The sequence below is a fragment of the Drosophila suzukii genome, chromosome 2R (assembly GCF_043229965.1).
Source record: "Drosophila suzukii chromosome 2R, CBGP_Dsuzu_IsoJpt1.0, whole genome shotgun sequence".
NCBI lineage: Eukaryota > Metazoa > Arthropoda > Insecta > Diptera > Drosophilidae > Drosophila > Drosophila suzukii.
In genome coordinates this window covers 4,425,958-4,570,136 of record NC_092081.1, presented here as the reverse complement: position 1 = coordinate 4,570,136, position 144,179 = coordinate 4,425,958, and the positions used below count along the sequence as shown (strand labels likewise).

At 40.9% G+C, this 144,179-nt stretch overlaps 8 protein-coding genes across 12 annotated transcripts in view; 4 read left to right on the top strand and 4 right to left on the bottom strand.

Annotated features, from left to right (window-relative positions):
* LOC108019932 (uncharacterized) overlaps window positions 1–3,793 on the top strand; it is a 16,238-nt gene extending 12,445 nt beyond the window's left edge. For all 3 annotated transcript variants that reach the window (XM_070994953.1, XM_017088043.4, XM_017088044.4), the window contains 6 exons: window positions 286–639; window positions 1,419–1,736; window positions 1,796–1,943; window positions 2,001–2,206; window positions 2,527–2,710; window positions 3,153–3,793. In XM_070994953.1, the coding sequence (XP_070851054.1) occupies window positions 286–639; window positions 1,419–1,736; window positions 1,796–1,943; window positions 2,001–2,206; window positions 2,527–2,710; window positions 3,153–3,483 (1,541 nt within the window). In that variant the 3' untranslated portion in view covers window positions 3,484–3,793. The remainder of the gene's footprint in view (window positions 1–285; window positions 640–1,418; window positions 1,737–1,795; window positions 1,944–2,000; window positions 2,207–2,526; window positions 2,711–3,152) is intronic.
* A 1,678-nt stretch (window positions 3,794–5,471) lies between these two features.
* Cyp6a13 (Cytochrome P450 6a13) lies at window positions 5,472–7,106 on the bottom strand. Its single transcript, XM_017087434.4, has one exon. It carries the CDS (start codon window positions 7,068–7,070, stop codon window positions 5,589–5,591), a length of 1,482 nt encoding a protein of 493 aa, XP_016942923.3. The 5' UTR covers window positions 7,071–7,106; the 3' UTR covers window positions 5,472–5,588.
* A 205-nt stretch (window positions 7,107–7,311) lies between these two features.
* LOC108019594 (probable cytochrome P450 6a14) lies at window positions 7,312–9,251 on the bottom strand. The gene is made up of 2 exons (XM_017087435.4): window positions 8,080–9,251; window positions 7,312–8,020 (listed from the first exon to the last, which is right to left on the bottom strand). The coding sequence occupies exons 1-2, from the start codon at window positions 9,182–9,184 to the stop codon at window positions 7,605–7,607; spliced, it is 1,521 nt and encodes a 506-aa protein (XP_016942924.3). The 5' UTR covers window positions 9,185–9,251; the 3' UTR covers window positions 7,312–7,604.
* A 3,174-nt stretch (window positions 9,252–12,425) lies between these two features.
* On the top strand, window positions 12,426–14,563 carry Cyp6a14 (Cytochrome P450 6a14). Its single transcript, XM_017087432.4, has 2 exons — window positions 12,426–13,895; window positions 13,953–14,563. The coding sequence occupies exons 1-2, from the start codon at window positions 12,782–12,784 to the stop codon at window positions 14,366–14,368; spliced, it is 1,530 nt and encodes a 509-aa protein (XP_016942921.3). The 5' UTR covers window positions 12,426–12,781; the 3' UTR covers window positions 14,369–14,563.
* Window positions 14,564–27,244: 12,681 nt separating this feature from the next.
* mtt (mangetout) lies at window positions 27,245–126,751 on the top strand. Of its 3 annotated transcripts, none has more exons than XM_065863332.2 (18): window positions 27,245–27,513; window positions 67,638–69,205; window positions 109,848–109,990; window positions 112,492–112,662; window positions 113,286–113,430; window positions 115,867–116,009; window positions 116,367–116,475; window positions 116,674–116,845; window positions 117,468–117,574; window positions 118,066–118,215; window positions 118,970–119,103; window positions 119,350–119,540; window positions 120,209–120,343; window positions 120,428–120,590; window positions 120,695–120,908; window positions 121,403–121,554; window positions 124,137–124,320; window positions 124,899–126,751. In XM_065863332.2, exons 2-18 carry the CDS (start codon window positions 67,942–67,944, stop codon window positions 125,441–125,443), a joined length of 4,122 nt encoding a protein of 1,373 aa, XP_065719404.2. In that variant the 5' UTR covers window positions 27,245–27,513; window positions 67,638–67,941; the 3' UTR covers window positions 125,444–126,751. The 3 variants fall into 3 exon arrangements, with proteins under 3 accessions (XP_065719404.2, XP_016942906.3, XP_016942907.3); XM_017087417.4 differs by lacking the exon at window positions 27,245–27,513 and adding an exon at window positions 58,152–58,419; XM_017087418.4 differs by lacking the exons at window positions 27,245–27,513; window positions 67,638–69,205 and adding exons at window positions 75,449–75,555; window positions 100,390–101,592.
* Window positions 126,752–126,890: 139 nt separating this feature from the next.
* LOC108019583 (uncharacterized) lies at window positions 126,891–136,700 on the bottom strand. The gene is made up of 12 exons (XM_070994611.1): window positions 135,548–136,700; window positions 134,327–134,922; window positions 131,563–131,719; window positions 131,298–131,417; window positions 130,339–130,764; window positions 130,114–130,275; window positions 129,844–130,062; window positions 129,397–129,600; window positions 127,827–129,095; window positions 127,312–127,766; window positions 127,105–127,248; window positions 126,891–127,040 (listed from the first exon to the last, which is right to left on the bottom strand). The coding sequence occupies exons 1-12, from the start codon at window positions 136,688–136,690 to the stop codon at window positions 126,974–126,976; spliced, it is 4,962 nt and encodes a 1,653-aa protein (XP_070850712.1). The 5' UTR covers window positions 136,691–136,700; the 3' UTR covers window positions 126,891–126,973.
* Mal-A7 (Maltase A7) lies at window positions 129,238–131,883 on the top strand. The gene is made up of 3 exons (XM_017087423.4): window positions 129,238–130,823; window positions 131,463–131,606; window positions 131,668–131,883. The coding sequence occupies exons 1-3, from the start codon at window positions 129,253–129,255 to the stop codon at window positions 131,750–131,752; spliced, it is 1,800 nt and encodes a 599-aa protein (XP_016942912.3). The 5' UTR covers window positions 129,238–129,252; the 3' UTR covers window positions 131,753–131,883.
* Window positions 136,701–136,766: 66 nt separating the features above from the next.
* On the bottom strand, window positions 136,767–143,456 carry LOC108019580 (uncharacterized). The gene is made up of 12 exons (XM_017087419.4): window positions 142,627–143,456; window positions 142,511–142,567; window positions 142,256–142,454; window positions 141,694–142,145; window positions 141,399–141,617; window positions 141,285–141,327; window positions 139,167–139,386; window positions 138,642–139,102; window positions 137,773–138,225; window positions 137,259–137,713; window positions 137,061–137,204; window positions 136,767–137,000 (listed from the first exon to the last, which is right to left on the bottom strand). The coding sequence occupies exons 1-12, from the start codon at window positions 143,439–143,441 to the stop codon at window positions 136,832–136,834; spliced, it is 3,687 nt and encodes a 1,228-aa protein (XP_016942908.3). The 5' UTR covers window positions 143,442–143,456; the 3' UTR covers window positions 136,767–136,831.
* Window positions 143,457–144,179: the final 723 nt, after the last annotated feature.

Here is a 144,179-nt window from a genome sequence, read left to right as displayed (position 1 = left end):
CTCCGCTGGAATCTTTGCATCAAACTGTATGCTCAATAGATGTCAGCAACTTTCTGCTTTTAAATATTGCATTTTGTAAAGTGGTATTCAAAAAACGAATGGTTTGTCACTATACCCTACTGACCTCTGATTCAGGGGATAATTAATAATTTTTAATAATCGAATATCAAAAGCTTTTACACTGAATAAAATAATTAAAGTAGTATACTTGGATATTCTAAGTTAAGTTCCAACAATAAATTAGAAAAGAAATTAGAATTTTATAGAAATATTTCTGTATTTCAGAATGCTCGGCCAAGACCAGCGAGGGATTCCGGCTGCACAAGACGGCAGTAAAGCACGCCTACAACGTGCCCACCTTGACGGAGTGCGAGCGCCTGTGCTCGGATCAACGGCCCAGCTTCATCTGCCACACGTACAGCTACCGGTACAACCAGGCGGGCAGGGACAACTGCATGCTCTGCGACCGACCCATCAACATGCTCGACTACTACGTCGACATCGAGCCGGATCGGGACTACGACATCTACTCCATGGCGGACGACATGGACGTGTGCCGGCAGCCACCGCCCCGACGACACGACACCGCCGGTCCCAATCCCGGACCTAGCACAGCCCTCTCGGATCCGAGAAATGCACGTAAGTCAACTAATACTTACTAGCACTTCTCATCTACCTCTATTAGCTTATAAAATATGCGCAGAGAAAATATGACGGTAAGTGCGACAATTGAGGTGCAAATATAGGGCTAAAACAATATGAAAGGTTTAAAAAAGCATGAGTTAAGTTCACTTTTATGAAGCATTTTACTTGTGAAAAAACATTGCTTTAAAAAAACAAAAATTGCCTAAATAAAAGGTCAAATAATATTTAAAAAAAATAATTTTTTGCACCAAAAAAGTTTTAGGCAATAAAAACTAAGAACTTTTTAAAAGGGTTTGGTAAGACGTAAATGATTAGAGCCATCAAATATTGAGTAGATAGTGTGGTCGTGGGTTCAGTCGCGGAATCACTCGGCACTTTAATTTAGTTATTTTTTGCTAGATTATGTTTGATTCTTTTAAAAGCTTTAGCTTTTTTATATAATTTGAAAGATACATACATTACAAAACAATTTAGTAGAAATACTTTAAATAATATACATAAAAGTTAAATTACATTTTTCTATTTTTGGAAAGGAATTTTTTAAAAATGTATTAAAAGGATAAAAATAACAGACACAACCAGTTTAAAAAAACATAATTTTGGTATATTATCTCAAAGTTACACCCACGATTTTAAAAAGTGTTTGACTATGGTTCCTAGGGTAATAAATCTTTTTTCTGTGTAATTGTTTCACCGGTAAGTATCACTCCTTTTTATTTATTTATTTATGAAATGTTTGGCCTAATCCTTTTAAATTAAATCTGCATTTCCAGAGTGCTTCTTCCGAGCAATCGATGCCACGCGCTTTTTCAAATCGATCGTGCGCGACTCGCTGACCGTGCGATCTGTGGGCGAATGTGAGATGGAGTGCATCCGCTCCACGAAGTTTACCTGCCGGGCCTTTGCCTTCCGTTATGGTCAGCAGCGACACGCTGGGGTCATCGACAACTGCCAGCTGAGTGATTGGCCGGTGAGGGACATGGACAAGGAGCGCCATCTCATCCTGGACGCAGCCTTCGACATTTTCGAGCGAGCGAGCTATGGACATGGATGCGAAATTCAGCCGATTGTGGATGAAAAGCACAAAAAACGTGGGTTGTTTAGGATTGTTTTGCTCTGCAAGAAGTAATGTTGAAATTTCTTATCTAAGTATGCTACTTGGGTTATGGATCGCCGGCTAGATTGCTTCCTCCGGCCATCAAGAAGGTGATTTCTGTGCCATCTGAGATGGCCTGCAAGAAGGAGTGCATCCGCTTCCGGGAGACGACTCCTTTCAAGTGTTTCGCTTTCAGCTATGGGTGAGTTTTACGAATTTTGTAGTCCCTAGTGTAACCGAGATATCTTCCACATACCAGCTCCCATGCCAGCTCCTTCAACTGCGAACTATCCGATTTGGATCAGACCGAATTGAAGCAGGATGTTCACTATGCACACACCAAGGATCGAGACTTCTGGCTCTTCGCCTGGAATCCCTTCGACTGGACCTGCCGGGACAAGGTCAACACCATTGGGGGATCGCGGGTCAACAATGACCGGCGCATGGACATCTTCCGGGAACCGGGTAAACTGAACCTACTAACATGTTGCACCTCGATCCAAGTGTAAATAACCGGTTCCGGCTGCTCTAACCGGGCAGCGGATTAGCATTAGTCATGTATTACTAGCATTAGAATTTGTGTAATTAGTTTGTAGCGGAGAATGTTGTGTAAATAACGTTTACTAGCATGTACAGCGGCCCCAGTCCCAGAATAACCGAAAGACGAATCCCCAAAAAGCTACTAACCGATCGTTTGCATGCCACCGTTTCCGAACTCGATCCCGATTTCCACCCCTAAACCCCGTGCTCTTGACCTCACTAAACCCGATTCTTGTCCGCTAAAGGCGACGTGGCCTGGCGCCACTACACCGTGTCCGGAAAACCCTGCCGCCGGAGCAGCCCCTGTGCGAAGAACCTGATCACGGGCTTCTACTCCTGCGAGACGGACGCCTCCGAGGTGGGCTCCTGGGACTACTGCTGCAAGGCGGACCACCCATGCGGCTACAGCAAGGGCTTCGATTATCCCTGGTAAGTGAAAGGAGTCCGTCTTCCATCTTTATGATATAAATATCAACACCCTATGTAGTCGATTTTGGTATTCATATGGTATTATATGTTTTAAGTTTTTTGTCCTGATGTTAATCTAAAAATAGGTTTTAAAACCTAAGCGTATGGACTTAGTGCTTAAACCTCAATTTTAGCTTATCATGCGGACTGGAAAAGTGCCCCAAGTCAACTAGTTCCATTCTAAAATCCATAATAATTCTTAAAATTACAAATATCAATAAAATTTATTTTATAAGCTTTAATTAATTCAGATTTGTTTCTAAAATATTTGTATGATACGGATAAAAAAGTTGAGTTATACGAAACTCTGGACTAGACTAATACATCTTTAAACAAAGATGATTTTAAGAAGTAATGTTACATCTTTTTTTCGATGCTATGATGTTTTCACGCAATTTTTTAGGTGCTTTGTGGGCGACGAATCGGACCAGTGGCGCAAGTGCAGCGATCGGTACTTCCCCGGCAAGAACGGCACCCAGCCGACGCACTCCCACCTGGGCTTGCCCAGTGGCAAGGAGAAACAGAAGCATCCACTCCCACATCCTCATCACTCGCAGCCGGCGACGGCGGCCAGCAGCGAATACAGCCAGCATCCACCTCGACCGGGCGGATTGCAGAGCCTCAGTGACTTTGCCGCCGCCCGTCTGTGGCCCGTGACCTACCTGTACAGTGAGGGCCCGCCCAATGCCACCGAGTTCAGCAACTTCGTCGACTGCAACAAGGAGTCGTGCTAGTGGTGCGAAAATCTAGATTATGAATAGCTTACTAAGACATACTTGTGTACAATAGATACCCCTCACACTCAAAACACCACATACCCCAAGAATCCCAGGCAGATCTACTCCAACCGCGTGGACGTTGTCGTTGTGATCATCATTGAGATTGGATACCATTGTCGTCAGAATCAAGCGAAACCAATTAACTTATTAACTTAACTCCCCTGAATGCATCCATAATGACAGCTTGCGTGCAGGCATTCTTTGTACCTATAAGCTGAATTGTATGTATTATTAATAAAATTAGTTTTTACGAAGAAAAAATGAACATGATTATTTTGGGATAATTATTGTATATTAAGCGGTAAAATTAAAAAAGAGGAAAGTACAACTGTATGAATCAAATTCAAATTTATAGAAGTCTTGGAATTTTTCAACTCAACAGGGACGTAAACTAAGAATGTTCTTTGCCTTCCCTTCTTATAGTAATATAGCTTCTGTCAAAAATATCATCTAGTTCCATCATGCGCGGATCCACGGGGGGATATGGGGAATAGAACCCCATTCTGTAAAAAAGTATATGTAAATGCATTTTAGTCCAAATTTTTTAATTCTTCTCAACAAATTTTTTTATATCCTCCCACTGAGTTCCATTAGGAAAACGTTAATCTCTTAGATTTTTATTCCTGCCCTTGTGGGGAGTAAGCAAACTTGGTTTACCTAGGCCTTATTTTAAGGACGAGGGAATTGTAGCAGAATCCTCTTAATGGTATTTGTTCAGCTAAGACATCTATAAGTTTTTTTCATGAATGCCAAACCTAAAGTAAAAGTAAAAATCGAATTATTTAATATTTTTACAAATTGGAAGATACTAGATTAATATATCATTCTTGCATTTTGAAATTTGCAGATACTTGGATAATTAATTATTGCTGAAATTTAATTTAGTGATAGTACTAGTGAGCTTTTGCTCGTTTTATTTTAACCGATAGCTTTTATCCATTTCAACAACCATCTGAGTTTTGTAGCAGTGAACTTTTTTTGAAATAATAACTGACAGATAAATCAAAGAAATTCCTTTTCCTGGTTTACATTTCAAAATTCAATTTTGAAGTTAATTTTAAAATCACAAAAGGTGTTCTATCCTTAATTTAATAACTAATAATAACTACTAGTTTACCAACAGGAATGTGTAATTTAACATTTCTTAATTTTCAGTTTCGGGCTTGCCTTTATTTTAAATCCTAAGTCCTAAGTCCTAGGATTCAAATTCTAAATCCTAGTCCTGACGAATTAGTTCATGGCTCTTAAATGTACAGAAATAAAAAAAGATTTAATTTAACCATTAAAAGTGTTCGTTTTAATTTCATTCTTATTTTTTTTTTAAATGGTCAACCAAAATATAAGTTATATTTCTAAAGCATATTCACTTAGAATTTAAATTTTTATTATTGTTACTGGTATCCTTTTTACGCAGGTCGCCAAAAACCAAACTTATTTTGCCCCAACACTAAATGATGACTGTACTGGTAGTTACTTTCTACCCCAAACCTTAAATTAAAAAGTACGAAATTTACTACATTTAATTTTTTTTTTAATTACCCTAAAACGTCCGTATAAACGCTGAGATCTTGAAAACTATGGAAGCTACATAGGATTAAGCATACAGATTCTGCAGATTCTTGCGCTGTGCTGTCCAAAGCGTTCTTTTTTGATTTAACTAAAGAAGCAGGTGTTCCACATAAATGGTTTTATTTCTCTGTTGACTAAGAGGGGATTAGTTCTAATAAAGTCTTAAAAAGTACTTTGGCTTAGTTTCACAAAACTGTGAAGTTATGCAAAGTTTGGCGTCCGTAAGCTACTGGTAAAATCCTTTAAGACTACGTTTATATTATTCATGGTCTTTTTTGTGTACCGGTGCTATCAATTTGGCTTCGGTTATAAAGCTTTTGAGAGAGGCATTCTCAATGAGAGTGCATTTTAAGCTTTTCCTGAAAGACCATATCTTTGTGTTCATATGTATATTATAGGAATTAATGCAATCTAGAACCGCAACAATTAGTAGATTACAATTTCTTACATTTTTCATTTTATGACTAATACATGTCTTTTAATGACCATTTCTAGGGTGAGGCAAGTCTATCCATTTGCAGATGAACTCCCTCCTGTGTGGATATCAGGAATGTACGACTCGAAAACTTCAGCGGCACCTGTGTTTTCTTTGATCTGCTGAACTTAAAGTCCTTAAGGAGGTAGACAAGGGCCACCTTTACTTGTAATTTTCCGAAACGGTCGCCTATACAATTGCGTGGGCCATCGCCAAAGGGCAAATAAGCAAAGGGAGGACGGGCCTTGACCTCTTCGGGCTCAAAGCGACTGGGATCGAACTTCTCTGGATCTGGATATAGCTCGGGGTCGTGGTGAATACTATGCACAGGTATTATTATCTTAGTTCCCGACTCTAGAACTAAGTCACTATCCGGTACTAAATATTCCTTCGTGGAGCGTCTCAATAAATGAGGCAGTATGGGATACTTTCGTAGGGTCTCAGCCACCACTTGATCCAAATAGGGCATTTCCTGAACGGACTCATATGTGAGTTTTTGATTGTTGCGTCCCAAAACTTCCAGGACCTCAACCCGTAGTTTATCCTGAACATCATGGTTTAAGGCCAGTTCAAACAGACAGAAGGACATGGTGGTGGATGAGGTGTCAAACCCGGCTAGGAAAAAGACCATTGCCTGAGCTGCAATCTGCTCGAAGGACAATGCATCCTTGGCCCCCTCTTCGCCTAGTTCCATGAGCAACTGGATCAGGTCATTGCGTGGGATGTTCTCCCGCCGTCTGTAGTCCAATGTCTGGCGAACGGTGTCCAGGAAGAACTCACTGACCTCCGGACGAAACAGTTTGAAGCGCAGCTTCCTAGCCAGATCCGGCTGGGCGAACATTAATCCTTGTACGAGCGTGGAGTGGAGGGGATTCGTGGTTACCGATCGACCCATGCGACGGAACTCCGACTCCGGATCCTGGAGGCTATTGCACTCTAGTCCGAAGGCGCAGCTCCCGATCACATCCGTGCTGAAGCGGGCACACAGGTCCTTGGCCTCGATCGCGCCGACCTGCAGGTGACACGCCTGCGTCAGCTTCTCGCCCACCTCCACCATGGTGGGGAACATGAACTTCATCTTGCCCGAGGTGAACACCTGCGTCAGGTTGTGGCGCAACCAGCGCCACTCGGGTCCGTCCAGGAACAGGAGATTCCCTGTCAGCGGATCGTCTTTTACATTGTGGAAGAGTCCGCGGTCGGCGAAGCTGCCAAAGTCACTGACCATTATCTTCCTGATCAGCTCCAAGTCCATGACGAACAGGGCCTTGCTGAGGAAGGTGAAGTAGCCGCAGTAGCGCTCCTTCCCCCGGAATTTCCCGTAGATCCGCAGGTTGATGTCCGTCCAGTGGAGTTCCTTGCCCAGTCCACTCATATTTCCGCGGAAGAACACGGGTGTCTCGCCAGCCACGCCCCTGCGCTTCCAGTAGGCGTAGTGCCAGCTTAGCTTGACATATAGCAAAAGTACAGCGGTCAGCACGAGAATCAGGAACGTCAGCATGGTGCCCGCAGTTCGATTGAATAGCAACTGAATGGAAAAGTGGGGCACACATGATTTTGCCGGCGGAAAAGCTTTCTGTGCACTCTCTTTTTATGCCTCGCTCTCTTTCTGGCGTTATTATATAGTCAAAACTGCAACTATCCAAGCACACATACAATATCTTGATTGCGTCATTTTATAAGACTCTCCAAAACACTTGAATATTATAGTTGATGAAAAATACAAAATACATCACGATAAGTCGAATTATTAAAATAAATGATTATTTATAAACATATCAAAAATGTATTATTATTATATTAAATTATTGACAACATATAAAACAGCTTACACAGTATTCCATAGTTAGTAAAAAAGGGAGGAAACGTCAATAAAAATTAGGGCTCCAGAAGCACAAACACTCCAGATAAAACATATTAGTTTTTTAATGGTACCACATTTGTAGATAAGAGGAATCCAACAATAATTGGAAAAATTTTGACCTTTGGGAGTTATATTTGAAGGATAGAAATGTCCTATTTCCAAGTTCAGTCCTTAGATGCGCTCCACTTTCAGATGAATGCCATGTTTGGTAGACAAAGTAGGGCTGCGGGTGTCCAGAGTTAAGGGGACTTCGGTTAATTTTGAAATGCCGAACCTGAAGCGTTGCAGCAGGGATACAAGACCAATCTTGGCTTGCATTTTTCCGAATCGAAGGCCAATGCAACTACGTGGACCATCGCCAAAGGGCAAATAAGAAAATGGGTGACGGGACCTCGATTCCTCCGGATCAAAGCGACTGGGATTGAAACGCTCCGGTTCAGGATATAAGTCAGCATCATGGTGAATGTTGTGTACGGGTATCAAAACTGAAGTTCCCTTCTCGATAACCAAATCTGTATTGGGAACTTTATAGCTCTCATTAGTTTCGCGCAAAAGTTGCGCAATAATGGGATATTTTCGAAGCGTTTCTGCAAGTAATATTAATTAGGAAATATATATATTTTACTTACTTAAATATTTATCTTACCTGCCAACACCTGTTCCAAATAGGTCATTTCGGATAAAGCGTCGTAGGATATCTCCTTCCCATCCAAAACACTATGAATCTCCTCCCTTACCTTTTGTTGAATCTCGGGTTGCAGAGCCAGCTCGTATAAACAGAACGCCATCGTACTGGAGGATGTTTCGAATCCAGCTACAAAGAACACGAAGGCCTGGGCAGCCATTTGCTCCAGGGACAATCCATTGGACAGATCGATACCCTGACCCTTTTTAGCCTCTTCTTGGTCCTCGGCTCTGAGCTCTATGAGCTGATCCATAAAATCGTTTCGCTTTATGCCATTTTTGATGCGGTATTCGACTGTGTTTTTTACGGCTGACAGGAAGAAATCGGTCAGATCGTCGCGTAGAGCCTTCATACGCAACTGTTTGGCCAGCTTGGCATTGGTGAATATAAAAGCCTGCACCAGCATAGAGTGGCGGGGTTTCTCGAAGACCATGCGACCCTTTTCGCGGAACTCGGCATTGGGGTCCTGGAGACTGTAGCACTCCAGGCCAAAGGCGCACGACCCAATGACATCCGTGGTGAACCGGGCACAGAGATCCTTGATCTCCACATCGCCGTACTCCACTCTGGTCTCCTCTACGGCCTTATCCATTGCATCGGCCAGGCGATGACCCACCTCCACAACCACTCCCGACATGTGCTTTATCTTCCCGGAGGTGAAAACAGGTGTGAGCTTCTGCCTCATTGATTTCCACTCGTCGCCCTCTAGAGTCAGGAGGTGTCCTGTCAAGGGATCGTCTCGAGGATTGTTGAAAAGGCCGCGATCTTGAAAGTGATGGAAGTCTTTGATTAGCACCTGCTTGATGAGGTCCAGATCGGTGATCATGGCGGTACGCTTGAAGAACATGAACATTCCTGCGATGGGAGCCTTGCCCTTGAATTTATCGTAGATCCTCTGGTTGATGTCCCGGAAATGGTACTTTGACCCAATTCCCTTCAAGTTTCCAATCAGCGGCAGGGGGCGCTCATAAGGAACTCCCTTCCGGGCCCAATAGGTGTAGGAATTATGGTAGAAACTATAGGCCAAAAATATGGCCACGCCCAGTAATGCTAGTGTTAACAGCATGGCAATTGGTATGTCTCTACATTTAGTTATTCCCCGTTATTATAAAATTATATACCGTTGGAATATATAACTTCGCATAAGCAGATATAAAAAAGAATATAATAATTGCGTCTTGAATTCTATTAGGTATATTAGCTCTGTTGAATTTGATTTGTTTAACGCACAAATAGCACTGAGAAATGTTTGCAAAGCATGCGGTATATAAAAATGCAAAAAGCTAAAGTCTCTCTATTTCGTCTTTGAACCATCAAAACAAAACTGATAGATAAACATTTGCAAAGCTCTTTTTGAGTGCTCTCTGATGTCAAAGCTTTTTTCATGCGACGATCAAAACAGAAGCGATAGATTAAACAATAAACAAATATAATATATAATAATATTTATGCCGGGAAAGTGCTCTGTAACGCTGAGCTGGGCAGGAGAGAAATGGTTTTGTTTTTACTTGGAGCACTTCTAATCGATCAAAACAGCTTACAAAAAGAAAACGGAACCAGAATTTTAATACTCTTTCAAACGTTATATGAATGAAACAAAAATTATAAAATTTTCGACACTGAAATATAGACAAATGTCTTGAAGTACGAGTATTAGGGTATTATGACCCTACAAAGGTATACATTTCCATAGTTCTTACATTGCGCAACATTTCTTTAGGAACTCACTAATTTTTAAAGTTTTAATTTATCTTTCTTATGGGAACTATCAAGTACTATCTCATTTATAAGCTTCATTTATTATAAGCTTCTGACCAAAACAAAAATCCCCTTTGCTAGGATATAAAAAAAACCAATAGAAAGGAAAAATCCTTTTTGGAGACGAAAGCTCTAGCTTCTAGGCTACATAGAGCTGTTACAATTTATGAATCAAGCTACAACTTAATTCCCCTATTGGGGGAGGGGGGGGTCTAATGAGTATTTTTCACTGAATGAAACCTCCTATTATATTATGAACTTTAATTCACTTTAGAAAATCGGATAAAAGTAATCACAAAAGCTATCAAATATAACTCATTGTTGTTGAATCGCTTTTATTATCAAGAAATGTATTCTTCACTGCGACACGACTACAACAATAGAACTTATAGATAAAGCGTCAAACAAATGTTTTGTTCACGTTCTTAATGCTTTGTCATGGTAAAGAGAGTGGGAATATCAGTTGGCGCTGCGACTGTACTTGTAATCACAAATAAACATTGGACGAATAAACTTGATAAAAGGCAGCATACAATTCTATTTAAATTTGAATTTTCTCCTTATTGGCTATTGTGGTTCGGCTCTATTTCAAATATTTTCTTTAAACTGATTGAACTTTTCTAAAACTGATTGCTTTTGAATGCTCAATTTAAGATCCTTCGGAAGACACTTGTCCAATCGACTCCTTGAGTGTTTGTCCTCTTAATTGAAATGTGAGCCTGGGTGTAAACAGGAAACTCAAAACAGGCTTTTATTGACAGACAGTTGATGATTTGTTAGACGACTTGTTTGTTGCCTTTTGGCCTTTGCATCCCACCTTTAATTAAACTGGGCTCGTTGCAGAAATCAAATCAAGCGTAAACTCAATGAAACTGACATAAAACCGGGTCGCTGGCGTCACTGAATTCCCAGGTTTATTACAAAATCGCGGGAAAATTTATGCGAAAGCGATTAAAGGCCCATTAAACGCCGTTCCAGATGGACAGCGTGTTGGTTTGGTGGCGGCAGTGAAGTGGTTGAAACGCCCAACTTCCTCTCCGCAGGACCTCTATCTGCTACTCCTCAGTAAATAATAAAACGGAGTCGCGCCTAAAAGCATTTTGGGCCTGTGGGCGGCCGTGTGTGCTGTTGTCGGTGCTTAAAGGATTTGGCCCTAATGCTTACGGGCCGTTTTATGCCGCTAATGCGCCATCTTCCAATCGACATAAAAATCGTAATGCCGCCGTTAAAGGCAGCTCGACCGATAAAACTCGCTGCGTGACAAACAAAAACCAAAACAAAAGCTGGTATTAAATAATCAACCTGGGCCTATGGATTATGCTTATTATACATGGATGGCTTTTTCTGATTTTGATGGATTTGTGGTTTTCAGTGGAATTATTTCACGGCAAAATTATAAATAATAGATTGTCTTTTCCATGAATCAAACTATACAAATGCATATATTATAGCACAGCGAAAACAAATATAACAAACAAATATAAATCTGCTAGAAGAATTGGTAAATTTCATTCAAAACCTGAACAAACTGTTCTAATGTGCTCCATTCGTTTGTTCTTATTTATGATTTAAAAGTGTTTAAATTTACATACCTAAGTACAGGGTTAAAAATAAACAAAATATAGTCCCAGTGCGTCTTAATTTAAAAGATAGATAATGCTTGTTAGGAAACTACCTTTAAGTATGACTAACCCATGTTTTATTAAGTACAATTGTTAAGATTAATTTAGCTTTAATGTCGATGCATTCTTACATTTGTTCATTTCAGAGCTAACAACCCATAAAACATGTGGTTCATAAATAGAAATTGGTACACTCAGACAAAATATGGACACAAAAACCAAAAATTTACTTAAATCAGGGTTATGTGGACTGCATTTGAGTTTAATTAATGATAGACTTAATTTAAGTCCATTGTGGGTTCTTGGTTCCTTTAACACGTATTTATGAATTATGGTGGGTGACAAAATTTTAAATTTTATTTATTATTTTTGTGTACATGCTTCGTAGTAGAATGACATTTTTATTTTTTTATTTTTATTTTATTTTTTACAAATTAAATCTAGTATGTAATACGAAAATAAATATTAGAACAAGAAGGGGCGCTGGAAGCTAAAGTCCTTCGGCCCGGGAAAGATATGTTTTAAAAGGTTATTGTCTTTTATCCCTTAAGTTGTTCTTTCTTAAGATGTAAGCCACTATTGCTTTGAAGCAATAAATGCATAGTTTGTATTTAATAATTTTTTTTACTTAATAAATTAATACAAATGTTGAAATAAGACATTGATGGAAAACTTCATATCAAGATGTTACATTTTTCAGGTAACTTAACAAGTTTTTAGACTGAATTTCTTATTGTATGGCCTTGAAGTCCACAACGAAGTTCAGACTCTATTTTAGGTAATGTAGTCCATGCTTCCTTAAACCTTTAAATTTTTTTCTGAGTGTATTTGAGAGGGTTGAAGCTCTCTGAAGTGTTAAAAAGCTCTACAGAAATCTATAATCATCGTGCTTCGATGCAAATTTACCAGTTCTCTCAGAATGCTGATCCAGTGAAGTCGGGGATACGATAACATTTACCCATTCGGTGAAATTGCCATGCTGATTTTCAAAGTTGGCGACTTTTGGTTGTAATTGTTTAACTAACAAAATAATTATTTATCAATGGCTTTTGGAACTCGTTTTTACCGATCTATTTATATTTAAAAGCTTAAACCTTGCTTGCTGTGTATCCGAGATTGTTTGTCGTTTTAAAAAGTCACCATTAGTGCAATCTTTTATGTTTTCAGATAGATAAGGCCTCGTTAAAAGCTCGATTAAGGTATAAAAAGGTGAAATAAGCTGCTAAACGAGCAGTGCCACTAGAGATTTTATCGAGAACTAAGTGAAAAAGTAACTGCTCGCAATGCTGTTCACTATTGCTCTACTGGGCCTACTTTTGGCCTTGGCCTACCATTTTTACATGAAAACCTTCACCTATTGGGAACGAAAAGGAGTTCCTTACGAGAAACCTTTGCCGCTAATTGGTAATATGAAGGGAATCGGTTCCAAGTACCATTTCCGGGATATCAACCAGAGGATTTACGATCAGTTCAAGGGAAAGGCCCCTTTCGCTGGAATGTACACGTTCATTAGGCGCACCGCCCTGATCACTGATCTAGACCTCATTAAGCAGGTTATGATTAAGGACTTCAACTACTTTCAAGACCGTGGCGGATTCAGTAATCCCCGAGACGATCCCTTGACGGGTCACCTCTTCTCCCTCGAGGGTGACGAGTGGCGATCGATGAGGCACAAGCTTTCTCCGGTTTTCACTTCCGGAAAGATGAAGCTCATGACGGAAGTGATTGTGGAGGTGGGTCAACGCCTGGGCGATGCCATGGACAAGGCAGTGAAGGAGGCCAAAGTGGACGATGGCAATGTGGAGATCAAGGACCTCTGTGCACGATTCACCACGGATGTCATTGGATCGTGTGCCTTTGGGCTGGAGTGTCACAGTCTTCAGGATCCTAACGCAGAGTTCCGGCAGAAGGGTCGTGATATTTTCACAAAACGTCGTCATTCCCAGATAGTGGAAGCATTTCTCACTACCAACGCCAAGTTAGCTAAGCTGTTAAGGATGAAGGTACTTCCTAATGATATAACCGACTTCTTCTTGTCGGCGGTAAAGAACACCGTCGATTATCGCCTCAAAAATGGCATAAAACGGAACGACTTCATTGATCAGTTGATAGAGATTCGCGCCGAGGACCCAGAAGCGGCTAGAAAGGGTAAGGGTATCGATCTTTCCAAAGGACTGACCCTGGAGCAAATGGCTGCCCAGGCCTTCGTGTTCTTCGTGGCTGGATTCGAGACCTCTTCCAGCACTATGTCCTATTGCCTGTACGAACTGGCCTTGCAGCCGGAGATTCAGCAGAGGGTGAGGGATGAGATAGAAAGTGTGCTCGCCAATGAGGAAGGAGGGAAGCTTAACTACGACGCCCTGGGCCGAATGTCTTACTTAGATCAGGTGGTGGCCGGTAAGTACGAAATTTCGGATCTAATATAAATGAGTCTAAGCAGATTATTTATTTCAGAAACCCTTCGCAAACACCCCCTTCTCCCCCATCTCATCAGAGAGTGCAATAGGGAGTACAAAGTTCCCAACACAGATATTGTGCTCGACAAGGGCGTCAGTGCCTTGATCCCCGTTCACAATATTCACCACGACCCTGAGATATATCCCGAGCCGGAAAGGTTCGATCCCAGTCGCTTTGATCCGGAGGAAGTCAAGTCCCGTCACCCGATGGCTTATTTGCCCTTTGGCGATGGACCCCGCAATTGCATTGGTCTTCGGTTTGGAAAGGTTCAGGCGAAGGTTGGCCTCGTATCGCTGCTTCGTCGTTTCAAATTTTCCGCTTCAAATCGCACTGAAGTTCCTTTGATTTTCACAAAGAAATCTTTTCTTTTGGGCACGGAAAATGGCATTTACCTGAAAGTGGAAAGCATTTGAATTTTAATTAATGTATACAACATAATGGGAAAGTTTAGTCATAAAAGCAAAGGCTGGGTAAAATAAGTTAAACATAGATTAAGTCGATACTTACAGGGAATTTATAAGGGCGTATTAATTAATTACAAATTTTATCAAAGATTTTACCGTGAACGAAACTTTTGTAAATCAGATTAAAAACCAATTAAATTTGTATTTGCGAAATTTATTAGTTTGGTCTACAGCCAGTTCTTAACTGATGAAAACTTTTTAGCTAGCATAACCGTCCCAACTGTATTGGCGATTGTTTATAGAGTTGCCTCTGGCAGCTAGTATAAAATACAACAAATTAAATCAGTTCTACTGCGAAAAGCTTTCCACCACATATATATCGGATTGGGAGACGATGCTTTCGCGGAGTTGGTCTTACCATTACTTTGAAAACAAACGGCTAAAAGAATAACAAAGTATTCTCCCGCTAATCTGGAGGCAAAATCCGGCTAAAACTTTTCCGTGACTCGCCCACTAATTTGCTCATTTCTCATGCGTTACTTGCCAGCTGCTAACCAAGTACGACTGTTTTGACAGAATTGCATGTGCTATGCAATATGTTCGCCATTCGCGGTGGGAGTTCCCCATATCCCAGAATCCTTTCTCCATTCTCCAGCCAAGCAGAAGTTTTTGCCACGGCACTTTTTGATAGTGCAGTCACGCCACGGAATCCTTGGGGCAATGGAACGGAGCAAGACAAAAAACTTGGAGCTGCAAAACAAATGGAATAATTAGCCGGAATAAGATGAACTTGCTCACGGCAACAGGAAAACTCACCGACCGAAGACAGGTGCAGTGGAATAACTGGTTTTCGTATTCCCCAGATAAACCAATACCCAGCCATTTGTATCTGTTTCCAGCTCTCTGTTTTTGTAGCTTTAAGGAGGGAAATGGTATCGAATGCCTTCGGAATCCCCACTGAATGACCGCCGGGCGAAACTAAAAACAAAAACAGAATTGGTTACAGTAAAGAAGTGTAAAGTAAGACAAAGACCACGGGCTCTCAGTGTCCAGTATCCAGTATCCACTATCCAGTGTCCAGTATCGCCTGATTGGATCGGGGGGTGTTTCTGGGCGGCTGTATCTTGGCGTCTTTGTGTTTATAGGACCCTGGCCAACTGACTGGATTGCCATTGATTTTCGCTCAATTGGCGGCGTTGTCTATTCGGAAAACAGCTGCCGTGATGAGGCGGAAAAAACAATATCGCATGCCTCCATGGCCGCTTTTCGCACTTCTTTTTTGTGCCAGCCATAATTCATTTAGGCCAAATTCCTCTTACTTTCGCATAGACAATTTGAGTCAATGCCCTGTCGATGCCATGATGCCTCATCATCTTCGGCGGACGAGGCCACGCATCTCGCCCATGCCTGTGTTCCTATTATTATGTTATTTACATTTATTATTGATTGATAACAAATTGGTAAGCATTGACTAACGAGCGCACATTGTGGCCAAAAGGTCAAAGTGTCGGGATCCACCTTCGCACCTTCCTGGCAGCTCGAAAGTCCGGCTGGTGCACGTAATTATGTGAACTTTTCCGGAAGGTGAGGTGTATCTGCAAATCCATTCGTTTCGGGTCGCTGGGTCACGTCTTTTTGTGGTGCCAGGTTAAAAGGTTAGGAAGACTCGATATGAGATAAAAAAGCTATTTCAATATAATAAAAGTAGGACAAAAATGTTATGTGAATATTACATGTAATATGCTTTAGGTGTTTTGCCACTTCTTTAATACAAATTGAATTATATAACATGAACTAACAGGAACTGAAGTTTACAAGTATTCCCTTTAAAAATCATATGCCAAGCTAATGGCGAAGTGATATTGATATTTATTTATATTTAAGCGTCGACACTTCGATTGCCACAGATTTGTAGTCCGATCAGCCGTATAAAGGGTATTCAGCTTTTGCCTGCCGCCTCAGCCTTTGGCCATTTCCTGCTGACCCAGAGATTTATGAGCTGCGTAGTGATATAAATCATGCTTAGGTAACATTCATTATGCTTAGGTGGAGCCGGTTAGCCGGCCTGCGGAGAAATTCTGGCGTAGCACACTTTTGCGGGCAGCGCCGAGGTGTCCAAGCGGTGTTGAACTTTTATGGCCAGTCGGGCGTTTTGTAAGCGCTTTGCGTAATAAATGGCCCCGACCAAAAGCCATACAAATTGCTAATTACTTGAGCTGCAAGGTGTCAGAGTCACTTGAGTGGGTTTTGGCCACTTTGAGAGCCGACGACACGGCACTTTACAATTTCATTGGTCGCTTTATTTATGTTGTTTACCCGGCGTTTTCCCAGGGCGGTCATATAAATTACGGGCGAATTATTAGTTGGCCGATGCGGAAAAACATTCAGTGCAAAGGCATTTTTAGATTGCCTCTGCCAACGGAAGCATTCGACTGGATTATAGTGGTTGTGTGGCTTTGTTTTTCCATCTGCATTATCTGTCGATTGCTGCAAGTAAAATCCACTTTTGTGGCTTGGTATTTGCTGTGGGCAAAAAAAGATTAAATTATTTTCCCATGTTTCTTGTCCATAGTTTTCGGCATACACTCCCAAACGGAACCCAAAACACTTTCAATTCCGAGCGAAGCTGTGGAATTGTTTATTGCCTGGCCATTCGGCTGCCGAATTTCCTATTGGCAATTGAATGTAAGTGTGGACACAATCAATTTTTCCAAATCGTTTGGCAGACGACACGCATTAAGCTGTCAGAGGACCCCAGCAGCCAGACAATAATTTATCATCCCGTGCGGGGGCCTAATCAAATCAATTCCTGATTTGATAAAAAGCCAACGCGAAACTGGATGTCAACTAGCGCTGTCTGCTTTACAGTCTTTTTTGGCAAATCCCCGAACAAATCCTTTGGCATAGTTCTCGCCGAGCAGTTTGATTAATGGCATTACTACCTGCCACTTACCCGGGCACACACGGCGTATGCTCATTTTGCGGAGCATCTGCAGCGATGAAGGCAACGTCATCGGATTGTCAACGGCAAAAGTGCCCTTACCCGTTCTCCACCTCCTTCAATACCTCCTGGCATTTGCTGCTCGGCAATTTTCTGGCTCGGCAGGTGCTATTAGTCTACTAACACCTTGATGCCTTTGGTTGGGACAGCTCAATTGCTCCTGGCTTTCTCGATCGAATGCACTCCATTGAGGGCGAACGAGGATTTTCGGAATCAGACTGCTCACCCAAAGTGGTAATGGGTTGTCGTCTCATTATGCGATTGCCACAATGTGTTTCTTTTTGGCCAGGTTCCTAGTTTGAGAACAAGCGTGATTATAAGAGTGGCCCGCTAAATTGAAATTGGCCTATTATTCCTCAGCTCGGCTTTAAAAAAACCCATTCTGTTGCACCAATTCTTTTGAAATTCCAAATATGTGGCCCATTATTTATGACATTTATTTCCCATAATCCCCCATCTTCTCATCCTTGAGCAAGCTGTGGGCACAAAATGCAGCTCAATAAATATTCTGCAAAAGGAATCTTTCGTGTTAGGCTGCATAGTGATTCAATATTCAGCATTTTTTACAAAATCATACGAATATTTTCCTTTTCCCCATTCAATTACCAGTTTGCAGCTGGCAAATCGTGCGTGAAAAATTCTGGTAGCAAAAAGTTCCTCAATGCAGTTGAATAAATCTTCCTGCATTTGTTTTTACTGACATCATGCTTTCATAACCTTGGTTGGCTGAATGTTGATTAACTTTGCGTAGCCCTGAAGAAAACCATGAAAGAATGTTGAAATCGAAACAATGTTGCAAAGGAAAATATGCAATAAAACAACAGTGAACAAAAAGTACAGGCTCAGAAACTTACATAGAAATAAGACTGTAGCTGGCGGCTTGTGTAATATGATAAATCCGTTGAAAAAGAACAATAAAATAAAACAAGGTAAAATTCATAATAAAATACTTTTTCTAATACGTTGATATTTAAATGGTATTGTATTGGTAGGTACTTATATAACAAGTTCAATTAATACGTTAAAATGGAGTGACAATGTGTCACTTTAAATTCCTTTAACTAGTATTGACAGTTGCCATTAACGAGTCAAGTAATTCTGTAATTAAATTTGATTTACATTTAGCAAACTGTAGGTGAAGGAAAATGTTAGAAAATGTTTAAATTGATACAAAGTGCATTTAAACTATATGTGCCTAAATAGGTCAACAGGAAAGTATAATTATTAGCATACAACGAGCTAAGGTGGTGTCTTTGAATTGCCTGTAACAATTGAACAACCATATATGTGGTTGACATATGCTCTGTATTACAAAGAACGTCTAATTAAATTAGTTAATTAATATTTACTGTTGAGCTCCACACGAGGACCTCGGGGGTCAATTGCAGTCTTAACTTTCTTGGCGAGGCATTAACCTTACGATGATTAACCTGATCCTGACTTGGCCTCTGCCACTTGTCAACTCAAACTAAGTTGTCGTTTTATTTGGCCAATCGCAATGTGTGTGTGCAATTATCGTATATTTGCGCCGTCTATCTATGTCCCAGAAAAAGTTATTTGGCTTTGACTCCGATATTGTGTTCGACTTTTGGGTCATATATGGTTAACACGTTCGTTGGCCCGTAATAACCGAATTATCTCGAGTTATGCTCGAACGCTGAACTGCTGGCGAGTCGTTGACACGCTCGTTCGTCTAGAATGCCATAATTTAAGCGGATTAAGACAATGGTCAGCGCTTTCTCCACTTTCTCCGAGAGGCAGCTGCTGGTCCTGGTAATTTATGCGAGTTTCTTGTTTGGCTTCGTGTTATTTTTTATTTTCTCGTGGCTGCCAAACTCATTTGCTGTAATGACAAACGGAGTTGGCAACAATTGTAAAATACATGACATGGGTCGTACACATTATATTTTGTGTGAGGCGGCAACTTTTCAGAGGAGTCGAGGGGGGGGGGGGGGGGAGGGGGGCTAGGACACATCTAGAACACATATAGCTGGGGCAATTTCCTTGACGGCGATGTCTTGGAGCTGTGAGTTATATGTGCAACTTAATTTGCTGCTGTCACACCTGTGGCTTCCGCCCGAGGAAGTGGCAACCTTGGCCCCGTTTGACATGAATTTATGAGAGACTGCACACGGGTGCTGGGTCCTTTTGGGGGCCGCAAAAACGGTTAGCAGATTTAATAAAATATATTCTTCTTAATAAATTCGCACAACATATCAGCGGACTTAAGAGAGTCTGCTGGCCAAGAGACCGAATGCGAAGGTTGAAAGTAACTGCTGTTAGCGCAGCACGTGTTGCTTGGCTTTCGCTTTCATCTGCGCAGCATCTCTGCTAAAATATCCCTCTGTTTTGGCCAACATGTTAGCGGCTTCGGGTCCTCGGCTCCTGGCTCAGTGTGCAAATCCCGCCCGCTGCCCAAGGACGTGTCCCAGCCAGTTTGCCGGAAAAACTGTTACGACCAAAAAGACGAGTCCATTCAGGAAAAAGTGAATATTTAAAGTACTGTTTGCACTCCTGCGGCCGGTTGTCATCAATAAAGAGAATTTTATGCGCACGAAAAAAACAGATTTAAAATTAAACACCGCACCTGGATGGTTGATTAAAACATTACGGAAAAATATGAAAAAGTGAGCAAACAAATATTGGACAGTGAGTGACTAAAGACAAAAAATTGATATATTGCATAAGCACGAAAAACGTGTTATTAATTGGATAAAGGGTTTTAAAGGCTTGCATAATTTAAAACCATTTTGAAAATTGAATGTTATAAATTATATAAAGTAAGAGCTCCCTTTTCATAACGTCAACAGGGCCCCAAAAAAAGTAAGTAACTATAAAGTCTTTTGGCAAACAACAGCTCATCTCCTAAAACTACGCATTCGAACTTTTTGCCATGTTCAATATCCAACCCACGCTTTGTTTGCATCGTTGTGTAACTTCCGCTTAAAACTAAACGAACTTCGCTGTCAGCCTTTCGGCCAAACAATTAGACGAGCGCACAAAAGGTCAACAAAAAATATACTGGAAATCAATTTTTTCCCTTCATCTGCCAGCCAAAGAACACATGTCCCTCTGATAGACCACTTAATAAAGCGTCAAAAAAAGGCGACCACAGCGAGATTTATGGTCAACACGTGTGTGTGTGCTGGCTGATAATATTGCCGGGGAAAAAGAATATCCAATTCTATACATACTGTAGCCAGAAATTTATGGGCGCTAGCCAGAATTATTGCTATTGATTTAGTAGTAAAGAGATGCCAAGTCCCCATCCGCAGGACCTATTGCCCGACCATAAAAGTCGGCCAATAAAGCGTTTTGGGCCCAAGTTACTACCGGAATACTGTATCAACGGAACCCTGCCATTAAAATCTAATTAAAATTGTATTATCGGGCGACTAAATGGTCTGCATTTTCCAATTATTGCGGTATTAGCTGCATTTCACCCCATTTGTCGTTATTGAAATGCACATATTCCCGGCTAAAAGCGCTTTTAGGAAACATCGGTTGAATGGGGAGGCCGCCAGAGCAGCGGCGTCCATCAATTCATTAGAGCCATCATTAGGTGGTAAATAATATCTAAGCTCCTGTTTCGGACAGCGAACAATGAGCCCCAATCGCCATTGGTGGGCAAACAATTATTCGAACTATTTCGAAATTCAGCGGTCGTTCTCTGGCAAAAATTGCATCCGGCGCAGTTCAAGGAAGGGGAAAATTGTTTGCTTGTACGTGCGTGATTAAATTTCATTCCGCAAACCGAACAGTAAATGACACAGCAGTAGCATCATGATATTACACAGACTTTGTCTTTGTTCCCTAATTGTCATGTAAGCCGAGCTTGCTCTGCATTCGAGTTGACCCCCGTCCCTGGGGAAAATTGGGTTAAAAATGCATACGCCAGGGAGGACAGAAATGTATGAGAAAATTTAAATTTAAAATTGCATGGTCCTTTATGTCCATTACATGCACTTGCAACTACGAGGGTTTTCGCTCTATGTTTGCCGCATAAAATTCACATAAAAGCTAGCTCATTACAAATATTTTATGAAACTTTTCGCACTCGAGGTGCAGCTGGTCGCCGTTCTCCCATTAATTCAATGCAATCCAAACAAAGCAGAGCCATCGGCACGCTGCAGGATCCCACTCACGCTTTCCCGGCCATATTTCCAGCTTTCCGCCCCTTCTGCCAGTGCTGCAACTTTCGGCACCAGCGCATTTGCATCGAGTGCTGAAACAAACTTGCAGCTGCTGCTCGGGAAACTTACAAAGGATCCGGCAGAAACTTTTCCAGGCTGCGGCCTGTCCTTATCCCTGCCTCGGTTCACGGGGTTCCCCTTTATTCCCTTTACGTGTAAAATGGCGACCAGCAGGACTGCACATCATTGTCAGCCAATGATTCCGCCTGCAAAAGTCAAGCCATTTCCGGATGCCTCCACGTGTGCTCATGACTAGCGGGAAACTTTCACGGGAACATTGCTTTCACTTACATTTGCATAAGCCGTTTGGCTATGCTCTGCAATTTGCTGGATAGTACGAGCTAGCTTGGCCGGTTGGGGTCACTTAAATAAGATCTTGAGAGGTCTTCATATTATTGGTATTTCTTTAACATTGTGTGACCTGGCTACCCTTTTAGATAAGCTATAAATTATAAATAAACAACTTTTCTTAAAAAAATTGTATTAAATTTTCGAACAGAACATTTGGTTTATGGTTTTTGAAATTTTCCTATTAAAACATTTTGTGATTAATTCGCCCTTTTTGATGGTAAGGTAGAAATATATTCTCGTAAAATTTAAGTAAATTATAAAATTGTAAATTTGTAAAAATGTTTATAATGGTACTTCTCTTCTTTAATGTATTGTTCTAACATACAAGCCATAGTTACTAAAGATAAATGTAAGCAAAATACGTTTTTAATTATAACTCTTATATTATATTACAATATTTTTTTGGTAAAGTTTTAAAGGACTTGAGGTAATATTTTACTGCATTGCTAGTATTTTACCCATAGACACAAATATCATTTTAGCCATATGCCCTACTATCACCTACTTAACAAATACACGTTTTCTGAGTTCCAAAGCAGAGTACTTGCAAACAAACTTATCTTGTTTGCATCCGCTCATCGCTGATTCCATGATTTTTAATAAATTCGAGATTATGTGCAAACTTTTTTGTCCGCCAAATTGTGCGAGTTCCCGAGAGCTGCTAATTCTGGGATCCAGCCATGCGATGCGCACTTCTGCTGAGTGTCTCTGCCATTACGGTTTATTAGATGCAGGCGTAGTGCCGGAGCTGGGACCCGTAGAACAGCCCGCGGCATTCCGGTAAAATTTTTATAAGCTGTGGATGTGCAGGCGGCGCCAACGACCGTGACAACGACGCGCACACGTCACCAATTATGCCAGCGAGGAGGGGGCAAGGTCCGGGCCAAGGGGCGGCTCCTGGCCCTGTTTCGACCAGCTCGCTCTGCACTTTCTTATAAACATGTCATTGTCTGCGCCAACTTGGTCCCGGGATCTTCATTTGAAATTCAATGGCGTACGCGAACTGCGTGATTTCAGCCCTCCGCCGCATTCCCAGCCTCCATGCCGCGAATTCCAATCACGGGTGATTCCCGAGTGCCCCGCCCAGCGCGTTGGCGAAACATCGCAAATATTTGCATTTGCCGTGGCAGGAGCAAATTTGGCGTGGTAAATTCAAAAGAGATCTCCTGTCGATTTCACTGCGATAGCAAATCTCGCAATTAGTGACATTGTGGGTGCCAGGTACTCGCGGGGGACTTGATATTGCTTTTCTCCCCCGGCTCCTGGAATTTCAATCCTGGCAGCAGCACGTACAGGTGGCTTTCGAATACCAGGTGTGTCGGCATCCCGCCGGAGCACACAACTCATTTTGCTGGAATTTTGCTAGCTTGCTGTTCAGTTATTTCCACCAAATATTAATAAAAGCCAGTCTTGCATTGTTCTATGGACAGATGCATTCTGAGAATCCACACAGACATGTTTGTAATCAAGTGTTTCTGGCTAATTCTCTGGAATTTGTGGCTTAAAATTAATAAAAACTTGCACAAATAAATTCCATGAATATGTAAAAATATTCAGAAAACTATGCCAACGGCAATCCGTTTTTATTTTTTGTCTTTTTAGACTCAGCGCAATTTAAATCATCCAATTCTGGCATTTTTCTTTTCCATGCAAACTGCTGAGCCAGGTATTACTACCCTCTGCAAGGGTATGAAAACCAACCCACTCATATATATAAGGCACTTCATACAAGTTCTTATCATTTCGTTTAGGGTTCGAGGGCTCTTTCTTTCGTTAGTCGTGTGTGGAATAGCACTTCAAGAAATATCCATCTCCTGAATAAACGTCCTTTCTTGATAAATGCCCACCTGCTCGGAAAAACCTGGAAAAACTTGCGCTCTGGTGGTGAGGGGAAGTCTTGAGCTTTTCCAGCGCACATTTTTTATGCCTCGATTGACTTCAAATGTTCTTCAGGTTCTTCGCTGCCCCACCTGCCCCACCAACCCACCTGCCTGCTGATGTTGCAGTTTTCCCGGCCGTGCCCACTTGGCCACTTGGCCGGACCTGAAGTGCCTGCTCCTGGCCATTGTTGTCTGGCGTTTTAACTGTTGCATTGTGGCCAGGCCATTTAATTTGATGATGTCTGTCTGCTGTGTGCCATATCCCGGCTTATTCGGCGACGGGCTGGCTCTTCTGCGACCGCGCCTGATTCAATAACTGCGAGATTATAAAGCGATTTAATTTAATTGTTCCAGTTTGCATTGGGCGTTACCCGAATGTTTTGTTTTAATTTGCAAAATTAATTAAATGCCCCGTCTGTTTATGCGCGATGGAGATAATGGAATAATTTACAGTCCGAATTGTTTTCGTGGTAAATTACTAAATTTGGCATTTCGCACGGAACTAAATCACGCAAGCGCACACATTGCGCTAAACGATTTAATGATTTCCCCCATAAAATTTACGCCCTTTGTTATTAAACTTTAAGCTGGCCGAAAGCCAATCAAAAGTGTGTAAAACTTCTAAGGCCCACACACTCGAGCACTCCGCTCGCAATTTGCACGCACAAAAGTATGCAATAAATTGGGGAGCGTTTTACGATGCTCATCGATTGCAGCAGGGCTCGAAAAAAAAGGGGTCGAAAGTGGGAGAAAAATGGGGGCTAAAACACCAACCGCAGTTACCTTTTCCAGCCAAGGAAAATGAAAAAGAAAGGCTTAGGGCGCCGCACAAAACAACTTTAATTTTATTGCATTTGCCATCGGCGAAGCCAGCAGTGTTGGTTTGGGTTTACGTTTGGGTTCGGGTTTGAGTGGAATTGAAGAGTGGAAAACAGCAAACAAGACAGACACAACGGGACGCTTTGCTTGCTCAGCTTTCTCCGATGATGTCTTGGCAGGGAAAGTCTGGCAACAGTGTTGCCATTCGAAAAGAATTGGCTTTCAGTGGTCAATAAAGGGGCAAGATTCAACATCTGAAATGCCGAAATGGCCCAAAGTAATGTTTATTGAGGGTTTCACTTAATTCATATTCGTCTGCCATGGTATGTTAGCTTTAGTGTTGTGAAGTTTACTTTGTAACAAGCTAGGGGAACAGCAATTTACCTGAGTGTCATTTGATTCTTTATTTCAAGTTTAAAGCTCTCTGTGTACCTTATATTATTTATACAGATAAACAAAATAAATGTAATATTTATGTAGCCCTCCGTATACCTTATATTATTTATATGGATAAAAAACAACGGATGTTTTCGTTCCCAATGAAATATATTTTTTAACGTGCTTGAACTACCTTTAGTTTTCCTTATGGAATTGATAAAGCCGTGACATATATTTTTTAAATGACCTCTCTAAACCATTGGGTTTTAAAAGGAGCCAATCCATTGAATTGCCCTATTTGATTAATCCCTACTTGGCAGCACTGTTCGCTCCAGCAAAAGCTCCTTATGGAATTGATACTGGGGTGACATGCAATAAAAACATCTATATTTTTTTAAATTGAACTTTTGGTTTTAAAAGGAGCCAATCCATTGTTTTGCCCTCTTTGATTAATCCTTACTTGGCAGCACTGTTGGCTCCAGCGAAATCGTTTGGCCATCAGAGGGCGTTAAATGTAGCACATAATAAGATTCTGGCAGCAGAACCGAGGAGCTCTACATGTGCGGACTCACAGTCCCGTGGACGGGGGCTGGGTTCAATTCCGGGCTTGCCTTTTAGCGCAATGCAATAAAACAGCATAAAAATGTTGAGCATGTGGCGCTTATTTATAGTGTACGCCCGGCAAATGTAGTTTGTCCTGGCAGGAGCGTGGACCGGTCGCCAGGGGGATGGGGACTGGGGACTGGGAACTGGGGACTGGGGGATCCGGATCTGGTAAGTCTCCGGATTGAACCTCAGCCACGCCCCTGGAACGGCTGGCTGTTCAAACATTTTTTTATGTGCTTTATACAAATGCCTTGTCTTTGTTGCCCATAGAGAGCATACGGGGCGCATACGCAACATTTGAGTGGCGCCACACAACAAGAGATTCCAATAAAAACAACAGCAGGAATGGCCATAATGAAGACTATCAGATGGGCATAAGCATCGGGGGAGGCGGGGATTGAAGCCATTGTGGCTTTTGTTCGGCCTTCAACGGGAGTTGGTCGCTGTTTGTTTTTCCGCTTTCATTCTTCTCAGTTCGAGCGGTTTGCCGGCGGATTCCGCTTTAAAGCCAAATGAAGTCAGCCGCCATTAGCCAAGTCAAAGACGACACATGCACTAAAGAAAATTAATTAACAGATCCGGTTTCTTGACCCAGATCTTCGTTCTTCGCTTGATTTGCTTTACTTAATTAATCAGCAGTCAAGTGTGGGAAACCGGATGGCCCGGGATGAGATGGTCCAGGGCGGATGCTGTCCACAGCAACCGAATGGCCTGACAATATTTTCCAATTAGACAGGAGGCCCATTTAGTTGGCTCTTTCGGGTGCATTCGGGTGTGAAATTATCGCTTGCAGTAAACAAGCTCTGGCAAACAATGAAATTCCTGTGAAAAAACCAAGGAAATGTCTTGAGCCCCTCAGCGTGCAAATAACGCCGTCAGAAACTATTAGTCATCTAAAAAGAGCTACCCCTAAAGCAAAGAAACTGAAGTGCTAGAACAAACAACATGTCTTATCCCATCACTTGTATGATACGCGTGAAATGACTTTTGTTGGGTGGTATATAGTAAACAATTTCAGAAATATTTAATATTAAAGGGGTCTCTATTTTCTAAGTGTATTTAATCAATATGCTGAAAAATTAACCGCGATAAATGGTTTTTAAAAAAAAGTTCCAAGTTTTTAGATTACTTTTAGATGGTCTTGGTGGAAAATGAATTGATATTAATTATATCAAATAAGTTTTGTTGATAGCTTCCAGCCAGAATTATAAAAAGAAATTCAGCTAGTTTCACTTAAAGCAGTTTAAAGCGTTTATTCCCGTAAAATGCTCATATGATATATTTTTTTTAGTAAATAAAAAAACACTCCTTTTCTGCAGGCACGACTGTGGAAAGGTGTATAAGATTTTGTATTTTAAGAAACTTGAACAACAAGCAATACATTTAAAACGTTTTAACAAAAGAACTTCACCAAACTCTATGGGATACAATTTTAAAAGACGTATTCAATAATGGGAACTATTTTTTCAATATCATAACTTTTCCAAAGAAATAAATGTTTGTATAGTCGGCTTGCCAAAGTACATTCTGTGTCTTTCTGTCATATCTCTTAAAAAAAGGTCGACAACCTTTTGATTTTACATGCGTAAATTGTACACTGATAATGCTGCTCATATAGATTAGACTGTGGTCGATCAGTTGGAGGCATAATGTCGGGCTATTAAGTACCAAAAGCGTGTTTCACTTTTACTCGGAGTCGAGACTTTAAAGTTTGTATAGTCATGGCGGACATAACGAACCAATAATAAGTCTGGGCAGTGAAAAATATTCACATAAATATTATTGATGTTAAGCTGAATGAAAAATACGTATTCCACTATTGGACTATACTGCGGTTTAACGGAGTAGATTGTCAGCAGATGAATCAGCGGTTCTATTCTATTTCGTAAAATAAACCGGACTAAGCGGCTTGCATATACTCCAGAGGTACTTTTCTTTATTTACTGGGATTTGTTGTTTCGCGGAAGTGGCAAAAAATGTGAATATGCACTGCTGACAGTTTCTCTGCAGTTTTGAGTCTTTTGTATTTACATAAAAATCACAAAAACCTAGGAAAAGATTTATGTCCCGGCTAAAGTCCAAATGGAAGTACGAAAAAAAGACAAATGAAAATTCCATAAACAAACAACCACTTGAGAAAAACGGACAAAAGAAAAAGGAAAATAAGCGGCAAGAAAAAGTTATATTTTTACGGTAAATAACTTTGCCCAGAGCTGGAAATAAAGAAAAATCGCAGCAGCAAAGGGGACAAAGACATTGCGCATACGCCATGTGGGATTGCAGGGTGCATGGCTTGAAAAATATGAGAGTGACAGGCGGAGGCGGGCTTTTCCGAATGGAAAGGATGAAAGGAGTGAAAGCCAGTTGCTAGCACAGTTTTATCCGAGCAAATAAGCCAGTGAAAAAATATGTAAATGAAGACATCGGCAGGCGAGTTTTTCCTTAATTATATATTTATTCTGACCTGACTCTAAAATTAACACAAAATTCATGTGCTGCACTAAGTTTTCCCACAACTTTTCCCCGCCTGACCGCCTTTGGTTAGCCCGGGGAAACACAATTTACAAATTGAATATCATTTTCGGGCGACAGATTCTTGGTAAAATAAACAAGCGTAAATAAGCTGATTACACGCATATTTGCATTTTTACAGCTCCATTCCGGCCACCTATAATCGTACCGAAATGTATTCAAATTTTTATCATATTTTAGTTCAAGTTTTCCTTCGCACTTTGACTCTTGTGATTGCTTTTTTATTTCCTCCCGTGCCCGAAGTATACTTTTGATATCAGCTCGATATTGGGCCGAAAATGAAATTCTCGCCGCAGGTGTAATATTTTTTCATTGTATGATTTAAATTCGGTTCTTTGGAAGTGCAAAGTCGGGGAGCAGTTATGTTGCGAGGTGGGTGCAGGTTGGCCCCTAATACGATTTCATTGTCGTTTGCCAGACCTTGGATATTTGCATATGGCGGGGGTTCGTTTGATTCCTATTTAAATACCGAGTGGGCTTTTAAGCATCTGCATGTTAGCGAAAACCCAATCACAGAAAACAAAATCGCAGTAAAAATATGCATTTAATAAATATTATACGTGGGATAGTTATAGTAAAAGGAATATTTAAAATATATTTCGAGTTTTTCATAGAACTATAATTTTTTGGTGTCAAACTCTAGGCTTTTAGATAAGAAAAGTTTCCAAATTTATTGCTTTGGGACGCTTCCGAAGTGATATTGGATGCGATATTAATGACGAAAGTTTTTAACGAAGACTTTTGCCCAATAAATATCCTTGGCACAGAGTTCGTTACTTGGGTCATATTTCTCGGAGTGTGCAATGTGAACTGCTCTCCCTTGATTACTCTTACCATTTTAAAACACAATCTTGGCTGAGTTTATAACCGGGCCTAAAGCATTTGCATAATATGCTTGTGTACTGGACAAAAACGGTCAAAGACTCGAGCTTATTACCATTTATTTTGACCAACGGAATCGCACAAACAAATTCGATCTGAAGAGCAGCTCCTTTGGAGGACAAGGTTAAAGAAACTATGTCGGCAGACAAACTTGGTTCAAAAGTTAAACGAGGCGACAGAGTCACAGACGTCTATGGAGAAAAAGAAAAATAAAGAAAATGCCGAAAGTCGTGCATGGCATGAAAAAAAACTTTCACTATGAACTCTGCAGCAGACAAAGAAGACATTTTCTGAAAGTCCCGGAATTGGGAGGGAGAATTATTTGCGAGCCCTGTGAAGCATGTAAATTTCCTTTAAGCTGGATTTTATTAAATTGTTTGTGTCGCTCTTAGCATTACGAGAATTTTATTCGCGTGATGATTTGCATGATCTATGAGCCGGCTGATGGCTGCTGCTAAAAAGTGTTTAAGCATCTTATTCCCCGCCCCTGTGACTTCTCTTCAATTGCTTTCCGGGGAATGGCAAAGGCGTCCTTAATTTCGCCAAAATGTACTGCGTCAGATGGGGCCACGTACTGAACTCGAACTGAAAGTGTGCCGCATCAACATGTCATCTGGGCCGAGTCTCACGTTTGAGCCAAGTGCGTGATGAGCTTTTCCCCTTTGGGTTCCGAAAGGTTTTAGTTTCCGTTTGGCCTCCGTTTCCTCGTTTTGCAGCACACTGCCAGCGGGGGCCATAAATCTCGGCCGAATTGCATTTGAGAGTAGGCCGCCTCTTTTGTGGTCAGCGAGCTGGATCCGAGGTCTCTGATTCAAAGTCCACCTTTGTCATGTGTCAACCGGAGTTAGTCCGTCACATCTTTACAACAAGTTGGTCTGAAATCTACGAGCACTATGTGCTCCATCGTGGCGGCTCGAACGGCCCTCAGCGATCCCAAAGGGTTAAGCCTTTAAAGACGGCAAAACATTTTATTTGTCGTTTCTTGGAATTAAAGAGCTTAAGGCGATTAGAAAAGCCAGCTATGCACAAAGAGAAATACATCGAAATTGTTATTTATTTTGGGACCTTTACACTATAACATAATCTAGGGATGAATTCCTTAAAATTTTTTTTTTTTTTTTTTCTAATACTACAATTTTTTTTTCAAGATAGTGAAACTCAGTTCTCTTTTTTGTATAGGGTTGTAGAGTAAAAAGGTATTTCGTCGAAAAGTACGAAAGTACATAGCGGAGTCGAACTAGCCTTGTCCTTCTGTCCATCCGTCTGTATGAACGCTGAGGTCTCGGAAGCTGTAAAAGCTAGAAAGTTTACATTGCATGCAGGTTCTAGAGAATCTTGCGCAGTCGGCAGTGAGCAGCACTCTAACGCCCACAAGCCGCACCCACATTTTCAGAGATAAAATTTTTAATAAATATTATTTTTTTTTAATTTTCCTACAGGCATGCCGAAAATTTTTGAAATCTGATTATTAGTTAGTAGTTATGAACTTACTCCCGTGTCTTGCAAGAGATAGATAAAATGAAAAGTGTACAATGTAAAAAATTAAAGTAGATAAAAATGTAAACATCGATGACTTTTCTCCTCTACTCAGAGGTGCATATATTTATTCTGAAGTTGGTTAGCTGAGTAAAGGGTATTTGTTAGTCGAGGTATTTCACTCGATTAAAGCGTTTTCTCTTCTTGAAGGCTAAAATGTTCAATATGTTAAATAAAGTATAAAATTCAATTACATTTCTGCAAGGAAATTTTCAATGTAACACATCAACATTTCTCTCTGTGAAGTATTTGGGTTGGATATTATTTCCCGCATTCACATGCAAATCATATGCCTGCCAAGCTCAGACATAAATTAAATGCATACGCGCCGAGCCAGGCAGGCATGGGAGAACAAATTAGATGATTATTTGCCAAAAATCACATTAGCCACAAATAAACAACTTATGGGTAAGCACAGGAAAATAGCCCACATAGTCGGGAGTAAAATGCTTGTGCGTAAATTACGTAGATTTCCTGCAACTTAATTTATGTTTGCATGGCGACAGGCAGACAAACATTTCCCAATAGCATTTACTTGGGCGCACACGAGCTTCGCAAATATCGAGCCTGCCACACTTATCGGGCGCATAAATTTCGCCATGCTGACAAATTAAAGGTCATGTTTGCATTTCAGGTATGTAAGTACAGGGCCACTCAGGATAGCAGGCTTGAATTCTTTTAAGAAATGTAAAAAATCGATGGTTCCTAACAAAATATACACAAAAACAAATGAGATCGTTTATTTAGTCAAATACGTTTTTATTTAATCATATTCGTGTTAAATTAGTTTCCATTGAGTTTTTTAAATAAATGAATGCATTTTTCCATCAGTTTTAAGGCATCTTCTTCTTTCTGTTCAAAATGTATACACCTGCAAGTAAACCTACAATCAGAAGGGGAATTCTGGAGGAGGAAGAAGAAACAACTACATCTTCAACAACTACATCTGCAACAACTACATTAAAAAGAGAAATTCTGGAAGAAGAATCAACTACAACAACATCTTCAACAACTACATCTGAAACAACTACAAACCCACCTAATCTTTTTGATTTTAATAGCGAAAATTCAAATGTTGATTAAATAGAAAATAAAAACATAGGAGATGAAAAATCGCAAAAAATATTTATGGGTATAAATGACAGTGAGGCAGCATTTGAAAACGTAAGTCGAGCACCTATAATTAGTAATACATCACAAGAATTAGTGTTGGGGATCAGTGATAGTGATACAGAATTTGAAAGTGTAAGTCGGGTTCCAATAAAAAGAAACACTACTCAAAAATGAAAAAGCACTGAAAACATACACAACTCACAAATCGAATTCACAAAGAGAGGTATAATAGAGAAGTTTAGGCAAAAATTAGTTGAAAATGAAAGGAGAATAGGAGGGCATATGGATTTAGGAAGAAGGGGTCTAAACAGATTCTTTACCGTCCAATACAAAACTGCTACAGTAGGAGTTAAATGTCATTACAATAATATATATAGAAGAACACATTCTAGGCGAAGTTTAAGTAAATCTAAGCGTATGAATTTAAAATATTTATCTAATCGCCACCGCCACCAAAAATCTAAACGCAATACTAATACCCCCTTAGCAACTTTAAGAATAAATTGTTTTGAATTTGCAGAAGTTTTATCCCAAACAGTAATTAATGCAGAGAGACGAAAAGATAGGATTGTCTATGAAAAAATATCAAAGGATGCTGATCTTCTCTCCAAACAAGAGAGTAAAAGAGAAGAGATAGAAGAAGAAGAAACAGGTTATCTTAGTGATGGTCCACAAATCCATGAAATTGAAATCGATGAAGCAGAAAGAATGAATGGAGTATATTTAAGAAAGAGAAATTTAGCAGCTCAAATGATGGTTGAATATTTAAATAAAAAAGAAAGTCAGATTAGCACAGATAAAATACCAATTAACGATATTAACGATTTCAAAATAACTAATAGTGATATTATATCATAATCTGATTGAGTAGGGAAATATGTTTGTTTTTACAGAATATAAAAATAGAAGATGAAAATAATAATTCGAGTAAATTAAAAAAAGGTGAGTTTAATATATATATAATAATATTTTTATATACTAAAATATTAATATTTTCAGAATTTCAAAGCATTTATAATAAAGTTTAAAATAATATTTCGGGTGGGTTACGAAACGTTAGTTGAATACATATATAATAATATTTTTATATACTAATAATATTTATATTTTGAACTTTTTTATAAAAGTTTTGAAATTCTGAAAATATAAATATTTTAGTATATAAAAACATTATTATATATGTATTCAACTCACCTTTTTGTGCTCCATCCGAAATATTATTTCATTTTTTTTATTAATGTTTTGGATCTCTGAAAATATAAATATTTTTAGTATATATAAAAATATTATTTTGTATATATATATTAAACTCACCTTTTTTTAGTTTACTCGAACTATTATTTTCATCTTCTTTTTTTATATTCTGAAAAAACAAACATATTTCCCTACTCAATCAGATTATGATATAATATCACTATTAGTTATTTTGAAGTCGTTAATATCGTTAATTGGTATTATATCTGGGCTAATCTGACTTTCTTTTTTATTTAAATATTCAATCATCATTTGAGCTGCTAAATTTCTCTTCCTTAAGTAGAACCCATTAATTCTTTCTGCTTCATCGATTTCAATTTCATGGATTTGTGGACCATCACTAAGATAACCTGTTTCTTCTTCTTCTATCTCTTCTCTTTTACTCTCTTGTTTGGAGAGAAGATCAGCATCCTTTGATATTTTTTCATAGACAATCCTATCTTTTCGTCTCTCTGCATTAATTACTGTTTGGGATAAAACTTCTGCAAATTCAAAACAATTTATTCTTAAAGTTGCTAAGGGGGTATTAGTATTGCGTTTAGATTTTTGGTGGCGGTGGCGATTAGATAAATATTTTAAATTCATACGCTTAGATTTACTTAAACTTCGCCTAGAATGTGTTCTTCTATATATATTATTGTAATGACATTTAACTCCTACTGTAGCAGTTTTGTATTGGACGGTAAAGAATCTGTTTAGACCCCTTCTTCCTAAATCCATATGCCCTCCTATTCTCCTTTCATTTTCAACTAATTTTTGCCTAAACTTCTCTATTATACCTCTCTTTGTGAATTCGATTTGTGAGTTGTGTATGTTTTCAGTGCTTTTTCATTTTTGAGTAGTGTTTCTTTTTATTGGAACCCGACTTACACTTTCAAATTCTGTATCACTATCACTGATCCCCAACACTAATTCTTGTGATGTATTACTAATTATAGGTGCTCGACTTACGTTTTCAAATGCTGCCTCACTGTCATTTATACCCATAAATATTTTTTGCGATTTTTCATCTCCTATGTTTTTATTTTCTATTTGATTAACATTTGTATTTTCGCTGTTAAAATCAAAAAGATTGGGTGGGTTTGTAGTTGTTGCAGATGTGGTTGTTGAAGATGTTGTTGTTGTTGTTTCTTCTTCCAGAATTTATCTTTTTAATGTAGTTGTTGCAGATGTAGTTGTTGAAGGTGTAGTTGTTTCTTCTTCCTCCTCCAGGATTCCCCTTATCATTGTAGGTGTACTTGCAGTTGCTGTAGTTGTTGCAGATGTAGTTGTAGTTCATGTTGTTGTTGTTGTTGCTGTAGTTGTTTCTTCTTCAACTGTGCTTGCACTTGTACTTGTTGTTAAGTCTTTTTCATTAATGCTACTATTAATAGCATTACATATTTTAATATCGAGTTCACTTTTTAAGTTTGTTTTCTCAGTTTCATCACTTGTCTTGTTTATGAGATCCATTAAAATATGGCTATCCTCTAGGATCTCAAATTTTAAGTTAATTTTAATGATTTTTTTTATATTTTGGAACATTGAGATATTACCCGATCGAATTATTGGAAGTCGACGGGTTTTCCATAAAAGTCAGTTTATTGGGGAGTGGTATCATTTTCACAATCGAATTAAAGAGGTAAAGTATTAAGAAAAAAATGTATAAAAACCGTCATTTTTTTTGTTTTTTCACAAGCGAACAAACGAACGAATGAGCAAACGATACCGAAATTGAGTTGCGTGAACGAATAGATGAAGACTGAATACTTTTTGAAAATCTTCCCCCCTTTATAGCCACCAGATGTGTATATATAAATATATATATACATGAGTTGATTTCTATGCTTCCACATGTTGTTTTTGTGAATCCCACTATCTTTTGATTTGAAAAAGTCTACAGTCTTATCTGTACATGCCCTTTTAGTCTAGCGATACGCACAAGCTCATAATGAAGTTCCGTTCAAATTCTTATCTGTACATGTTCTTTTAGACTAGCCACACACACAAGATCATAATGAAGTTCCGTTCAAATTCTTATCTGTACATGCTTTTCTTCAGACTTTATAAATAGAAATTGTGCGTGTGAAGAAACATAGTTTGATTTCACGCATTGGCGTCAATGCCTACATTTTAGTTGTTCTATGCTTCCACTTGTTTTTTATAGAATTTCGTTTTTATGAATCCAACTTTCTTCTGATTTTGAAAAGCCTAGCCAACGCAGAAGCACATAATCATCTTTTTGTTTCATAATCTTTTCAACAAGATAAGTATTAGGGAATTTTGTTTTTTTAATTTCTTGTTTATAGAAACCATATTGAACTGGATCACCCTTCAAGTCCTCAAGTAAATATGTGGTGGGTGATGTATTTTGTACTTTCCGAATTCGAAAAATTTCCGTTGTCCAGTTTTGGGATATAGCCTTTTTCAAAGACATGTTTAAATTTACTTATTCGTACATGATGCCCCTCTTTAAAGTCCCCATTTGTAAATATTTTTAGATGATTGTATGATCTCATCAAAATCTGTTTGTCATTTTTAGCATTAACATCAATGGGCTTCATTTTAATCGTTCTATGCTTCCTGTTATTATAATTATTAACCAACTCTTTATATATTTGAAGCCAAGTATATTTTCCATTAAAACTAGACTCACGCCACATAAGTTCTTTTAATGTTCTATTAAAACGTTCCACAATAGATGCTTTAAGAGTACTAAATATTGAGTAATGATTATTTTCATATCTTTTCATCAATTCTCTAAATTGTTTATTATAGAATTCATTTCCATTATCTGTTTGTAAATTCTTTGGTACTCCACGACCAGATATTATTATTTTTATACCCTTGCAGAGGGTATATTGATTTCAGTCAGAAGTTTGCAACGCAGTGTAGGAGACGTTTCCGACCCCATAAAGTATATATATTCTTGATCAGCATGACTAGACGAGTCGATCTAGCCATGTCCGTCTGTCCGTCCGTTTCTACGGAAACTAGTCTCTCAGTTTTAAGTCTTATATCTTTTGCAAATAGTATATAAGTCGGAACCAGCCGGGTCGGACAACTATATCTTATAGCCCCCATAGGAATAATCGTGAAAAAAATTTTTAAAAACTATATCTTGTGTGTTTTTTAACATATAACCTCCTATGCTTGGAAATATCATTTTTTAATTAGTTTGGAATTTCGAAATAAATTTTATCAAAATCGGAAGACTATATCATATAGCTGCCATAGGAACGATCGGAAAATTGGTTGGAAAATAATATGAAACAAATTATAGCTTCTGTGTTTTTTAACATAAAACCTCCTACGCTTGGAAATAACATTTTTTAATTAGTTCTGAAATTTGAATTTAATTTTATCATAATCGGACGACTATATCATATAGCTGCCATAGGAACGATCGAAAAAGTGGTGGGAAAATAATATGAAACAAATTATAGCTTCGGTGTTTTCTGGCATATATACTATTGGAAATACCATTTTTTGTATTTTTAAAATTAATAAATATAACTGCAAGGGTATAAAAGCTTCAGCTTGCCGAAGTTAACTTCCTTTCTTGTTTCCATTGCTTTTGTAACTTCTCCTGCATTTTTTGATTTTATTACTTCACCCCATCCATATTTAGAAAACGTATCTATTACTGTTAACAAATACCTATAGCCTTTATCTGATGATGCATATGCCCCCATTTCAACCGAATCAGCCTGCCAGCTCTGATACTCTTTTATTTCGTAGTTGAAATGATTTAGTTATAGTTTCCATTTGTTGTGATTTCGCTTGATTAATTTTATCATCTAATCATTTCCATTTACTGGTTTTGAAGAGTTTTTAATTTTTTTTTTCTGAACATTTATGTGACGATCAGTGTCTAGATATATAACTGTTACTGTGTTTATGCGATGCCGAATTCACGCTTTCATTTCGCGATTTCAGCAGATTCGTGGATGCATAAACACCATTTCGTGAATTCGGCAGCACACGAAAGTTGACTATGAATTCAACCTGAAAGCGTGAAATGGTCACAATTAAACTACGGTAACTCTATACAATTACCGGAGTTGCCAGATCGATATAAATATATAAATACACCTTACATTTAACCAATTTATTTTTCATTCAGTGCCAATAAAAACTAGTTTTCATCTTTTATTTGACGGTAGAAAAAATGTTATACTGGCTTGCACACACTTTATCTTTAATACTAGCAAGATTCATTCATGTGAATTGAAAAAAATTATCGGTTTAATAATCGCTAACTCCTTTTTCTACCGGTCCGGCATCTCTGTCAGCTGAGATTTATAAAATGCATGAATTCGGCCGCGTCGCATAAACAGGAGCAAATTTTATTTCACGCTTTCAAGAAATCATGAAACCCTTAGCATAAACATAGTATGTAAGACTCTCAACTTCTTTTTTGAAAAGCGAGGAAAAATCTCTATTATTTGAAAAGCGACCAAACTTGTCAATAGACTTTTCACTATTAAACAAAATGAGAAAATGTTTTCTATTTTATTAATATATTATTTTTCCTTCCTGCAATTCTTCTATTATTGAAAGAATTTCATCAGTATGGTTATTATTACCAGCAGCTCTTGATGCCATTAAGAGTTGCAATCTTTCAACAAGTTCATTAACATTATCCCAATATACATAGTTCGGTGGTATTTTCTCATATACCCAGAACCAGTATATTCTTCATTTACTGAAGATAATATTAATGGTTTAATAATTGAAGAATATTTTTTAGAACGATTTCCTTTATTTGACCATCTGGTTGATAGTTTCTTTTGTGAGCACTTATTTCAATTAAAATTTTTTTATATGATTCTAAATCATTCTTAGTTTAATCCTTAAAGAGTATAGACCTGGTGGTAGAGTCCATAAATTTTCACTTCCTAATTACCCAACATTAAAATATTATTTTCTTCTCTTGGTCCATAACTATTGTCTAAAATCTTTTCTTGATTTAACTGATTAATGCTGAGATTGTACTTCACCCCGGTTTCTTCATATACACTTTCATTTAAATCATCTGTGTGAGACTGTTGTGAAACATCGGATTCATCTATAAGAGACTGTTGTGAAAAAGCATCAACATAAGCATCACTCTCACTATCACTTTCGATTACTCTCTCGTGTACCCTTTTTTTACTTTTAGGTACTCTTATTTTCTCTTTCTTGAACTTAGTCTTAATACCATGTGTATCATTAATATATTCTTTTTTATTTAATTATTTTATTTTTAGTGAGTAATTCATGTAAAGGTTCTATAATAGGTTTAAAAGTTTTCTCCAAATTTGATACGTTCTCATTTTGTATTTGTTTTAATTCATCAAATTTTCTTTTTAATGAATTTCTACTTTTCGTCAACTGATCTAAAAGTTTACGCTTCGTTGTTGTTGTTTTCTCTGATACTCATGTGCTACTGGGAAAAATGTAGTATAATTTAAATATTTATAACAAAGGGTTTGAGTTTGATAAAATTTTATTTTTATTTTTATTTATCAAAATAGATACATTAATAATTTTAAAAATGAATACATTTCAAGCTTTTTTTAATTCTAAATAGAGGTTGTTCCTTTTAATAACACAAATAAGGAGGAACGCTATAGTCGAGAACCTCGACTATCAGATACCCGTTACTCAGCTAAAGGAACCAAAGGGAAATGGAGATAGTCAAGCAGCAAAGCGAGGTTGAAATGCGCCACCTACCGACGGTAGACAGATTTAAGCGTTATGGGCGTTAGAGTGGGCGTGGCAAACTTTTTTTTGTATCAATGACGAGAACAAAACGTTTCAGTTACTATTTTTATTCTAACACCAAAACTGTATAAGCCACAGTTGTGGGTGGTTTGTGGGCGTTAGAGTAACGGGTATAATACAATTCTAGGGCGTTGGCGCGGCACACACTAACGATCCCAGCGCCACCTAGCGAAGTGTAGCTATACCACTGACCATGCCAAAGATGATTGACTTAATTAGTCATAACTTTTAATATAATATGTAATTGATACGATTCTCAGCATTTATAAAGGTATTGATTAATAAGATTAATTTAAATTCACATTGAAACAAAATCTAGAAAAAGGTGGGAGCCAGCTTAGTCCCAACTATCTAACTTTTAAAGTTTTCGAGATCTCATCGTTTATACGGACAGACGGACATGGCTAGATCGACTCGTCTAGTCATCCTGATCAAGAATATGTATTCTTTATAGGGTCGAAACGCTTTAATATAGGTAATAGATTTACATAACACATTTCCCTAAGATATGAAAACCAATGCATGCTAATTTTGAAATAGGCCGGAAACCCGGCTAAGACCTCGGATAAAACCGGTTTTGCACCTTAGCTATTATGCTCAAATGTTAATTAGAGGTTTGGCTCAGAGCTAATGGCCTATATCTCAGAATCTCGGTCGGCATGGGAGAGACGAACACCTTGTAACTAATTATATGTTGTGGTTGTGGGAGGACTGTAATTAGCCAATAGTTTGAACTTGTTGTTAAGTATGAAAATGTGGAAACTCTCACCTCCGGAAGTTGCTAATAAAAAATGTAAAAGTAGGGTCTAGCATTGTTTTATGTCCGTAGAAGGCAGCATACAAAGTACGAACAAGAGTAATTGCGGCAACTAAGCAAAGACATTGTAGCTTTTGCCCCTTGGCATTGCATTAAAAAGGAGTGAAAAGTTTTTCCTTATTTGCGACTTTATCATAGTTAGGGCAAAAAGTGACAATTGACTGCCGTTGAGCGGATTACAGTCGCATATAACGCACAAATGGCATTCGCAATGCCAACAAAATGTCAGACAAAAGTCAAGAGAGTTGAGAAAATAGAAGAATAAATAAATCAGTTTGCAGGAGCAAAAACTTCACGAACTACAAATATTTTTCAATGGTAGAGCTTCTACACACAAAAAAATGTTGTTGGTAAAATTACCCCATGCGGAGAACGTTGTACTAAAGAAAATAGTACTTATCTGTTACAATTAGTTGTAAATGTCTTAGTGTAGTTAAAAGACTATGAACATAGTTACGTTTTCGTGATAAGTGTTGTTAATTAATATAAAAGTATGGAACAATGACTTTAAAAATGTATCCAATGTGTTGCTTATAATTGCAACCTATACTTGACTTAAAAATATATTTTCAGTGTAAAGTCTTTTTTATACTTTTAAACTAGCTGGAAATCAAGTGCAACCCATACCCTTAAAATTGTAGAATGAACTTGCTTTAATAAATGAACATTCTATAATCACCTTTTTAATATTTTGTTTATATAATAATTTTACAGTGACTCATAGTGACTATGTTCCATGTATTGAACCCATTTACTATAAAAAATAGTTTGTAAACAACTACTTTCTGCAGCAACCCTATCGCTTAAGTATAAAGTAAGAGGAACTATTTCATTGGTCAAATTGGCAATTCTATGGGCTTAACCATTATATTGGTCAATCGAAAGAATTGGACTTTTTGTGTGCATAGTCGTTTAAATTGAAATGAAAGTTTTATAAACCACTTGACTTGTCCCCCTTTAAATGAGGCCAAGTCGTAAATTTATGCAGTTTTTCAGATTAAAATTCCCCTTACAATGTTGAGTTTAATTTCCCGGCAAGTGAGCCGTTAATTGGATAACATTATGGGCTTCTAGGACTGGCCATTGTAATAACCACCAACCGATTTCCAGCTTTAATTAATTCATTTTATTGCCGGCTTTCCTTTCACCTGAAAATTAATGGATCCTGAGACGACAGAAAGATCCAACGAAATGGGTAAGGTCGACAGGGAACGTATTTTTACCATTTTATGCCGCACAATTAAAATACAATTCATTTGAAGGCTTTCTCGTGGCTCTTTTCCGCTTACTTATGTCGTTTGCTGGCCACCATCCCCCAAAATTCTGGCTGTTTTCAATGAAGTTGCGTTCTCTGCTGTTTGTCCTTTGGTTTATTGCTATGACAACGCGGCGGCTACTTGATCTCCATAAATTGGCCCGCCCCACGACTTTAATTAGTTTGTCAGGGCCTGGGCTCTGATTTAAAAGCAATTAAACAACGGAGCCCATTAACCGGACGCCTCCTCTTAAAGTTGCCCAAGACCTTTATTTAAGATTCAAAATTTGGCACTTTTAAATTGTCATCAATAATTTAGATTAGCTTTTTTTGGTCGTAATAGCTTTTTTCATAATTTCTTAAAGTAAAGTTAAGAGACTAACATCTACCTTTGAGTAAGAAATCATGTTTTTACCTTTCTTACACTTTTATTTGCAGTCTTTTTTCCTTTGATCAGTTTTTCCTTGTTTTTGTGGTGGTGATGTCCGTATTTGCGTTGTATTGGAATTCTGCAATCTGTTTGGCTCAAAAGAACTTGTGTCATATTCAGAACCGAAAAGTCAGAAAGGCGCAAAAAGTCCAGAGAAAAGTTTATGAAACAATTTTTTAGCAGAGCACAGAGAGAAAAAGGGCAATTTTAATTGTGAATTAAAAACAAAATTAAATAGTTGAACGAAAAAGAAGCAACAAAAAATAAATCTTTAAGAAAAACTTAGTTTAAATGTACATTTAACACAAAAAAATATACCCTTAATAGTTGTAAAATTTTCAAAACACTGTTTAACCATTTGATAACATAAACAAATATTGCTACAAAAAAATTGATTAAGGCGTACTGCCTGTCACACAAAGATGTATGTTGTTGCAGGAATGCAGGAGAATCTACACGTCGCTTGCTTCTAATTAAACCCCTTTTCCTAGGTATTCCCCATTGCATATTTAAAATTGCCATAGAAAAACGCACAGACTGAATGCCTTCTTGTTGCCGCTAACATTTTGTTCCGACGTCAGGGAAAACAACAGCTTTCGACAATATGTTGACACACATTTTTGTACCCAGCCCGCCGTCGGCAGAAATGCTCTGGGATCCAGCCGATGTGGCATTGTGTTTGGAGCAAACGAAAGCAGGGGCGGGGAATGGGGGCTGCAGTGGGGTTTTAGTGGGGTCAGCCCCCGGTGCCGACAACCCCCTCAGAACATCTCGGCACTTGTTAGTGGCCATGCAGTGCGGCTTATGCAGTCAACCATTGCGAGCTTGCTCCCGAATTGCATGCCATATTTGCCTTCCACTTTGACATATGCAAATATTTCCTTTGCCTTCGGTTTTACTTTTGCTTTTACTTTCACTTCTGCTTTCTCCTCGCTCCGTTGGCTCTTGGACGAGTGCGAATTGTCAGCTGGCTCCCCGATTTGCAGCTTGTCTCATTTCCATCAGGCCGCCCCAGCATCCCCATATCTCAAGTCCACACCATCGTATCTCGCGCTTTAAGATGGCCGTTAAAGCCGTGGGACTGTTGGAACCCACTGAGCACTCTGTTTATGGGACGCAATAAATCCCTGGCTCATTGCCATCGCTTTGCCTGTCTTGCTGCAACACCAGCAGTCACATTATGACTGCCAGCCAATACAGTGGCCACTCCCAAGCTCAAACTCCTTTCAAATAAATTATATTGTTTTTAACCGAAGGAGAACAATGGTGGTCTTCCAAAAACGTGTTCAGCTCATTTCATCTTAAAAGTATGCACTTCACATATTTTTATAAGGACTATTCGAAATAAATATTGGAATTACTTAAATTGAGTACTTCGCCAAGCAACAAATATACCTAACTCAGTATTTCAATGAAAAAATCTTTATAATGTTATTATGATTTTAGAAATGGCTTTAATATCCTTCGATTAAAACGTTATATCTCCAGTTGTAGCGAACTGGTTGCCTTAATATGATTATGTGATTCAGGTCCCCTTACTGAACATAACTGAAAATATTAATAAACAAAGTGAAACGTGTAAAACACTTAAAGATCGGATTGAAAAGCATACCATTTTGTAACAAGCAAAAAACATACATTATGCCTTAGAAACTTTTCGCACTGGAAGTTTCTTTCACATTTTTGCCAGGTGTGTTCTGCGCCCGAAGTCTTTGTAAATGGAACTTTAAATGTGTCAGCAGCTACAGAAGTTTGACTGCTTTTAAACGGCACGGCAAGTTTTTGTGGTTTCAATTTGTACTCTGGCCACAAGCCACGGGGCAGCCCAGAAGTGTGAAGCAGAATGATTTCCTCGGTGTTGCAGGAACTTAATTGAATACTTCGGTCGGCAAGATTCTTCCGAGATTACGCTGCAGTTTACCGAAACCTAAGTGTTGTCCTTCGTGGGAAGTTCGATTATTAGTTTTCTTGCTTCGAGCTGCAGCATAAAAATAAATGGCAACAATAGCCCGGAAAAGCATGAGGCCAATAAAAGTTGAAGTATGAAACATAAATATTTCATTTCTTCATAGAGGAGTTGGGATACTCCCATGGAAAATATGTTGGCCATATAAGCTCGATTCTGTGGCTGTGTGTCGCTGCCATGAAAGGAAAGTGGCCAATGGTCCGACGTTTAGCTCATTTATCACGATTTAGTTTAAAGAAGTGCTGCCAGCTGCAAGCCGAAATCAATTGATGCTTGTTTCCCATTTCTTGTGGTATCTTTTTATACCAAATGATGAATTTGCGCTGCGGGAGCAATAAAAACGTAGCCGATTGGAACTCGAAAAAAATTCGCTAAACTGATAAATGACAAAGTTGCAAACAATCTTCGAGTGACAAATGAAAGTAAAATATCCAAAGCCCTTGAGCGATTCTGCTTAGTTTGTACATATTTTACGGCTGCCGAGCAAACCAATTAAAGGAATGTAGAACAATTTTTCGCGCATTTGTGCAACTTTAAATCGTTTTGCTTTGTTAACCCTGGAAACTATGTTGCCAGTACGTAAAGCCTTTTCATGTTAGCACTGTGCAACACGATTGCCCCCAGCGGAGAAAAGTCAAGCAGTCACAAAATGAAAATGACTGCACTTTCCCCCTAATTTCCCCGCCAGCCATCCAATATAGTCCAACACCCGGCACAATGGACAACAGTCGGAAAGCCATTGGCAGGATTGCTTTGGATCTTAACGGGCCAAAAACACAGCTCGACGGTTGGCAGTTTGGTTTTTTAAAGCCAAGAATAATGCATTGTAGTGAACTTGGCACGGTTTTTTCGGAGAAGGTTGCATTTGTTCACCGACCTTGACATTACGGGGAGGATGGAATTTCCCGCTGCTAATTATATTAATTGTAAAATTTTTTAGTTTCCTTTTGCATACGAAAACTTTTTCATTCGCGCATCCGCAAAGTTGGAACTTTACAAATGGTAATTTCCTTTGTAGCATATTTTCTATTCTGACTTGTTAAAACAATAAAACACTTGTCTTTATTAAAAAAGTGAGCAAAATAAGTGAGTGCAAACTTTTATTGCCTGGGATTATGAGGGACTGCACACTTAATCCCAATTCGTACAGACGACTCGTGGTCGGACAAGGAATATACATATGAGGTTCTGAACGAATTTGCCACATTTTTGTTTGCCGTTTTAGTTGATGGAGAAAGAACTGAACCTGTCATCCTCTAACCGCAATGTGTATGGGTTAATACCGCAGTTTTTATGGGGAAAAAGCTAGTTTCATCGCATGAAATTCCCTGAAATGACAGTTTTGTCATTTTTTAATGCTAGCCAAAAGTCTAGTTGGCATCCGAAAACGACCAACTTTGTGGATTGAATCCAGGATTTTGGGACGGGGGACTCGCATACCCGTACAGTGCCTGACAAAGCATTCGGCCAGCAGTTCAAAAGTCAGCCATTATTTTCGCTTTTTACAGCTCGCAACAGCTCAGCAATTTGTCAGGCTAACGCGTCGCCAATTGACGCCATTTTTTTATGATGCCCCGTTTTTATGCTGGCCCTTCGGGTGTGGATCCTGGCCTGGATATGGATATGGATGCGGATGGGCATGGGGATGTGCCGGGTGGAGGAGCAGCTGGTGCCGGAATGGAATGCCAGCGTGGCAGAATGTAATCGGACAATGGCAACTTGCCAGCAGCGGAAAAGGGAGAATATGGATCAAGGGTTCGCTTCAGTCAATCAGCAGGGCCGACAAAGCGGAAGCTTATCTCGGAAACACTAAGCAGCCAGCAGTAAGCAGTAAGCAGTAAGCAGTGTGGAATGCCTTCTGAGGGCCCATTTGCATGCCAACCTATTGGAGGGCAGGCTACCATGAAAATAATTTCCCCGGCGTGTCAGTGGGTGTGCCGATAAATGTCAAAACATGCCAATATGCGAATTTATATTTCCATATTATACATCCTTATCTTATCCTATTTTCCCCGCCCCATTCTTTTTCATTTTTTGTCTGGAAGTGCGAGAGCGCTGCACACAAAAGAGTCACACATGAGTGCTCGACAGCCGACTGCAGTCGACAGTTGGAAGCTGAATGGCACTATTCATGCTCGTTATATATGCCAGTTTATGTCTACACTCGAGGGAAAAACGTATATAATTCCACACCAGAATGACTAGAATTCTTGATTCAAGAATGGTTTTGTCCTGAACTGGCTGTCCTGAAAGTGGTACATATGTTCTTGAATCAAGAAAATCTTGTTCTTGTCTAAAATCAATGAGGGTGGTTCGATTTGTAGTTATAAATATTTACTTGGGAATGCGCAGTCTTAGATTCGATATCAAAAAATACAGTTCATGGCCCCTTACTTATCAGAAGGGTTGTTGTTGCCTTGCGTAAATATAGAAAATATTCAGAGCCAATCTATAAGAATTATTAACAAGCTAAATATCAAGAGTTTCCTTTTTGTTTTAAATGGCTTAAATTAAGTTGAATTTTTTTTGAATTAAGAATGTACTTTATTGAGCATGGTCCAAATAAATTTTGAGATTATATTTTGTTGTTCCGCTCACAGATTTTCCTTTGCGAATTTTGTATAACATAATACTACAAATATGATCTTTTTCATTGTCCATCCTCAATGCGTCTTTAAGCAACACACAAAATGGGTTGGGTTTATACCTGATTGACAGATTGATTGATTGGCACATCTCCCAATCGGAATAGGGCAGGAACTCTTGCCCTCAACCAATAGAATGTCTTTATTCAAGAAAACTTAACTTCTTGACTTATTTTTACGGCAATTTTTTTTGTGAAATTTTTTTGTTGATTCTAGAATTTTCTCTGTGTGTAGCTTCTCGACAGCCCGGCAAACAAGCACCTAGCTCATAAAGGCCATTCAAACACTTCGGGGGACTACGCGCATGCAGAGCTTAAGGCCCGGAAACGCAATTTACAATTCTTAAATCCTGTTAATGGCCGGCAAAAATATCGCCCCTAAGGCTTTTAATTTAATTAGCTTTGCAGCGACGATGCAATTATTTTTTGCACAATTTGGCTGAGCATTTCGGTGTTTGTGTCAGCTCACTAATTGAAACAAGAATGCCAACATGTGGGAGGTTAGCGGAGGCGGAACAACCTTTTACCCGCCATAAATTATAAATCAATGGGAAAAGATAATGCCATTCGAAAGCCCGCACATGTCGTCTATGCTGCATACTTGATGAGAGTACATTTTGACAATTGTTCACTTTTTACGACTGCACAAGGTGATGTGAGGCACTTCTGGCCGACTCGGGGTCTTTTTATGCTAATGCATTTCCCACAACGGGGACTTCGTTAATATTTATGAAGTGGATTCGTTCTTTAGACGCAAAGCCGATTAACGGCTAGCAAGTAAAGATGATTTGGCAAGGCAAAAGTAATTATTTTGGAAAGAGATGGCCATCTCCCAAAGGCCCCGACGACATTTGCAGACTTAATTAAACGTGATCTCCCAGCTAATAAAAATCATTCTTGGTTTTGCGTTGTCTTGAAGCTTTTGTTCAATTTTACTGGCATTTTAATAAAAACCAATTTCAAACGAGCGCAGAGTGTGCAAAATATTGGTTGTTCAATTCACAAGGCAACTATGTTTTGCCAAGACAAAACAAATCAAATCAAATAAAATGAAGTGTAAAATGTGATTTAATTATTCAGACCACGCCAAACGAAAGTTCTTCTCAACCGAACACAAATGTTTTTTGAGCCGAGAAACTTGAGTACCATTTTGCTAAATTGATAAATGAATTTCTGTAACAGCAGTCTTTTTCAAGCATTCTTTTCAACAAATTGCTTGTCTGCTCCTCGAAAAGGGATTTATTGGGATTCCTTGACATGTTTTACATGCTGCCAGTCAACGGCCAGCAGCAAACTTAAACCCAGAACCAATAGGCCATCCATTCAAGTCCATCCATCCGTTGAGTCGTCGATTTGCGGCCTGTCAGCCGATTGCCAAAACAAATGTATTTCGCTGCGAGGCTCCATGAATTTCAATCGCAAACTCAGCTCAATATTTTATTATTAATCTGCCGGAATTTACGATTCTGTTAAATGTTGCTTTAGTTGATTACTATTGTTTCCCAATCACTAATCAATTGCACTAGCAAACATTTCATTTATCAATTACAGTCGCAAACAAAAAATGTCCTATTTGATTGCAAATCGATGCAAGTAAAAAATCAGAGTTCCACAAAAACACGACACAGCATCGTTTACTATAATTAAATGATAAATTGCAAGCAAGTCGTTCTATGTTTTGCTGAATCCTTACAATTATGTATGCAAATCAAATGTAAATTGGACGCATGCTGTCGTTTTTGCACTCATAAATGCAGAACAAGTAAAAACAGAACGTAATAAATTAGTATTGTATCTATAATTGCGATTTTAACAGAGCGGAACTGAAGTTATTTTAATAAATCAAATGAAAGTTTTTATAACATCATTAAAATGTTAAGTGAAATACAAATTTATTTGTTTTACAAACTTAAAATTAGTCAAAAGTAAAATATAAAATATATTATAAGTAGGTTGAGCTTATATTTAAGAACAGTGTTTTTTGTAAAAGTACTTGAAAATGTTTTAACGAAGCAAATTTAAAGGGTTAACTTTACCAGCCTTGAAATCCATACAAAATAAATACTTAGAAACGATGAAATTTGTCGAGGGATGGTAGTCAAAAGTATCAATACTTTCTGTTCTTTTGGAAACATTTTCTGATATATATTTCAAAGGTTTTCCAATATTTTCCGTGTTTTTTTCGATATCTTAAGTGATAGTCCAATTAATTCCGGCTTAAGAAGTGCTGCTGCAACCCATTCATTTTGTAAAGCATTCATTAAAGTCAAGTGCGTCGCTCATCAAAGATCAAAGGCTAAGTTCAGTGTCGCAGTGTCTCGTTTTGCAGTAGTGGTACTGGCATCTTAATGGAGCTGGGGGCGGGTTCCGTGACCTCCGGAGTACCTACTACCCTGAGGAACAGTGTACATCGGGGTCAGGCGTGTAAGTGTGGCATCCTTTACGCGATGCTGCCTCGTGTGCCAACTATGTGTGTAGGTTGTAAGTGTTTGTCGCTTACGACTTAAACGGACACTGGGAGTGGGCGTTTTGAACGCTGGGCGTGGCCCTAACCGTCTGATTAATGTTGGTACATGAACTTGACCGGATCTGGGCGAGGAAGATAGTCGGAGCAGCAACTGTTGCTGTTTGGCGGGACTGGCAAACCGAAAACTAAGTGGAATTTATGAGGTTCCCAGCTTCGATATGATTGCCAAAGCCAATCTAATGGAAAATTCTATTTTTCTCGTGTTCCCTCTGGTGGGTGTAAAAGGGTTTTCCACTTTCCCGCATGCAACCAAACACTCCTGTGGGCTATTCAAACATATGGCTGAGTTTTAGGCAGACATTACGTATACGCCACGTGCCGTAGCGGTGACAGTGGAAATATTTTTGCCTAAAACTGGGTCAGGAAAAGTTGTTTCCTACTTTAAATCTATTAAATAATTTAACAGCCCCATGTGCAGCCATAAGTTAAGGATTATTAGTGACCATGGCTACAAGTAATTCGCCACTGTTTGTTATATGCTTAGTGTTTGTTTGTTTTGGAGCGGCTTTTATTGCGAAGCCATAAGTTACGGACTTAAAAATAATACGCTTTTGCTATAGCCCAATCAAATAACTCACGTAAAAATAATAATTAAATAAGGAAAGATAAAAATGCAATGCAAGGCAGTTCTTAAATATTAACTTATGGCCCCATTTAAAATTTATTAACGCAGCCATAAGTTGCAAATTGTTATTGAACGGCAGTTATATTAAACCAACCGAACCGCATAAAATGACATATTATGTATACGTAATATTGACAGCATGATGCTGGGCGTATCTTGAGCATTAAATTATGCCTGAATGTGGACAGAGTTCATATTAATTCAGTGAAATACAAATTAAGTATGTTTACCATGAGCAATATATTATTTCACTGCGGTTTACTTGGTTTTCATGGCCCGTAAAAAGAGAATTAAGTATTATGAGTATCCTTGCTTGATGATTTTAAAACATCTTAATGAATCCTTAAAACATAGTGTGTGCAGCCATTTCAAGTACTGACTGTGGCAACGTATTGCGAGTTTCCCCCTTTTCAATATTTAATCAGCGGCATGAGTTCGGGATTCTACTTTAGAAGAGCCATTACGCCTTCTTTGTGTACTGTTTACATTTCTTAATCATAGTCCGAGTTCTTCCCCGTGCCAGATCAGACGAAAAGCGCCGTGTCCCGCAAACGAAGCGTGCATATTAAACGGACGGCAACGCGGCGTATACGCAACACAAAGGACACTGCCAACTGCGGCTGGGTGCGAAGCGCGCAGAAGTGTTCGCCCGCTGATTTTTTCCACCCACCGGGCTGTCATTCAAAGCCAGCCACCCACTCGCAGGCCGCCCGCCTGTCGCTCAAGTTTATGCAAACAAACACTGCGGAATGCCAAATGAGCGAGTGCAGCGCGGTTGCATCTGACAATCGAGTGGCGACGGGGCGGGGAGGGGGCGGGGGCGGTGGCGGTACGTGCCACGTGAATGCCTGAGTGGGTGCCGACAACAAGTTGCAGCTCCTCATTAAAGGCTCTCGGATCCGCCGACAGGCGCTTAATAGATTTTTTGATCAGGCCTCAGTTTCGTTGAAGTCCTTCATGTCTGATGGACTTGCACTGTTCACAGGCAAAAATGGCAGAGATCAACTAACGCAAAACTAAAGTTTGTTTTGCCAGCTTCTCTCATATCCGTGCGGAAATTATAATCCTGCGTGCGGATGCTTTCTTAGGAACCAATTGAAGTTAGTTGTGTGCTTAATCCTGCGAACTTTTCTTGAAAATACAATCTAAAACGATGCAATTGAGTGAAGGCTCAAGTGTAATTAATTACCATGCCAAAGAAACTAAGTGATTTGCGATTGCAATTTGAAGCACACAAGATTAGCGTTAGTCAAAGGGCTTTAGTTATTTTTGAAAGTAATGTTAACTGGGTTGATAATATTGTGTTAGTCTTAAGCTTTTAAGCTGATGGTCTCAGCAATTTCTATTGTAATTCAACAGACAAACAACGCCTTCTGGGTATTATGAAATTCTACATTGTTTAATTTGATTGTAAGGATGCAAAGGCCCACTCGTTTATGCTTAAATACAAAGTAATATAGTTTTCTTGAAAATATGCGTAGTAAGAAACAAGGAAGAACGCTAAAGTCCGGTGCATCGATTATCAGATACCCATTACCTAGCTAAAGAGAGCCAAAGGGAGATGAAGATATGCAAGCAGCAAAGCGAGATTGTAAAGCGCCACCTAAATCCCATTTGAAATTATGGTTATGTGGGCGTTTTGTGGTCGGTCACATTTCAGTTAAACATTTTTTCTAGCTTTAAAACTGTAGGAGCCACAACTATGGGCATTTTGGCATGTTCGCGTTACGAACTTGCGCTGCTTAAAGAATATAAGTAATATATTATTTCCATTTTTAAATGAGAATATAATTATACTCGTACCATAAATGGGCCTGTTAAGGTCGTTGAAAAGTATGTAACAGGTAATCTGTGTTTAAGATGTTCTTAAAAAATTATAGGTAACATGGGTAACATAGTGGCCGTATGCAAACTAAAAAAGCTTTTTGGAAATTCGACAGATAACGTTTTTGGCGTGAATACATTATATTTGTGAAATCGCTTAGCATTGCAAAAAGATGGTGCTTGTGGCATGAATGTATAGTATATTTCAAGCAGAGTAAGCGGTATCCGATAGTTGAGACCTTGTGATTCTTAATTGTTGTCTCTTGTTTAAAAGCATAAGTAAGAATGATAGTATTATTTAAAGCGCAGCTGTATATCAAATCTTAATATTTATGCTCACAGTTCTGTCATTGTCTGACTTGCTTTTCCGCGGCGGTCCCCAGACTAATTAGCCCGATGACAAACCGCTTTCGCTGTCAGGCGGATGACAGGGTACAAAAAAGGGTTTGCAAGCTCCAACATTTTCATAACTTTATTAGCGTGCTAAGTAGCCCGACATTCAGTCATTGGCAGAAAGGAGGGACGCCCTGCATCTGAAGCACCAGAGAGCATTTTTAATGACTTTCTGGCTGCGAAAACAGGGCACGGTGCGGTGCAAAGCTGAAAGGACCGACCAGGGAAAACTTACTATGTCCGAAATGATCATCAATCATATTTGATGTGCGCTTTCATGACCTTCGATTACCGCACTAAAACGCGACCATCCAGCGGGTAGGGGAGGTCGATTGAATATTTAAAGGGCCGGTTTTTATGGTTGTCCGTGAGCTGCGGACTTGAACTCGCCAGTAAACAGGGGGTCGGATCGGCGGTTCAGTGATGCAAAAGCCAACTTAAAGTTGATTAAATTAGACATTTTATGGCCCAAAACAAAATGTCAAAGTTTTTACAACTGCTGCGGCAACCTTGAAAGTTGATAAATTGTTGCAGAAAGTAGCGGCCAGGGCCATAAAAAGAAATCTTTAATCATTCGAGTGACACGGACAGTCGACGAACTCTAGCCGGACAGGCCACGGAGGAGCTAGAAGGGGATAATGGGGGCATAATGTGGAAACTTTCCAGGCGGGCGTGTCGGGCCATAAACAGGAAGCGAGTGAAAACGAAAGTCAAGGCCGGCCCGGCCGGGAAATTCATTAAGCCCCTGCCACCCATCCTCAACAGATTCTGCCAGTGGCAACTGCTCGCCGAAAGAGATTCGCATTGGGCGGGCAAGTGTAAACCAAAACTTCTGCGGCGCCCGAGTAAAAACAATTAACTCAAATTAATTTACATCTAAGTTTTGCGTTGGAAATCTCCGCTGGTAATGCACTTGGTAAATAAGCCAAATTAATTTGTTTCCTTTTCGCAATTGATGCTATGGTTTCAGAACTTGTTATAAAGTTGTTAGGGTTTAAATAGTTAAGGCATAAATAGAACCCTTGTTTTGATGGCTTATTAATCACATAAGAAGAATGCAGCTATAAAATGATTAATTCAATTCTTTAAATTCCTTATTTAGAACAGAAGTGGTGACCCTAAATAGGACAAACAATTTGAAACGATAAAACACGATTTGAAACAGCTGACTAAGCCGCATTCCTTTTATTGCTGCGCTCAAGAGGCAATTTAATTTATTTAAAGAAAGTTAAGACTTACTGGCGATTCGAAAGACATTTTAAGTTGGGAGAAACAAATGTCCAACGATATCCAATATTGTAGCTATTTTGGTTATCTTCATACCCATCGCAGACCTGCCTCTGTGACATTTTTATGACAAACGCACTGCGAACCCATGTAGAGGATTGCTCCCGTGCTCAGATCCTGACCCTTATGCCCGAAGGTTTGTCCTTTTGTGCAGCCGATGGGCGCCATGTGTTTTATGATTTAGGTACCCGTGGACTAAGCCCAACCTGCTCCGGCTGGTCAGCAACGCTTTATGCAAATGACAATCTGCCAGACAATCTGATTCGAAGTGAGGGCTTTAAGCCGCATTTTGCCGCTTAAATCGCTACCAACTATCCCGGAATCGCAACACAATTTGTACGAAGGAGTGGGAGAAAATGAATTTTTTACGGCTTGCGAATTCCGTACACGTTCGCCACGGGGGAAAACGGAAGCTGAAAGAACGCTAAATCCCCACAAAACAACGGATAGAGCAACTTAACTCGCTGTCGCATGGTTTTATTTCATTTGAAGGAATTGCATATTTAGCAGAACATTGAAAATCAGCAAAGTTGCAAGTGGGGAAACTCTGGTCGGTTGGTCTTGCTTGCTTTATTTGCATACTGCTGAATGGGTATGAATTTTGGCAGCTAGTCCCCTAGATTTCCATATTTTAACAAATGATGTAGATTGAAAAATCAACGAATATAAGTCACGTTATAAAGATAAGGGTTAGTAAAATGGAAATGTGAAAACATAAAAACAGTGCTTTTTAAATATAGCCTTAAATGCCAAAGATTCCGCTTAGTTGTACTGAAAAATGTTTATAAAATTGTGTTTCAAGTTCTTTAATACTGAATCAGGAAAAAGGAATTTTTGTACATTTTGGTGGTGAACCTATTAAAAAATTGAACTAGAATAGTTTGTGATTTAAAATAAATTGGTATTTCGATATTTTCTAGGCTCCAAACAATCTTTCTTTTAGCCTGATTCTTTATAATGTAGTGTAAGTGATACCGTGTTTCCTGCCCTATCAATAAGTAATTATTTGGTTGAGCGAGAAAAAACTACTATCTGTTTGAAACGATATAACTTCCTTCAAAATTGAGTTAAAACGTTGTTGAAAAACTCATGTCTTTTATATATAGGATACTCTCAAAAACAAGAGAGAGAAATAGTCGACGGCATCGGCTTTTAAATACTTGTTACTCAGCTAAAGGGATTGCGAGGGAGATGGAAACATGCATGCAATCGGTGGTGAAATCGGCAAATTTTACAAACAAATATTCTTGGAAATATATACGGGACATTCTTCGGAAAACTGGTCACTTTTGGTGCGATATTTTTCGTTACTTTTTACGTAGAAGTGTATGTCAAAGCAAACACAATTGTGATTTTAAGGTTGTCGCATGTAGGACTGACACCAAAAAAAATAGTTAAAAATTTTTCGGCGGAAAATAGTTGAGAAACTACAACTTTTGAGCGAATTAATCGATCTTTGTGCAACACGGGGCTTTATAGACAAAAATTAACATATTTTTGGGAAGGTATTTAAAACCGGTTTTTCGTTTCGAATCAAAATGGATAGATTTATTTTGGACACTAATTGGGAACTCCTTAGAACAATTTACATACATATTTTCATTTCAAACATTTTTTGTCGCAAAAACACTACACTACTTAATGAGTCCCTTTAAGAGTCTGAAAGCAGTAACTGTTCATTTTCGTCAAGGTGAATTCCTCAGCCCTGGCATTGACATCACCTTTCGGTTCCTTTGATAAGTTCCTTTAAGTTCGATGAGGGCAAACCAACTGGTGGTCGGTTCTGGGGAATCCTTTGACGCCATCCCACGTGCACTAATTGGCCTGATTTGATAGCCAGGCTGAGTGGGTGGGTGGTTCGAAAAGCCTCACAATGTTGCAGGCGCCACAGAATTCGAATGTTGGTGTACACTGCATTTCTCTCAAGAAGCTTGGGTTGTTGTGGCACAATTAAAAAGTTTTCGCTCTCAGGCGTTTGCTAATGGGGAAATTGCACACTCAGTTATGTGCCGCTTTCCCAGCCCCTGGCACTCGGATCCGCGCAGGAAATTGAAACTCTCATCTCGCCATTGTGCCGCCGGCAGTTATAATTTGCTGGGCGTGTTGAGTCCAGACTCCGCACCCATAGGCACCATTAGCATTATTATGGGACAGCCCATTACCACGATTATTGTCATGGCAGCAGGACAAAGTTTCCCACTTACCAAAAGAAAACTTTCCCGCTTGTTTATGGAAGCGTGTGGTCTGTGGTCTCCCGAAACTATAGCTATTTTGTCCATACATTTGTATTTTTGTTTCCAATTACTATCGGGTTGATGTGCAAGCTAGGACTAGACCGAAATTTTAAAAATTCAGCTAAGCATTTAAATAAGTACTTTAAGGCATACTTTTAACACTGTCTAAAAAATCTTACAAAATCCAAAGACTTCATAAGCCATTTTAATTTAATAGGAAATATGGGATCAATAAATTAAACAATCATAGGTAATTTAAACATTTTACGTTTTCAGATTAATATTTATTTATTTATTTTATGACACACCAACTTAATGATAAAATGTTTATCACATTGACAGCTTGATATAAATACTGTCAAATTAAATCATGCAATTTATTTTTAAGTTTAAATTTGTAAAACGAAACTTTGAATTCATTAGGCATATATTTTGTTGTACTTTTTCGTATTTTTTTTGTGAAAGATTTTCTTATCAATAATAGCTTAGGCCATAAATTTATTATGCATGTATGCAAACCTCAATATATTAAACAATTTAAATTATGTATTCAACCGCTGAACCAACTTCACACTGCCATGTGGGTTTGTACGGGAATATAAAATGAGTACAATTTAATAAATATCACCTCTTAAACCGCAAACCAAATTTTAATTGTCAATCAACACGACACATTTTGGATCTTAGTGAGTGAAATGTTTTGGTCGCATTGACAGTGAAGAATCGGGTGAAAGGCACTGAATGCCGGAGGTAATGAAAGCCGACAGATGGGAATGATGGTGCTTTGCGATTAGGTTCCCGATTAACATCTCTGAGAAACAGGTGTTGAAACAAATTGAATTGAGAAATCAACAGCTTTTGGGTTTACCAACCGGAGTGGAATGCCAAACTGCCACGTGGTAGTTGTTAAATAAATTAACTCCTGACCTCCGAGTGAGTAATGAATTGTCCTTGGTGCACTTTACTATGTCCTTGAGCGGCCAAACAAAAACAAATTGCAGCCAATGTAAATGTGGAAGATTCTGAAGTGAAGCGAAACCGGAACACAATAGTGTTTCCAATTTGGGAGGGAAATGCGCTGCGTTCGCCGGGACTTTAAACTAATGCCGTACAGTTTATCATCCGGCACAGTGGGACGCCGAGGACGCATGTGGCTGGCAGCTGCAGCTCGGTGCACAGTGGGCGAACCGATAATCTGGACAGAGCTGCACTTTATTTATAGCCCAGCATACCATTGTGCGCAACACTCCATTACAGTTGACCACCAGAGGCACCTGCCACCGGATCCCCTGCCCACCTACCCACCTAACCACCCACCCACCTTGCCGCCCCCTCGCACATGTTCGGTGGTGGCATGCAGTACGTCCGGGTCTCTGGGGTCACTTAATGGCGCCACGTCCACCTCCATGTCCAATGCAGAGTCTGTGTTTGCTTAGCGTCTAGCAACTCCCACGTCGAACGGCTGTCATCAACGTAATTATGCTGTCAACAAAAAAGGAGGAAAAGCTCAACCTGAAAAAGAACGGATGGGCACAGTCATGGATGAGGGGTCAGTGGTCAGTCCTAAGGACAGGGGGCCGAGAAACGAGAAGCGGGAGCCGAGAAGCGACCAGGTCATCGTCGTCATTATCAGCTGGCTGTCGTCTTGCGGACCAACGACAAGCAGTGGTATTAAATGTTCAGCACGTCTTCCCCGGCCCGAGTCCTTGTTCTTGGTCCTGGCTGTTTATCCGAGCTCTCGTGCAAATATTTATTTAATGCTCATTGGCACGCACTTTACACGTCTTCTGGCTGACTGCCTAATTGTGCGTTAAGCGCTTAACAATTTTTTTGCACTTCATTTGCACCCGAATGGGAGTAATTAATAGAAAATATAAATTAACAGAAAAAATAATCATTGTTTTGCGGAAAAACCCTGCCACTGAAATGGATTCCTTTTCAAGCTACAGAAGGAAGGCCTTGGTCATTGTTAGAAGCAAGTAGGGCCACTCAAAGAGGATTTTGTATTGAGGGTGAGGCTATTAGATAGCTCTAAGGATACTCAAATATATATTCCTAATTCCTGACTTTTCAGTATAATATGCAATTTTTTAGCTTCATGAGATGCCTGTTCATAATTTAATTCCCAGAAAAGTATAAGTTGCAGAAATTGGTAAAACATAAAATGCATAACGAAAGAATGCTTTCCTGGAAAAATAGTTGAGGATGCGAGAGCTTCTTTACTTGTAACAAATGGGCTAGTTATAAACTTCACTTGTGGCAGGTATTCTTTTGAACAATTTAATAACCCTTACCATATAAGAGTCTTATTATTATTTGGCTAATTAAATACTACAAATATCTGACGAACGAAAAAATATCCAAAAAAGAGGGAGACTAGTAATTTAACCTTTTATTTTTCCAACTCAGCAAGGGTCACTGGTTATTTTAAGTCATTTTGTGGCTGCCAAGAGTTGTCTTCCTAGAATTACTATGCTTCACCTGAAATTCTACTCAATTCCTGTGGTATGTAAAAGTTTTACATATGGAAAAAAGTGAAACAAATTTAAATGACTCTGCACAAGCTCACTGGGGACATGGAGTGGATATGAGGTTTTGCGGCTAATCCTCCCAGAGCCCAGTACCCCAATAAGCACTTGTTTTTCTGGGTGTGACACATGTACAACATTTACTTTGCGGCAGAGCGCACTAATCTACAGATGTTTTGTCAACTATTGCCGTACATTTTGTGGGACGGCCAGGAAAAGCCAGCCAAGCATATTTGATGAATGGCGGGGAAAACTTATGGCTTCCGAAATTTTTCGTGGCTCATGAAGTTATCGGCCTCACTGAAACAAGATGAATGTCCTGTTGGCCCATGATTCTTGTCCCATTTTCGCAGTAATCAATTATGATAGTGTTTATCTTCAGCACAAAACTTTAATGTCAATACTTCCCATTAAATGTGTACCAAGAAGGGGTGCTTAAAGCAAATGGCTAATACGAGATATGCAGCCTCTTAACGTACGGAACTGTTTGCCCCAGTAAGGAGGAACATTCTATTACCATCAGAAAATAAATGTATTTTTAATATATTCCTTTATATCTATTTTCAATAAAATTCTTGGCTCCCAGCCGTAACTTTTAATATCCCTCGCTGAGCAGCCAGGTTAACAGAGTCCACAGCTTCTCGCAGAGCTCTGTTAGAAAATTTCCCAAACATTAGCTAACAGCATCCCGATGTTCTGCTCGTCACTCGGCAAAACTCCAGTCAGTCTTAAACGCGGATCCAAGGAGCACGGTTGGTCCTTCGGCCAGTTGACGGTTAAAAACAATTGTGAACAGACTTCCCAACGATTCAAAAGTTCAAGTGATTAAAGATTGAGGAATATTACCAATACCGTTGACCTTTCGAAATGAAAATAAACATTTTATTTAAAAAAGAAGAAAAATTCGTCAAAATATTAAAGTAAATGTTGAATATATAATGTTGTGAGTTAAATTTTAAATCTAAGCAGTTAAATCCAAAAGTAATAAAACAGAATATTTTAAATCCAAGATATCAACTGAAAATACCATAAACATGGGTAAAAAAATATAAAAACTAAAAGTGCTGAGCGTAAATGTTGGCATAAAATATTTAAGGTTTATGAAAGCAAAGTGAGAGCTGAAAATAACTAAAACAAAGTTACTTAAAGTTACGTAAAAAGCCAAAGTGTTAATATTTTAAGCCTGGCAGAGTCCGATTTTCACAGAGGATAAAACTGAATATTCGTGGATTTAAAAGTAAGTTCTTACTTCCGTGCGTCGTAACTAACTATGAATGCACAATTTTCGCTCCAAGACAAATGCAAATCTATAAATCTCAGTAGGCAAAAATATGGTTCTAGCTGGCTGGCTTATTGCTATTGTTTGCACCGACTTAAATGCAACAAAGCTGATTTATGACGCAGGCCACGAGTTCAGGATCTCAGTCAGGGGGCGGGGCTGGGGTTAAGGGGCAAAAACCGGGGGAAAGTGGCAACAAAAGGAACGTGGCCCAATGTCAAAGATGGCGCTGGGTTATATATGACTTACTGATGCTCCTCCTACGTCGACCTCGGCTGTTTTGTTGTTCCGCCGGGTGACAAATGTGGGCACGAAGGGAAAATTAATTTGCCAGCCCAAGACGAAGATCTAATAAAAATCAATTATTCGGGGAAATAATTGGGCGCTCAGAAAATGAAAATTCAAAACAAACACAGCAGAGCAGGATTGAAAAAGCTTCGAGTGCTGTAAAAATTAATGGCTCCAAACTTGAATGTATATCGTTTGGATTACTATAAAATAAATTGGCAAATGTCCCGAAACCTTTAATGAGATTCGAGCCGCATAGAGTTCCTTGCAGAAAATTTAAGCACAGATAATAATGTTGTGGAACACATACATTTTAATGACGTCAAGCTCTTACCTACAAGGTATCCATCCTAATGTAGGTAGTAAAACAACTAAGTAGTTCTGCAAATTTTCTGGCATTAGCTGATATATATATTCGCGAAATGCTCAACGCTGAAGTGTGTTCCAAAGCTAACTTTCCGGGAAAGGACTGACTGCAGTGGCTTGAGTGCTTTCCCGGAACATTCATTTCATTTGTGCACCAGTTGGAACCCAGCTCATTAGACGCGGGACATTGCCCAAAATAATGAGAGCGCAGGGCAAATGATATACGACTTTTAAAGCAAAGGTAAAGCCACACGCTTTTGGTTGCATTTGCAAGGTAAAGTTTTTCGCTCGTAACCCTGGATGTCCTCGAACGGGTTGCAATAATTATATCAGGGGCTAAGCCGAGAGAGGATAAACTGTTGTTAATAACTTTTGAACGAATTTTGGCTCTAGTTATGGTCCCAATTTTGCCGAAAAACGACCAGAAAGATTATGTGGGTGTTTACAGTAAGTTTCTGGGCTTAATGCTTTGGAAAATGAATGGAAAATGAGTTATAAGTTTGTTTGCGAGACCTTTTTGGGTCAGGTCAAATGTATAGTTTCCCCTGTGGATTTGATAAATTTTTAGAGATTGATCACCTCTCTTGTTGCCCGAGCCTTACCGATGGGTGAAAATTAAATTTTGCCCAGCTTTAAAAAGTAATTCTTACTTTCCAGCCTTAATGCCATAACTGGAAACTTCCGACTGATGAAATTGAAAAATGGTAATCACGTATTCCCTTGGCCACTTCACACTCCTTGTCCGACTACTTTTTCACCCCGGCTTACTTAATTAAAATGCCCTTTGCGCCTTCACACAGCAATTATGCGAAGGCGTTTCCTATTTAAAGTGTGGAAAGTATATTAAACTGAGACGAGGTGGCCGAGGTCCTGGGTCTGCGCACACAAAAAGCCATTTGCTACATTTTCATGCTCGAAGGACTTTCGGCCATTTAGGACTGGGGCCAGGGCTTTAAGGATATTTGGATGGGCAGTGGGGCGTGCCTCGGGAACGCCCCGTTGTCACTGGATATGCATGATTGATGCTGGACCCTATCATAAATTGAATTCGCCCCGCCGAAACCATTGCTTTAATTAAATTTTCCATGAGCAGATTAAGAACAATAAGTGCTCTAGTGCAAATTGAGCCCGGGGGCTTGCGAGTGCGTGAATAAATAAATATTTTAGGAGCGGAAAAGAAGCAAAGTTTGGGTCTCGGAAGTGGTCGCCCTCGGGGGCCTCCGTGCCGCCATTAATATTTATTATTTCAGCTTTCATTTGGTGGTTTTATGGCTCTTTAAAGCCGACCAGGGCTGTCATTAAACCGAGAGTTCTGTAAGAAATACAGCCTACGAGCTGCTGGCCTCCTGAAAAGTGAGAATAAGAGTCACAAAGTCTGAGTCAAAATGATTTGAGTGTTAGACTACGAAAATCATTCGAGCTTTCAACCACAATTGACTAGTTCAAAGTTTGGAGAACCTTGCCAAAATCTCTCTTTCATCTGCATTTGAATTTGATTGTTATGGGATTAGTTTGAATTTTGTTCTAGGAAAGGCCAACTTTTCCTTTAGCCGTTTGGCAGTAATCAGAGAGGAACATCCTGCACTAATGAGCGGCCCGGCACCCAAATTGCCTTTCAATTGGCTTAGGATGCGCTTTTGTGCAATCGGAACCATGAATTTTGAATGGGCCCTGACAGCGATTTTGAGTGCTTATATAGGCAAGAGAAATTTCCTCTGCGAGTGCTTAAATCCGCATTATTTATTTATGAACGTGTCCTTTGATTTATGAACCTCCTGCTGGAAGTTCGCCCGCCTTTCATCCTTATTTGCGTTACAAATACGCGACTCATGGCTGAAACGCGTATGTGAACATCGTCGTACAGGAATATATGTGGCATTATCCTGGCTACAGCTCGTAGATCAAGGGCTAAGCCAAAGTGGCTTAGGCCACAGCCGCTGTTTTCCCTGCTTTTCCCGCTTTTCCCACTTTTCTCGCTTTTCCAGCTTTTCCGTTTGTGTGCCATTATTTATTGAGGGCGTGCGTGGAGTGCGCACTCGATAAACTTGAATAATACGGTTAATTATAATCGCAAGCAGATGAGCGATTCCCCTGATAGAAAGCGTAGTTTTAGTCGCCCCCGTTGGGATCCGTTTAATTAGCACATGGCCATTCAAGTCGAGCATTAAGTCCAGTAAGCCAAGCGGTAAGCTGGGCCAAAAGGCCAGCCTCAGGGTGCGATGTGTGCATTTTGATGGACGCATTCGTTTAACAGAGGATTCACTTCATGGCAAATGAGCAGGAATAAGCTGTCATGGACCAATATTTGATTGCTCACATTTATAATCCCCTCATTGTCTACTACAGTCAGCTTGCTTAATTTGAGACGGGCCCTGAGGTTAAATTTCGGTACTTAAGACTTATTCAGAAGTTGCTCTGTATATTTTTGAGAGATTTGCATTTATTATATGCTTTCTGGGCCAGGCTTTTAATCTCAAATTTAAGTTTAGAGGACATCTTATCATCATTACTTCGTAATTTTAATTAGATAGAAACAGAAAACAATAAACCTGTTTTAATAGAGTAATTGTTTTCAATATATGTCTTATCTTAAAGTAATTATTAAATTAATTGACATTGTGCATTGTTTTAAATTGCTTGGGCTCTGCCCCGGAATCGGGTGAATATAGCCAGGGGCTGGGCGCATCTCCAATTAAGACGAGTAACCAAGTGGGGCATACAGCGAAACCGACCAATTTCAAGCACAATCAACTTTAACCTCCTTCGGTCGGGAATCGAAGCGACGGGGCGCAAGACAAATGGAAATGGCTCCCGCTGGTGTAATCGGGGCAAGGCATTCGTGGCAACATTGTGTGCCCCAGTTGTCGAACCGCTCCTACCGCGGAGGGGCTTTCGGGGGGACTATCTGGTGCACGCATCATTTGCTCGGCATACGTACGTGAGTGACAACATTAAATAATCCATTTAATGTGGCGTGTATATCATTTCGAATGCTATCAGTGCCAATCTCCATATACACGTACCGCCAAAAAACACAAAATCAATAAACAAACAGCCGCTCTGTCAACAGGAAGAGGCTGGATCCTGGGAAACGAGAGCCGCCGCCTTGTGGACGAGGATTAAAAAGGACGCGATATGGGCGGTCTGTTGGGAGTCTCCAGGACTTGTCTGGCAAAAGACTTCTCCTGTCTTGACGTGTTTCGGAATTGCTGACAGACAGCACAGTGGGATTGATGTGGACCGTTAAGAGGCTGTCCCTTTTTTACCAACCAGGGGAAAGTGGTAATTTTCATACCTCAAGAAAAGTGTACTTCCTGGCATTATTGAACTAAATTAAATAAATGTTATTAACTAAGTGCTGGCATTTAAACTAAAAAAAGAAGTTGGGAAAACCCTTTAGTTATTGAATGTTAAAAGTCAAGACACTCTGTTTCTGATTATTCCTTTCAACTATTTTGAAGAATTCTCGCTTATTAAAACTCTGAAAGGTCACAAGGCCCATGTGTGGAACCACGGGGGACTAAGGGGTTGGACCCCTTATTCCGGCGAAGTCTTATACAAAAGTTCTGTTAAAAAAGTGCGCTTTACAATTTTGTTTTCGAAAGCCCCTACCAACCAAGTTCTGTGTCCGACACTAATTAAACACGATTTTTGTATGGAAAAATTCAAGCTAACATGAAATCATTATTTCTAGGAAAATGCATAATTCATGTGCTGTTACTTAATGAAGTTAAAGGATTTGTGTTCCCAAAACACTTACACGATATTCAAGTACGCACGAATTTAAGTTCATTATATTTACATAAATAAAGTTAAACATATTTCGTAGTAGAAACTCTGAAATTATATTGGATCCAGATAAGAACTGTAAAACCAATCTTCAAGAAAGTCAGAAAAATGGCTTTAACTACAATGGAAATATTAACGATTTAAAGGATGACTAGGGAGGAAAATAAACGTCTTATAAGTGAATATCCCAGGTAGTACGCAATTTTAAATATAGTGCCACAGTGTCTCTCAGAACTGTTTGATTGTTCATTGAAGCATCGTTCTCTATGAGAATGCCCCATGAAAACCAGTGCGGTCGACCTCAACTGTATCGTGCGTATCTATAAGAAGCGTTGCCATGCGTTTACCTTTCGGGTTTGTCTCCCGCCGCCCCCACTTAATGTTTTGTTAACTTATTCATTTGATAAAGTGAAACGGAATGCGGAGACCGCGTCCCACTTCAATAAGCATATGATTGCCGGCTCGACTCGACGAATGGAAGTTGACTGGTGTACCAGTATGCTGGTGCTCCGGATCTCGAGAGCTCCTGAGCTGCTGGAATGTGAATGCGAAATGTGCCTGAGCTCATTTCGGTCTGTGTAAAGCAATTTCCGTAATGAGTCCTCTCCTGCAGAGCACTTAAAAGTATTTGGGGGCGCCTCCTTGAGCCCGTCGCCTGCGTTGCGCATACGCCCTGTGTGCTGAAAATTGCTCTCGGCTTGGTTGCCGAAACGCGATTAATTTTGATTAATTTGCTTCGCTTTTTCCGCACTTCACGGAATCCACTTATGAAATCTTAATACTCAAAAGATTGTTTTCGCTTTGCACCATGTGTGCGCTCGTCGATTTGGAATGCAAATGTCGCAAGTTTCGAAAACAAATTAATTTAACAGGAAATGGAGAAGCGGGCGCAGAGGCGCGCCTAAACGCATTGACACAGCATCAATTAACCCAACTAGGAGCCCCAATCGACTTAATTACTTAATTTATACGGACCTCCGCCCGGGCCGCGGGCTCACTTGCAAAATGGGATTAATTTGTTTACTACTGGGCCGAAACGGCCGCGAGGAATGCCGCCAGCATCGCTTTATGGCCGGCAAAACTGTCGGCGCAAAATCCTGCCGGCAAAGGACGTTCGATGGGCGAAAGGGGCGGCGGGTGGCGGCGCGTGTGGCACATTTATTGGCGCCGCTGACCGGAAACTTTTCGACTGGAAAACTTGAATAAAATCACATAGAATTTAGTATATGGTAGTTTTCGTTGGCCATGACTGAAACGGCAGAGTGAAGAGTTAAGAGTTCTCGAGAGTTGGCAGGAACATGGACGCTTTGTGTGGAGCGCTGCCAAGCCAACTTTGACCAGAATCACAATGGATGACAGGAGGGGTTGAATGCTTTTAAAGCCAACTTGTAGAGCGATCCATAAAGCCATCGTTGACCTGGCCAACTTTAAAGACGTCCCAAATGCCAGCGATGATGTGCATGAATAGGTAATTAGCCCCTGCTTTCGCCTCCTCGTCGGTCCACGGGGTATTAGCCCCTCCTCGGCGGTTCTAAACTTATGCATGTTGGACGCCACTAATTAAAACTTGGCTTAAAACTTTTTCACGTTCTCTGTTTGTCGCCGAAGTGCTTAAAATCGCATCCTACATTTTTTTGTCTCGCTCGGTTGGCGAACACGACAAAGTGGAAGAGCACAAAATAAATGCTCCAACTTTTTAATTGGCAAAACAATAAAAGTGATAATAAATGAAATTAAACGAGTAAGACGCAAGAAAGAATCGAAAAGTTTTGGGCAAGTCAAAGAAATGGCTGACCAAATTGCGTGCGGCAGAATAAATTTACGTTTCACGCCCTAACTTCAGTTCTACACGTAAAATAACTTTGTCCAAAGATACAGAGAAACGCATAAATTATAATACAACACAACAATTATAAATTTTTAGGTACTAGGAAAATTTTTTCATAAAAAAAGGGTATTGCAAATATGGGTAAAATATCAAAATACCAATGTTACCATGTTTAATGATGTACAAAATGGTCAGAATTTTTAAAATAAAATGATGTAATTTCCATATTTATTCCTCTAACCAACATTTTAATTTCGAAATTAAAGGCAAAGTGCACTCTAAACCAGCGCAGTTAATTAAAGGGCCTGGGATTGGTACTCGAAAATTTATAGATTTAATTGTCGTTTTTGTGAAGTACCAGTGGCCCATTGACTGAGTTATTTATGAGCTCATTATAAATTTTACCAACACCCGCAGGCGTGTTGACAAATGCCTCCGCACACATTGTTAATATTTAATATGAAATTCTTGCGCTGCGACCGGACTGCATATTCATTATGGATAATCACGCTTTAAGTGGTCAGCCGCCAGTCCGCCAATCCAGTCGCGTCACGTGCCATCCATTATGGCGGGTTAATAAATAATATTTCAAATTGAGAGCCGACTGTATAGGGTTAGGGGCCAGGGAAATGGTCATTAATTTTGAATTTTGCGCAGCCCTTTATTCGGGTCTTGTGCATAATTTGCACATAAAAAATCATGGTCAGAAGCTGTTACTTTGGCCATTACCTGAACGGCTGTCTGCCTGTGCTCACGGGCCGCATAACAGTCTTGGCCCAAAGCAATTGCAGGATAAGGGTCGAATGTTTTTTGTCCTTGAGGCGGAAAATTCTTCTGAAATTTTTAATAAATGAGATTTTCCTAAGCCCATGGAGTCCAGAGATGTTGCTTTCAAATCAGAGCGATTAGGCGAGAAAAATGATAAATTCAATGGAGTGTGCTTTTGAAATGTTCCATTTATTTACATGCCTCCCTTGCAGTTCTTTGCAAGTGTAAACCATTTCCAGTAAGCTCTATTCACACAAATGTGAGTCAACAGAAAGTGCGTAGGCATTAAGTCACCCGTCCTGCGTCAGCAAATAAGGATATCCTGCTTGAATAGATGGGAAAATGGTTATGGAAGATGTCATTTGCCGGAAATGGACTTCTGAAAAAATAAACACCCACCCATCATTTTTGAGGACCAACCTAACCGGATTAGGCGGATGTTTAGTTGCAGGGGCTGGCAATTTAATCAAAGTATTTGCGTTAATTATAGAAGTCTAATTAGATAACCGCCTGCCTGACAAAAGGGCTCCGCTGACTGGCCCGAAGCCAATTAGCCACTTTGTCGCCGCTTAATGAGACCCTGTAATGGGTTTTCGATGGACTTGGGGGTCGGCAAACCAATTATTTACTCGTATAGTTATGGTCGAAAAGGCAGGGAACCCACAGCCCCTGGGGAATATTTGTTTGCAATTTTTACATATTTATGGTTCATTGGTCCAGGCAAATATTCCACAATTAGCCGCAGGCGGGTGAAACTTACAGCAGATTTTAAGACTGCCCGACGAATTAATTAAAGCCGCACCACGCGCGGCACGGGTAATATGCTAGGTCAGGAAAGGCTTTAATGCCCCTCGTGTTATATTTTAGCATATCACCAATATTACCAACATTTGTTGACTTTGGGCTACCGAAATAGCTGCAGGATTTGCCAGCCTGCCGAAGAGAATTCGGACACATGGCCCAAAATAAGTGTCAACTGGCATGTGAAAATAGACAAGATGTGTGGGCCGCCGAGAAGGGCTGCCGCAAATGGCCGAAACGTGGCCATAAATTAACGGGCGTCACAACTAATGAAAATGTTGGACCCGGTATCTCTGTCCCGACTTGCAACCCAAAATTTAATTAATCTCATCACTTTGGGCTGACAGCCATTGGATCGATGGCCGTGGGGACTGACATGGAGAGCATCCAAGTAATATAGCTATCGAAAGATTGGCGGAATAGTGTTGAATATTCTGAGGAAATTGTACAAAAACATGATACAAATAAAAGTCAATTTTATTTATTTATTTATAAATATATTATATATTTATTATAAATATTTTGGGCTATTTTTTAAAAACTTGACTTTCAGTTAAATAGCAGCCAAACGAATTACCAAATGGGTTTTTTAAATTTGTTTTATGAGTTTACAAAATTTAATTTCTGGTGGCAAATAGGATATGGGGATCAACTTATTTTTAATGGATTTGTATAAATAAGTAATAAAAAATAAAATGTTTTTATTAACATTGAAAATAAAAAATCAATGCGGACATGTTTATGGCCAATTGATGCATTAAAATAATCTGAAAATATTAGCAAATCCATACCTTTCATATGACAATTAGTTTCATAAATCACTAATGTTTTTTAATTTTTTTAGTAGGTATAACAATTGGATCAACATGTATTTGCATTTAAAACTTATAATACAAATAAATTTAAATTTATAAAAAAATTGAGATAAAATGTTATACTTTGTATAGTTTTTTAATAAAAGTTTGACAAAAAGGTTTGTTAATAGATGATTAAAACTTTAAAAAAAAAATATAAGAATCGTGGTTTTTAAACCAAAAAGTGTGCTGTCCAGAACTGAAATTTGTAATGTTTTTTCCTAACGTTTAAGGTCTTTTGTTCTATTTTACTTACCGCAACATATACATCATTTCCTTTCCCAGTGAGAATTTTACCCAAATGTGAAGCTGTTGTAAATAGCTGTTAAAAAAACAAATGTTTGCTCATTTTTATGCATATTTTCACTGCTCATTAAACACCCCTACCTGCCAACATTTATAATTCACATTGCCTTCTCATGGCTTTTTTTTACTATTTATATCCTGGCTAACTTGAGTCCCCACTTTCGTTTATTTTTCAGTTGTGCAACAAAGTTGGCAGTCCATAAAAATGCTCTGGCCGGGACTGGGCGCAAATTAGCAGCCACATCAATTTCAGCGCGGCGAGCCAAACTTAATTAAAACGCGTGTTGGCCAGACAAAATTTCGGACGCTGTCGAGACTTAATTGAATTTTAACCAACTGCCCGTGCCGACAACAAATGCGTTGGCCCTGGTCCTTCAGGCTGCTCTGCCCCGGTATACTGCCCACTTCCATGTCCATGTCCATGTCCGCGTCCTCGTCCTTGCCGCACTGAAGCCGAAGTGCCAGGAAGCAGGAACTACGATGCAACCGCTGCTGCTCGCGCTGATGTTGCTGCTGCAGCAGCAGCAACAATTGCTGGGGGGCAGCCCGTCCCAGCGGCAATTGGTCGGGCTGACTGATGACGGAAGGTCGGCCGCCGCATTAAGCGACAATTTAAATTCAACGCTAGTACCTGGCAAAACCATAAAAGCCATTGAGCGACAGATGAAAGCTGCTGGTGAAGTGGCGGGCGCTCCCGCGGAAATGTTGCAAGTGACACCTGCAAACCAATTACCTGTGAACACACCGGCAACCCCCGCCCGTTCAACTGCGATCCCTAATCCGCCATCGGCAACACGGGTTCCGGATTCCTTTATGGCCGCCACAATGGCAACCGGAAACCATTCAGCACAAGGTGAACTTAAGAGGACGGAAAGTGCGGCAACCTTAGACGCAATCACGCCAGCAGCTGCAGTTCCACCAGCAGCAGCATCAGAAGTAATAACAGCAGTAGAAGCCACAGCAGCAACATCGCCGACACGGGAGCAACACATGCTGCTCCCACGTCCCACAGCTGTGCAAATGGCACAAGTAAATGTACCAGCAACAATAGAAGACCAAATTGGAAGAGCAGTGATTCCGAGCCAAACAAACATGGCCGAGACACCAGCAACGGCAACAGAAGCAGCAACAGCCACGCCAACGGCAGCAATAATGCCAGCAAAAACAAAGCGCCACCTGGGGGACGGGGGCGATAAGAGTGTTCCGAGCGATGGAATAAAATTCAATACGGATGCCGCACTAAGCTCTGGCTATGTAAATGCCACAGGGGCGTGGCCGGCGACGACAACTGCCAATATAGTGGCAGTGGCAGTGGCGGTGGCAGCCGCATCGACCATATCGCCGGCACTAACGAGCACGGCGGAGGGCTTTAGTGGCAAGACGGTGCCCACGCCCCGCCTGCTGGGAGCCGGTTTTGGGGCCAGCAACGTGGCCCAGATCCTGGCCAAGTCCCTGGACAGCCCACCGCCGACCTCGGCCTCCGGATGGCCGGTCAAGCACGCCGCAGTGCTCGAGGGCGACGTCATTCTCGGCGGCCTGATGATGGTCCACTCGCGCGAGGACAGCATCACCTGCGGACCCATCATGCCCCAGGGCGGCATCCAGGCCCTGGAGGCAATGCTCTACACCTTGGACCAGGTCAACAAGCACCAGCTGCTGCCGAACGTCACGCTGGGCGCCCACCTGCTGGACGACTGCGACAAGGACACCTACGGACTGGAAATGGCCGTCGACTTTATCAAAGGTGGGTGCAATTATCTTTGTCGCGCTGTCCAATTAATGTGCAGTCTGAGAAGCTCACCAAAAATCAGAAATTAATTGTGTACACGTTAAGTCATTTTTTGATAACTTAAAAAAATTATTAGGTCCAGGAAAATGTGAAAGCTTTTTATGCATTTGTTTACCTTCTTTAAAGACTACTAATTTTCATAAAACAGAACATTTTATATGGCCAGGGAACGGACTTTCTCTAGTTGGGAACAGTAAAAAACGCTATTAAAGTATTACAAACAATTTTATATTTGTGTTTTTAAGTTTATTTTAATTAAATTTTTGTTTCGTTTTTTGATTGAAGTTTACAAGGTGTGATAAAAAATACAGCTATAGATTTTTTGTACAGTACATATTAGTTTTTTCATGTTTTGTGGAGTAAGCATACTTTTTCAAGAGGAATGCTAGGTAAGAAAATAAATATTAGTTCATTAAAAACAAGTAATATTTGGATCATCGTTAAATATAGCAAAAAAAAGTGAATTTGATTAATGAGCTGAATTTGTAATAAGGTTCCATTTTTCTCTTGACAAATTTACATCCCAGAAATGTTTGAAACTTTTTCAAGCAATTTTACTTTTACCGCTTAAGCTGTCCTCTCTCTTCTTTTTTAATTTTTTGTACTGCGAACTTTTTTGCTTAAATTACATTTCTTGTTTAGACTTTTGTGGCAGGTCATAAATTACCATAGAGTTTACTCATACTCATCCTAATTGGATTAACCAACGCAATGTTTGATAATAAAATGGGGAAAATTCAAAAGCGCTTTAATTGATAGCACTTCGCTTTAATATATCAGGCCGTACATTTTAATACGGTTCCACTTTTTACATACATTTATAGTCTAAACTTCCGTTTTAGCATAAACGTTAGTAATTGTTTGTTCATCTCTAAACCCCGTATATAAAATATACATTAAATTGTAGTGTGCGATTGCTTGGAAATAAGTATTTTACACCGCGACAATCAAATTTATTGTTTGGCAGGTCCAAACATGGCGCCGCCAGAATATCAACAATTTAAAACCACAAAAAATTTAGCAATCGAATAAAAATGGAAATGAATAAATGCGAAGGGGAAACACAGGTTCTGAAATGAACGGGTGTGAAATGCAAATGAAAAACTCAGAAGCCATAAAAATGCAAGTATTTGCTTATATTTGTACACGTTTAATACGATTTCTACGGTGAATCAATATTTCATGGACTTCTCCACGACTTTTACTGCTCATGATTCATTTCATTCTCTCGTAGTATTGTCGATTTCTCATCAAAGCCTTTTACAAAAAAGTGCAAACAATACAAGCCAAATAATCCTCCCACAAATTGAAATCGTGGTATATTTCAGCTACAAGGCCGTACTATTAGCGTTATAACCTTTAACAAGTATTAAAGACCACCATTGTGTGCTACATTCAAATCGCTTCTTCGATTGAATGGATGTTATTTTTTGTTTATATGCAAATCGTTTGCCAATATACACGCAAATTCCCTGTTTAGTTCAATAGTATTCAATTGTTCAGCAGCATACCATGCTTGCAACCCGCCCACTTCACATAATATTGGTACTCACATTTGCACAGCTGAAAAAAAGTTTGTCTTTTTACTAAACTTTTTTATGCACAGAACCAAAAACGATATATAAATTGTTTAAAAACAAGTTTTTAGGATTTTTTTTTTAAGATAATAACTGTATTTAATTAAAGGAATTTGATATAACTATTTAGTAACACCCATGAGGGTATTATGATTTCATTCAGAAGTTTGCAACAGCGATGGAGACGTTTCCAACCGTATATAGATTATATCATCTTAAATTTCATTACTTGGCGAGTCAATCTACCCATGTCCGTCTGTCCCTTAGTCCATCTTTCACTTTATTGCAAGATATATTATAAGTCAGTAATCTGGAGTACAACACACTTTTTAGGATTTCAGAACTTCGAATTAAAGTGCTTTTTAATCGGACGACGAAGGATCGGAAAATCAATGTGTAAATATATTCTAGCTTAGTTTTTTTATGGTCTTTTCTACTCTAAAGGAAAACTATTTTTCACGATTTTAGAATTTATAATAAAATTGTTTATTAATCAGAGGACTATTTCACCATAAGAACTATCGGTGTTTACTAATTTTTTACGGAAATGAAAAAAATGTTACAAGTCATCCTAACTAATTTAGAAGGGACTTATAACTAATTATTTATTTATTTACACTTTAAACTAATCCTAAATTAATTCTGCAAAACTAAAAATCCTTTAAGTCAGCTTGTTTCCATTAGAACCATTATAACTCCAAAGTGGTGCAAAAAGCAACAAAAATTAAAAATGCATTGATGGTTTTGTGGTTAGGTTTTAAATGCAGTTTGATTTTCATATTTCAGTTAACCCTGCGGTGCCCCATGATGTTCACCGCAAACCACCTTTTTTCCTTTTTGTAAATAAATTTGGATGCACATTTTTTTATAGCATGTATAAAAGAAATATAAGTTTTAAGAAAATTCACGAAAGTAATACATTAATATTTCATACTATATATGTTTAAATTTTTTTGATTATCTGCAATATAACGATGGGGTTTCGGCATAAGATAGATTTGACTTTTTTTATAAGACATTTTTTGCAAATGGAAATTTACAAAAGTATCAACAATAAGCTTTCGTAAGTCAATCAGTTCCATAGCTGGTGATGCTAGTAGTCGCGTTATTATATTTATGGATAACCAATTGATTCAGCTGGCGACAAAAGCGATATTTAAAAAGCATACTTATCCATATTTTTCTAACAAAAATGAAGGTAGCAGTTCTGGTCGCAGCGCTTTTGGGCCTCGTAGATGCTCGTCACCAACCAAGGGTTCCTCCGTCTTTCGGAAAATAGAATAACCCGCTGACTTTCCATTGTCTTAAATGGAATCCATTTATAATTTGTCAAATAAAGTGTGTGTTCTATAAATAAGCTAGTTTTAAGATTTTGTTTCGCTTTTACACATACATAAACATGTATTGTTGTTTTTTAAATAATATTCCTGTAAAATTAGCTCCATCCGTCCACAAAGGAGTATTTTCGACTGTTAGATTCCAAGTAGACCCAAAGTATAAATCATTCTTAATGGTCGACTGTTACTGGGTTTATGCGATGGCGATTTCACGCTTTCATTTCATGAAATGGTCTGGTTCGTCTGTGCATAAACACCGTTTCATAAATTCGAGACAACACACGAAAGTTGACTATGAATTCAACCTCAAAGCGTGAAATGGTGACAATTAACCTCCGGTAACTCTATACAATTATCGGAGGTGCCAGATCGATATAAATATAAAATTACACCTTACATATAACAAACAATTTTTTCATTCAGTGCCATTAAAAACTAGTTTTCATCTATTTTGACGGTAGAAATTTTAAGAAATCATGAAACCCTTAGCATAAGCATAGTATGCATTTTTTAAGCTACTGTTATAAAGTATATGTGTGGAAGCTATGTTAGTCGAGGCTGTATAACAGTCCCTAAGCTTTTGCATGGGTTGTGTCTTGGCTAAAAACCCTACCGTTGGTTTGAGTTTTGGGACATCTTTGGGACACGCCAAGTAAATCATAAAAGCGTATCCTGAAAATCTATAAAATGCATATCACTTCTATTTCAGACTTTACGATAACCAATTTTGGCCGTTATATTTGCCATGGGACATCAAACCATTTGAAGGCCACTCAACATATAAATTGTTTATGCCATCCTAAAGATTCTTTACGACCCTCGCTGCTCAGTGGTCACCATCCCATGCCGAAGAATGTCGAGTTGAATCAGTGCCGGAGTGACCCAGTTACTTGCAAATTGAATTTTTATTTTCAACAGCCCACCACGCACTTTTACATCATATCCGCAGGGCGGGAGGACACGCATCCCCATCAAAGGAGGCATAAAAAAACGTATCTCCCATGAAGGGCTGTGTCAACCCTGGACACAGGGTTTCCTTTTTGCTCATATCGTTTTAATTCGATGGGAAGCCCCCAATCTGGCGGCTGTGTTGTTGCCACTTAATGGAATTTGCCGCTTATGCGTTCCGCATGCCGCGCATTATCCTTTCTATGCCTGCCAGGATTCCCCAGTTTCCTGCGAAACCGGAGCTTTTTGCCTTCTGCCTTTGGTTGACAGGCTGCCTGCTTGGCTAAAAGTTTTTCTCTGCCGATTTCGGTGTTTTTCCTCCTTTGTCTTGCCTTTTTTGCTGGCGCTTTCCCCCCTTTCCGACTTCCTTAAGACTTTCGCACATATGCGGCTTTGTGCGTGCCTGTGTGTTTTGACTTTTAACCAGGATTTCTGGCGTGCTTTGTCTAGTTTCTTGCGTCTGTTTAATTTGTGTGCCTTTAAGCTGGCTAAGCAGGGACTTATATTCATTCCCACTTTGGTTGATTTTTACTCGAGTTCTGATGGCAATAATTGCTGTGACTGTGGGCTCCTAGCATATTTCTTCCGCACCCTTAAATCGTTTTAATTTGCCTAATTCTGGGACATTCATTTTGTGGTCCAAAAAGCTCAGCCAAGGTTTTTAATTTTAAATTTCAAGGAATTCTCATTCAGGTTCCCAAAATAGAAAGTTTCCAATTCCGAGCTATGGCTTCATTGGGTTCATTTGGGGATGACAACCATTCACAAGCCGGACTCGGCTTTTCCGTGTTATCCTGGGCGAGTCCAGCTCTTCTGTGTACTGCAGACTAGAATGCCAATGTTGTTGGCTTGTCTCTGCCCCTGAGCCGAGATACTCGAAACAACAAGCCAGGTATTGTTAGATGCTTTGCAATTCACCCGGCTTCTCGAGTGGTCTCTTTCAGTTCCGGAGTTCCAACTCCATTTTAGATGCTCTTTTCATAGGCCGACTTAAGTTGTTTTTATTGCAAATCCTTGGCCTCCTGTCGTTGCTATTTTTCCAATTGTCCTGCGGCAGGTAAAAGCGATGCGGTTGCCGTCGGCTACATTGTGTATCTTGTGCTGGGTGGGTTTGTGTTCTGCTGTGTTGGTAGCTTGAGGTACACAGTTTGTCAACCATTTTCAATGGTTTCCGAGTCTATTTATACTAACTTAAAGAAGCCAAGCTTCACGTACCCCATAGTCATAGAAAATAAAAAAGCAATCAAAGGCCAAGATCAAAATGTGCTCAGAACACAAAAAAATAGTCTTCATATTGACACCTTTAGCAATATTGATAGAAAATAAATATAAACAACGTAAACAAAATTCACATTTTATATCTAAGAGATATGTTTAAATAAGCAACAAATATGTGTATAAGATGTTTATATGACCAACTAGCAGATATTCGTTTATCGGTTGTCCAACTTTAAAATAAAATTCCAGGCCGTGGTATTACTAACCGCTTAAAGCCTATTTAATATATTTACTCATTCATTTTAAAATAATTTTGCAATGGGTACAATTTGGGCATGTAGATAGGTATCGACGAATAAAATTAATTTCTATTTCAATTTGAACATTATAAGCGTTTGTGGGCGTGACAAGCTTTTTTCGGTAGTTATCGACGGAACAAAAGCATTTCAGTTAAAATTCCATTCACAACTGTGGGCATCACAGACTTTTGTAATTTGTGTGCATTATAATGGGCGTTGTTTTTGGATGAAACCAATTTGTGCTGCGCAGGAATCCTTAGAATAAAATATTCGTCACGGAAAGAAAACTAGATATACCAAAACTGTTATTTTTAGGTTCTTTCTGCACTCACATCATTATTTTAAGCAATGCCCACTCGTCTGCACCGGAGTCAGTTCTCCTGAATTTTACAATGCCACTACCACAATGCCGCGAAAGGCTAACAACGGAAAACCAAGTGATTCTATGAAAGGGCAATAGATGATGGCCATAACCGACGAACAGTCACAATGTATTGTTCAAGGGGAGGACGAGTTCGGACGTAATGACAGCCGCAGGACAGACAGGCGGGTTTTACCCCTCCGCGTATAACCGTAGGCCAGTTAAGCGATAGAACAGTGAGGCCTTCCCCAGGCGCATGCTAACAAGTGTTTGTTCCATTCATAAATACTACTAACCCAGTGGCCTCCAAAGGACACGAACCCGAGCCGAGCCGAGTGGCGGCACGAAGGCGAAAGAACTGTCCTACGGTTTTAGATCACCCCTCTCGTGTCCCGAATTTAGAACACGACTCCTGTTGTCCTGTCCGCTATCAGTGGAATTTCAGTTGCACGCCGGTCCTTCAACAATGCAGACGTTCGCGGTAACCAACCAGCTTTGATTTTCACATCCTTATCGGAACACTATTAACTAGCGTCGGAAAATACAACACGTGTAAATTTACCAAGTAAATACCAATTCAAGGAATTTTTAAAAAAACTAAATCAAATAAAAAATTGTAGTTGCCGCATATGGTATAATATGCTTAAATCTAAAACTTCGAGTACTTTAAAGTGAATGTGTAAACGGACGCAATACTCCCCACTTTCAATTTCAAAAATTATAATCTGGATAAAATTATAAATGGTATTAAACATTCTAATAAAATATTATGATATATCCAAGTGATTGTGTAAACGGACGCCATATACCCCACTTTTTTTTCTTAAATTAAATTGCGATAAAAGTATAAGTGGTATTACAACAATTTAATCAAATATTTTGAAGTATCCAAATTGAAATAGCTTTATAAAAAATAACAAGCCAGTATCTAAAACCTAAATAATCTTGTCACAGAATGTCACAGCAAATTAAAAATGCAATATCTTTTAACCCAGCGAATATGAAAAACAATCAGAAAACAAGTCATCACAACTTATTTCTTATTTAGTGTAAGCCACTTGCTTTGACCCCTAATTAATTAAGTTGCTACTGCCGACGCTTAATAAATCTGGAGACGTCTCGCCAGGCAAAAAGATAAATCTAACAGGGAGCCGAAACTAATTTCATTATGAAAATATAAACACAAAGTCTGAGCAGGGCAGACCTTTGGTAAACTTCCCCTTTTTGGGGTGTAGATTTTTGGCTGATTTTGCTTTCGGTTAGGCATTAAAAAAAGGACAAAGCAAACATTAATTAAAACAACTTCTATATAATTTTTGAGGGAAAAGTAAATTTGGCCAAACATGGAAAAATAAATCCGAGTACAGAAAAGTTGGGCGAAGTTTGTACTTAGCTAAATTTTTTTTACCTTAATTATAAGTTGTTTGAAATCGCCAGAGTAATTCGTTTTAAGGTCTGAAATAAGAAAAGTTTGACGGTCGAAGCTGGTCTTGAAGTATTTTAATTAAAGTTAAGGGGCAGGGAAGTGATTTGTTGTCTTCTTTTTAAATAAAGTTAGCAGACCAAAAGTCTATGGAACACAATATTAAAGCTCCACGGATCCTACTGTTGCCTACATTTCGGGTTTATTCATTTGAAAATCATGCGTCGAAAGGCAGAGTAATTTGAACGAATTATTACCCATACGGCGTGTGTGCGGCCCAGGTGTTCTGATAAACCTGGCTGGCAGGCTGAGGCAATTAGCAGCGTTTAGGTGTAATTGCAAAATTATGCAAAAATCACAGACTGCCGGCAGGTCGTTGGCAGATAAGAGGGAATTGGATTGACAAGAGGATGAAAGAGGGTAGCAGCCCGGAACTTGGCCCACCTTTCGAGCTGGCAGGTGTGTGTGCCGGGTGCCATTTCCCCGTGTCCTGCTGCCTCAGGATGTTCAATTTCCTAGCCCGACTTGCTGACATTTTGTAATTTAATGTTCGTTTATTCTTGACCTCCTGTCACCCCTTGAGCGCATTAGAAAAATGGCATGGGCCAGTGTTAATTGCCAAAGTCTCTGTCAGTGTAATTCCCTCGGGTCTGTCGGCTTTTAATGATAGTTTTGGGACCTGAGGGCACTAAGCCTCGGTCACGTAGCTGTGATGAATGCCAGAGCCTGAATGTGGCTTTGTCTTCTCCGCTTTCCCAGGGCACTCGCTGACTAATTTTGGGCTACAGTCTGCTGGATTTCGGCCTGACCTTTGTTTAATTGCAAAGAAAGGCAATTAATAAACGTTTCTGCTGAAATCCCTACCCTTGAAATACCTCTTTTTAGTTTCAGCATTATGAGCAGCCGTTTCACCAGTTTTCTCTTTCCTAGAACAACCTATATAAAAAGCATTCACAAAAGAATGCGAAGTAAAGTACCACAACTGAAAGAACTATTTCTATGGAGAGTTTTGAAGTTTCTTCACAGAACAGGCGTAAACCAGCTTTTTGCTGAGTTCCACATGACTAATTGCATTTTAATGCGCTTCAAAATTAATTATCCCCAAAATAGTTCAAAGTTGAAAATGCAAATTCTTAAGACGGGCTTATTATTAATTCACTTTAACATGCTGCTCTTGCACCAAGTGTAATGAGATTGCAGCTAATGAGCAGTCAGTGGCAGTAACTGGCGTTTCAGTCACAGGAAGTCACAGAAAACGGCTAATTAGCAAACAAATTCAGACAAGTTGAAGTCAGGAGTACATGCCCGAATGCTGCGGAGATGTCAACATAAATAATTATGCCTGCGTTCAGCGGGCCGTGTGCTTAATAATTAAAGCGAATTAATGTCTCCTAATGAGCATGCAAGGGACTGTCTCTCCTCACTTTTCTATTAATTTATTTATGGCCCGAAAGACCATAAGGGCAAAAGCGTAAATACACGTTCACTACGTGGCTCACCTGTTTGTTTTACCTGTTGCCCCGTGGTCACGCCATTAATTCTCATGAGTAAAATAATTAGAAAATCAAATAGAAAAACACCGAGGTGGGTCTGCGTCAAATGCTTTTGCGGCACTCGGGTTGTCGGTTGTCCGGTTGCATCCCATCCGGCGGAAACGGAAATGGCGCAACTGTGCTGAACTACAACTTGCGCGTACAGTTAGGCAACTGCAAACTTTTGGCTCCAATGCTGCCGACGGGTGGGCGTGGCAAGCTGGAATGGAAGTTCGCCAAAGGATTTCGCTACATTGCCCTCTGACGGTAGCTGAAAGTTTGTGTGCAAGAGGAGCACACTGGAAAAAACTGAATATTTTTATTGCAAATTTACATTTTATTTTGACTTAGGAAAGCGTTTTTTTTCCTTTTTATACTACATCTTTCGAAGTCCACAGCAGAAACCCTTTACTTAGAAGTAAATAAATTATTTTAAGCTTACAAAAAATTGAATTATATATTTTTTTCAGTGCAGGTCATGGAAGGAAGTTGATAATTGAGCTAAGTATGGCTTTAAAGTTCTGAGATAAAACACTAATAAATAAAAGTTATCCAACAATGGCCTGCATTGAGGGTATTCATTGTGGGTACAGTCCATTTCCTCTTGGAAAAAGCTGTTATCGCCTTTTGACTTAGAGAATATTACATTATGTGAAGTCAAGAGCAGAAACCTTTTCCTTAAAAGTATGTAATTATTTTAAATTTACAAAAAATTGAGTTCAATTTTTTCCAGTGCGGGTAATAATAGGAACTTGATAATTGAGCTAAGTACGGCTTTAAAGTTCATAGACAAAACACTAATAAAAAAAGTTCGCCAACTATCGTCTGCATTCCGTACACAGTCGATTTCCCTTTGAAAAAAGCTGTCAGCGCCTTTGACAAGTGCGAATTACCGAAGCGAAAGACAAAAGTTTTGCGGCTGCAAACTTAACTGATTAAACCCGATTTGACAGCGGTAGGCGGGAAATGCACACGTGAACAGGTCAAAGGTAATTACTTTGCTTGCGGGCTTCTGGGAAATCTGCAGTCGTTTTGAAATAGTTACAAATTTCGGTCGTCATGTGGTTTCTGCTGTCACAACTTGTTTGCCAAGACCCACTAATTATGCAATTATTTTTTCGCATTTCCCTCGCTGACTTTTTACGACTTTTTTACGACACTGCGCAACTTTTGCCAACTTTGCAAAAGTTATTTTTATGGCGCCGCGAACAAGTGGTCAGCGATTTAATTTTAATTGTATTTAGATAAGATTTAATGAGTTTTTTGGTGTGGCAGATAGAGAATAAAGCAAAAGTTAATCAACGTTCAGGGATGCTAAGTCGGTTGCAGCTCCTTTTCCCATTATTCGTACTTTAGGATTGCGCAAGTGAGTCATTTCAATGGCAAAGGACAATCAAGCCATATACTCTGCGTGCGGCTAGTATATACATATGCTCGACTATGATATATTTTCACGGTGCCTGCGCAACGGCATATGTACGCCATAAAATATTTAGTGCTTAGTTCTGTGGCCTCCACATGCGCATTTTTGGCGGTTCCACTGGATTACCGTGAGCAGCAGACAAAGAATAAATAGAGCGCTAAGCAAGCCCGAAAATGCCAAACAATAGACCATTCCTTGCCAGTTAAACACTCACGGGAAAATTATAGAAACGATCAAATATATCTTACTAGAATAGGCAACAAGAAACTATACAAAAAATATTTTAAAGTAAATTCTATTATTTATTTTTAACTTTTTTTTAATAATCTTTTTTTTTTACAGCTGTCTAGTGCACTCCATAAACTGTTTTAAGCCTAAATTCATTTGTATTATCATAAACAATTTTTGGTGAAACATTTCTATAGTATTGCCTAAAATTTGTTATTGACGAAAATAGCAGAACCTAAAAAACCAGTGACCGAAAATAACAGAAACGTCAAAAACAATTTCCAAGTATGCAGATACATTTCGTTATTCCTAATGTGAACAGTAATTTTATTTAAATTTAATAAATTGTATACTATTAAATTTACAAGTTACAACTTACAACTTACACTTCTATTCGTAAAAGTCTTTCATACCTGTTATCAAAGACTTTCAGGAATAAATTCCTTAATTACTTAAAACTTTGAAACATTTGTTATAAATATAAAAAAAAACGTTACGAATAAATTGTATCTATAAAAATGATAACCGTTAGAGCTCCCTAAGAAAAAAAATTCATGGAGGTTCCAAACGATTCTATGTTCAGCTAAGTCTGGAAAAATTTGTATTTTTGCTTTCAAGGTAAAACTAAAACAAAGGATTCTTTTTTTATAAAGGGTTGAAGTTTAATTTAAAATATTATTTATTGAAATTGCAGTCTCTTTTAGAAAAGAAATATTTAAAGACGGAGCCCATGTGGTTTCTATTATTTTTCCCTTGACTTTATGTATGAGTGTGTGGTGTATACTACACCGTACTATACAACGACAAGCAGCAATAATGATCTTTTTGTTACACATGGGCGGGTGGCCAAAAGGGGGCGGGTGGCCAAAAGGGGGCGGGGCTAAGCAAACAAACATCGCACACGCACACATCCTCGCAGGAGTGCAAATACACACGCACACACAGGCGACCAGCATTTATTTTTGTTTGTCATGACTTTGCGCTTTTGCTGCGAACTGAATGGAGAATGTAGAAAGCAGCAAGCAGCATGGAGAAAGTGGAAAAGAGAAAGCGGAAGGGACAAGGGCAGTACACGCCATTTTTTCGGGGCTTTGTCTCTGCCTTTCCTGCCGCTGTGTTTGCATTTGTTAGCATACAATTTGGCATCGGCACACAGGGCGGATGGATTATTATTTTGTCGCTAAAATCAACAACCATTCCGCAAGGGCTTTTGATGAATGCGAATGGGGAGGAACCTGCTCCGTAGAAAGCGTGACTGCAGTGGATCCTTGTCTTGGATTGGGTTCCCCTTTTTCATTTCAATCCCTCTTGGAGGACGGAAGCTAAAAGTTCCAGGGATTCCTGGGATTGCAGGGATTTGACTACATAGGCTTATCGTAAACTACATTAACCATTTTAGAGCTTTTTAAATTGGGGTTTATTAGATAAACCCAAATAAACATATTAATATTAAGGTATTTTTAATTAGCTTTTAATGTTTTGAAAGCCAAATATATGTATATATTTTTTGTATTCGGTTCGAATATTTTCAAGCTAATCCCTTTAGATACAGTGAGCAAACACTTTAATTACTGCGTATTTGATTTATATTAGCTAAATATGAGTAAATCCTTTTAATTTTTAACAACCTTAGTTTAATTGTTTTTACTTTTTTTTTGCTTTTCTTGTTCTGTAAAGTTTAAGCCAAACAAAAGTCTCCTAATTTGTATTAAGATAAAATATTTTCAAGCTAATCCCTTTACACCAGTGGAAAAACACTGTGAATTTGATTTATTACAGCTAAATTTGAATAAAAACCTCACGTTAATTGTTTTTATTTCCCGCTGCTTGATTTATTTTAGCTAAATTTGAATAAAACCTTTTAAACTTTCAAGACCTCATATTAATTGTTTTTACTTCCCGCTTCGTGGGCAGCTGACCTTTGACTTGTAAAGTACTTTACTCCGTAACGCCGTAATTAATTCAGCAGCAGCACACACGTTGAATTTTAAAAATTGGGGCTATTATTTAAAGCCCTGGGCGGAAGCCAGACCTCTAGATGAAATATGAAATTATTTGCGGGCATAAACACGTCCCCATGGTCAGGGCAAGGGCACATGGGCACACACGCAGTAAGTAGGCAATGGATTTTTTCAATTTGCGTTACTGGCCAAGATGTTATGCAAGTCACGCGCCAATCCGCCCTGTGTGTGTACACTGTACAGTGTACCCTGTACATATATATACTGATTTTGAGGTCTGTATGTACTTTCGACGGGGAGGTTGGCTGTGGTAATTCACAATATCATGTGCTCAATGGGCTGTGAGGCTGGGAGATTTTCCCGCCCCCGCCCTGTCGCTGTTGCTCTTTTGATTTATGCGACGTTTCCACACATTTGCCTGCCATTAACATTTTGCTTCGTTGCCTGTCAGCCGCCAACCTTGTCGTCATTCCCGTCGCCGGAGTCCTTGTCCGCTGTCTTTTGTGTGTCAGCAGTTCGCAGTTCGCAGTTCTCCAGCAGACATCGCCTTGTTCCCGCCCAGATTGAAATTGATTGGCAACTCCTCTGCGGATGCAGCGGGGATCCTCCGGAGGAGCAAACTTTATCTGAGAGCAAACTCCTGTTGGCGCAGCTTGAGGAAAACAACAGGGAGGGGGACTACGACTGGTCTGCTCATGAAATTGTAATTTAAAACTCTTTCCGCAAACAGAAGCTAAGGAATGCAGTTCTATTGAGCTCAATTTTATTTTGCGGTGCCATGGCTTCTGCAGCACGAAAAGTATTTTTCGGTCAGGTGGCCACGGGGCGTATGCTTAATGAAAACACAGAATTGAGGAACTCCTTTCGAGCGAATGTGAATGCAATTGGCCCGGCTCGCAAGCTGAAACATTGCTGAAGTATGGCATAACTGCCGGGGGTTATTTCGGCCCAATTTTCCCACAACATCTTGGCCACACATGAGAATGTTGGCTGTTGCTGAGTGGCTGCCTAAGTGGCCGGCTGTCTGGACCCGTTTCGAGTGCCCCCAGGACTTCTCTCCATCCCGAACACATGTGCGGGCCATATTTACGCCGAAACTATGTTTATACAAGTATAAGCAGCCGGCTCTGCGACCCAACCCAGTCAGAAATAGAGCACGAAAAAGGTGCCCAGGTCAAAGGGCGAAGGATGGCCACGGGTGGGTGTTGGAGAGGGAAATTGAAATTTATATTTACGCAGCCCATAAATTTCTGGCTTTTCGGCCCGTTCGTTCCGCTGTGAGCTAGGGCCTAGGCGGCTGTCAGTGCTGCCAAAGCTAACTTTTTTCCAGCGGGGCTCGTGAGGACCACACACAAAAGAAAACCATGAGGTGTTTGTCCTCAAAATCCATAAATTTTATTTAAAGTGGCTATTTTAAATAAGTGATTGCAAATATCATTCATTTTCAATTCTTAAAAATACATACATTTTAATTTAGCTTGCTATTTTAAATAAGTTTGCAAGCACTCATTTTCATTTTCTCACTCTTCGCACTCATTCACTTTAAATTCTTAAAAACACATACAATTTATTCAAATTTGCTATTTTAAATAAGTTCTTGCAAATATCATTCATTTTAAATTCTTAAAAATACATACATTTTAATTAAGCTTGCTATTTTAAATAAGTGCTTGCAAATAGCATTCATTTTAAATTCATTAAAACAACTAGATGGGATTTAAAATTGTGCTCCACAAAAATCTCTTATAAAAACGACTAGAAGTATGCAACAAAAAAAAAACGAATTTTTCCCCTGCATACTTTTATACACCCTTATAAGGACTTCAAAGCACAAGTGATCAACAAAAGAGTATTATTTCCATATCCAGTTAGGACACCTTTTTACAGGTGTACTTAAATTTAGAAATACTTTTTGAATGATAAGTCCCATTACTAAATTTCTTTGTTAAACGGATGGGAACATAAATTCCCCACATGGTAATGGCTACCTTTTGTGATCTGCTCTAGGCAGCTCTGCGGACACGGCCTATTTGCGGAAGTGGGTGCCCTGCTGACAAAGTTGAGGCCTGTCATGTTGCATATCCCAACTTCTTGGCTAACCCACGCACGTCTGCCAACGACAAGCTAGGGCTGGGCCCTTGTATTCTGTTTGTGCGTGTCTGCGGCATGTAATCAAATTAAAAGTTGGAGCATGGAATTGCTTTTAAGGCACTAGGCCGGCGTCAAGTCTTTAATGCTTCATGTGATCATTAGGTGCAGGCCGTGGCAAATCTTTACAACTTGCAATCCTAGCCCAATTGACAGTCCTGCGAATGGGATGCTGGCACGCAATCAGCCAGCTGCCAAAATACCAGAATGCCGAATGCCCGAGGAGAATATAGGGCCCCACTCAGATAATAACTTAATTACAGTTTTGCAGGCTAGTGGGGCGTGCGGGCTTTATATTTGGGCAATTACAGTGGGCTGCGCCACACCTGGAAGCAGGCAGGCGGCCGGAAACATGTGTATTATCAAATGCCAGTCATTAGACGCCCGCCGCCCCTCGAGTGGTAATTTATCTCAAATGCTCTGCGGTCTACACGTGTACACAGACACTCTGGCTCCCGATGACAGGTGATTCCGATGGCGGGGCGAGGACGACGCTGGTGCGGCAGGGGCCCCGAGCGAAAATAATTAAGCCCTGTTATGCGTAAAGCATGAACATCCCGAACTAGACAGCGGCAACGGTCCCAACAACATCCCGGCAGGTTGCTTAGTAACCAGAGATGGCAGCGTGACAACCAAAACTTTGCGCTTTGAGTGCTTTTAGGGAAAGTTTTCCCGGCTAGTTACATGCCATGTAAGTGCAGGAAGCAGCAGCGAAATAATTTAAGTTTTAACAGTTTTCCAAGTGTCGATCGAATAAATGATAGCTGGAACAAAAGTGGACAAAGTTTTACGTTGTGCCAGAAACATACTCAAAACAGAAACTCAAGGGATGCCATTTTTAAACAAAACTACTTGAAACCATTTACAAATGTGTCTATAAGTATGCTGTGAAAAGAAGAACAGCGGTTTGAAAAATAACGTAGCATTCTTTTAGACATTTCTGAAAACCCTATATCGGGTTGTCTCACTCATAACCAGCGACCTTACTCATTATAAGCTATATTTAAAAAATCAAAAATAATCAATGTTTTTAAGTCTTATTATGTTTTGTAACTAAGATTTTGAAGTCAATTGTAAAATACCCTTTTAGGTGTCTAAAAGTATGCAGTGAATAATAATAATTCATTGCCCTTATTTTAGCATACTTTTAGACACGTAACATAACATTTAATAGTGCCTCAAGAACCCTATTGATTTATGTGGCACCCCATATACTATTTCCCTTTTCGTGGATATGCGAATTTCGCATCACTTCAATTCGTTGAATATTTATCCCTACTCTTTCCCAATCGGCGGATTCTGAGTGACTGGCCCATCTGGCTGTCGAGCTGCCTATTCATTCAAGATACCAGGGCTATCTGGCCCACTCAGATCATCTCTAGGAGGCTCTTTCCTCTCGGCCACTTTAATTGGCACTCGAGACCACGTTTATGGCGTCTGCTTGGCTTGCACTTTCGCCCAACGCCATTAGCCACGAAAGTTAACCGAATGTCGACTGTAGCAACCAACTAACCACCCACCCACCAATTCTAGCCCTTTGCCACACGCTTTTCACTTTTCTTCTGACGGGCGTGTTAGTGGGTGTGATTGTGAGTCTGAGTGTTTGGCTAAAACGGCATTTATGCTCACATTTTCCCACGGGTATGTGTGTGCGATGATTATGCATATTTAGCGACGTCTGCGCCGGCGCCTAATTGAATATGTATGGGCAGGGCGGCGGTCCGGGAGCGTGTCGAGTGCGACAGAGTGGTAAATTAATTGGCTTTCGGGCGGGGAGCCAGCTTTCTTGTTATTTTTAGCTCTTTTCGCCAGCCATAAAGTGCTCAAACTGTTAACCCCAGCCGAGGCAAAGAAGCCTAAAGTCATGCCGCAAGAAGCCGCAATTGTTAACCACAAACCAATCTTCTGGTTTATAATTGACTTGGTCCAATAAATCCTAGGGAGATAATTCAATTTACACGATTACCAAAGTCGTTTATCTATTTTGACAGGGTTCTTAACTATGAAAAAACAGAGCCAATTTAAAAATAACATTGCCTTTATAACTTCCCCAAAAGAAGTATTTTCTCATCAGCTTCAATTGGTTTTTGTCCAATGAAGACAAAAATTCGGCAATTAGAGGCCGAAATCGAAGCACAACAGAAACAGAAACACAAACTGAAAAGTTGAAGTGAGTTCCTGCTTTGCCGGGCCTTAATTAGGCGATCAGGATCCATCGAAGCAGGAAGTGAAATTTAGGGGCTTTTATTCCCTTTGGAGTGCTTTTACGGTTCCGGCTTTAATTAAAAGTGAATTCAAGCTCCGCTGGTCGACCAGGGAAGCTGGTCGCCTCCGCTCTTACAAATTTCGTCCGTTATTGGCAGCCGTGCGGCGTATTTAAGCCGTAAAGTACAATTTGGGACATGGACGTGAAGGGGCCCGGAAACAACAAAAAGCCGGAATCATGTGACACATTTGACCCTTTTTAGCAGCCTCCACTTGGCATAATCAAAATCAACGCTGCCTGGCCGCTCCTGCAGCTGTTGTGTCGCCTGTTTTTCAGCTTTTCCGCTTTCCCGTCCCGTTTTCTAACCCGCTTGGCTTTCCCTCTTGCCTTTATTGGTTTCATATTAAAATGGGCTGTCAAATGGTTTGCAAACTGCTGTCGGTTCCCATTTTCCAATTGTGTTTTGCTTTCCGTTGCATTCCGGAAATGCTCGAAAACCAAATATGTTTCGAGACCCTGGAAAATGTTTTGACATCTGAATATAGATGCGTTTATTGTTTGGAATAAATGTGCATTTTCCCTGGCTGCTAGCAGGTTTTTGAGTTGGTTTAGGGGAATGCATATAGGGCTAATTTAAATTCCTAGGTGCCTCAAAAATGCCAATAAAGCTATTTCCAACCGGAACATGTTTTGTTCAAAGCTTAAAGGACCAGGACTGTTTCAGCGGCATATATTTATGATAACATTTTTAATATATCACTAAGAAAATTATAAATAATAATTTGTATAACAACAAAGTCAAATAAAGCATAATTATATATTAGTTTTTTCTAAAAGTTTGAACCGTTTGTACTTGAGCTGTTATTTGGTCGGGGCGAAATCCTTCTTTGGAATGTTTTTTTGAACAAAGCCCACTTCTTTTATTTTTTTTACCCTTTTTGTGTAACAATTTAATGTGCTTAAAGAATTTTGACACAATTCTGGTAATAATATCGAAAATGGCGACCCTTTTTCCGGGTGTCCTTTGACCGAGCAAGGAGTCAGCCCTTGGCGAGGTTAAGGGTCCTGGTAGCTGGCCAATTATACGAAACTCTGGGCATTAACTGTGCTTAAAAACAGCTGAAGCCACCCACCCCGCAGAACCTTTGTCTAACCAGTTCTTGTGGTGCGGCTATTAACGTTTCCAGACAACAAATACTTGCAGCTGGCAAAAATCATCAGGATTTCACATCTTTTCGTATTTTGCTCGGCCTGCTTATTTATTTTCCCTGTTTATCTGCTTCATCGTAAAAATAGAAATAAAAATATTTATGCGGCGCAACGGGTTTTCGTTTTATGAGCCCGTCCGACGAGCTATTAAAAGCCGAAAGCGGGAATACATATTTTGAAAATTGGCCAACGAGCCCAAGGAGTGGGCTGGTTCAAGGACGAGCCCAGATTCGGAGCGGGCATCCAGGGCCTGGGACCTTTTTTTTATTAATTCCAATACATTGAATTTTCGTAGACAAAAAGCGTGTTTAGCATGGCAAGCCGATTAAGGCCGGGCTGAAAAACCTTAAAGCCTTTAAAAGGCTTGCCAAGCTGGCCCACGGAATGGACTATAAATTTTACATTTAACGTGGCCCGGGGATGACACTTTCCGGGGCAAAAAAGGAGCCAAGTTGTCCTCCTCCAGATGCTGGCAGCTCGCCTACTTCCAGGACATTTTTATTTATGAGCTGGCAAATTATGCGCCATCAACGCGGACAATTAGAAACTCAATTGCTATGCCGGGTCCTGGAAACATGCTGCTCCCCTCGCCCGCTAGACATTCAAAATTACTTGTCAGCCTTGGCTTAGCAAATAATTTTGCATAGTTATTGGGCCCTTGCCGGAAAATCGTCCCCTCAAAAGGGCTTACAAATTTGAAAGAGGCATCTTTTAAGATCAAGGCAGGGAAAAACTTTCTGAACTATCTAGCTCCTAAGCTAAGCATAAGCATACTTTTTTGACAGACACATTAATATTCCTTAAAGTTCATGTCATCTACCAAGCCCTGGTCATTTGCAGAATTTAATTAAATCCATTTACCAGTTGTCTCTAGCAGATGTTTTTTTAAAAGCCTGAAATATAAATTCATAAAAAAATCGCATGCAAATGAAATGGTAACTGGAAATGATACAAAAATCGCCTATCTAGCCAGAGTTGCGCTATGTAAAACAACGCTCGCTTGTTAAATTTGGACTAAAAATTGCAAATGTGTTATGTCTGTATTTACAGATATTTCCCTATATAAGCAAAAAACATATTAAATTTGTGAAATTTTCGAAAAGTTTTGTTGTTTAGACTCTTACTCATTGAGGGACTTAAGTTCCGGTGCTCAATTAACTTTTCACTAAGCCCAATATCCTTGCGGAAGTTTGTTTTAAAGATTTATCCAACTGCCTTTACGGGTAAATCCGTTTAATTGCTCAGGCCTGGCCAGAGTTCGAATCATTCCATCGCTTTGGCAACTAATTGCACATCAAAAACTTCGGATGAAAACTTGATAGAAACTTTCTGTCTGGGCCACAAAACCCTTTTACGATGTACTAAATTCAACGCACTCCAAGGTCCCTGGTCAACAACAATGCCCGGCTGGTCATAAAAGTTGGAAAATCAAAATGGCATTTTTCGACGCCATCAAAATGGCATTTCGGTGCAGCAAGCTGCCGGCAGTGCTAGACCAGAAAAACCGCAAATCCGCATGTGAGTCTGCTGTGCTGTTAACTCATTAAAAAGGGCCAAAAAACAAGGGGCAGCGGTGCGTATGCGTAACATTGTAGCCATTTTTATTAGAGCCCTCCGTGCTGACAGCCTGTTCCCGTCCAGGCCAACAACTCCCACATAATCAAAAGCGGTTTAGCTGCTTTCAAAAGATAAGCGTAGCTCATTGTGGCCCGTCCTCGCTTTTCCGCTTTCCCGCTTTCCCGGCTTTCCTTGGATGGGTTGACTGTGCGACATCCTGACTGTTTGTCATAATAATAAAAATGCCAATTTGTTTTATGGGCGACAAGTTAAGCTTGCCTTTGCTTTGCTTTGATGTTGATTTTTATATTATGATGTGGGCCCCCATCCCCATCCCCATACCCCGACCCACATCCCAATCGAAACTCCCCTCTGCATCAAACTTGCTTGTTTGTTGTTTCGGACCTGGACTCCAGACACGTGCTCTTTGATAGGTATACCCGTGAGTCCCGGCTTTATACGTACACATAGTATGCACCGCACTCGGTGGATTGTCTCTCGCAGATTGAAACTCGAGTGGAAACTGTATTATTAATGGCGACAGCAGCCAGTAGAAAGTTTTTAAATATTTAAAATGGTTACAATTCGAAACAGCCGCCCCTTTTGCTTCCCTCCAGCCTCATATGAGGAAAGGCAGCCCATTGTTTCTGGAATATGTCCATCAAAAAAGGATATGCTTCGACTGGCAAAAAACATACAACACTCTGCTGCAAGCTGCATGCCAAACCAGCAACATACAAGAGTCATAAATCACAATCTGCCACAGGCTATCGCCGAAAGTCACTGACTACGCTCAGCAAACTACAAACTACAACATGATTTATGACACTTGAAAAACAAACTGGCAAAGGCTGGAAATTGAGTTTAAAAATCCATTTTGCCATGAATTTTAACTACAGATAAGAATACTGTTTTATTCAAATGAATTAAAAGAACTAAGAAATTGGGATTACTTCCTTTGATGGGCTTTTTACGGTAAAGAAAATAAGCATTTAAATTTAAATTGAATAGTGCAATTTAACAGAAAAACTGTCGTATGTTTTTCTACGCTGTCATTCTCGTCTGTACAAGAAAAAATATTCATTAAAGGGTCATGGAATTTTTAAAAAATGTAGTTGCCATTTAATCATGGCTTTTTCAGTTGCATAAAAACAGTTTTGTTTTTTTAAATACCTGCTGTTGATTAACAAAAACCTAACACAAAGTCACTGATTTTGTTTATGCTATTTTTTTAGTGCCTTATGTTAATTTTAATTGTATTCATCAGACGCATATTCTTTGAATCTCGAACATAAACAAAAGTTTTTTCACTTCACTTGTCTGGCCAATGCAAATTAACACGATTGTTTTGAGTTTTTCTGATTTCCCCTGTTCTTGCTTGGTTGTGCGAGCGCCCAATTTGAATTATTGATTGCTGAAAGTTTCCTTTTCCCCGCCAAACGTCTAAATTTATGTGTCACCCATCAAGTCGGCCACGCCCACGACACACCTCCGCTGCAAAAAATTGCTTTTCAGCCAATTTGGATACACTTGCGTTGTTTATATTTTTCATACATTTTTTCTTTGCGAAAATTGTTTTTCCCAAAGTCTTTGTCTTTTGAGCTTTCGCCTGCGAGGCATTCGAGGCATTTGAGGCTTCTGTACTCGGCTTCCGGCTGTTATCAGCCATCGACACTTGGGACTCACTCATTTGGGCTGCAGGATGTGTCGCCCTGCCTCCTTGGGCGCGGCGTTAATGTAATTTGGATGCCGAGGAGGGTTCCCGGCGCTTTTTGTTTGAACTCCGGCTGACTGGCTCAGTGGCTCACTGACTCACTGGCCGTGGGCCATGCCACGCCCCTTCTCCCGGGGGTGTTGACTTTATTGAACCATTTTTTCCCCGAACCTGATTGACTCGTGGCCCTGCTTTCCCCGCTGCCCGTATCGCTGTACTTTCTTAGCCTCCTGGCTTTTATTCCGCTTGCCGCAATTTGCTTTAGGTTCGCCTTACACACTTAAACTCAACCGCAGCCGCAGTCGTGCATGCCCTTTCAGCCCTCCCCACCGATATCAGTCAATTTCAAATGTCAATAAAATGGAAATTTTATAATTTTACTCCGCGGCCAGGAGGAGTTTCCACTCCCTCCACTTTCTCCACTTTGCACTCTCCTGCGGCGCCTTCAACTTAATGAGATTTTATTTATTGACTGTTGATAACAGCGGAAAGTCGGTGGGAAACCACGTCTAGGATGCTTCTCATGCGGTTTTGAGCGCTTTATGAAGCCTGTTTTATGGCTGCTTTAGTGGCTGAATTTGGTGTTAGCATAAATGCCGCTCGCAGCGGCGCATACAAATTTATCTTTCGTCGATATCAATCTTAACGTCGCAGCAGTTAAGCTTCCTCAGAGGAAAATCCTATAACTCGTGGAGGTCGAGGAAAAGCTACCTGCTACCTACAGCAAAAAGAAAGTGGTTTCTGGGTTATATTTCGTGCAAGGATTCCCAAGTTGAAAATATTTCTTTTCAGTGAAAATTGCTAATGATAGGAAATAAGTTAAGTTAATTAAGTTCCCATTAATGGGTAAGATATTGTCAACTCCGCATACGTTTTAAAGGTGCGTACTACGGGTATCGAAAAATATTTAAAAACATTTTATTTTTATTTTTAAGATATTATATTTTTGTTTTACACTTTAAATTATGTTTTTGAATGTCTTCTTCATCCTATACAGAAGCCAAATATCTGAAATCTCATAATCTCACATTTTTGTACTTGATCGTCATTCCTAAGATGTTTTATGTTTTTTACGGATTATTTTAATTTTAAGAAAACCATAATTATCTTTCCGGAGACTAAAGACTTTACATTTTTAAGCTGAAATTTCCTACAGCTGATGTACTCAGTTGTGTTATACATTTGATTAGGGATTTGTTGTTTTATTATTTCATTTGTGTTACTTTCGAGATTGTTATTTAAAGATACTTTTTTAATTGAAATTTACTTTATAAGTAACAAAATAAAATCAACATAAAATTGAAAAAAACTGTAAGAAACCCAAAAGAACCCTGCCTCTTCAGAATCGATACTTCAAGCCTCTCTAACTTCTTCTCGAAATATATTTTCCTACCCAAACATACTTAACGTCTGTTGGATTGATATTTATGCGTCTGGCTTTTTATATCCACCAGTAGTCGTATCCTTTGCCAAACAAATATTATGCCAAATTTGGCTCTTTGGCAGTCACGCATAAAAGTGAAAGAGGCGGGACTACACACGCACGGGTCGCCACTTTGAAGTTCCCATTTTTCGGTATTTTATATTAATTCTGTCTATGGATTTTTGCATTACGTAAAATGCGATGGCTTCACGTGTGCGCTTTGCTCAGCACTTACGGAGCTTGGTTGGTTAACTTTGTTTTTGCCGTTTTAGTTTTTATTTGCAGGGAATGGGGGCATAAATGTGCCAAGGCACGTCCCAATCGCTCCCCTTTGCATATCCGCACACATTTGCACGTAACTTTTAATGACAGCCCACAAATGCGCAAATGAGTTTTAATTAAAAAGCTGCAAAAATAAAGAAAATATAAACATTGCACTTTCACCCGATGTGCATGCTGGATAATTCAAGCCCACAGAAAAACTGTGGATCGATTTAATGCCGTAGGCGTAGGGTTAAACATTTAAAGCCGCTTAAGTGCGGTGCATTCTTAAACAAAGTTTTATGCAAATGAAAGGACTTTTCGGAAATGGCCTTCAGAAACATGAAATATTCAACAAAGAAGAGTAATTTGACGAATCGCTACAAAACTCTATTGGTTCGCGGAAGCTGGTAGCAAAGAATGGATTTGAACTTAAATATGTAGCCATTTTTCCGCAACTGGCTGGCAGCTTACACATTTCAATGGGGAAATCAAAATGTTTCATTTAAATTTCACATTCAAATTGAGTGGCAGCAGCACCTGGCGTATTTTACTTAATTGGGCGACACCCCCGCAGTGTTTTTTCGGTATTCGGCGGACAACAGTGCGCATGGGGGATTATTAAGTTTTTGCCCGGGAAGCTTTTTGCTGCCCAAAGCAAACACAGCTGCCGCTGGCGGTGTTTTTCCAGACGAGAAAGTAATATTAATTTCATATTCGCCTTTTCAGCATTTTTTTTAATTAACTTTAAACATGAAAGGTATTTTTATCCCAGTTTCTATAATCGATCCCCTTACGCACAGAAGAGTCGCACAAAAATATGTATTTCGCGGAGATGAAAAAGGTTTAATCAGTACAAACTTTATCTTCTTACTTAATATAAATATTTACAGATCGTTTGATATAGATAGGTCTGAAGTAAAATAATAATAGTTACTTTTAATTTTTTAATATATTTAATACCGTTTTACTGAGCTATACCTTTAATATTACCTTAAAAATACTTAAATTCAGTGATATGCATGACTTCTAATAATTAGTTTTATCTAGTAGGCTTATCTAAGCAAAGATCGGACACTTGCAATTTAAATTCGCCTAACTTTTATGCGACAATCAGATACCGAAGTTAAAACACATTTTCAACCATTTTCCCTGGCACTCAACTTGAAATTACACTTTATAGCCGGAACATCAAAAAGTTACACATACGCCAAGTAAGCCGGCAGTAAAGTTAATTTTATTTTACAGCAAAATCATAAAAAATGCATTGGCAACTCAAGTGTCTTGTCAGACGCCTTGGAAAACCCAAAACTCAAACTCTGGATCTAATTATTTACGAGTTGACACGAGCCGAAAATCGTCGAGAGCATTCAAAAGTCAAATTATATGCATATCATAAAAAATACGACACCTACGTGTGTGCAAATTATATTTTGTACAACCAATTCGTTTTGTTTTTTGGCATAATAATTTTTTGTTTTGACACCTATCATCCAGTTTAATGTTGTCCCTGTAGTCAGTAAAAAATTCACGGCAGGCTTTTTAAATATTCATGGATTAAATCATTCTCTTAAATTTGTCCTATCGCAAATATGTGCAACTATTCACCTTGCAAAGTTCGAAAGTTCTGTGGCCCGAAGTCATATCATCCAAAAGTTAGACTTATAATCTCAGCCCGCATAAGTAAGGCAACATAGTACAGTAGTATTATGCAAAGTGTTATCTCGACTTACTTTAATTGTAGTTTGGCTTAAAGCCCCGCCCCCCGGCTCGTTTGAAGTCGGTCCTTGTGGTCAGTGAACTACATAAAATATTGTTAACACCATGTGCAAGTTTCAATTTGCATTTCTGGCAGCTTTTTCGCACATGGCGCCCCTTCTGCATCCTGTTGCATGTCGAGAGCTCTTAAATTCTCAATTTGTTTTGTGATTTACGTGCAGATGGGAGAAATCGGAGTGCATGCTCGAGTCCGTAGGTCCTGTAAATGATTATCCGTCGGCCAAATTGTAATTTCCTTAAACGGAACTTGGACCGCAGCATAAATTAAAACTGCGCGAATTCGGGTTTCCCCATGCTGGCAGCATGGCCAACTTCTTTTGTGCTTTCGGTGGGGTTTCAGTCCATAAAATGGCATAACCTGTCACTGGCAGCTAAAAAGCGGAAATAACATAAAGCTATTCCGAGTACTGTCTTTGTTACAATTCCATTATTTAACATACTGCATGTGTGGTTTGAAACAAAAGGAAATTGCAGCGAAGGCTACAAATTAAAGTAAATAGGGACGAGCTTTCCCTAGTGCAATATTCACATAAATAAACTCGTTAGGAGCATTTAATTAACAATTCTTTAGAATTTATATTATTATGTAATTTTACTGCTGGCTATGAAGTAAACGATTTATTTGTTTGGCAAGGTAGCAAATTGTACTCAAAATTGCATTGCAATTTACATTTTAGACTTAGATTGAGGTTAAAGATTTGGATTTGCAGATAAACCAACTAATATTCATAACAGTTCGAGCTTTCCTCACTGCAATATTCACAAAATTAAACTCCTTAGAAAGATCTTATTAACAATTCCTTTGAATTTATATCATTATATTATTCTACTGCTGGCTATAAAGTGAGTTCATAACAATTTATGTTTCCTAGGATTTTAAATTTTAGAATTAGATTTACAGACTAACCATCTAAATGTTGACAATAATTCACAAAGGGAATATTTGCTTTCATCAATTTCAAAGGAAAAGTCCTCTTTCCCCGAATAAATGTCATAAAGTGTTGACGACTGGCAGCACACGACTCCATAAACATATACATTGGATAGGCAAATATATTTTAACTTGGCTGAGTGCATTTCGGCGCATTGTGCCCCTATGTCACCATTCGATTTCGAGCCAACACAGTGCAATATTGCCCCTGCAGCTGCCGGCTGCCACTCGTGGCTGTTTGCTGATATTGACTGTTAGTCGGCAGCCAGCCCACAGGAACTTATTTGCACTTTCCCAGCCATAAGGACCTCGGTCCTGCCAAGTGGCAAGCAAACATGGTCCGGATTATTTACAGTGCCGTGCGCAGCCATTTGCGAAAACGATGTCCTGTTCGTCGCACTCCCCGTCGACCCGCAATCCCGGCAAATTATAGGGAAAAGTGTGAACATCTCCGATAAGCGGGGAGTTCCGAAGGCCATCAGCTTATGACATGAAATTGTGCCAGATCGAGAAGCTGCTCCGAGTCGCAGTTACTGGATTTCTGGCTCGCCAAGTTTAATAAAATATTCATATAAATTATGTGACAATGACGAACTTAATAATATTGTTTTTCTTACATTTCACCATCACGATTTAAGCGAGCGTGTAAAATCATTTAGTTTGAGAAAAAACATGAAAGCCACAACTTTAAAGCATTTCTAAAAGTTGAAAAATGCCTAATTCAGTTTCATTTCATTTTGCAAACATATAAACATTTTTTGTGTGGCAGAATAGTTTTTCACAAAGCTCTAGCATTATAGGTACGTATTACGCGCTTAAACTCGCGTTGTTGGAAAAAACTCATTGACCGCATAGGCTGTTTGCCATTAATGCTCATCGGAATTCAATTAGCTAAATGACCGAATGCCAGCGAGTATTCAAATCGAATTTTATAGGAGTAATAGACCCCGAAGTGTGCTTTGCACAACGCTATAATGGCGGAACTTTGGAGTACGCGTAAATAATTCACAGCCTGTATTGTATGCATCGCCATTGGGCGTGGTCTTTGGCCAAAACCCCAGGTGTACTGCCATTTAAGCCAGACAAAGTATGCTTAAACATGCCAGATGAGGGTTTCGGGGGAGTTCGGTGGCAGCTGGGGTAGATGGGCCCAAAATTAATTATGAAAATTTTCATTTTACGCCGCTTTTGGTTACTTAGTTGACTTACTTAGCCTAATGCGTTTATTTGTCGTGCTGAATTTAATTACTGCGGAGCAGAGAGCGTTCTCGTATTACAATGGAGTGGATTCTGTATACCTTTGGCGACTGGCAACTATTAATTTTCAGGGGGTTCCTGTTTGATTTGGCTCTGCTCACCGGTCAGATTGGAATTGATTCAGCTCGGGGTTTGAGGTTTGCCTGCCACTGTCATGTGGAAGAAAACAATTTGCTGCTAAATTGCCACATTGCATCGCCTGTTGATTTCCTGTCATTCCTTTTCTGCACGAGTGTGTGTGTGTGTGGCAGGATAATTGCGTTTTTATATGAAACTTCCGCTACATTTCACTTAATGGCTCCGTTGATTTCCGGCTCTTTTGTGCCACTATTTGATTTTTCCCGCCTTGAAAGGCATTTGATTGCTTTTTATTATCATACTATTCAATTGCATTTGTCATGGGAGCTGAATTAAATTCATTATTACAACAATGGCTGCTTCCTTTGTGCTCGTTTAATAAGCGCGTATTTATTAAACAAGCTTTTCACACTCAATGTTATGGTAAATGCCAATTAATTAATTCAATTAACTCATTGGCTTGCAGGACATAATTTTTATGAAAAACAGAAGTTGGGTGCTCGACATTAACATGGAATTTAATTTGCCATTGGCTGCGAAATGGGAAAGTCCTTTGACAGCCATCCCCATTAGGGTCATCCAACTATTTCAGTACCGACCCCAATTTGGGGCAAGGGATGGGGAGTCCTCGCCCCAGGCGCGGAGGGTTCGTCTTGGCAAATACATAAAAATACTGGCAAATAACAATAAAACCTAGGAAATTATTGATACGGGCATGGAAATTGCTTACCAATGCGCAGAGGGCCACGTGTAAGGACTCTTCCTTGGAGGACTCCCCACCAGACGGCTGAACTAAGCAAATATGAATGGACTAGATGGAAGGCATGTCATGCATGCTTAGGACCCACTAATATCAAAACAAATAGCGCCGGCCCACGTAGGCGAAGTTTTATGGAAAATACTTTAAGGCAAACTTTATTAGCTCGCAAATACCTGAGATTTCCCCCGTTTGGGCGGAAAATAGGGAAATTCGAGCAGGCTGCTGAAGGCCTGTACCTTCTGGACCGGAGAGAAAGGAAAGGCAGCTGTGCCTACATTAGAGAAATGTAATTGATTTCATGTGTTTGACGCGCTTTGCCCCGGGGACCTCTAATAATTCCACCTAAGCACGCAGACAAACAGAACCGAAATTAAAGGGAAACCCTTCGAAGGCCTCTGAATTGGTTTGCCTACACGGGGCAAAAAACTCGTTTATTTTTAGCCCTCCAAGTGAGTTCCATAGATACATTGAAGACGACAAGGGGGGAGATATTTTTTAAATAACCCAAATTTCCCATCCTGTCATAGAGGTATATATATTTTGGTTATGTGTACCATCGATTGCTGTGTGCCTTGAATACCAAATAGGCCAGCAAAAGTCATCTGATTGATCATTCACCGCAGACTTGGCCCATTTCATAACTTTGGGCTTGAATGTTATTGCCCGTAATCCATTTACGCGATAATAAAATTAAAAAATTATTCACACAACTGTCACAAATTCGCTGGAACGTGGATGAGGCAGTATCTGCATATGGAATTTGAAATGGCGTGATTACCAGCTACCTGATTCCCCGATCCCCCGGCTGTCAACTTTCCGTGTTTCTGGCATGTCGACGAAATTTATCACAGACTCACATTTGTAACTCACGGGGATAAGGAGATGTTAGACATTTGCAAGTCCCTCCCCCCCAATTATTCATATTCGGGTGCGAGTGGCATACTTCTGGGGCAGCCACACCTTTCCCTTCCCACATGTGCTACTATTAGCTCTGTGTTTCTGCCGGCAAATTGAAGGCGACGCCTGATCCTGGATGCTGGATCCTGTAGCAAGGACATTAGCCGTAGCCCTGAATGCTCAGGTGTGTCTGGCAGGTGATTGAATGTTATTTGATGCGAATTTTTCTTTATTGTTCGGCCCACGAGTTTATGCAAATGTCGCAATTCGGCGGCTGTCAGGAAAACGACAGCAAATGAGATGTGAAATTAAAACGGATAAAGGAGGCTTAAGTTTAAAGAAACGAAATGCCTCTCGCTGCCAAGTGGGCTGAATGAAGATTTAATTGTGCAACCAGAAATGTGCTTCTCAAGGGCAACCATTGAGTACACAAACTAACAGAAACAGGTCCTTAATGAGTGTACTTATTGCTTTACGCTTTACATAGCTGCCGTACTTCCTTTGATACATTAAGAAAAAGCTGCCCCTTGAACATGCACATTGCACAGTGAAGAGCTCCAAGTATATTGTACGTCGAGTGCCCATCGAAAATTAAATGCGAACGCAAAAGGAATACCGAATTAAAATACTTTTCAGCTCTGCCTTAATTTATGGATGGGTAATATATACTCCGTTGCGAAGGTCAAACACGCGAACACTCGGCGAAATCGTCAATTTTATGCCACTGTAAATCCTATCGGTGGAAATCAATTTGCACAGCAGACCGAGAGGGAATGAATGCCAAGCGACGGCAAATTGATATCGCCTGCTGTCCTTAAAGCCAGGCCGGTTTATATGCATAAAATATTTGAGCGACAAAAAAGCGAAATTTAACGAAAATTCAAATCAGCGAAAGAGGACATGGCAACGAACAAATGCTCAATCAAATCAAAGTCCCCATACAAAATGCAAAATAAGACAATGACAAATGGGAGTGGAGAGGGGTTAAGTTGGCCCAGACGAAATGGGTTCGGAAGGGCTTGCTGGGTTTTCGTGGGTCGGGTGGGATCGGATCCCTCCTCACAGTGCCTTGGCATGAACATTGTCCAACACAACACGTTGAGACAAGTGTCACTGACAGCCGGGGGCTGTGTTCGTTATGCAAAAAATGTTCCAGCAAGGAAGGAAAATTACGTGCCCTTCGCTGTAATCAAAGTGATTGGAATATGGTGAAATATCCTTAAGAATTCCTGACTAGAGTTTCGAGAATTTCGAGATATTTTATGTTTAAGAATTCTCGGATGGTAACCTTACCTATTTCTCATCTCTGTCAGTATTATAAATATTCTTAGAGCTGTTACGAATAAAATTATATAAACTCTTTGAGCTATAGTTTTAAAATTTTTGCAACTTATACAATAATATTTGTTTTTTAGAACGTTTAAACAGTCGGTAATAGTGAGTGAAGCTCTGGTTTTCCTGTCTTAGTCTAGACTTCTCAAATGAATTGCCTATTGCTTCAGTTAGGTAAACAAGATATATCCTACAAAGTCGTGATGCCCGGAATCACAGGCAGAGCAGTTCCGGATGGGCCACTGACAGAGGGACGACAAATGTAATCAAAATAAATTACGAGCGTGTAAGCAGCCGCCGGTGTCTATTACGTGCAATAAAAAGGGAAAGCACCATTTGTTTAACGCAATCTCATTATTCGATGCGTCCCGAAAGCCCGAGGCGCAGATGCTGCAAGCCGAGTGGTTCGCGACAGCGCGACATTGACAGACTGGGGCCGCTCACCCACCCAACCCCTGACCCGCCAATCGGAGCACCCCCTAACCCATAGACCTCCGGTGTCATTCCGGGTTACCTTGATAATGCCGCTGATTACTCTGATGATAAGTAATTTTGTAAACTCCAACTGCAGGCCTTGTCTAAAGTGGCGTTAACGCGTTTGCTGATTAGTGGGGCGGGGAAAGTGACAGTGGGGGAAGTAAGAGTGGGAGTGGGTGAAAGGTGGCTGGGGGACAAACATCGGGGCCTGGGACCACCGACAAGCTCATTACGACGCCAACAATTTGATTAATTACCGTTGGCAACCCTCCGGCGAGCCCGACTTTTCGCTTCTTTTCCACTACCCAAGGCAAAGGATTTCTTGCATTTTCCCCGACTTGCGGCGGAGAGTAAAATTTTATGCAAATTTAATTTACCTCAGGCAATCATTTTTATGGGCAAATGCCCTTGGGCCACGCCCATCGCAGCCCAATAATCGGGGTAGGTTGACAGTTATTTAAGTTCTGGGGGCCAAATGCCTTTGGGGGCTGCGGTTGGCAGAGAAAATATTTTGGTACTTTTAATGGAACCCATTCGTCAAAAAGTTACAATTTTGTACGCTAGAAACAATGACTCCCAGCTAAATGTATGACAAGGACCAAATTGTAACACAAAATATTCAAATAAAATGAAATAATGTTCAAGTTAGCAATTAACTTCAAAGTGACTCACAAAATTTAAAGCTGCAAAAACATTTCCAGTATGAAAACAATTTCTAACAATCTAAACTATCAAAGCACAAGAGTGAAACGTTTTTAGTTTGCTGTGACATTTGTTCTAAACGCACCAATTATTTAAATTAGATATTAACATAAAAGCTTTGTGAACGATAACTTTGTAAACCCAAACAATCTGAAGCGGAACGGCTGGTTGGAAATATTTATTGCCAAATCACAATAAATACGAAATCCCCCCAATTGCGAGTGCAGACATCGCCAAAATGCAAAAGCGGAAAAAGAACCATAAATTGTGAGAAATCAACGCAACCAAAGCCCAAAATGCGTACCACATATCGCCAAGAGCAATTGAACTGTGAGCTAATCCGAAACATATCCGACCCAAATCCGGGCACTTTAAAATAGAGAAATATATCGCGTCAAAAACCGCAGCCAAGGCCAATATGAAAACAATCTGCGACATCAAATGGCCCGTGCAAATCTGTTTGCTGCTGGTCCTGGTCGTCCTGCCCACCTGTCACATCCTGCGGGCCGAGAGCCAGGTGGTGGGCGACATCGAGCTGCAGGACGACGGGGTGGCGCCCACTCGCCACCGCAGTCACAGTCGCAGTGGCAGGAGCAATCATCCTGGCTGCCAGCACCTCCATCATCGCCAGCACCACCGGGGGAAGCACGGCAGGAGGCACAGACAGAGCCATTACGAGGTGCTCGAGCTGGAGCAGCGGGAGCAGCAGCTGGGCAAGCAGTGGCACCAGTGGGTGAACCACCTGCAGTCGCCGGACTACGCCAGCGATGATCCATTGCCGGACGGCGGGCACCCGTCGCGGGCTAATGGAGGCCTGTCAGATGACCTTTTCGACTTGGAGGACTACCAGCGCTATGGTAATATTGACTTGGCGGCGCCGCGCTCCGGGCGACATCGCGGGCGCCACCTGCCGCTGAGCAACCTGAACCTCAACCTGGTGCTGCCGATGGTTTCGGCGGACGGTGGTGGCAAGTTCTTGAGATCCCTGCCGGACTCGCTGAGCTTCCAGAACGATCGATTGTACGCCACCCAGCCGCAGAGGCACTGGCCCGTCAAGCGGGAGGCCATTGTAGAGGGCGACGTGATCCTCGGCGGCCTGATGATGGTCCACTCGCGCGAGGACAGCATCACCTGCGGACCCATCATGCCCCAGGGCGGCATCCAGGCCCTGGAGGCCATGCTCTTCACCATCGACAGGATTAACCGAGAGCAGCTGCTGCCCAACATCACCTTGGGCGCCCACATCCTGGACGACTGCGATAAGGACTCGTATGGCCTTGAAATGGCCGTGGACTTTATCAAAGGTAAGGTATTACTAAGGGGGCACAGAAAAAAAGTGGCTTAACTTTGCATTGTTCATACTGAGACAAGTTCAATATATAGTGAATTATATACAACAATGGTATAAAGTATCGTCTAAGTCTTTTTCAACAAACCAAAGACAATGCTACTCGAAATAGTGAAGAATGTTCAGTGTATCAAATGGGAAGAACTTTTATTTAATTTGAGGGAAAATTAATCCAAAGTCAGTTCAATTTCGGCAGTCGATACGAACGGTTGTGTCATTCTTGTGTTCTCTCAAGTAATAAACCTTCAATCTTCCGAATCGAACCACCCCCCGCGACCCCGCGCCTACCTATTGATTTCTTATCAGCAATTCAAATCAGCAACTACTGTCTTCGTCGCCAAAAACCGTCGCGTAGTCAACTGAAGACGAAAAAATGCTTGACCCCCCCTGGAAACGACCCCCCGCACCTGACGGGAAGTACCTAATTATCGCTCGATCCGACAACAACAACGACGGTTCCCTAGCAAAGGTCTCGCCGTTTACACTGAAAAAAATCATTGACGTAACCGTTGGAGGAGTAGTTGAAGAATGCAAGAAACTTAGAGATGGAAATATTTTGATCAAAACCAAAAACCAGACCCAAACGGACAAACTCTTAAATCTAAAAATGATCCCCGGCGACATCCCTGTAACAGTCTCAGAACATCGATCGTTAAACACCTGCAAAGGAGTCATATACTGCCCAGACCTAAATGGAATCGACACCGAGGAAATCCTGGACAACTTAAAATCCCAAAAAGTAGTCGAAATAAGGAAAATTACCAAGCTTATACAACGCAAGCCAACTGACACAGGATTATTAATTATCACTTTTTCGCTACAAAATATCCCGGAATTTATTTACGTCGGCTACGAACGTGTTAAAGTACGCACTTACATTCCACCGGTAATGCGTTGCTTTAACTGCCTGCGAATCGGACACCCATCCAAGTACTGCAAAAACGCCGAACTATGCCTTTCGTGCAGTCAACCAGCCCACATCAATCTCGAACTGGGAGAGTCATGCACCAACAACTTAAGTTGCATCAACTGCGCGGACAGAAAATAAGCCAACAACAATCACCATGCCAGAGATAAGGTATGTCCTGTCCTTATCACCTACAAGGAAATCCAAGCAATCAAGGCCATTCAAAAAGTAAACAACCGCGAAGCCTGGACCATTTATAAGACAAGACACCAACACGACGGATCCCTCTACTCTACAGTGGCTAGTCCTAACCATGGCAAGCCGCAACAACAAGCCGCAAAAACCTCCGCAACAGACTTCACTTCACCGCCGACAACAACAACCAAACACCAAGATACAACGGACAATAAGAAGAACGGAACAGATCAACCCTCCTGCAGTAATATTCGACCTTCAATTCAATATGAAAGCGAGGAAGAGATGGCTACAGCTTCTGACACCTCGCAACCACCTACTAACGATAAGTCTAATTTCACTACTAAAATCTACCCTTCCAAACTATCCAAAAGAGAGAAAAGATTCGTTAAACAAGATTATATGCTAACTAGGTCCAAAATTAAGGCCACAGTCAACTCCACCATTACAAAAACAACAAACTAAATCCTAAGTTACACTTTAAGCCATTACATTACCAACTAAATATTATGACTATTTCAATACTACAATGGAATATGAACGGCTACTTAAACCACTACAAACAACTCCAACTCCTGATAAAAAAATACACTCCACAAATTATATGCCTACAAGAAACTCACCTAATACCCTATAAAAACTTTCCCACTCCAATCAATTACACTATATATACTCTTAACTCTGCTGTCAATGCCTCTGGAGGCGTTGCTATCCTAGTACACAACTCAATCCAGCACACCGAAATTCATCTTCCACAAGACTTTGAGTCACTCTGCTCTAAAATCCAATCCAAATATACCTTCAACATAATCTGCTCTTACATCCCACCAAGACAACATTTTACATGCAACAACCTTGAAAATGTATACAGCGATTTATCTACCCCCACCCTCATTACCGGGGACTTCAATAGCTGGCATACCTTATGGGGTTCACCTAGGAATAACAAAAAAGGAAATACACTTGCCCAATTTATTCACCAATCTCCTCTTACCCTACTAAACGATGGTTCTCCCACACATTTCAGCACCCACAACACTCTCACACACGTCGATCTCACTCTCGCATCTGCGACCCTTGCCCTCGAATCCGTTTGGTTCATCGAGTCAAGTACGTTTGGAAGCGACCACTTTCCGATCATCACAACACTATTTGACACTTCTTCTACCCCTACCTTCTTACCTAAATTCAAATTAGATGACGCAAACTGGCCCAAATACGTCGAAGCTAGTAACTACTTCCACCTTCAACGGCCCATAAGCCACAATCTTAATAAGGAAGCCGCTAACCTTAAAAGAATAGTTCACCAAAGCGCTAATTGTTCTATCCCACAATGCATACCTAATCCCCATTCAAAACGCACAGTACCATGGTGGAACACTCACCTACAAACACTTAAAAAATCAAAAAACGCTTACTTTAATATCCTTCGAAGAAACATCTCCAACACGAACATAATCAACTATAGGAGAGCCAATGCCCTTCTCAAACGCGAAATAAAAATAGCTAAACGTAACTCACTAGTAATATTCACCTCCGAAATTAATCCAAACTCTTCGACCTCCAAAATTTGGAGTAATCTTCGAAGATTCTGTGGACTTCGACCAAGAATCGGTATCCATTGCATCTCACAACCAAATTCAACAACTAAAATAACAAATAGCCTAGAGATAGCCAATGAACTATGTTCCTTTTGGTCCTCCGAATCAAGTGACGATAATTTCTCAGCAACCTTCACCCACCACAAAAATAACATTCTACCCATCCACCAGAATTACCAGCCTTCCACTAGCGCATTAAAAATCGATTCACCCATCACCTCCCTTGAACTCAATATAGCCCTGTCAAAGCAAAAAGGAAAGTCCCCAGGTCTCGATCGTGTCTCCTACCAAATGCTAAAGAACCTCCACCCAGCAGTAAAACTCAGACTACGTGATCATTTTAACAGTATATTTAACAGCTTCATCCCACAACATTACAAACTTAGTAAAATTATACCTATTCACAAACCTAATACAGACAAAACATCCCTAAACTCTTATCGTCCCGTATCCCTTAATTCATGCTTCGCTAAAACGCTAGACAAAATCATTGCAAATCGGCTATGGTGGTTTGTTTCCTACAACAACTCGATCGATAGTCGTCAAACTGGATTTCGAAAAGGGAAGTCAATATCAGACAATCTACTGGTTTTAGATCACTTGATATCCTCTTCCTTATCAACGAAGAATCACTTATCAGTGATCTCACTGGATTTTACAAAGGCGTTTGATAAAATTGGAATCCATACTGTTGTCGACGAACTGCAGTCATGGAAAATCGGCCCTAAGATTATAAATTACTGCATTAATTTCATGACCAACAGAAAAATCAAAGTCTATGCCAATAACCATTTTTCTTTCACCCGCCCACAACACAACGGCATTCCCCAGGGTTCGCCACTCTCAGTAATTCTGTTCCTCATCGCGTTTAACAAACTAAATCTAGTTATCCTTAACCACAAACAATTCAACTTTTGCGCCTACGCCGACGATTATCACATATTTAAAAAGATAAACAAAGACACACAAATAAATATTGACCCCCTCCTCAATGATATCCCCTCTTGGTGTGAATACTCAGGCGCTGTCCTCTCACTCAACAAGTGCAAACACCTTCATTTTTGTAAAAAACACTCCTGCCAACTTCGAATATCCACTACACTTGCACCAATAGACAATACCAAAACGCTAAAAATATTAGGAATAACATTTAATAAGAAATTTAATTGGACAGATCACGTAGCTAGCCTCGTCTCTTCCCTCTCAAATCGCCTCAATATAATAAAGTGCATATCGAGCAACAAGTTCAACTGCAATCACCTCACCATCTTAAACATTATAAAAGCGCTTATTTTGTCAAAAATCGACTTCGGCTTACCCTTTTACGGTAATTGCCCAACATCCACAATTAAGCCAATTAAAAGCATTTACCACTCTGCCATCAGATCAGCACTAGGTGCTTTTCGAACCACCCCTATCCATAACATTCTCTTCGAGTCTAACATGATGCCAATAGATATCCGAACCAAGTTTTGTATCTCCAAAACTATAAAACCCATCCTTCTATCCCATAACTCTCCGCTAAAATCTATAGTTACTAAAATATTAAAAAGAAAGAAGAGAATCCCAAAGATTCCATCTGTCGTCCACAGAGCCTTGAATTCCGCCGTAGAACTTGGTTTACCAATCAAACCACCCATTTTAAAAAAACCCATTAACCCACCTTGGTCGGACGTATCCAATCTGATAGATACAACTCTGCGTAAACTACCGAAAACCACCACTCCACAACTAGTCTACCAGCAAAAGTTTCTCGAGTTCAAAAACGAATACCCGACCAGCACATTCATCTACACCGATGGTTCCAAAATTTCAGGCGCGACATCCTTTAGTGTAGTATCCAACGACATAAGCCAACAGCACTTACTACCATATTATAGCTCCATCTTCTCTGCCGAAATCATTGCTATCTACAATGCAGTCCTTTTAGCTCAACACTCACCAAACTCTTCAGTAATCTGTTCCGACTCCCTGTCGGCGTTAAATGCTATAGCAAATCCCTCCAATAATTCCTTCTACCCAGCCACAATCAGACAAATTCTGTTAAAAAATTTTAACAAAATAACCATAAAATGGATCCCGGGTCACTGCGGCATAGAAGGCAACGAAGTTGCTGATAAAACCGCCAAAAACGCCTTTTCATTGCCCCTGACATTCTACGACAACCTAAACATATCCGATATGCTAAAACAAATTAAAAAACACTATAAGGAACTACAGTCTTCTCTTTTCAACCATACAAATACATATTACAAATCAAACAATACAGATCAAAACAATATATACAGTTATGGTCGACTCCAAGCCGACCTATTCATCCCACGTCATACCTTTACAAAAATTGTACGTCTTCGGTTAGGACACACCAACCTAACCCATAGCTACCTTTTTACGCGCCCTCCCACAAGACCCTCTTGCCCCTTATGCAACAACGAAATAAGAACTCCTCAACACATCCTAATAGAATGTTCCTATCTGGATTCCATAAGATCGTCTCTCTTCACTTCCACAAACCCCTTACAATCCATATTTAACCCCACCGCACCACAAATAAAAAAAATAATAAAATTCCTTAGCTTTAATAATATAATTAATGAAATTTAATAAGCTTGTAAACGTATAGATAAATGAAGTTATGAAATGAATATTGAAATTTGTTATCTAGTTTTTAAGCTTAAGGCCACGTAGCTATAGCTTATTTTAAGTTCGCCTGTAAATTTTACATTATAGTCGAATATTTTATAATAATAATAATAATAATCCAAAGTCTTTGATGGCGAATTGTGTTTGAGTTAGACTCCTGGATCAACAGTTCAAACTTTTATTATGGTACGCCGTGATTAATGTAAACACTTTTTTGAACCAAGATACTACCCTACAGCTACCATAAAAACAAAAGAGTCTCATGTCAAATTTGCGTTTACTTTAAAAATTAGTATTTGCCTATGTCTTTCTGTGTCGTATTTAATTTTTTGTACCTACTTAACTATTTAATACGACAACTATTTTAGTTGCGCAAAATATGCAAAATTTATTAAAGTTTGTATTTGTTCCATTAGTTTACGATCTTCATTTTTTGTTTTTGAACCCATTTTTTATAAATTCTCAAACCGAAAACCAATTTATAATTTTCTTTTAAGTAAAATATAAAAACAAGAAAGGAAGCTTACTTAGGCACGCCGTAGTTTCTATATGCTTGCAGATCGGATCCGTGGGAGCTTTCCGATTTTTAGAAAACTATAAACTAGTTACAAAAATTATAAGATAATGTTTCATTTTAATTTACTGCCGTGTATGTTTACCGAAATCGAAATATAACGGTCTACGTATTACTTTGACATTAATTATCCGATCGTTTCTATGGCAGCGGTTTGACGAATTCGTCCGATTTGATTTAAATTGTATTCGAAGTTCTGAGATATAAAAAGAATGATTTTCCCAGAGTAGAAGTTAATATGTCAAAAAAAGAATTTATAATTTTTTTACACTTAAAAAAAAACATATTTTTATCATTCCTATGGGAGCTTTATCATTAAGTTGTCCGATCCGGCTCGTTCCTACTTAAAATGGTTTCATTCCGATAGCTTTAAAACTGATGGACGGACGGATGGACGGACGGACGTCTAGATCGACGTCTCCTTCACTGCGTTGCAAACTTCTGACTGAAATCATTATACCCTCTGCAAGGATATATAAATTGTAAAACAATTTTGTTTCGTGTGGAATTTTTGCTGCTGTGCTCTTCAGCGTACTTGCGTTGTTCAGCCTGTGTTTATTTTCGTATTTATATGCAAATGCTGTGTACCCCAGGTTCTGAAACTTATGTTGATTTCATTGTGAGTAAAAGTAGTTTCAGTTGCAGTTGCATTACAGCAGTTATTTTGCTGTGGAAGACGCGGGGCGGAAACTGTTTACAAATTTATTCAGCCAAATTAAACAGCGGTATCTCTGGGATTTGTGTTATTTGAGAGCTTGCCTGGGAGTACAAGGATGATATGTGCTTACCTCTGCGCAGTATGAAATATGTATTCTCCCCTCGAACAACTGCATCCGCACGCAGAGTGGGGAACTTGCGCCAAAGACATCGCTAATAAACTAAATTAATAAATAAATTATGGGATTTCCTGGCGCAAGACTGGGGCTCTGTCGGCAACTAAATATGCATAATTCCCCCAAGACAAAACGGCGTGGCTTATTGGGATTGCTCGTAGGAGCGCTGAGGCAAGATCAAGGACACATAAAATGGCGCTTATTACTTTTATCGGCCGAACAAAGGGGCGCACACACTCAGGCCGGCACACACAGCCAACGATCCATAACCAATTGGGCACAGAGCCAGCATCCTTGTCATCGTCCCTGAACACTTTCTAATCTCCATAATTTCATTATTTATGTGCGCGGCAAGGATTTATTTGAGCGACGTGCTGTGCTCCCCTCTATCTCAGCCCCCCTTTGCCCGTGACCATCACCGCCCCTGTCTTTGTTGCGTATGACGTATGAAAAATATAATTTTCCAAGTCACTGAATTATATTGACAGGATTAGGCAGGCCGTAAACTATACCGACGCCCTTTCCTGTGCCGCCCTGTACCCACACAGACACCCCATTTCGGTTAATAATAATCTAGTTAGGCATCGATTGTATGGCGAAATAAAGCCACTATCCCGCCGGAGAGTTAATTAATTTGTACTTAAGCGCAGCATCTGGCAGCACTTGATAATGGTGGGCGTGGCAGGTCACCCACCAATTTGGGAGATTGGTTAAGTTTGGGGTAAAGTGCTCGCACGGCAGCTTTAAAGTTCGCAAAGGAGAACTTTCAGTAACTTGTAAGTTGCTAGTAACGGCTCAATGGGCCCAGATAAGAGCGTTTTTAACTCAAACTAAAGTTTTAATTACTTGTGCTTTCGAGTTAACACAAATGATTCATAGACAGTTTCTTGTGTTACTTTAAATTTAAAATATGTTTGATCAGGGATCACTGATAACAATACAATTAAAACCAAGGTATAATGATAGCTGTTATAAGATGTACTGCATTTACAACATGATTATATAGTTCCTAGACATATCAAGATTCTTAATGGTAAATCATTTGAATTATTTCTCGTCCGATTGCAAACAAAAAGTTATAAACCTAGAAAATCTTTGCAGAGTAGAGGATAAAACCTACTTTTACTTAACCTAAAAGTGTTGAATTCGGCATAAATTTTATTTTACAATTCATCAATATTACAAAATATCTTTAAAACTAATAATTTGAATTTTAATTAAAAGTGTGAGTAAAGTTCCCCAAACTATTATTAAATTTTACAGCTGAAAGCCGGTAACAATCAAATGCCAGAATGAAATATAAATCATTTTCCCATAAAAGCAAAAGCAGGCCAAACAACAATTTAAATTAATTTTAACAATACAAAATTCGCAAAAATTCACCTTTAACAGATGCATAAAACTGAATTCAATGAATGAAACTCTAAACGCTTCGATTTCTTTTATTTGTGCTTCCAGGATCCATCAGCAATATTGATGACGCGGAATATCATTGCAACAAGACGCAAGTGCGAAAGGTCATATCAGGGGTGGTGGGGGCCGCCTCCTCGGTCACATCTATTCAAGTTGCCAATTTATTGCGGTTGTTCCGAATTCCCCAGGTAAGTTTCTATTGTTTGATCTGCCAACTGTGGGACTTTGTGTGCACGAAGTCAAAAGGTCACGGCACAAAAAGGGAGTCCGTTCTGTTTTTGGTTCAAATTTTGCTTTATGCCCGCAGCTACATCTGTGTATTAGTTTGACCAGCAAAACTTTCTCCTATTTCGTAATTAAAATTTCGCAGAAGCCACATGCTAACTGTTGTAAAGGCTTGGAGGACTTTGGGTTGGCTGAACCGGTTCTTAAGTGTCTGCACGTGCCACTAAATTAGTCGAATCCTGCTGGCCAACGAGAGGAACAAAGTGCAGCAGTTGCAAAAGAAATATGCTCGGTCACACTTACAAAAGCCCCTGGTACACATTGTGTTTCTTGATTTCCTGCTCAAAAATCAAAAATGTTTACATAAAATGGTTAGCCCGAGAAATTTTCAAGACAATGTTATATATATTTTTATTACCATTAGTAAAAAATTGTAAAATGTACATGTGTTATGTACTAGAACATTCTTTTTGTTTGTTATATTTAAATTTACTCTATCATAAAAGCTCCATAGAACATTAATAGTGGTTTGTTTTTGAATAACTAATCACTTGCACAATCATCCTCTTTGGAAACCTTCATTTATCATAAAGATTTTTTTTTATTAAATATTAAATAAAATATTAAAAGGTAGCTGTTGAACCTTAAACCAGAAATCCAATAATCATTTCTGAAATTAATTTTATATTTTTCAAGCTCTGACTAGAAAGCAATAGGTACTAAGCTCATTAAAATAAACCTCTTCTGATTTTCCACAAATTGTTTGATTTAAGTTTGGTTGTTTGTTAGGAGGAGTTAATAGACGAAAGTGATGTAAAATATTTGAAATACACAAAAAATTGCCTGTCTTTTTTGGGTGTACGTACTTTATGTAACCAAAGAAACAAGCTCGAATTAATTCTCGTTCAGGAAACAAAACAGCGTTTTCCGAGTGCCAGCATGAATCACGTGCTGGAAGTTGAAGGAGATTGAGTGGCTGGTGCTGTTGCTCCATTACGTGAGCTGGAGCCAAGAGTCAATACGCGACAATAACTAAGTAGCCAACTGCCCGACGCCAGATCCCAGATCCCAGATCCTTCCCCAAGAGTTGACGTATACGAAATGCGTATACTAGATGCCATAAAACGCACACGAAGTGCCACAGCCGTTTCATGCAGGCCCAGCTATCGCCCCGAAAAGAGCTAATAAATCAGCCATAAACAGTTGATTGCATTTGGCTTGTACGCGGGGACTCGGCTGGCTTCGCATAAACAGCACTTTCTAACAAATTTTGTGTGTTTTGCAATTGAAATGGCTGGTCGATAGCGACTTAGTGAGTTCCATTCAGGCTTAGCGGAAATTGGCTGCAATGCAAAATCTGGGCGAGGACCAAATAAGAAGGACTTGGCTAAAATTCAGTTAGGAATGTTCGCATATGCAATATTTAATCTCCTATCTAAGTCTGGAAAATAATAGTTTGCGAATATTACTAAAGCAAGGGAAGTTAAACTGACAGTGTCTTGCCTCGGAAATTCTCTTATCGATTAAATATAATTATTAATTAGGTCAAACACTTCAATGTATAACACACAAAGGTTTTATTTTCTTAACTTGTTGAATTGTTTTTAAATTGCTAATTAAAAATGTATAATAAATTACATTTTGCTATCTACATGATTTAATGAGTTACAAAGTTGTACTTACATTCCACATTAGTGCTCTTTGATACTTTGTTTATTGCAATCTGTCTGTTTACTGCCTATTAAAATATCAAAACGACAGTAAATTTGTATTGTCTTGCGCTAAGGGTTTGATTTAATTACACTTTGAGAATTTTGTAAGCCAATGAGCAAATCAGGCAATGGTTAAAACCTGGAAGGGGGCGCATTGTCATCTCTTTGCCTTGAGCACTTGACAAGTAATAGAACACTTACGAAGTACTAATGCTAATGACACTTAATTAGAAAGCAAGTAGTGCGTTAAACACTTGCACTTGACTTGTCTCGCCATCGACGTCTGTGTTCCAAGATTGCACTTATTTCTTGGCCAGAATAGTTGTGGGCTGGGGTATTGGTTTCCAACCGATGAGGTAATGTGTGCGTGAAATTGGTTTCCGGATTTTGGCCAGGTTACCACAGTTGCCCTTTTGCTGCTGCATGCCCAGCACCAGATTTCCCAGTAATACCATCTGATGTTTTCTTTCGACTTCTGCATTGTTTGTGGTTTTTCGAAGGGAGCTTATAAAGGGGAAATATGGATGCGAAAGCTGGGAAAGAAGCTTACGAAAGTGTTTGCAAAACAGACAGCCAAGAGCGAGTGGGTAGAAATGCGAAATTTAAATGTTCAAACCTTAAAGTGAAAATGGTTGCAACATAAAAATAACATGCTCGCATGTGAGCACTTTTTTACAGCCAATGCTCTGGCTTTCTAAACGAAAATATTTGAGCATCATATGGTAATCCGTCACCCCTCACTTTTTTACCAGGTATCCTACTTTTCCACTAGCCCCGAGCTGAGCAACAAACAGCGATTCGAGTACTTCTCCCGCACCATTCCCTCGGATCACTACCAGGTGAAGGCCATGGTGGAGATTGTTAAGCGGATGGGATGGAGCTACGTCTCTATAATCTACGAGGAGAGCAACTACGGCATCAAGGTGGGTACACGAAACATGTATTTACTATTTTAATGCTTCTTAATAGATACTGATAGTCAAACAGATCTGCAACACAATAAAACTACGTCTTAAGAGCCAACTTAGTATGAGATTAAACAAAGACACCTCTTAGCCACACATGAATCCGAATATACAATTTCCTGACGAAAATTAAAAATACATTCGAATAAATAAACACTTGTTCTTAATTGTATCACAGCAGATTTTCAATTCCTCTGCTTTTGTAATACTCCCGGTGCGATTCGTCACTACGTAAACATTTGTCCCCAGTGACAAGTCACAATTATACATTACCGTAAAGTTAAATATTACGTAAATATCCAACAAGTTGTAATCTGACACTTTTATTTAATCGATCCGAAATAATGTTAGAAAAGCAAAGAAATTGTAAATCCTTAAGAAGGTAACTGGCACCATTAAAAAGAATTGTACTCCATCGAGCACTAGCATTACTCCTTCTACCCCCAAGCGATTACCGTGCAAACGGCATACATTTTAAATGAATACACAGTACCCTTACCTGCGTAAACACTTTTACCATTCCCATCACATGAGTTTTTATTGCTCGCCAAACACTGCAATTGTTTCTACTCCCCGAACAGGCTTTCGAGGAACTGGAGGAGCTCCTGGCACGCCATAACATTTGTATTGCCATCAAGGAGAAGCTGGTAAAGGATTCGGGAGTGGCCGAGGACATCGCGTACGATAATATAGTGCAGAAGCTGCTGACGAAGCCGCGGGCCCGAGGTACGTATCTGGCGAACTGGGAAGGTGGCGAGGGGTAAAGTGAATTTCAGACCGGAAAAGATACTGCAGACTGCCGGTTAAAATGCAATTTAAAATGAAAATGTCAAAAGAAAGCGCCCGGCAAATGCGAAAGGCAAAGCGTTTCGCAACGCCTGCCAAATGAATGCAATCCGATGTCGTGAACTTTGCTAGGGTTTTTGGGAAAGTGGGGAAAAGCGACGGAAATTGCACAAATTAAATGAAAATATTTGAAAACCTCCCACGATATGCCATCTGTCCCAGAGGGAAATTAAAAAGTTCCCGACAAGCCAAACAAAAAGAGGTATTTGCAAATAAATTGAAAGATAGCCCGCAGAAAGTGGACAAACTGATACGCCAATATTGTAGTGGTGAAAAAAGAGTGTTTATTTGTTATGGTCAAAAGTGAAGCCCTCGGTCGACTAAAAAAAAACGTAACAGCCCCGAAGTCTGATGAATGACACTATTTTCTGACATGGCAACGCAATTAAAAAACCCGTCGGGCGCCGGCCAAAATTCAAATTTATTGGAGTGATTTTTTATCCACACAGCATTTGACCCAATCTACGTCAATCATACGCATTGGGAAGCGAGATAAATAAAAAATAAATGTCAATCAATTTAACTTTTTATTTTTTGTATTTGCATGTTTTGTATTCCCCTGTCAAATATTAATCAACTGCCTGCTACAGGCACTGCAAAGAAATATATTAAAAATAATTACCGCCTAAACCTTGCGCATACCATTAATCAGGACTTTAGAAGGGTGAAGGAGTACAGGGTCGTGCCCGCCAATAAAAAGCACACGGGGGCCGACCAATAACAATTGACTTTTGTCTGGCAAACAATTTTTGATTTACATAAATGTGCCATCAGGAGTCGTAAAGCAGCCGCCCACCCGAGAAAAGGGTTCCGCAACCATCATTATTTATTGTGATTTGTGATTTGACGCCGTTTACAGTGCGCTCCCTCGCAACGATTAATCAATTTGACAAAGTATTTTCTTTGGCATCAGTTGTTTAATTTTGCATATCGAGGGTTCTGGTTCGGGTTCGGGATTTGGGTTCGAGTTGGGTCCCTGAAAAATGATGCCCTTCCGGATCCGTAACTGCGGCTTGTAACTGCCGTCGGGGGTGAACTTTACGCGTGTTCGGATCCCCACACATGTCACTTTTGGGGGCAGATGAAAAGTGGCTGGGGTGACCCGACATGTTTTTCCTTTTTATCGCAGTTGTGCCGAGCTGATGCGATTTTGCACAGTACACGGCTTAGAACGCTTTCCGCTGCGGCTTTAAAGTTTCCCCTTAATCTGCATAAATATCCTGCCGAGTGGCCTCTTAAATTAAAATTGATATCCCGGCTAAGCATATCCAGGGTACTTCACTAGAATACACAGGCGCACAAAGAAGCCGCTCGAGTGCAAATCTTAGGCAAAGTGAAAACCCAAGGAAAATATCCTTCACTTCACAAAAGTATCGACAAGTTTCCCTGCTGTCGCCGCCGTTGCCTTTGATTAAGTTTCCTTTTACTTCAAGTAGTCGGAACAGCAGTGGCAAATCGATACCAGGACATGTTGAAGGGGCAAAAAAATTATTGCTAAGACAAAAAGTCCTCTTGGGCAGCCGATGAGGAGTGACAGCGACAGCTCACGTATCCCATACAAGTTTGGCAGCAACTCAAATCGGTACCAGGGCATGGAATATTTTCCAGAACTCCAGGACCCCACTCCCAAAGCCGAGTCCCAACGTTTGAAGTGTTGGCTTTAAGAATTAGTCACTGTGAATTTTGTTTCCTTTGTAATCCCACCCTGTCATTGATATTTCAATATTTTCTGGGGTCTCACTTTTGGCTATATTGACTTTTGAATCCAATTAAAATATTGTTTTTCTGGCAAATTAAAGGGAAGAGCCGGTGGCTGGCAATCTAAAGTAATCGTTTTATAAAATATTCAATAAAATGAAGTAAGTTTCTAAACAGGATCTGTGTGCTTTTATACATACTGTGTTTATGCTATGTTAATATCATTAAATCGTTTCATGACTTCGATAACACACAGACTCAGTGTATGAAAAGCTGAGGTACAGCTACTAACCTCTTTAGAGGCCTTATTTTTATTGCATAAGTTCGAGAATACTTGAAATTCATAGAATGAACATAGTAACACATAAATACTCTTTGAAAACTATGTTTTTCCCAGGACTTAGTGTTCTTTATTATTTCGCTCTGTAATTAAATATTGTAAAATCACTTAAAACGCCCCACTGAATGGCCCGACCCTCGAAAAAGAAAACATAAGAGCAGTTGGCAGCTGCAGATGGTTTCCCTCTCCACCATAAAGCCGCTTATTCACTATTGATTGCAATTAAAATTAATTTCTGCCTCTCCTCCATTCGCATCCTTTAATCCGCCGCTGCCCAGGGGCCATTATCTTCGGCTCGGATCAGGAGGTGCGGCAAGTGATGCGGGCGGTGCGGCGGGCAAATGCCACTGGTTCCTTCTCCTGGATCGGATCCGACGGCTGGAGTGCCCGGAACTTGGTGTCGGACGACTACGAGCCGGAGGTAAGTGAACTATGATGACGGGCCGGTTTCTGTCGGTCGGAAATTATGAGCCTAACTGGGCGGAGCAACTAGGTTTGATTAATGATTAAAGGATTCTGGTCACACACACGCGGTTATGTGGTTACGTGGTCACTAACCCGGTTTTATGAGACCCAAAAAAATATATAAATGATGGCGATAGAAAGAATACTTTCACACGCCTCTAACCATGATGAATTATGGTTTCATTTAAATTAATCGTGCGTGCGTCTTTGTGGGGCTAATTAATTTGTCAAAACCCTTCAGGCCCAGAAACGGCCTTCCATTGTGATCAAGCTCATTAAGTATACGCCTCGTGCGTCTCCGTGTCATCAACAGGTGGAGGGCACGCTGTCTGTGCAGCCCCAGGCGAACCCCGTGCGCGGATTCGAGGAGTACTTTCTAGGCTTAACGGTGGAGAACAACCAACGCAATCCCTGGTTTGTGGGTGAGTGTTTAGCGACTTATTTTATAAAGACGTACCTAAATTATTGATTTTTAAAAATTCTTATTTAGTTACAAAGCTTTTGTCAATTTAAATATACATAAGCATTGCATTAGACTCTGCTATCGTTGAGCTTTAATGAACGTTCTTTTAAATCATGAACTTAATTTGATTACTGTATAAATACTATCTTGCTCTCAGAATTCTGGGAGGATCACTTCCAGTGCCGGTATCCGGGAAGTACCAGCACTCCGTACAACAACTACACCAAACAATGCACCAAGAAGGAACGACTTTCCAGGCAGAACATGGACTTCGAAGACCAGTTGCAGTTCGTCAGCGATGCGGTCATGGCATTTGCATATGCTCTCAGGTAAGTTTTAACATATTATCCATTTAAATAATAGGTTAAATCTAAAAATATATAACATGATTTAACTTTTAAATGTTTGAGCTGTTGAATGTTCTAGAAAATAAATTAAAATATTCACAACGATTGATAAATAAATATAAAAAACATTCCTCAAGAAGACAAGTATTTAACATACAGTCCAACTCCCAGTCGAGTTATGAAAACTCTTCGAGTTATAGAATACAATTTGTCAGCACTTATATTCTTATATGCAAATAGTTCGAATTTTAACGACGATTGAATAAGGGAAGTTTATCTGTACAATCTAAATACTTTATACAAGTGCACTATTAAATTTACTAAGAAATAGTATACATTTTGTCAGCATTTAAACTCTTTAAAGCCAATAGTTCAAATTACAGAGATGTTGGAACTAGGGAAATATATCTGTAGAAGCCAAATACTTCAGAATAAAGCACAGTAAAGTGTAGTACGGAAATAAATCAATACATTCAGAACAAGGGGATGTAAAATTTACCCATTTTACTAACCACCTTGTTGTTTCCCAACACAGTGATTTGTTTGGCTAGTTGGGAAGTTAGGACTTAAAATTGGTAAAATGTAATGCAATGTCTTTCCCCAGGGACATGCACCGCGACTTGTGCGGCGGAGGTCCTTCGCTCTGCGAGGCCATGAAGCCGACGAAGGGCGCAGATTTGCTCAAATATTTGCGCAAAGTGGAGTTCGAGGGTGAGTAAGAAATGGGAGATATTTATTCTCTTGTGCGGGATAAACCCAGGCAAATTAACGGGATAGCTATATGCCCGGGAAAGAGCCCTGTCTCGAGGATTGCTAAAAACAGGATGGCAGACAGGCTCAAGTTCTTTTGCTCCCGTTTGGTTCCTTCAGCCGGCAAGTGTTGCGCAAATAGCTTAAGTGGAAATTTCCTGGCTCCCGTCCTGCAGTTGTGCCAAAAGCCACACACATATCTCGGCGAGTGTCCTACAAGGCGCATTGGCCATGCTTTCGAGTGGAAAATTGACTTGCTTGTCATCGTCATTGAACTCGATTGAAATTCAATAAATTACACAGACAGACGGACGGCCGGGGGCCAAAGGCTCTGACTGACTGGCGCAGATTGTCAATTTTCTGATAGGAAGAGCGGACCAGCGGGACGTCGGCCTTGGCAGGCGTGAAGCCATAAACCCATTTAACTTATATTCCATCAACTCCATCCGCAGGCCTCAGCGGCGACGAGTTCCGCTTCGACGGCAACGGCGACGGTCCGGCCCGGTACAACATCATCCACTTCAAGCAGTCGCAGGCCGGCCAGTACCACTGGGTCAAGGTGGGCGAGTACACCGAGGGCGAGCTGCGGCTCAACATGTCGGGTGAGTGCTACCCCATCGCCAGCCAGTCCTGGGCCCACTTTGCATTACGGGAAATGGCAATTAATGCTCGGTGCGGAAACGGAAAACCATTTAGAGCAACTAAAGGGGAAGCTGGTATAGGGTAAAACTGGTAAAAAAAACATTTTCCGAAGCAAGAACCGGAGGCAGCCAACCCCAATCCAAAGTTCCTATTAACATACTGACGTACTAACATAAAAATATATTTCTTTTATATTACAATATTTTCCTATTTAAAATTCAAAATAAATTTCAGCTTAAATTACAAATAATTGATAATCTTTAATTTTCAAAGTTAAACTAAAATATTTAAAAACAAAATTTAATGTGGGGAAATAAATATAAGTAATATGCTTTTGAGGTTTTTTTAAGTGTTGACACTCAAAGTTAGGCACAAACTATTTTTTTTAAGTGTTGACACTCAAAGTTAGGCACAAACTATTTTTGACATTTTCATAAGTACAAGGCCCACTACCCACCGTTTACTGTAGACAACGTTTATTTATGATTATCGCTACAAGTAACTGCCTCCACATTATAAAGTAAATAATTAAAAGGTTTCCTTAAAGTGTATTTCCTTTGTACAAACCATCACTTGTTTTAAAGAATTGAGGGGAAATACCAACCATTTTACAACTATAACGCAACCGTACCACCTATATTTAAATTAATAAAATACCCTAGTGGCTCTTCCTTTCATCGACTAATACTGAATCCATTTTCTCCGCTCCTGCAGAGGTGAAGTTCAAGCGCCTGAGTCCCAAGCCGCCCGAGTCCGTCTGCAGCCTGCCCTGTTTGGTGGGCCAGGCCAAGAAGTACGTGGAGGGCGAGAGCTGCTGCTGGCACTGCTTCAATTGCACAACCTATCAAGTAAGTGCGGCCCATCTGGGCACCGTAATTTATTTGTCGGCCCTGCGTCGAGATTGAAACGCTGCGCCGAGTGAATTATTCCGGAACTATTCCGCGTCAAAAGGAGGCGGAAAAAATGGGGACTCAGGGGCAAAAACAATTAAGTCATCAGGCCTGAAAGAGGCTGCAACTGAATGGCAAACACGCCGCTTTGTGATAGCCCCATCCATTTATCAAGTGTTCCTTTGTGCGGTGCGTCCTTTGCAGATCCGCCACCCGGACGACGAGACCCACTGCAAGCTGTGCAAGCTGGGCACGCTGCCCGACGCCCACAAGCAGTACTGCCGCCCCATCCCGGAGATATATTTGCGACCGGAGTCCGCCTGGGCCATTGGGGCCATGGCGTTCAGTGCGACCGGCATCCTGGTAACGCTCTTTGTCATGGGCGTGTTCGTCAGGTGAGCGACAAGTGCACCGGGTGTAGAATCGGAAAAGGGAGTGCCTTTGCTAAAATGATAGTTCGAGAAAATAGATACGTAATAAAAGGTTCGGAATGATTTAAAAAAAACACTTCAACAATTGTGAGTCAATAAAGGATTGATTTCTGGCTTTTAAATAAGAGTGGAAACTAAGGGATATCACTTAAATACATAGATTGTAGATATCGATAGTTTTCGCCACCATCGATATTATCGATACATTAAATCATTGCTTAAATCATAGCCCTATTGAAAAATATCGATTTAAAAGTTATTTGAAGCAATATAAGTTAAACCATCGGTCGCTACTTAATAGAGTCATAATGCTTTTAAAAAGTTTCATACTGATTTAACTACTTTTTTGATGTGGCTCTTTGGCTTACATGTTGTCAATGAATCCTTTCCCTAAAAAGAGATGGAAGTTTTTGGTTTCTCTGACTGTAGTTATTGCCCCAATATCGTTCGCTTGTATGGATATGGGCAGGCAATTAAAAACTTTTCACCCTTGCCTTGCCAAAGTTTGCCACAAAATTTACCGGCAGAGACATAAAAATGATGCCGTAATTGGCGCAAAGGATTCCTGTCCCGGCTGCAGGACCGAAGTTTGAAACGTTAGTTCAATGATTCCCCTTTCGCTCCCCCGGCAGGCACAACGACACGCCCATCGTGCGCGCATCGGGACGGGAGCTGAGCTACATCCTCCTGGCGGGGATTTTCATGTGCTACGGTGTCACATTCGCCCTGGTCCTGAAGCCCACCAACATAGTGTGCGCCATTCAGCGGTGAGTGTGCAAATTGCCGAGATGATGCCGGCGGAGTGCGAACTTTCCCCCAATTTCCCCCAATTTCCCCCGCTTTCTCCCCAGGTTCGGTGTGGGCTTCTGCTTTACGGTCGTCTATGCTGCGCTGTTGACCAAAACGAATCGCATTGCACGGATCTTCAAAGCGGGCAAACAGTCCGCCAAGCGGCCCTCCTTCATTAGTCCCAAGTCCCAGCTGGTAATCTGTGCGTGCCTGGTTAGTGTGCAGGTGAGTGTGGCGGTGGCTCTCGGCGTGGCCAACGGGGCGCATGTGGGATGCGCGACTCCGGCATTCATGCAACGCCGTCCCATTCCATTCCATTGCATTCGCAGATACTCATCAACGGCGTTTGGATGGTAATTGCTCCATCACATGCCATGCATCATTATCCCACACGCGAGGATAATCTGCTCGTCTGCGACTCGTACATCGACGCCTCCTACATGATTGCGTTCTCCTATCCAATCGTCCTGATTGTAATTTGCACGGTCTACGCGGTGCTCACGCGAAAGATTCCGGAGGCCTTCAACGAGTCGAAGCATATTGGTAAGTAATTGAGCTTTTTGTTTTAAGAAGCGCAATAATACCGGGTAATTGGCAGTGTCTGGCAGCCATCTGCAGAAAATTTAATAGCCGAATATCAGAGTCGAATTTTGTGAAATGTGATTAAAATAATGATGACTGGCCTTCCATGATTCTCCTCTCTAGATTGGCTATTTAATTCCATGTCATTGTTATATAGCTTGTAGTAAATCCGATTCAAAGTCACATAATGAAATCAGCTTATGTTTGTTTGTATACACAAATCTATTTACAAATCAAAAGGGCTTTGTGCATTGAACTCATTGTATAATAACTGCGATTTCATGACTATTAAGTTGTGGTGCGCAGTGCATCGTATTTCCATAAAAATCCCATGTTTAGTTTAATAAATCCTTATAAAAATATGAATATGAATCATATTATTTTATTTGTTTATAAATACGAATATGTTTTGGCAATGTTGTTCTAAAAACTACCTCTACCTTGTTTTTCAACAGGTTTCACCATGTACACGACCTGTGTGATTTGGCTGGCCTTTGTACCGCTCTACTTCGGAACAGCGAACCACGTACCGCTTCGCATCACCAGCATGTCGGTGACCATCAGCTTGTCCGCCAGCGTGACCATCGCATGCCTCTTCTCGCCCAAGGTGAGTGAGGATAATTGGGAGTGGGTGGGCTGCTAGGTCGGGGTCTGCCACCGCCTGAGTCCTACGTAAATTGATTGCCAGACGGGCTATTGGTAATTGCGTTATGCATTAATTATTGCGTATTTCGCGTGCCCCCGTTAAATGATTTTGGGTGCAGCACGCTGCCAACGGCGATTTTCATTCCGTTTTATACTGTTGATACCGGACGCGCAGACGAGTGCTTCATTAAAATGCAATAAGACGGGAATGATGACGGACGGGGTGCCGAGGGGATTTTAATACAGCCAACGGATGCATAAATTGCGATGTGATGTGTTGCTACCAACCATATTGTTTTTAACGCTCGCTCCTCCCGCGGACCCTGGTTATTTCATTATGTTTAAGCGAGTGCTTGTTTAAATGTCAACAAGCCAAGTCCTCGAACGGAGCCGAACGGGCCATGATCTCCAACCAGGGGCCGCTGTTTTTGTATCACCATCCTTCCATGGCAACATGTCTTTAATACCCCTTGTTATTGGCCATTAAGACGCAAGCAAACTGCAAGACAAGCCAAATATAGACGGCCATTTCAGTTCATGGACTAGATGATGCAGCAGGAAGAGGGAGCTGCTACTTGCTGTTTACTCTGATATGCGACATTACGGGGAAAGCATGCTTCCGAGAAACGACGACTTTATTACACAGAAGACACTCTTTTAAGGCATTGTTAAAATCAATGTCAAAGGATAAATATAAGTAACATTTCTTAGAGTTCATATATACCTAAATGTATTTCAGGTCTGCTACTTTGGCTTTATGTATCGTAAAAATATTTCATTTAAAGAAAAGGTGGAAGTCCGGAAGTTCTATGTTAGGAACTGTATAAAATTTATTTTTTTATTTTTCACAATTTTCTAAAACGTATACAATAACTATTAGGAACCCCTTGATTTAAGGGGTTTCTTAACTTGAGTGCCTATTGCATTTAATGGCAATGAGGTAGAATTGGTAAATCAGGCATAAACGAAAACAGCGTACACAATCGTGCATATCATAGTTGTGGGTCCCGAATCGTAACTGGCCACGCTTTGTGGAAGCGCTATGTGCAAATTCCGGGTGCAAAGTAGCACAAAGCCCCCGGGAAGTGAGTGACCATAAACACTCGGCACCGGGGCTATTATTAAGTGTCGGAGCGTAAAATACTCCTTGGCCCAGTGGCTGCTAACCGGGCCAACTGTCCGCTATCAGATGTCACCTAATGCACGGTTAGTTGGCGACAGGGAAAACACACGGTACGTTCTTCGTAAATACTAGCACTCGCACTGCTGGGGACACCTTGAGCCATAAAAATGCAATTTACAATTGCTTGGGCCGGGCAAAGGGAAAACACCGCAAAAGGCTGCCATGAATGCGGCATGCCACAAAGCAACTGGGGATCACCGGACTAAGAGGCAACAAACTAAAGCCCGGCCGTAAAGGTGCCAGCAGCCACGCCCCCTTCCGGAGGACAAAGGCGCACCGAGGTGGTAAGCAATTTCGACTTCCGCCAGCCATCCGCCATCCGCCCTTTCTCCTTCCGGTTTCGCCTCAGTTTGCTTTCGTACTTCCCGCGTTTGTTTGCGTTTGCGGTGAAAACAATAACAAGCGTCGTCCAAATGGCAGCCAAACAATGTCAAAGCACGGCGGAAATGACCGTGCGGCCTTACGGGCTACGTAACACTACGCAGCGTAACCCGAACGGGAACGTAAGGAGCACTGCACACAAATACTACTTACTTTATTAAACTCCGTAACTTCCATAAAGCTACAGCGAAACATATATTCATCACTTTAGTATGAATTAGATTGTTAATGCTGAGCTTATTTAATCACCAATTTAAAAGTAATATTTGCTTTACTTCGATTTAAATAGTGAATTAAATATTAATAAATAAAAAATAAATGAAAATAATTAATAAAAAGGCCCAAAGCTCAACTTTTTATGGTTTTTACAAAGAAATATTTTAAATTTTCACAAATTAAGAGAGTTAGTTTTCAAGCGTAAGCCTCAGCAGAATATTTTTAGTTTTTTCAGCTGTAAAATTTACCTAATATAAATAATAGTGGTTGGCTATCAGATAGTTGTGTTAGAGTTTGTATAGTTAAATTAAATTGAATTTCCTATTTTGGGCAAAAAACTTATGCAGAGATTTCTTTACGCAAACAAGATTTCAAATAGGAAATTATATTTTCTTACGTTTTTCTTCAGGTAAAGAGCATATTAACTAAAGGTTAATGGTTCCATTTCCCCTCTGTGTAAGCGACTAACTCGAGTCGTTGGCCTTTGTTTTTTGTCCCAAAATTTATTTTTGCCTCCGCAACGGGAAATGGCTAATGACACTCCTATTCGTATTGGAATTGGGAAACGTTTAGGGGGCGTGGCAGGTCACGCACTGACTTCTAATGAAAACCATAGAATAGGCATCTTGGGGCGCCGAAATTGGATATCGCTTCCAACCAGCCATTACATACAATGGGTCGTATGATTAATGCCCGATACGGGAAATTAACCTAATTGGAAGACACACTGATTTCTGACGCCAAGTACACACGTGTTCTTGCAGCTGTACATAATACTCATACGCCCCGAGCGCAACGTGCGACAGAGCATGATGCCACCCCGATACGGCAACATGCACCGCACCGCCGGAACAGGACCCTCGTCCATGATGGCAGCCGCCGTGGTGACCGCGGCCACCTGTGCCCAGGAGGAGAAGATCCAGAAGCATATCACCCCCACAAATACTGGTAAGTAATTAGAAGAGTGTGGGTCGCCCAGGGCCACCTGTTTTCAGATAGTCACAGCAAAGTCAACATATTCTACAAGGAGTACTCACCTGTGTCCAGCGAAAACTAATTGATTTATATAATACCTTCTTTAATGCGTTTGATTCATGTGTATATCAATCAATTAATCAACTGATTAAATCTCAGCTGCAATTAAATACATTTTAATTCGTATTAATCTATTAATTGTATTTTGCAATGTATTAAATCCTCTTAAGCCCGAATATTACGTTCATAAATCTTTACAAAAAACGTACACAATTCAATCTCAATTCAGTTTCAATTGAATATCATTTAATTATATAAATCTTTAATTAACAAAAGCTACATTTTAATATAATTTTTCAAAGCTGATCAGCTATGGTTAAGTTAGTAGTTTCAATAGTTGTTTAAGTTTCAATGTATTTTTATAATTTTTAATAATTTGAAATCAGTAATTGTCCTTTGCTTACATTATTAAAAATGTTATTTTTTTTTTTTTTAATAAAGACAGAATATATTATTATTTCCCATTTCCATTTTCTTTCCATATTTAACAGAAAACTCACTAAAGGCGAAGAAATTGTGCGAGATGGCCACTCAGACTATTTCCACCATAATCACGTCGATGGACATCAATGCGTACAATCAAATACCATATGCCGATCAATATGTGCCGAACAATACCACAACGGCCACGACCACGCCCACAGAGAAGGGCAGTGGCAACGGCAACAGCAACTCTAATGGAAGTAGCAACAGCAACAGCAATACCAACAGCAATGGCAGTGGCAATGGCAATGGTAATGGCGACGGCGACGAGGCATCAGAGCAAGTGGTGGCCAACAATAATAAAATCAATCAGCGCCAACATGGCCAGCCGGCCGTGGCATTTGCCATCACAACGGCTAACAATCACATAAGCGGCCCAGCAGCAACCATAACAACAACAGCGGCAACTGGCGAAACAACAACACAGGCACTGGTGGCTACAATAACAACTGCAGCGGGGGCGGGCGATGTCAACGAAACCGCATCCGTGGCAGCCAACAATGGCCATGGAAACGGGAGCCAGCGGCCGCCGGTTCTGCAAACAAACTTATAGCTAAACGCACAACAATTGCAGCAGCAGTTGCTGAAGGAGCAGCAGCGACAACAAGCGGAGCTGCAACAGCAACAGCAGCAGCAGCAACCTGCAACACAAAGCTCTTCCAGCGACACGGGCAGCACGGGCAGCGGCAGTGCGGCAAAGAAGCGCGCCGCAATTCCCGTTTAAGCTGCCATCGGAGATTAGAGGTCCCCGCAAAAATACGTAAGTAGAGGAAAGTGTCTGTTGACCCAAGCCCTTCCCGGGGTCAGGGGGCAGAGAAAACAGACGGAGGTCGGCAGTTTAAGTGCCACCATGTTGCAATGGATGTACAGGCAGCTGTGCCACAGAAATATCTTCAGGCCTTCTAAAATACGCCTACGAAATATTGATTTATTTTCAGAAAGATGCGTTGATTCCATGTTAATTATATTAATTTTTACACATCCTTGACTTAAAAAAATATCAAAGTTTATTCATTGTTGGTTATAATATTTCCATGTTTCAAGTATAACTTTTAATTAAGCATTTCATCACAACATTACTTTAAGTTTATTATTGGTAATGAAGATATTTCTGTGACCCCAAAAGATATCTTCAGATTTTAAGAGACCCATAAAGGCCAGGCCACAAAGGCCAGCATAAATTGAAGCAATGTCCCAAGCGAAAGTCGCTCCTCTGGAAATCTTTCCCAATAACGAATGCGTTTCTCCATTTTACACTTCAGCACAAAACCTAATGGTATATTTAAAAATAACTTGTCATCCCTAAACTATTAATAAGTGTTTAAGTCCTAAGCTTATCTAGTTTTCTAAGCGTTGTTTCAGAGCGTTCCGAAAGAAACAAAAAAATGAAAATGTGATATAATTTCAAAAATGTGTTTTCTACAACCGAAGCAACTAGCAAACTATCTGAATAGTACACGTAATTCGTAGGCTAAGTGAGGCAAAACCTGTACAGTGAGCACTGGGTAACGAGGGATTTTTTTCGAGGGCGCAATTATGTTCCAAAAGGGCTGGGATCCAGCCCCTTTGAAATGTAGCAGCTAGGTAGAACAATTACAATTGCATTTATTGTGTTGTTTGAGCCCATCAACATGGTAGATTTAATTGTTGTCCAACTAAGATGTACATATAGGACTTTACACATATAGGAGAAATCACTTCTAGTCGTAGTAATAAGTTGATGTGAATACAGATTAATGTTAATTGTGTGCAGCTTACGACTTCAAATGTGCTATCTTCAAAAACACATAGTTAAATATTTGTTATAGAGCGCAAGTAATGCAAATCTTGTCTAGCCAAATCATGGGTACAAATAATAGCGAAATATACTCGTTTTCCGTGTCAGTGTTCAGTGTAAATAGTCGTTAACTAAAGCCCATGAACACCCAAGATTTACTTGTCTTTTGAATAAGTTACTCGATGTATAGTTATTAACACTATTGACAACAATACGCTAAATGTTATTTGGCTGCATATATATTTACGAATAAAGCATGACGAATATCAAAGAATTAAAAACACTTTCCATTTAAAATAATGCGTTTTATTCGGTGGTTAAAACTAGGGCTTCCGCGGGGTCCAGGCTCAGTGATTTTGGGTCGTACCGAGTGCTATCCGGAAGGAGAGAAGGATATAAATATTACAGAATCAAGTGGACTAACTTTTCCCACTTACCCTTCTACTTTCGTGGAGTTAATACTTCTAATGAGGAGCTGCAAGCTTTCGGTGCGATTCTTGTCAAACTGACTCAAGTCCACGGTTTTTGCTACAGATCCGAAGTTAATAACACCCACAATGGTGGCCGAGTTGGTCAGCGATCTTTAAAAGGTAAGATAAGAACAAGTTTTTACTTTTAATTGGTTTTTAGGTATCACCACTTACCTTTGAACGACGAGGATATCCTCCGAAATTGTATCATACTTTGTAGACCCGTTCTGCAGAGTCTTGGATGACTTCCGTAGGGCCACCAATGCCTTGTAGATCTTCAAATGGGACCGCTCGTCATTCAGTTCCGTTTCCACGTTTGTGGTCTCATAGCCATCGGCCAGTGGCAACCAGGTGGTGGGACCATTTGTGAACCCGGCATTGGTACCACCCGTCCACTGGAAAGGGGTTCTCTCAGGATCCCGGGTGTACTGCTCGAAGATATTCGGGTTCGAGTTGCAGGCCCAAGGATCGACCGTGTCCTCCCAGCTGATCTCCCCGTCGGTCATGCCGATCTCCTCTCCTTGATAGGTGACGCTGGCTCCTGGGAGGACCATCACCAGCATGTTCATGGCATCGATGTGCTCAGTTCCATACCGACTGGCGGCCCTTCGCTTGTCGTGATTTCCCAGCTGGAATCACAAATCTGATTAATCCGAAATTGTAATCGTTACTCTATCACTAAAACTTACCACCCAATTGGCCGTGCGACCTGCAGGCATATTCTTCAACCACAAATCAATCGCCTCCTGCACGTTGGCGGCACTCAGACCCTTTTGTTCCATCACCGTGATCAGGTTGAAGTTGAAGGGCAGGTGGGCTCCCTCAGTGGTCCTGTTTCCGTAGAACTGCATGCTGAACCAGGCGGGGGAGTAGGTCTCTATGAGCAGAACGCTCGAGTTGCCGCCGTAAATGCGCTTGTGATCGTCGAGCACTTTGCGCCACTGGTAAACCATGTCGATGGTCTCCGGCTGGTTCTCGATATACGTGGTGGTCAGGTAGTTGCGATCCTCCGTGTCGTTGGTGGCTCCACTCACAACCTCGTCGGGAAACTGTCCCTGGGCATCGGGCAGCACCTCGAAGAGCGGGGGCAGGGCATCGCATCGGAATCCGGAGACGCCCTCGTTCAGCCAGTAACGGAGCACCCGCTTCATCTGATCGACCACCAGGGGATTGCGGTAGTTCAGATCGGGCTGCTGCACGGCGAACTGGTGAAGGTAGTACTGCTGGCGGACCTCGTTCCACTCCCAGGCACTCCCCCGGAAGTACTGCAGCCAGTTGGTCGGGGGTTCCCTGGCCCCGGTCTCCGCATTCACCTTCCCATCGTGCCACACGTAGTAGTCCTCGTAGCCCTTCTCGCGGTTAACCGACTTCTTGAACCACGCACTCTCGTTGCTCGAGTGGTTGGGCACGAAGTCCAGAATGATCTTCAGGTCCAGCTCCTTGGCCCGCTTTATCAGAGCCCTGAAGTCATCGAGGGTTCCGTACTCGGGCTGAATGTCGAAGAAGTCGGATATGTCGTAGCCAAAGTCCACCATGGGCGAGGCAAAAATGGGCGACAGCCAGGCGGCTGTGACGCCTAGATCCTTGAGGTACTCCAGTTTGCTGGTGATGCCATTCAGGTCTCCGATTCCATCTCCGTCGGAGTCCTTGAAGGAGCGCGGGTAGATCTGATAAAACTGAGCGGTTTGCCACCAGTCCTTGGTGCTTTCGCTGGTGGAGCTCTGCAGCTGACAGCCCTCAGCACTGCGAATGGCCAATACCAGGATTGTTAGGAGCGACAGAAGCTCCATTGCCTTGGTCAAAATAAAAAACATTGTGTGTGAGCAGCCGGCAGTCACTCGCTCTTTTATAGACTGTCCACTCAATCGGTTAGATAAGCCCTTACAATGGAAATGTTTTGATTGCGCCAGGTAAGTCCGCTTAATCGAATGTGGGACATACGCATCGCCTGGCCGAAACTGTTATTGGAAAAATTCCAGCTGAAGTGGTCTTTCGAGTGTTTTGCTAAATGCATCACTACTCAATGGGGGGCTTATCATTTAAGCCTAGTAATCCGGGTTCCATTAATATTGTATAAAAGTCGAAGCACTGACTCCTTGCTATCAAGTTATAAAAATGCTGAGAACACGGTTAGATCTTTTTGGTTTATTGGCTTGTGGGCTGGTTATCCTGGCACCGCCCATCAGGTCCTGTGAGACCACAACCTCAACTGCTGCTACAAAGGACTGGTGGCAAAATGCCCAGTTCTATCAGATCTACCCGCGCTCCTTCATGGACTCTGATGGCGATGGTATCGGCGATTTGAATGGCATCACCAGCAAGCTGGAGTACCTCAAGGATCTGGGCGTCACAGCTGCCTGGCTGTCGCCCATTTTCACCTCGCCCATGGTGGACTTTGGCTACGACATATCCGACTTCTTCGACATCCAGCCGGAATACGGAACTATCGATGACTTTAGGGCTCTGATAAAGAGGGCCAATGAGTTGGATCTGAAGATCATCCTGGACTTCGTGCCCAACCATTCGAGTGACGAAAACGCTTGGTTTGTAAAGTCGGTGAACCGCGAAAAGGGTTACGAGGACTACTACGTGTGGCACGACGGCAAGGTGAACGCCACCACTGGGGAGAGGGAAGCCCCTTCAAACTGGCTCCAAGCCTTCCGGGGAAGTGCCTGGGAGTGGAACGAGAAGCGCCAGCAGTACTACCTCCACCAGTTCGCCGTGCAGCAGGCCGATCTTAACTACCGAAATCCCCTGGTCGTGGAGCAGATGAAGCGAGTGCTCCGCTACTGGTTGGACCTCGGAGTCGCAGGCTTCCGTTGTGATGCCGTGCCCGTGCTCTTCGAGATCGAACCGGATGCAGAGGGCCAGTATGCCGACGAGGAAGTCAGTGGACTGACGGATGACGTCGATGCTCGCAACTACCTGAAAAGCGATCTAATCGAGAACCGTCAGGAGACCATCGACATGGCGTACCAGTGGCGTGTTGTGATGGACGACTACCAGCGCATCCATGGCGGCGACACGAGGGTTCTCCTGATTGAGACCTATGCTCCGCCCGCCTACACAATGCAGTTCTACGGAAATCGATCGGCGGCCGGTGCCCACCTGCCCTTCAACTTCAACCTGATAACGGTCCTGGCCAGCGATGGCTTCTCGGCGGGATCAGTCAAGACGGCTGTGGACAACTGGATGGACAACCTGCCAGCCGGTCGCAACGCCAACTGGGTGATTGGCAACCACGATCAGCGACGGGCGGCCAGCCGATATGGAGCGGCCAATGCGGATGCCATGAACATGTTGGTCATGGTCCTCCCGGGAGCCAGTGTCACCTACCAGGGCGAGGAGCTGGGCATGACCGACGGCGAGATCAGTTGGGAGGACACCCAGGACCCTGCAGCCTGCAACTCCAACTCGCAAATCTACGAGCAGTTCACGCGCGATCCATCGCGAACTCCCTTCCAGTGGTCGAGTGGCACTAACGCCGGGTTCTCCACTGCATCGAAGACCTGGTTGCCCTTGGCGGCAGACTACCAAACGGTGAACGTGGAAACGGAGCTGGCCGCTCAGCGATCCCATCTGAAAATCTACAAGTCCTTGGTGGAGCTGAGAAAGACCTCGCTGCCGCTGCAGAATGGATCCACCAAATACGGAGTGATCAGTGATAATGTGTTCGTCGTAAAGCGGTAAGTATTTTATTACCAATTTTTAGATGCAATTGGTGAAGTAAGATAAAATTGGATATGTAACCATGGTCCTCGTCCTTGTCAACTGTTCAACTGGAATGGTGGAATCATAGGCATTGTTTTACTCATTGTTGTTGTTGTTTAATTGAGTTCCTAAAAAACAGTATTCGCGAATTCTTCACAGAAAAAGAGAAAGTATATTAATTTTTTATAGGTCTTATTATATAGAGCTTTAGATAGATATAAGCAAAAAGGAAAGCGTATTCTTCAAAACTTGAGGAAGTTATTTTTATTTACTTATTTTTTTAGGACTCATTATATAAAGATTAATACAGATTAATTTATAAACAGTTATATCGTTAAAACATTAGAAGAAGGCGAAAAAAAAACTTACTAAGAAAGAGCAGTCTCGGTATTACTCGACACTATTTTATAATTACAAAAAATGAATTGTGGCATCGTCAACATGATTACCTTGGCATCGACATCGAGCAGGTCCCTAGATAGTAAATTATAAACGATGAACCGGGTAGTCAGACTGCTAGAATGCACTGAGCTATGAACTATATTAGTTTCCACCGGGAGCTCCTTAGTCTATGGAAATTATATTAAGAACTTGCCGAACCATTACCTTTACAGTTACCTCTCGGGCTCTGCATCCATAATTTATGTGGCCAACTTGGCCAGCAAGGGTGTCACCGTGAATTTATACGACTTCGACAAGACGCTGCCCACCCACTTGACGCTCCTCATCCGCAGCCTGCAGTCCGCCAAATCGGAGGGGTAAGAAGGAGCCCGTCCCAATATTGACCATCTGCTGACTTCTGTGCGGACATCTTTTCAGCTCGCTCTTCGAGGTCACCGGATTGAGTCTGGCTGCCGGCGAGGCCCTGGTACTGAGCGGCAGCAGTTCTTCCCGGTCCGATTAAATGCCGTTTCCTATCCGAGGCACTTGAAACACACTGACTCAGGCCACTCAATCGGTATTTATCTTCGGCTCAAAGCAAATATGCCGTGGCTTGCATAAATAAATATATAAGTGAAAAACCAGACAAACAAACCACTCCACCCCAGAAACACCACACATATCCTGAAAGCCCCCCACCGGGAGATAAGCTCAAGTGCCCGGCATACTCTTTTAATTCCACTCGGCGGCGGGGCTTGCCATTTAAAGTGTTTACACACAAATTAAAGTCAGGCAAAAGTTCCCGGCCCCTCGGTAAGTATTTGGTGTTTTACACTGTGTGCCTGGGCCCCAAGAGCCAGGAATGTGTGTTACACAATGTAAATACAGACGACGACCGGGGACTAGGCCTATAAAACAGAGAAGTTCTTCCCAGCATCGGGGGATCCTTTGAAGTCGAAACCGTCGAGAGGGGCTTGATGAGTTCGTCCAGATAGCCGGGGCAATTTTCATGGCGGGATTTATTACCAATCTCAGAAGGTTGTGAAACAACCCCGCAGTATTTACTCTTGCTTTCGCCCCCAAAAAGGAGGGCAGCCCAGAGCAGAACTTCAATTGCGTTATAAATAATTAAATTGCGTTTACACATGGTAATTGGCAGACGCCGTGCGATACCCGGGCACCAAGTATACGCCCCGAATTTTCAAAGATTTCTGGCTTATGCGGCCAACTTGGGTGCGGTTAGAAAGGTTGCCATTCGTCTGATCTGACCGTCTGAAGTTACAAATAGGTTGGTGCTCAGTGAAGTCGAGTAATTACCCGGTTGCAGGGGATTTTACGTGCGATTAGTTTGAGGACAACGAGATGGAATTTCGCATTGAAGCATAGAGCGGTTCCCTCAAAATCTTTACAAATTATTTCCTCCCTTTATATAATCTGTGGCCCCTTCGATTTGTTCGATTTGACGCTGAAAAATTAGCAGTCTCTCCGGCAGGGCCACAAAAATGAATAAAATGGAATCGTGTAAATGGCTGCGTGACCCGTCAGCCCATTAAAAAGGTCACAGACACGGCTCCGAGTGGCTGGGCCACTTTACCCTTACGCACGTGACCAGAAACCTTAAAAAAATCTGTATGAAATTGTGATAATGAAAACCGCAGGACAAACGACGGCCCAGACGGATTCCAGGTGGCAGTTCAGTCGACAAAGCCTTCTGCCTTTTGTGCATTTCATTTTCGGGCAGATAATGAAGTTAATTTCCCAAAGAGACTGAGCCACAATGTTTGATGAGGGCCACCGAAATGATTACATTTAAGATGATTTTCATGATTTTCGAAGATTTACGCAGGTTACAAACGCACAAAAGTTTGCTCCCCTTCCGATTGGGAAACTTTTAAAACGCATTAAGTCCGCTGTAATCTGCAGGGGTTGGGGTCCCAAAATGCCGGAAGCGAGCCGAGCATCACGGACAGCACATCCTTGCACATTTAGTTACCGAATTCGGAGCTCCGACAGCGTTTGCATATTAATAATGCGAGGGTAATATTTGAGTTTGATTTCGGACCGGCTCTTAACGAGCTGCGTTCCCCTGGTTTCTGATTTGGCACGTGCCAGCTGGCCAGGTGGAAAGGTTGATATGTGGCCAGGGCAGGCCTGAAAGTTCATTTAATCACTGGCCGCTCATTAATTGCACCGCAAACATGGCTCATAACTGCCTCCGAACGGGTTGAGGGTCCGTGCTCATTTGAATGGCGCTCACGTAGCTGATGTTTTGTGGAATGATGTTCCGGGGTCTGTTGACGTTTTTGGGGCCAAGGGTTGGCAGCTAATGCCGCAAAGAGCCCGCCGATGACAGGACAATTGTCGGAGATGAACTCTGGGGTTTCCAACCGCTGGTCATGATGGTGCCCTTCTGTTTAAAGTGCTTCGAATGAATGGAGTGATTAAAGTTATGTTTTGTGGCTTCTAATAATAGCAACTATGTCGTTTTCGCCATAATTTCACCCTGTTTTTTCCGAGTAAATTAAAAAGCTGGCCACGGTCCTTTTCTCGAGGGCTTCCAAGTACGCCAACTTCAGCCACACCCACACGCAATCGCCCACTCCCACGCCCACGCACACTGCTTGCCCCATTACCGAGACACCTTCTGTGGTCCTCTGGTTTTTGCGTGGCAGCAACGCTGCGTATGCGTGATTTGTGTGTCTTATCAATCACGTCTAATGGAATTTCTCTTGGCCCCGCCACCGGTCCTCGCTGCCACTCCGACTCTTGAGCCACGACAAAGTTCCTTAATAATTTATAATAAGTTGGCCCAGCACGCGACCTTAAAATTGAAAAGTTTTCCAATGTCGTTCGCCGCAATGACTTATACGCCCATGTAACAAGACACATTATCGATGTACTTTATGTATACCCTATGTATACGTATTGTTCTTTTCAAACTTATGATTATGATTATATAAACTTTAGACAGACTCCAAAATCAGGGCTGCGTATGGCTCCAACGACAAGTTGCTCAGGGAGACGCTATCGCTGTGATGGGGAGAGGGTAGAGAAAAGTTACTCGGGGAATTGACTTAGGAATTCCAGGAAGACTTACCCAACTGTGGCCTTCGCCTGCGGGTTGACCAGCTTGATCTTGTAGCTGCCAGTGGCATAAATGGCACTGGCTACATCCACGCCGGAGACACTGGTGCCCAGCACATTGGCCACCAGCACGTAGGTGGCTTCCCCACTCAGGTACCTCCTGATGGCCACTACATTGTCGCCCACGTTTCCGTACCGAGTGGCGCCCAACTGCAGGGTCTTCTGCTTCCGCAGCTCCACCAGCTGCTTGTACAGGCTCAGGTGACTGGGACTCTTGGCGTTCTCCGCCTTGGCATTCACGGTTACGTAGTTCGGGTTGATCGGCAGCCAGGTGGTGGAGTTGGTCGAGAACCCGGCGTTGGCCTCATCGCTCCACTGGAAGGGGGTCCTAGCGGGATCGCGGGTGAACTGCTCGTAGATCTGCGAGTTGGAGTTGCAGGCCGCCGGATCCCGGCTGTCCTCCCAGCTGATGTCCAGGTCCGTCATGCCCAGCTCCTCACCCTGGTAGGTGATGCTCACGCCGGGCAGGAACATCTGCAGCATGTTCATCAAGTCAATGCGGTTCTCCCCATAGCGACTGCCCACCCGCCGCTGGTCATGATTTCCCATCTGCAGAGATTCGCCTTAAATAATGTGCCTCAATCCCGAAAACCACAGAGATACTCGAACCTTTTCAACTTTTTCATAATACTTTGCTGCTCTTAAGGCTAGACCTATGATCGAATATGCGACATTTGCTGAGATTTTAAATTATAATGTTTTTAGCTAGATCAGACTCTCATTACATTAACATATTCCCCGACTTTGAGATAGTAAGTTAAGAATCACATATTTTTTTCAAGTTCCCTAATTGAAATCAGCCTCTAAAAAGTTATTGACAAATTGCACTATTTCTTGTAAGCATTAATTTTGACTTACAAACGAAAATCATTCCCATTTAAGATACTTTTTTTAGAGACCCTTTTCAATTGTATAAATTTTTAAGATTCTGGATATTTCAACTTTTACCTCAAATTCCAAAGAGATGGACAACAGTTCACGGCATGGAATATTTGTGTAGTTCCGTGGTGTAAGCATTATGGTAAGACTATTTATGTGGACCAGTTATTTTTTTCTAGTACGTGATCGGACTTTTACCCAGAAGGACCCAAATATTATGGAAAAGTTGAGGTTATACGTGAAAATTTCAAAAGGATCGACTTTGTTTTGCTGTGCCATCAGGAGAATCACTTACCACCCAGTTGGCCGTCTGACCGGCGGGCATCTGGCTCAACCAACTGTTGATGATCTTCACGAATCCCGTGGCACTGAGCTGCGTGTTGTTCTTGTCCCCGTTGCCGCCAATGATGAACTGGAAGTTGAAGGGCATCTGGGCGCCCTTGGTGGTGCGGTTGCCGTAGAACTGCATCACGTAGTCCAGTCCCGAGTAGGTCTCCACCATGATGACTCGCGTGTCGCCGCCGTGGATTCGCTGGTAGTCGTCGAGGAGCGTGCGCCACTGGAAGACCATCTCCACCGTTTCGCGCAGGTCCTGGGTGTAGATGTGCTTCAGGTAGGAGGAGTCGTCCGGGTCGTCCGTGTAGCCACTCAGCGGCTCGTCGGGATAGCGTCCTTCGGCGTCGGGCAGTACCTCGAAGCACCAGGGCACTGCGTCCATGCGGAAGCCAGCCACTCCCCGGTCCAACCAGTAGGTTAGAACCCTCTTCATTTGGGCCACCACGGCCGGATTGCGGTAGTTCAAATCCGGTTGCTTGACAGCGAACTGATGGAGGTAGTACTGCTGGCGTTCCTCGTTCCACTCCCAGGCACTTCCCCGGAAAGCCTGGAGCCAGTTAGAAGGAGGTTCCCTCTTCCCGGTTGTGGCATTCACGTAGCCATCGTGCCACATGTAGTAGTCCTCGTAGCCCTTCTCCCTCTTCACCGACTTCTGGAACCAGACGTTCTCGTCGCTCGAGTGGTTGGGCACAAAGTCCAGGATGATCTTGATGTTCCGCTTGTTGGCCTCCGCAATCAGCTCATCGAAGTCGGCCAGGGTTCCGTACTCCGGTTGAATGTCGTAGAAGTCGGAGATGTCGTAGCCGAAGTCCGCCATGGGCGAGCTGTAGATGGGCGACAGCCAGGTGGCCGTCACTCCGATCTCCTTCAGGTAGTCCAGCTTGGAGATGATGCCCTGCAGGTCTCCGATGCCGTCGCCGTTGGAGTCCTTGTAGGAGCGCGGGTAAATCTGGTAGAACTGCGCCACCTGCCACCAATCGCGAGTGCTGTTCGCGGTGGTGGTGGCCCTCTCAAGGTCCGGATCCACTGCGGCCGCACTGCCAAGGGCGCAGTGAAGACCCAGGAGGAGAATCGCTACGATTAAGTTTTTTAGACACGCCATGACTGACTGATCAACGTGCTTTCGGGAGCCCGCTTTTATAGACCGCCTCCCCAGAGATTTTTCCACCGATAAGTGCTTAAGTGCTTTAACTTTGTTTATTATTATTGTTTAGTTATTAACAAGCAGCTGGAGGGTGGGAACTCATCGATTGCCCAGATAGAGCGCCACTTGAGCCAGCCAGAGGTAAGCCCCCAGAACGGGCAGAAAACGAGTCTCTCCATTGGTGGCATAGCTGTAATACGAGGAGATGGACTGCAGGATCAGCGAGTCCTTGGGCTGCAGCTGCACCGATGTGGAGTTGATGAGATCACTGAAAGAGGGAACGAGTTTAAAGACAGGGCTTCTAATATACCAGAACCACTTGACCTACCCCACTTTGACCTGAGATCGCTCTGTGACAAGCACAACTTTGAGCTGAGGGGGCAAGACGGGGAAGCTCTGCCGAAGATTGATGGTCTCCACGCCGTCGTAAATGTTCAGGAGGGTCAAAAAGGTCGAATCACGTTCGAGATACCTGGGAAGATCGTTTGTTATTATCAGGGCCCTTGGAAATCGTTCTATTTGTCACCGTTTGATTGCCAGCACTGCGTCGCTGAGGGCCTTCACTTCAGTTTGGCCGCGCTGAAGGGTCTGCGATTGTTTCCTCAGCTGCCACAGCTGCTTGAAGACGTTGAGGTGACTCAGGGGCCTCTGCCGCTCCAGCTCCACGTTGACCTGCTTGTAGTCCAGGGCGATGGGCAGCCAGGTCTTGCTGGCATTGCTGAATCCCGCGTCCTGGGCATCGGCCCACTGGAAGGGAGTGCGCTCCGGATCGCGGGAGTAGCGCTCGTAGATGCTCGGGTTGGTGTTGCAGGCCGAGGGGTCCACCGTGTCCTTCCACGAGATCCACACGTTGGTCATGCCCAGCTCCTCGCCCTGGTAGGTGACACTGGCGCCGGGCAGTGTGGCCGTGAGCATGTGCAGCATGTCCACCCGATCCCGGCCCAAGCGGGAGCCCACTCGGGCCTGATCGTGGTTGCCCAACTGGGAAACAAATCTCGTTAGTTTTCACATGGAACATTGGATATAGTGGATAAACCCACCACCCAGTTGGCCGTGCGACCCTGGGGCATGTGCTGCAGCCACTTGAGCACGGTTCCCTCGTAGGCATGGGCATTCGACGAGTTGGACAGCTCGCTAATCAGCAGAAAGTTGAACGGCAGCTGAGCGCCCTCCGCCGTCGCATTGCCGTAGTACTGCATCACGATATCGATGGGTGAATAGGTCTCGGCCATCAAGATTCGGTCCTCGCCGCCGTGCTCCCGCTGGAACGCGTCCAGCACCGCCCGCCACGAGTATACAAGGTCAATGGTCTCCGGCTGATCCTTGGTGTAGATGTGCTGCAGATAGCCGTAGTCCTCGGGGTCGTTGTCCCAATCGTTGCGCGGCTCGTCGCGGTACTGATTCTGTGCATCCGGCGCTATCTCGAAAACATGGGGTACGGCATCAATGCGAAAGCCGGAGACGCCCTTGGCCAGCCAAAATCTCAAAACGTTCTGTGATGACGTGGAAAGTAATTATAATATAAGCTTTAAGTAAGTTTTGTTATAGAACATATTAAAAGTAAATTATTGGGAGTTTTCTGATTGTTTTTTAGTCAAGTTTTGTGGTTCATTATGCTTTAAAAAAATTCCTATACAAATTTCTACAACAGATAAGCTCAGACATTGGATTTTAATATTTGAAACGTCTCTGCAAAGGTTTTCCCTAAATCGGTACATTGCTTTTTGAGATATTAGAACGCACATAAAGTTATAAAACTTGTTTACTGCAAACGATTGGCGGGTGCCTGCTATAACTTCCAAAATGCATTAACTGCATTCTTAAAGAGTTATTTAATGGGTCTTTGAAAGAAATTCTAATTTTTTTATAGGTGTCTTCCCTTTAACATCCTACATTGGTGGCTACTTACATTCATGGCCTCTCGTACTTTTGGATTGCGATAGTTAAGGTCCGGCTGCTTCTTCACAAACTGGTGCAGATAGTACTCCTGACGGCCCTCGTGCCATTGCCAAGCACTTCCCCGGAAAACGCTGATCCAATTGGAGGGCGGACTGCGATTGCCATTTACCATCCGACCAGGATGCCACACGTAGAAGTCTTTAAACTCCGGATCCTTCGCCGCCGAGCGACGGAACCACTCGCACTCGTCACTCGAGTGGTTGGGCACAAAGTCCAAGATGATCTTGATGTCCAATTTCTTGGCCACTTCCATGAGATGTTCAAAGTCCGCCATGGTTCCGAAAATAGGAGCAATCTCAGTGAAGTTGGCTATATCGTAGCCAAAGTCCGCCATGGGAGAGGTGAATATGGGCGATAGCCAAGTGGCCGTGATGCCCAGCTCCTTGAGGTAGGGCAGTTGCTCCGCGATGCCTGATATATATAGAGATAGATAAGTGTCTAAACCTATATATTGCACTTTCTCTGCTCTCCTCACCATTTAAATCGCCCACGCCATCGCCGTTGCTGTCTTTAAATGACCTTGGGTAGATCTGATAGAAGGCGCCCGTCTGCCACCACTTGAGATCGGGGACCTGGTCCTCGATGTCCACGAAATCCGCGTGGTAGTTGGGGAAAGGTTGGCTCCTTGCAAGGCACAGAACTTGGAATAGTACCACGAGCAATGCAACCAAGCGGTGCTTTATCATTTTGACGGCCTATATTGCAGTTCACCGGTCTGAGCAACACAGATCTGCTCTCAGCAAGCACAAAAATGCGACTGACGATCGAATGCAAAACAGAATTATGTGAGGCCCTTCCTTATATAAATATCAGAGAGTGGGGGAGAAAAAGCTGGGCCTTAGTTAGAAATATTTTAAAAAGGTACATAGGGCTAAAGATGTTATTGGATAAAAATATAACTAATATTGTTAACCATACAACATCAAGATTGAAGGATGCTTACTCAGATTTTATAAATCTTTTAAAATATTTAAATGTTAGTAGTAAATGTTAAACAATTATTTATAGAATTTATTGAATAATCCCCTTCACCTTATAATTATGTTATTCTCTACACCCATGTGTATAATATGCATCTATTTTATTTATAAACTGCGCAGAGAAGCGGGAGAAACAGAGAGCGCTGCAAAGATCTTGAGAGGGGAGCATTGCTCATGGGAGGCAGTTATCTGCTGTGGTTTTTGGGGGAAGTATCAGAAGAGAAAAATATAAACACGTATGGTATTATTAAGTAGCACTCAAAGAATCAAATAACCAACAATTTGCAACGCAAGCACATTTGGAATACCTAAAAAGTCGTATGAATGAGAATGTTAGATTTGGTTCGTTTTGGACATAAATTTTAAACGTTCTTAAAATAAGAAAAACGACAGCATCGATTGTGTACAGCTGCGACCAAAAAAATAGCACCATTACGCGAAAGAAGTTCTTATTAGTCCCAAGTGGAAATATTTTAAATAGAATGTATTTTCCTCAGGTACTGGTGCTGTTATACTGTTAAGTCAACAATTATTTGCCTGTCTTTTATTCATCATTCAGAAATAACTGTAATGGAAAAACTTTTTACTTTATCTGGCTCTTTTATACTTAGCACAGATAATAAGAAATGAGTCCAAGACTTTTTTCTCTCTGATTAATAACATTAACAGCAAAGAACAGAATTTTTCAAAATTTAGGTCTATAGGGGGTAAAGTTTTCCAATATTAATTAACTTACACTTTTAGATCAATTAATATGTTTTCTAACATTATTTGCTCAATTAAATATTTGTCGAGAAACGCCAAACGTTTGTTGAACAACGTCCCCATGTCTTTATAATTCGTCATTTTGAAAAATCTTGGACTGGCCCTTGCATAGAGTGGGCGGCATATTTAATTAAAGTTATGCTATTTACTTTTAATTAGGGATTTTAATTTTTATAATCAAGAAGTAAAACTTGTTCTGTGAGTTTTATTATTTCGATCAATAATAAGTCGAGTTTTATTACTTCGATCAAGTATAAAACTCAAAATCATATTGTTGCGGTTCTGCGCCTTTGCCTATTTTAAAATGTTTTTACCAAGTACAATGGGTGATATGATTATGTTAACTGTTTATGTCGCAAAATGGAAAAATCAATCATAAAATAAAAGTCACTAAATGCTTTACTATAGTTTAATATATAACTTATAATTTAAATAATGATTTTAAAGCATTTTAATGGTCCCTGAGGAGTTGAAAGAAAATTGGGCTACACACAGAAAACTATGACGTTCTCCAATTGAGTATTTGTATTCTTAATTTGATGATGTACTCAATTTAAGTACAAAATTTGTGGAAAAATCTCATGTTGTGAAAAGTTGCACTCATTTTAAGAAAAAGAACTTGAATTGATTTACAAAATTCTAGTTTAAGGAATCGTCTTCTTCAATTTTCAACTTGAGAATTAATATTCTCATTACGAGTAACCGAATAACTTAAAAAGAATTTACGAATTCTCATAATGAGTTCCTGATTATGTGTAATCCTATATGAATATTCATATATTAGTAATCCAACACATTGGAGAATTCGATAAGAGCTCGAAATGCCAAGACCTTTTCCAGTAGGCCACTTCCAGAGTACTCATGTACCTAAATCGTCGACCCTGATCGAAGCTATACATGGTTTTAAAAAAATTGAATCATAATGCTTTTCAATTCTTTAATTTGTCACAAGGGGAATAAACTATACGGTCGTTGTGGAGCGCAGCACAATGGCCTCGTGGGGCATGAGGGTGACGCTCGTGACGGACAACTGATCCCCGACCTTCTTGATTGACTTTTCGGTCACCAGGGCGTACTGGAACTTGGCAGGCAGGCTGCCGAACACAGTGGATAGGTTGACATTCTCGATGGAGTCGAAAATGTTGAACAGCGAGATGTAGACGTAGTCGCCGCTCAGGTGTCTGCGGAGAATAATATTTGGATACAATATAATTGTTGATTATGTCCATTTGATATCAAGAGATCTGGAAAACTCACCGCTTGACAGCCAGAACGTAGCTGCTCACAGCCTTGATCTCGGAAGATCCCTCCATGATGCTGACCTCCTGGCGCAGGCTTTGCAGCCTTTTAAATACGTTCAGGTGGCTCAAGGACGATCCGCGCTCGGTCTTCACGTTCCTTTGGGGATAATCAGAGGACACTGGCAGCCAGGTGGTTTTGCCGGTGGTGAATCCAGCCAGCTTCTCATCCGACCAGTGCATCGGAGTGCGAGCCGGATCCCGGGAGTTGTCCATGTAGTTGGACTCGTAGCCGTTGCAGGCCTGCGGGTCCACTGTGTCCTCCCAGGATACGTATCCGTCAAGCATGCCCAGCTCCTCGCCGTTGTAGGTGATGCTGCAGCCTGGCAGGGTCAGCAGCAGGATGTTGAACAGGTCGACTCGATCTGCTCCGAATCGGGAGCCCACGCGGTTCTTGTCGTGGTTTCCAATCTGTTTGAAAAAGGTGTTAAATATTTTATTGCTCTCGTAAGAAAATACAGTCCAATTTCCGCGCATTAATGATAAGCTAATTGCTAATCGCTAGTCCCCCACAAACTTACCACCCAGTTGGCGCTCTTGCCTTCTGGCATCAGATTAAGCCAGTTGTTTATCAAGTACTCGTAGTGATAGGCATCGGAATCGTAGTACAGATTGCTTATCAGCTGGAAGTTGAACGGTATCTGGGCACCTTCGGCAGTTGCATTGCCGTAATAATCCATTACGATCTCAATTGGGGACCAGGTTTCGACCATTAAAATGCTGAATAATACGAAGTTTTTGATTCCTTTGAAGTTTTCCGCCTATGAAGCACTTACCGCTCATCTCCACCATTATCGGCTTCGAACTGCTCGAGGATTTGGCGCCATTCGTAACTGGAAATAAGGATAGATTAAAAAGGGTGTTAAATGGGTAGTTGACTATCCAAAATTACACCAGGTGAGGGGTCTCCGGCTGGTCCACGGTATAGACCTTGTGGGTGTAGCCGTACTCGTCTGGGTCGTCGGTCCAATCGTTGCGGGGTTCATCGGGATAGTTGCCATTCTCATCGGCTTCGATCTCGAAGGCGTGGTAAATGGCATCCACGCGGAATCCATCGACGCCCTTCTCCAGCCAGAAACGCAGCACATTGTTCATCTCCTCGCGCACAACGGGATTTCGGAAGTTAAAGTCTGGCTGCTTCTTGTGGAACTGGTGGAGGTAGTACTCCTGCCGACCCTCGTGCCACTCCCAAGCGCTTCCGCGGAACACGCTCACCCAGTTGGTGGGAGGGCGACGGGTTCCGTCTTCGTTGAGGAATCCCGGGTGCCAGATATAGTAGTCCTTGTACTGCTCCTCTCCAGCGGCCGACCGGATAAACCAGTCGCACTCGTCGCTGGAGTGATTGGGCACAAAGTCCAGGATGATCTTCACTCCCAATTCCTTAGAGCGGGAGACCATCTCCTCGAAGTCCTCCATCGTCCCAAAAAGGGGATCGACCGCCTTGAAGTCAGAAATATCGTAGCCAAAGTCTGCCATCGGCGACTTGAGGAAGGGCGACAGCCAGGTAGCAGTAATTCCAATCTCCTTCAGGTACTCCAGCTTCTCAGTCACTCCGTTCAAGTCCCCAACTCCATCAGCGTCTGTGTCCTTAAAGGATCGTGGGTAGATCTGGTAGAAGGAAGCGGTTTTCCACCAAGGTGCCGACGCCGCATTGACGGCCAGAAGGCCAAGGCCCAACAGCAAGAACGAGGTTGTCCAAGGGGCCATTGCTAACTGTAAGTGGTCCGATTGGAATGGGTTTCTTATACACGGCGATAATCTATGGGCCTTATCGACTCTGACTCTTTGTCGCGAAAATACCAAACGACCACATGGGGAAAATATATGATGAGACCTTTGGCTGGGGGTATTGATGTTGTTTAAGTTAGAAGACGTGATTCTATTTTTTATGGGGGAATACAAATATTTTAGCTATTGCATAGTTAAGAGAATATACTTGATGGTTTGGTTTATATTGGCTTAGGACGTACAATATATAGGATCTAATATATTCTTAATATATTATTGGAGTTGTTTAAGCTAAAAGTCGTGATTCTATTTTTTAGGGGGGCATGCAAACATTTAAGCTTTTGCATAGTTAAGAGAATACTCTTGATACTTTGGTTAATATTGGCTTAGGCCGTACAATGTTTGGGATCTAATAGATTCTTAATATTCCTATTACGTCTTTACACATCGAAAAAAATATGGACTTAAAACCCAAAAATGTACTTAAATTAAGGTAAAATGGACTAAATATGGGAAAAAAATTATATACTTGTTTTAAGTCCATCATGTCCATAATATGAAAAATTTGTAACATTCAGATTTTCAACTAAATTTACAAAGGCATTTAGGGACTCGAAAATATAACAAGGGCGTGACCCAGCGGAACTGTGCCAGCTCCCGGTTTTTTTGACCCGGGTTCGAGCGCTGCATAAGACATTTTTATTTTATGTAATCTGT

Coding starts and splice junctions, on each gene's coding strand:
- Cyp6a14 (XM_017087432.4), top strand. CDS start 12,782: ATGCTGTTCACTATTGCTCTACTGGGCCTACTTTTGGCCTTGGCCTAC. Junction 13,896..13,952: donor CTTAGATCAGGTGGTGGCCG/GTAAGTACGAAA, acceptor TATTTATTTCAG/AAACCCTTCGCAAACACCCC.
- Mal-A7 (XM_017087423.4), top strand. CDS start 129,253: ATGCTGAGAACACGGTTAGATCTTTTTGGTTTATTGGCTTGTGGGCTG. Junction 130,824..131,462: donor AATGTGTTCGTCGTAAAGCG/GTAAGTATTTTA, acceptor TTACCTTTACAG/TTACCTCTCGGGCTCTGCAT. Junction 131,607..131,667: donor CAGTCCGCCAAATCGGAGGG/GTAAGAAGGAGC, acceptor ACATCTTTTCAG/CTCGCTCTTCGAGGTCACCG.
- LOC108019583 (XM_070994611.1), bottom strand. CDS start 136,690: ATGGCGTGTCTAAAAAACTTAATCGTAGCGATTCTCCTCCTGGGTCTT. Junction 131,418..131,562: donor CTGCGGATGAGGAGCGTCAA/GTGGGTGGGCAG, acceptor TAATTTCCATAG/ACTAAGGAGCTCCCGGTGGA. Junction 130,276..130,338: donor GCGTTGCGACCGGCTGGCAG/GTTGTCCATCCA, acceptor ATCGCTGGCCAG/GACCGTTATCAGGTTGAAGT.
- Cyp6a13 (XM_017087434.4), bottom strand. CDS start 7,070: ATGCTGACGTTCCTGATTCTCGTGCTGACCGCTGTACTTTTGCTATAT.
- mtt (XM_065863332.2), top strand. CDS start 67,942: ATGCAACCGCTGCTGCTCGCGCTGATGTTGCTGCTGCAGCAGCAGCAA. Junction 116,476..116,673: donor ACGCAATCCCTGGTTTGTGG/GTGAGTGTTTAG, acceptor TCTTGCTCTCAG/AATTCTGGGAGGATCACTTC. Junction 119,541..120,208: donor GTCATGGGCGTGTTCGTCAG/GTGAGCGACAAG, acceptor CTCCCCCGGCAG/GCACAACGACACGCCCATCG.
- LOC108019580 (XM_017087419.4), bottom strand. CDS start 143,441: ATGGCCCCTTGGACAACCTCGTTCTTGCTGTTGGGCCTTGGCCTTCTG. Junction 141,618..141,693: donor TACGTTCTGGCTGTCAAGCG/GTGAGTTTTCCA, acceptor TATTCTCCGCAG/ACACCTGAGCGGCGACTACG. Junction 137,714..137,772: donor GTCGCACGGCCAACTGGGTG/GTGGGTTTATCC, acceptor TTTGTTTCCCAG/TTGGGCAACCACGATCAGGC.
- LOC108019594 (XM_017087435.4), bottom strand. CDS start 9,184: ATGCTGTTAACACTAGCATTACTGGGCGTGGCCATATTTTTGGCCTAT. Junction 8,021..8,079: donor TTTGGAACAGGTGTTGGCAG/GTAAGATAAATA, acceptor TATTACTTGCAG/AAACGCTTCGAAAATATCCC.